Below are 144,179 nucleotides of genomic sequence, written 5' to 3' on the forward strand. Positions count from 1 at the left end.
CTTATTTACAATCAGGGCTTTTGCATCTGTTTTGTTATTCAGCCTGAAATGTGTCCCAATGTTTGCAATTGCTTAGAATAAGCAGAAAAACAGATGAAAGCTATTTGCCTTCTGAGTGTTCACAAACGACCCATAGGCCTATCATTTATGAGAGGGAGCGAAATTGAGATGACGTAGGTTTACAATGCCATCTTGTGGATAAAACATGGCTTGGTGTAAATGCCAAAGTCAATGGATGGATGTAAAGCTAAATCCACTAAATCCAATACTTGCGAATCTGTAATACATATTCTAATCAGTTAACCCCTTCATTGATATCATCTTCTGAAAATGGAAGCCCTGTGACAACTGGAAGATTGGTGGTGAAGGTAAGAAAGTCATCTGTGTGATATGATTGACTGGTTATGTCCACTGTCCACTGTCCATTTGGAGTGTTTGCAAATGTCACTTCAAACTTTTGTGTCAGAAAGATTGAGATAATTTCTTTTTCACTCTCTTTTTTTATGTGGTGGTGGTGTTGCAACATTATACAACATATATACCAGAACCAAATATGTGGTCAAGGACATAAAACGTTTACCAAAATGTATTGTCTAGTCATTAGATAATGCCACTTCAGCCTGGGTTGAACATGTCAGCACATGTTATTACATAACAGGAAATATTTTTTGACCTGCCAAGGGTGTAGTAACCACTTTCGGCCAGCAGAGGACAACAGTTCCATGCATGAAAAATGTCAATGGGTATAGCAAAAATCTCCTCAGTTGTATCAGGTGTCCCATAACAGAAAACAATTCTATTGATCAGCAATTTGATTGTCAAATGAATTTTGGTGTAATAGAATTGTATTAAAATAATCTAGATATATAACGAAGGAGAGCATATAACCTAAAGATAAAACTGTTCCAAAGCACACTGCTCTGGTGAAGGCTATGTTCCATACACTTTCCTATGCTTTATGGTGTTAATAAAGACTTCCATCGTTTTTATCGCTTATCTCAGATGAGTCATTTCCTTGTTTTTGTTCTACAGTCAGAGGCGTTGTGACACAGCCAGCAGTCAGGTATGCAAACAGCCAGGTGCTTATGAGTCCTCCGCTCTCCTCTGGGTTTTTTACTGCAGGGTTCTGTGTTGTCATGCATGGTGGTCATCACACTTCCTTGTCTTCTTTTCAGAGAGCAGAAAGTTCATGATTCAAGGGGAAGAGAGAGAGAGAGAGAGAGAGAGAGAGAGAGAGAGAGAGAGAAAGGGAGGGGGAGATATGCTACGGGAAAAAAAACAACTGTGAATCTATTCATTAAAAAAATCCCAGTTTATCGACCATGGTCTAACCAACTTATCTGGTCTCTGAAACAAAGGTGAACTTCAACTTACTTCCTTATCGAAACACTGGGGTATTCATGTAAGCTAACACCATGGCACTTTGTAAATAGAACCAGGAAATCCCCATTAAAATTTCCCTTTATCATTAACTAAAGCAATGTTGTTTTCACTGCAAATGAGACATGACCCCACAATGAATCTTTCTAATCCTTTGAAAAGGAGATAAACCAGGCAAGATGATATTTTTTATACATTCAGTGGAAATGAATGAACATCTGAAGAATATGAGCCTTGGAGTTATAACCATAATGATGATCACCGCAATGATTTTTCATTTACGTAGCACCTTTAAATTTTTCAACTTCTGTAAGTCATTTAATCCCTGCCTAATGGTCTGTATTGTCTGAGATAAGACAGAAAATCACCTTGTGGGACAATGGACTGAATTGAGAGTGCATTTGCTGGTGTATTTTTTAGCCATAAACCGTGTTATACTGCATCATTCAGTGTTTGAGTCGGTGCATCTACTGCATTAACCTCCTTGGTTGCTTTAATAACAACAATAATAATATGTTTTATTTATATAGCGCCTTTCTCAAACTCAAGGTCACTTCACAAAGTCAACACAAGCAGAGCACACACAGGGCAAGACAACACAACACCAAAAAGAAAAACTATGCGATGAGTCTACAGTATGCAGTGGCGGAAGACAATGGTCACATAAGTGAAGGCAAATCTTCACAGTGTTTCCAGTGCGGTCTCCTGGTGGCTATGCATACAAAGTGAATAATGTGATGGGAATTTGATGTGGTCCACCAAGAGACTATTCTTCACATCTAAAGGACCAGTCAGCAGGGGGCCTTGACTTTTGGTTTATACAGTATGAGATATCCCCTTGGGGATCAATAAAGTATCTATCTATCTATCTAGATATTGAACCATATGCATATATACACATAGGACAGAATGGCTGGTGTGAGGAGAAGCTGGACTATTCTCAAGTGGCGGCTCTAAAACCAGCAGTGAATTAAATGCACAGTGGAAAACCATCTAAGATCACTCAGACAGCTCAATCCAGTCTGGTCCTGATGCATGGTTCCCCTCCCCAGTTCAGGTGAGGGGAGAGCTAATGACTCGGTGTCCTAGTCCCATTTCCAGCCACAGCCTCCAGCCATATGTTTCTGGAACTCCAAGTGTTGTGAGTGATGCGTCATAGGCTCGGTGTGCTGAAGCACTACAGTGCTACCGGGAGCTGTGTGTCAGAGGAGCCTGCAGGTGACAAGGCATGGCCATTATCCAGAAACATGCTGCTGACAGAAAAACTGTATGACGCTTGTTGCTGAAGGGGGCATGGCAGACTCTTAAATAGTTGGGGATGTGAAAATAATTTTTACTCCTTCTCCGGGGTAACTGAACACACAGCATTTAAATGACCATTGTAAATTCTATGTCATTCAATCGTTTTTTTTTTTTTAAAAATGTATTTATAGTTATCCTCCTTATGTTGCCCACACGGACCTGCTGATCAGGTTCTCTATATCGAGGTTGAAGTTTGAATGTGTACATTAGTGGAGGAGTCTGAAGGTGGGGCAGGGCTGAACCGGACACTCCTACAGAGTCACACTTGCCACCTGTCTCACTAATATGTGAGGATTCCATAGTGACACACACACACACATGCACACACACAACCTCAGGAACCAACACATCAGGGATATGACTAGCCTGGCGCAGGTCTTGGCACAAGTGAATATCTGGAGATGGGTGACGGTGTGGATGGGTCCTGTGAGGTATTTTGGGTCTGAGTGGTACCTGACTACAAAGTCATCATGTTAACCATGAAACCAACTGACCTGACAACCACCATATGCGGGACACAAATACACGGCCTGTTCCTCACCCCATAGTGAGATATAATGTAAACCCTCTACTCATAGCACGCCATTATGTAACCTGAGCGTTTGTCCTTGTTTCAGACACCTGTGGCTTTGACATATGACAAGTGAGGAGGCTTAAATTACTGCATAGCAATATTGATATTGTCTAGAGTTATTGTGAACGTGGACCGCTCCTCAGCATTACAGTGTCAAAGGTAACAGGTAGCAGACAGGGGAGAAGTCTGACTACTGTATGAGTGGGGTGAAGACGTAGCTGTTTAGCGTGGCTACTGCTGGTTAAGACACAGCTCAGGTGCAGAGACAGGCCATGGCACGCTGGCTTTTTGGTCCTTTGTGGATCTTTGCGCACACGTCTCAATACAGGGTGGGGTTATTCCCAAGTTACAGCTAACGCTGATGACTACTTTCATCCATTATTCAGAGTAAAACTAGCTTCCAGAAAACAGGACAAGGTGATATGTTTCTGCAGAAATGTATAATTCATTTAGAAATATTTCAGTAAATCTCCACCATTCAACTTTTACCTGACAGTTTTGTGTATGGTGGCCTACATAAAGTATAGCTGACATTTATAAAATACACAAAATTCAAGTCCAGACATTTTACAGGAGATAGATAGCAACAAGAAAACCAGGATCTGTTCTTTAGAGAGAATGAATAACTGCCATATTGAACAGTTTTGTTTTAAATGCTCTTAGCATAAGCAACACCTCTGTTTTATCCAGATACAAATTCAACATGTTATGCCTTGCATGCCATCAAAATAAATTTTGCTATTCAATTTATTTCGGCAGTGTTTATTTATTTGCATGTTCAAGTTACTTTCAGCAGCAGTAGGCCTAGTAAGGAGTTGTGGTCTAAAACTAGCAAGCCAACTACCTAAAAAGCATGGAAAAATGGAATCTTAACAGCCACACAAGCGCTGGAAAAGTAGGCTACCACTTCCATGCTAACTGGTGTCTTTAGACCAGGGGATCTTTAACTTTCTGGTGGCAAGGACCACTGTGGGGAAGGATATTTCTGAGGATCCCCCTCATAATCATAACAATTATAAGCATGCTTACTTGCATTGGTATACTTAGATGTCATTTGTATACTGTGAAGTTGTGGCCAGGTTCACTTTTGGATGTTTTCTGGCAGGTATATTGTTTTCTTTTTTTTTTGTCAACTCTGGATTTTGCATCACTTGCCAATGTGGACTGACTAATTTTTAAACATTTCTGCATTTCTTAGGGACAGTTCATCATGACCTGAGTGAAGTGATTCACATCAGAGTTAAATGTCGGTGTAGGTGGGCAACAGACTCAATTTTGTTGTTTTATTGGTGTAAAATGTCAAGTAGAGATTTGTGTTTTAAAAACAATAAAGCACGACTAAAGCAAATGGTTTTGCAGAAGCTTTGGGTTTGGCGTCACGGACTCCACTTTGAGAACAGAACCACTGCTTTATAAGATAGCTGCATTGTCTGGCTGTGAAAGCATTCCATCCTCTTACACTACAATCTTACATTTTAGGAGGACGTGCTGTCCTAGAGCTACGTAGTGCATAGCTTAGGTGGCTGGTGGCAAAGATGTGCCTTTATCTAGCTTTCACATACCCATATACCATAAAAATAAATTTGAAAATGATACCAACTAGTTGCCCATTAAAAACTTACATCAAAAGTGTTAGAAATTGTTAAAAAAAGAGAGACACTTAAGAGGTTCAACTTGTGTGCATAAAAATAGCTTTATTTCCAAACAGATCAGAATCTGCATGCAGAAATCAATGATTCATTGACTCCTCCACTCGATTGGTGATTCACATCTCTTGTTATGACGAAAAGCAGCAGATTTATTTTTCCCATGCTAATGACACATGGCTCAATCCTCTTCCCCTGAACAATTACATAGCAATCCTTCTACAAAACATAAATATATATACCGCTCAAAAATATCTAAAAGGAATAGAAACTCTTACAAAATAAAAAACTGCTTCAAAACTATTTGCTTCAGAAATCTTAAAACTAGTGTAATTATATATATATATATAAAAAAAAAAACCAAAACAAAAAAACACATACAACAGCTTAGAGGGGAAAAGCCCCAACCTGAAAGAAGGCAATAAAATATGACAGTTAAATTAATACATAAAAAACCTGAAACATGTTATCTACCAGAACACTGAACGCAGACAAAGAAACGTTAGTACTAGAATTGGTCATTCATTTTGAAAATGTGTCCCACTGAGTTTCGGAAGAAACTAAACATTGTGCAGTTTATTTCTTTATTGTGTCTATATAAGCAGTATTGTTGTGAAACTGGGGAGGGAGGAGGGTCATGGGAGGGAAAAAAAAAAAAAAAAAAAAAAAAAAAAAAAAAAAATCATAAAACATTTGGCATTTAAATATTTGGTTACTAACAGTCTGCCACAAAATGGCCAAGTACCCATTTTTTTTTTCTTTCTGACTTTATTTTGATGGCTATTTACAAATCCCTGGAAGTTCAAAGTTCATGTGCAGAGAATGTGAGTCATCAACAGCAAACATGTACCTGTTTAAAATGGCTTTGCTGACAAAGACAGCTGCATCCAGAGAGCCTATGCGATTGGGCATGGCAATCAGCAGATAGAACACCGCTTTAGAGTATATGTGATGTCTTTTTCATGTCACACACACACACACACACACACACACACACACACACAAACTCCCTTGTACCGAGACTGATGCAGAGCTCCTCCCCCTTAGACCTAAAGCAGCTTTTTCCTTTGAGTCCCTCTGCTACATGATAGCCAGAGCACATAGTACCAATGGATTTTTTCCTATTAACGCACTGCATTTTCTTTTTCGAACCACTGATTTTTAACCTTAGCTTAAAAAAGATAAAATTGAGATAATCACATCAGTCATCGTACACCGGGATTCATCCAAAATAAGAAACTTAACAAAAAAAAAAAAGAAAGAAAACACATAAATGCCACAGTAACATCAACTCCTGTAGCACCATGACGGATATGAGGACAGGGGTGGATGATTGGAGGGGAGAAAATAAATAACTTTACCGATGATCTCTGTACCGCATCACAGACCGAGCACCGCATTACTTTAGTGTTATAGCTTAAAAACGAACGAAACAAAAAACACCTCCAGAGGCCAGAGGGGCATGCACACTGATAGACGTATCGTATTGAATTCCAGTGCAGGTAAGGACATTAAGCATTTCACTTTGGGTGGAGATATTACATATTTAAATTAATTAAAAGGAAACAAAGAAACATATTTGATGTTTGGCAACACCTCTCCTAATTGCCTTCTCATGATGTTAATTAAAAAAAAAAAAAAAATGGAACATGGCTCCCTAGTTGCAAGACCCACTGATTGGGGCACATCTCATCACATTCCAATGGCATGACCGAGGAGAGAGTATTTTTTTTTATAGTCCATCTTTCTTTCAATTTTCAGAGTTTTACCTCTCCTTCTCTCTCTCTGGCTTTTGTGGTAGTATGGAGGATCAGGTGTGAGGCAGTCCAGGAATAGAGAGAGAGAAATACAAAGAGAGAGAGAGAGCTTAGCGGCTGAGTTTCAGAGGCACTGTGAGGAAAGGGGGGGCTGCAGAGGCACTCCACTCCCCGACCTTTAGGCGTAGATCTCCATGGTGGCGGCTTTCGTGTAGATGGGCTTCTTGCCCAGGTCGTAGCTGCCCTCATCTTTCTTCTTCATGCGATAGACGAGCAGGAGAATGAGGAGCACAGAGAAGAGCAGACCCACTGCACCGCCAGCAATCAGGGCTGGAACAGAAAGACATCAACATCCATTCAGGCGAGCCAACAGGGAAGTTGTAAACAGTGCACAGGCACGGCATGCATTTACAATTATGAAAGACATTGGCTAGTGCTAGCACAGCATTCTTACATGGCATGCTTGAGGGATTTACGTAATGGCGCATCGAGTTGTGGTGTTGTTTGTGTGGGGAAGGAGTCTTACCTGCAATCACTTCAATCCTGTGAAAGAATTTATCGTCTTCCGACTGGGACATTAGCACGTTGGGGGGGTGCTCGTCGAACCCTGATGAGCGCACGCCGACTTCGTTCTCGGCGACAATGTCGTTCTCGTTCACGGTGGGCCATGGCTTCTCTGAGTCTCCCTGCTCTGGGATCCTGTTGTCGATGAGGTTTGGCTAGTGGGGAGAAATTAACACGTGTTACACGTGGCTCCAGACACAAGCAGTTCTAATAGTTCATTAAATGAGTGATGGTAAGCAAACGGAATTAGTAATACCTTAGGTGTTGGCACAGTCTCTTTGAAGGACTCTGTAGAAGTCAGGGAGAAAACAACAGTATTAGACACAATGAAAGGTAAACAGTCACATGAGGTATATCCTATTGCAAAAACTTTAGAAGTATAACATACCTATATAATGCATTTTAAATTAAATGAAATTAAATAAAATTAAATAAAATGTATTACCATCATCATTCATAAACTGACCTTCATCGCCAGAGCCTGAAAAGTCGTCATCGTCGAAGTATGAATCTTCATCATCCTCATCATCACTGGTGATCTCGAAGTCGGAACCATTCTGGGAGTCACCCGATGACACCAGGTCCTCATGAGACTGCTTAGCCTTCATGGGCATCCACGTCTCAGTCTCCCTCACCTGCTGAGCGGAAACAAACAGACAAGTGAGAAAAACAACACTTTTAGGGCTGGCACGCTAACAAAGCAAGACAATGAGTTCAGGGCAGACATTTCACAATAGCAAGGTTGCTACATAATAGGGAAACTATTTCCCATGTATTTGGTTTCACATAGGTCTTTTTTAATGAAGCGAGAGCAAAGAGGACAACTGATCCAGCACGCCTACTTTACAAGCATCCTGGCTTTAAAAGTCAGTGGTGGCGAGAGACTCAACTCCAGACCAAAAAAAAAAAAAATCCCAAGAGGGAAGTGTCTTCAAAAGGTCAAACCAGACGAGGAAGCTAGTAACCTTTGGGCTATCTTATCGGACGGGAAAGCAAGACAGGAAGTGGCTGATAGCACAGCCACATGAACAAAGACACACGGCAGTCGCAGCTAATTTCAGAGTAATAGACACATTACACCTCCACTGATCTGGTTTTGTTGACCTTTTGTATTGACCTTTTACCCTTTACATACCCCTGAAAACAAACATGGAGGAGGTGGTGGAGGGGCATTTAAGTAATGGTTCTCTCCCCATATCCACAGTCATCACAAGGCAGAGCTTAATGTAATCGAAAGACATTACCCTTGCTAATCATATTATCACCATTTAACTTTATTGCCCTTTGCCAAGTAGGCACAGTCAATGAGATTAAACAAAGACAATTTGATGGCCTGATCCAATTATCAACCATCCATTGGCCTGAGGAGGCTGAAACATGCACTCGTATGGACACAGAGTGAGGCCACTAGCCCTGAGGTGTAAAAAGGTAACATTCTCGCAGCAAAGTCGGAGCCAGGCATGTTTGGGTTAAAAGTCTCTGTCAGACAAAGCCGCGCCCTGGTCAGATATCATCGTTATGCTGGGTTTTTACTGATTGCAGAGCCGACACCAGACGTAGGCATGTGCTTAGGTAACACCTGGCTTGGCTGTGGCCTCGTCTACGGTTAAAGAAACAGTCATGCATTATTCATTGTTGAGCTTTGGCTGGACTGCCAAGGGAGTGTGAAGGGGAGAGTTTTTTTTTTTTTTTTTTTTTTTTAAATCAGTTCTGGATGGTTGCTCAAGGCTGGTTCAGGAGAAATGCAACTCAATGCCTTCAAATACCCTCAGCCAGGTGGTCTGCTCCTTACATAAAAAGCCCAATCCTTTTCTTACCAAGTTAAAGAGAAGATTAGACAGGGGAACCATTTAAAAAGAAAAAAAAAAAAGTCTGTTAATTGTGGTGAACCACGTCCCTATCAAATCTAGTATAAAATTCTATCGTCGGTGTGACCTTTAGAGTAGGCCTACCACATTACTCAAGATCTCATTGTAGTGATTATGCGTAGGCTTCCTTTATCAGGAGCTGGCAACAAAATTCCATGCTGGAGGCAAAGACTTCCACTGATTTAATTGGGCCAAAACGCTTTGTTTCAAATTGGCTAGATGGAAGTTAATCCTCTCTCGCTCTCTCTCCCCCTCTCTCCGTCTCTTTAGGTTGCATTCGACTTAAGGGAGTGCTCAGAGAATGCCATTGTTCCAGACCAGGAGCTGGAACAGAACAGAACGGAACAGGAGGCCATTTTATTTGCCCTGTTGCCACAGCAGCGAGCTTCCACATACTTTGAACCAAGTGGTGAAAAAAACTGCTCCAGAATCAAAACTGCAACCACTCTAGCACAATCAAAAAATAAAATAAAAAACACTACAGTTCTGTGGTGCTGTGCTGAAAAATGACTAGGCTATATATCAACATATACAATGCAACATATCAGACACATTTGATGGAGCTCAAGGCTGGGGACTTTCCAAAACTTAACTCAGTACTCCATCTTGCTCCAACAAGTCAAAGCCAGCAGCCATCTCTTTCTCAATGCACACACACCTGGCAATCCCTCCATTTTATTGTGAGCCACTCACTCCTCCATATAGTGGCTGTGCAGGGGAGAGAGCCTGTCGTGACAGGTTTGCTGGCAGCCAGCTGAATGATGAAAGCCCAGGGCTGGGGGAATGATCTTGACATGTACACAGCGGGAGCTCTGAGGTCCACTCTCATGCCAATTGTTAAACACAAGACCGATCAAATTTTACATCAAAGTCAAACATGAACTTACAAGAAGAAGAAAAGGGTAAAAAAAAAAATCTTTACTCAATTTGCTGGCTTCAACACCTTAAGCTCACATAGTTAAACTTCTGTGATTTTCCATATTGTTTTGTGATTTAGTATGGGGAAGCTAAACGCTTCAGAGCTATGAGACAACAGCTAAAAGAAACAAGAATGGTTTGAAACCTTTTTCCACACTGCACACAGAAATTTGTGAAGGCAGATGACCGTCATTACAAGAAAACAGCCCACATTCTTAGGCATTTTTCACAACAATATAAACCAAACTCATGCTTGAGCTGATTGAAAAGACACAGGCACACATCTTCACAATGAAAATTGGGTTAAGAGTGGAATGGTCTCCATCTTGGGTAAGACTGTGATTTAAGTTGTTTTTCATTTTTCCTGTGTTCAAACACCCCCTGCACAAAAAGTCCCTTCTGTGGTCAGTTAAACGCTTTCAATTTCAAAATCTTTTTTTTTTCATTTCATGTAAAAGAACAGGCCTTCTCTCTAAGCCATGTTAGTTAGTAAAACCCTTTGAGGACAGTTCCAGTGTAACAACACTGTGACACTGCCAGCAAAAATAAAACAAGTTACAACCCTAACTATGGGCATCCCTCCCCCAGCTCATTAAATTGAAGTGAGTAGTGGCACTGGCTGCCTGGAGTCCATGCAAATTAAGAGGCTGGCTAAACCCCGGCCATACCCAGGGCTGGCAGACTAGAAGAGCTAAATCCCCCCCATCTGCTTGCAAATGGCCGAGCATCTGTTCCATTGACTCAATCAGTCCATGCATGAGGGTCTGCCTCGTGCAATGTTTTAATCATGTGAGGGTCCATCAACCCTACTGTTTCTAAGAATGCTGAGAATTGAAGAACTGTTCAAGTAATTGATGAACACAAAATTATGGCCATGAAATTATAGCGCAACTTGTGATTGATTTTTAACCACTGTTGGGTCCCCTACAGCCTAAAAAAAAAATATCACATTCCTGATCATAACCCCATGGCAACGGGTAGAAAGTCCTTGCGGTGTGTCGTCCTCTGGCTCAATGAGATTGACCACGTCCTTTCTGATCACATGTAATTAATGCCCTGGCTCTTGTTCCGTGTCACTTGAACCAATCGGATTTGCGATGCACAGTCCTGCTTCAGTGTAGGATGCATGTCCTCCTGAGATGCATACAGGCTGGCTGACTGGCTGGAGTGAGGCAGCCACACCACACACACACACACGGTTGAAACCGCTCCAGATTCCATCCACCTTCACCGGGACTTTAAATAGCCAAGGGTTTTCATCTGGCCTTGCCTGAGCGACTCTCACCACCACAGGCCTCCCAATGGCACGGCATGGTAGTTTGGACTCTCCAGACACAAAAGACTGACGTTTGAAAACAACAATGTCATACGGTTGTTTCAGCCTAGCTGACGTGGATATGTTGAAATATGAAAGAGTGGGAGAACTCCTCGAAGGAATGTGTATCAAACCAATGATATGGTAACCAATCCCCCCTTGACCCAGACATACACGTACGCAAGCACACAAATGAGTCATCCAAATGAGACTTCGGACGTCTGTGTGCACAGCCATGCTGTCCCAGAGTACTTCTACATCAGCCATTCCCACTATAGATGACTCAGAGGACTGTGATTTCCCGACGGAAAGATCAGCAACAGAAGACCAACCCCTGCCCACTTCATGGGAAGTTCTTTCATGTCTTTGAGTATGTCACAGGCTTTCATTAATTAAGCTCCTCACTTCTAAGTGAGGGTATTTCAATACTCAATGGCTCTGATCAACCTGAATGGCCAAGTCATTGTCCCACCATGCCAAACAATTGGTATTGTATAGTACAACTTTGTCACAGAGGTCTCCAACAAAAACAATAATACTGGTTTGAGTATCACATCAGAATGTAGTCTCTATCACCAAAGGCCTTTTTAAAAGTCTTTACACTGCTTTTGTTACCTTAATGACTTAGTGAGAGATGAATTTAAGTAAGAAAATCTTAGGGGAAATTTCTGGGGCATGTTTCTTGCAGGAAGCAATGTCGAGCAATAGCACTGGGGAAACCCACCAAGGAAAAAAAAGTCCTTGCTCAGCCATCTTGATTCCTTTCACAAACCACCTCATAATTCACATATGGACTTCACAAAGGGGTTTGAGAGCTCTACATTAAGCTTTAAGTGTGTGCGGCATCAGACCTCACACATCAAAAGCCCGTGGTTAACACATATGCAGTTGTTCAAGGCAGTGACAAGTCATTTCTCTACAAGCATGGGGGACGTGGGATTCCCCAACACAAATGTCATTGTATTTCAATGGCAAACATCAACTATGGCCTTCTTGTCTGTAAAGAAGGTTACATGTATTGGAAACTGGTAACAAAAACACAAAACAAGTTTGCAAAGCCCACTTAGGTACCATCTAATAACTTCAGTAGAACAGCTGAAAACTCCAGTTAAGGTAGAGGCATGTCTTCATTATAAAGAGCACAGAAAATAGAACCATAACCTACACAAAGCACATTCTTAACGGAAATACATATAAATATATATTATCATATAATACACTGTCAAAAACACCTCATCTTGAAAACCATGTTTGGATTTCATCTCAGAAGTAGTATTCCTAGGCTGATCAAATTGTGTTTTGTAGGATGGAAGATGTTCTCAGAATTAAAGTTTGTACTGTATGCCCACTGATTTTACATAAAGTTCTAGATTCAGAACAAAGTGCAAAAAACAGTGACATTGAGGGGGGTATTACAAAAGTCGTTTTTTGTACACATGGTGTCAATACGTATAGCGCAAATATGCCAATATTTTAGGTTGAGAAAGCTTTAGTATGGCATCAGACCACACACATCAAAAGCTTTTGTTTAACACATGTACAGTTGTTCAAGGAAGTGACTTTCATTTCTCTACATGCATTGGGGGCATGGGTTTGCCCCTCCCAAATCACAAAAGTCAAGTTAGCCTACATCTATTGGGAACTAGAAATACAAACTCAAAATAAGTTGGCAATGTACAATGCCTACTTAGACTTTTACCAAAGATCTAACAGCTTCAGCAGAGCAACTGAAAACTAAGTTAAAGCAGGGGCATGTTCACCATGTAATTAAGAGGACCGGAAACTGGGTTGTCATTCCTTGACAATGAACAAAACATTGTCTACAAAAAGCTAATTTTTATTGAAACGTGTGCCATTTCCCTAAAGCTCATCTCTGGGAACTTAAAAAAAGTCTTCTGGAAATCTAAGAAACATTATACTAATCACAAAACAAAACAGCCCATTCAGAAAAAGCTCAAAAAGGTAGACTAACATGCCGCTAATGAGCTTGAGGACAATTCAGAGGAAGACACAGTAAATGCATTAAATTCTTAACATCTTTTTACCAAAAGCAGATCAAAACCCTCCCTCACACTGCCAACATTCCATCCTCAAAAAGGGATTTTATAGCCCAGTGGACAGCAATGCAGAAACCATTATTACATCCTGGTGAAAGTATTTATCATGTTCTCCCTGTGGCCCTTTCACTGGGCATTCAATTCAGCTCATCAAGAAACAGCAGAAGAAAAAACAGACACAGGCTCATTCTCGTGCAAATGATCTCAAGCCTAATTCAGAAAAAACACATTCCCACAACACATAGAGAGACAAGAATTACAAGATTTTTCAGAAGGGGACAAATATTTTCATATGTGGTCGGTTGGGCGGCTGAAAGTCTCTTCTGGAAACTGTTCCGGCCAAATGACAAGCCCATTTGGTAGATACGCATTGCTTTAGGCCTACGTGTTAAAGTAGTTAGCTCCACTGAACTAAACTATTCCATGTAATATAACGATCCATGTCAGTCAAATAAGGAAGTCTTATCTTTACCATTCCACAAACGTACCTAAAACATTATGGAGTACAACAACACTAAGTCACTTTAACAACATGTAGAAAGCGTGAATGCATCCTTAATTTGAAAGAGGGTGGCTAAACATTCTGTTCAAAGAGACAAACGAGAGTGTGGGTCATGGTGAATGAATGCAATTCTTCTGTCCAGTGGCCTGGGAGGAGGCTAACGAAAGAACCCTGACCATTTAAATCCGCCCATGTGTGCAAAATCCCAATGAGGGCCGGTCAAGGTCAGCAGGGGTCAAATTCCACAGGAAAACGCAAAAGGAGTAAGGGTGGGGGGCGCGCAGAGAAAAGGAGTTGTTTTTTTAAATGAAAGAACGAGCAGCAGCTTCTGCATGATTTTGAGGAATGTAGCAGTCTCTCTTGCTCTTGGCACGGGATGTGCTTCAGAGTTCAGCGAGCTGTGTGCAGCTTTTGATGTACGCTGGTCAGCCACTGCCACTGGCCCTTCCAAGTTGCTGGGAAAACAGTCGCGCTACCATCTACAAAACTGGCAGATGAATAGAAACACACACAGACAGACAGGCCGACGGACCGAAACGCGGGCACAGCTCGCAGCCAGTGGAGAAGCCGCTCATGTTTTGGCCATCGAATCACGTTGACACACCATTAACCATCCAACAGGTTGCATCTCAATCCATTTGCTCTTGAGTGTTGAGTACTGTGAAAAACGACACAGGGGATTTGACCTGTATGAAGGCCTGTAATAAGATCTGCTGCTTGTGTTGAGCAAAAGATTAGGATCTGAGGGCCACTACAGTGAGGTGGAGTGAGAGGTAGGCCTAACCTACACCTTTTTCCAAGGCCAGGGAGTGGAGTGCTGTAAACTCTCCATGACGTTCATTTGCATTCTGCTCCTGAGTTTGGCTGCTCGACCACCACTCACACTGGGCGGCTGGCATCTGTCTATTACCATTCCATTCTATTTTGACCCACCCCCATATTCAAAGCAGCGCTGACATCTGCACATGTTGATTCTTTCCCATTAGGAAAACAATGCATCAGCAGTGACGGGACATGCCACTCTCAGGTGCTTCTAAGTGAGCACACAGGCCTACTAAACTCTAGATGTACAGCCATGTAGGGCTAAAAAAAAAAAAAAAGTGGTAAACCTCAGTAGTATCACAAATTATTTACTGATAAACAAGTAGCATTTGTGCTAAAATAACAACAATAATAATAATAATAATAATAATAATAATAATAATAATAATAATAATAAAAAATGTATATAGTAAGAATGTATGGAGATTCTGCAATCTGCAGAGAAACGGATCTTAAAATCATGTTCTCACATTTTGTTTACATAATGACGACAGTGTTGGCTGTACAAATCCTTTACAAGAACGTAATGTGTACTTTCCTCAAAACAAGAGGGGCAGGGCAAAAAAAAATTCCCTGAGATTGCAACTTACACAGGCCTCCATTTCAAACGTAAATGTCGACAACCCTGTACACTACATCATAGCCTATAGCTTAAAATGATAAGCCCAAAATACCCAATTCAATATAAAAAGAAAACATATTTGGCTTGAATTGCTAATCATTTGCAGAGGCCGCGAATACAAGCCATTAAATTAAAATAAAAACAGGTAAACAAATATTTAACAGACACTTTAACATACACTTGAACTAGACTAAACGTGATGCAGTGCCACCATGGTTAAGACTGGAGTGACTACTCAATGGTATTACAAGTCCATCTGTCTGAATTGGATTAACCTTTGCAATAGCTATCTGGCTAGTTACAATGGGTAGTATTAATATCCCAATACACAGGACAGTAAACGTAAGCCCTGGATAAAGACAAGTACTTCTACGTTGAGTGAGCAAACGAGTGAAACATATAAAAGGATACAATCTATCAAGTGTCAAAGACATTCGGCGTGAAAGGACATTCTCGACAATATACCAATTTGTTAGTTTACCTTAAGTTAGCTAATTTAACTTAGCGCAGCAGTAGCTAATGTTAACGTTATCTAACTTTCATCGCATCCTTCAACACATCATATTGTGCTCAGAAGAGTTACTAACTAGAGGCGAAGAAATCACGTCAAACTCGCTTGCATGAACCCACATAGGAATTCCGTCAGTAACAGAACACCAACTTCAACATAGACAACAAGAGGAGAATTACTGGTTAAACCAACCTTGTGTAACACACAATACTTTAGTTTTTCAGCTATCGACAGTTAGCCAGAAGCTAACGACTGACTGTTGAATATTAACTTACTCACCGATTCAGAGCAGACTGAAGCGACTAAAACCAACACAAGGAACAGCTTTTGCATCTTTCTTCTCTTAACAACGTCGAAGGCAACTAGTATTGTTCTTGTAATGATATGATGAAGTTTTACAACAATTTCAATAACGTTACTATCCTCTACAGAAATTCGCTGACAACTTCACAGGTCCTCTTGTCGTCCCCGAATCCACGTACAGAGTCACTGACCAGTCAAGTCGAAGTACGCATTGATTTCTAGGACTTTGCACCTCAGACTCCGCCTCCAAATGTGACGTTAGACCAATGACAGTAATTTTCGAATCGTCATATTCCGGGAAATTCACCAACAGCAACAGGTTGATCCCGAATGGAACTTATAGTATTCAGACCATCGATTTACTAACTTTTACTAACTACACTTTATCTGAAAGTGGAATTAGGTATAGTGTTGACAACAGTTTAAGTGGTCGAGTTATTACAAATGGTAGGCCTAACTCTAAATAAAATGTGTCTAACGAAAGCAGCTAAATTGTGGACCATTGGCTACAATGTGACATGAAATAGGCCTAATACGATATCAATATGTAGGCTACTAGCGAGTAGCTACGTAGGCTAGCTCTTTCTAGACTTCTTTTCATGTTTCCAGGGAATTGTTGTCGCAACCTAAAACATGGATTTTTCCGTTGTCGTAATCTTCCGGGAAATGTTAGGATTCCCCGCCTCCAAAAAAGGGAACAAGGGAATCTGCCATGTCTCTGACGTTTGCATGTAATTTCCCCTTTCCTTTACCACTTTCCACTCTCGATTTCTACTGTAGCTTTCTACCCTATTCTTCTTATCAGTGCTAGACTCACTACTACCAGAGAGGGTTAAAGCGGAGTAATCAAGGATCTTTGCTACTACCCTTTTTCTACTTCCTTAAAAGTTTCGAACGCTGTCTTTGACGTCTCTTGATGTGCTCAGCGTCTGGTGAAATTGCTTTGATCAGCAACGTCTAGCTACCGCTTTCTCTTATAATAAGGACTGTCACATAGCCTAATTCATATCCGGCCACAGACAATAAAAAATCGCACTCTGAAACGCAGGTTAAAGCAAGACTTTGTTTTGATGTTATTTCTTAACGTTGACAATAGGCCTAGGCCTGCAAAGCATTGCACGTTCATCCTTGAATTAGCAGAGCAGTTTGTATTGCAATGTTATTGATTAATTACTAATGCTTCAACACATATTTTAAATTAAACTAAATGCAGTCATCAATCATCTTGAATGGAGTTTGATTTATAATCTATTGTGAATCAATTCAAATCGCAATATGAGAATTCACAAAGATATTTCTCCCAAGCCCTAAAGAAGCCTAGACTATTTAAGTGGTTGGTTCAACCTAGCCATACTTTTCTAGAAACTGGGATACAACAGGCTAGCCAATGATGTAGGCCTTCATGTCTGTCTGCATTTTACAGTAAATGGCATGATAGTTACTTTTGACACAAGATAAGATTGACCAACAAATAGGCTTATTTAATCTTTTTTTTTTTTTTTAAAGGTTGTCTAAATTAGCCTACACAGAAGGCAGTGACCTACTGGTGGTGGGCTACTGTATTAGATCAAGTGAGAAGTAAATAAGAGATAAAGTTATCTGGAATAATGTGTCTAGCTTGCGTTTTGTTTGGAAGATGCCAGTATAATGGATTGCTGCAGCCTGTGAGTGAACTTAGACCTTCAGAAATGTCATGGACTTATTATCAAAAGGCTATCAGAAGAGACGCCAAGCTCCTTACATTTAGTGCATGATCAGTCTACCCCTGCTATTTACAGATAAGAAAACGCTTTAAAAGAATAACAGCAAATTGTTTTTATAGTGGCCGGTATTGTGACTATAACTGACATAGTGGGAATAATAGTGTAGGCCCTACATGTGATATAGCAAAGGTCGTACACTATTGTTATCAGGGTCACCAGTGTGTCAAGTCTAGACATCAATCTAAGTGAGATCCACATGTATGAAATTAGAAAATAGGCTCACTTGTTGTAAACAAGGTGCAACATTGCGTGTTTGGTTTAACAGCAGTCATAGTTGGGCTTTTCACTGAATGCAAATACTAAATTCCACACAACCTCTGACACACATTCAGATACACATTCCTTTGTAGCATACAAAGAAAGTCTTTGTGTGCATAATGCTCTGTGTTTTTTATTTTTTAATTCTTCACATTTCACATGAAATTTTAGAACAACTATGGACGCTCTCTGGATGGGTTGACTGGCATGTCTAAGCATGAGGCATGTGCTCGTTCTTTACAAATATCCAATGGATAATGGATAACAACAACATACTTGTGTCTCTGTCTGCACTGAATTCAAGCCACCCACCTAAGTGACTGAAACTCTTCAGTTTGGCCATTCCCAGTTTGACCCTGTTTTGGTAAAAATAACTCAGAAGGTGTTGATCAAACAGTCACTAGGCCTATTCGCACAGCTACTATCAACAGCAATTGATTGATGTTTACATCTTTAAGTAGCCTTTATGTAAAGGCCAGGTCGGAGTTGTCTGGTAGGTAGTCTTGTTAAAGTCACTAACTTTTAAATTCTAAGTTGGTCTCTTTTTTTTATAACTAAAGTTGTTATACCTCACTGCTCAACTCCCCTCCCGCCCACACACACATCTTCACTGTCATCACTCGCATACATCATACATACAGTACTCTGCTTGCAATTGTAAGTCCCTTCACCATACTTGCAGTACACTGCCCCCAATACACAGCACATTGTCTCATGAGGAAGCTTCTCCAACACACATATTGCACACTGCCCTCTCCCCACATACACAGCACACTATCCCATCTCCCTTGTCATCCCCCCAACACACACACCAAGACCCCTGGCAGTTGGGTTAGCCCCTTGAACCGTGGATCTGCCCAAGGTTTCTTCCTTGGTAAGGGAGTATTTCCTTGCCCTTGTTGCTCTTGGGTGCTCCTTGTTGGTGCCCCGCCAATCCCAATCCTCCCCAACCTTTCTTATGCAGCCCTTGCCACTTAATCTACTAAACCCCTATTCTACTGCACTTTTTACCCCCCATAAATGCACAAATAGGCTGACACCAGACATAATTTCACTGCATTTCTTACTTCCAGTAACTATATGCATGTGACAATAAACTTCCTTGTATCCTTGTATCAGGCAACTTGATCAAGAAACGTTGATCAAGACATTATCTCTGAGAAAGAAGTAATTGTCTCTAATATCGACTTTAAGCTCCTGAAATATGCTTTTATCCTGGCTTAAGCTGTTTCTGTTTTATGAGATCAGACCCTGAGATTGTTCCATCTAACTCAGCACTAAGTTCATACCACTTGGAATTTTCCTGCTATGATCATATCTGTGATACATTGTTTTACTTGTTGTTCAATGGCAGCCTGATTAAAGGAACACAATCCAACTAACTTCTATATTATCTGTACTTATATAGATACTTCTATATTATCTGACTTTTTCATCATGTTGTGGCTGCGCTTGAGGTGATTGTATTTAGCTACTGATAGTGTATTGCCATAATTAGAGTAATTTGGTTCCACCATGAAACTGCCAACCAGGTTGGTCATTATGTGTGTGTTACCAACAGGTATTATGCATTGTCATAGTAATCTTCCATATTCCTTTTTTTTTCCGCAAATAAAGAATCAACTTTGGCTTTAAATAGCAGTTGTATGCCTGGAAATTATGGAATATATTCCCATGTGGAGGTGGAGTTTTCATTTTCCAATTGGTAGTTCTCTCTCCCCCTCAGTTTCTCTCCTTCATTCCTAGTGGTTTCCTCTCCCCTACTCTCACCCATGACTCGATTTTATTATACATTTCATCTGAATAAGTTCCACCCTCTTAAGGTTGGTCTACTGGACTTTGTACCTGTTAATACATTCAGAGCATCTACTGTACCTCCCTATGTGCCTGCATTGTTTTAAAGAAGGCAAGGCTTCATTTAGAAATATGTTATCGTCTCTCTGTCCAGGCGAAAACATATTGCTCATCGTATAACTTCAGCACTCACAGGGCTTTGGCTAACTGCCAGATACAGTGTTTATACAAAACATTAACAAACTTAACAATAAAAAACAAAAATTTTGAGACTGATAATTATGTGTGTGTATGCATGTGTGTGTGTGTCTAATTGGAGAGGGGTGATTTCAGCTTAAGAGCTTGTAGGGAAGGAGACAGGAAACAACAAGTGGCGACTGCAAAAAACAAAACAAAACAAAAACCGTTGAATGATGATGGGAATTACCCTGGAATTGGTGGAACTTCTGAAACATGAAACCACACTTTGTAATTAGTATGGGAATTCTTTTGATAAGTAAGAAATATGTGCATTGTACCCATAAATTGTAACCAGTGTATTATTTGTTAGCCAGAAAAGCAATGTGGCATGGTTCATATATGAAATATTGTGACATTGAAATGATGTCAAAAGGCCTTTCACACCATGGTGTTGTCATGTCAGTTCAATGGATGTGCTTGAACTTCCTCTATTGACGTCATTTTCTTTTCATTACACTGTAAAAAATAACACTACATCTTACTGCAGTAACACAAGTATACTTTACTTACTATAGGCTGACCTAGTGTTCTTACTAGAGTAACATTAGTAATGTGCCGAACTTGCAACAATGGGGTCTAAAACTTGAGATACACGAGTAAGCTTCACAACTCAGACCTGAGTAAATTGGACTCACGCAGTGCACACGCGCACAGTTAGCAGAGGGAGCATTCTGGATTCCACAGCCAACGGTCGGCATTGTTATGGTGTGGCTGACTTTTGGGATGGGAGTGTAACGCAGCTTCACCAGTGACTTGCTCTGTCCGGTAAGTTTACAGTATGTATTAATGTGTCAAATGTTTACAGTATAGGTTGAACTAACAGCATTTTGTGCAAAACTGTACATTCTGGGGGTTTCATTAACAACTGGGGTAATGTTAAGTTCAACTTGCTAAGTGGTCATGGTGATATCGAATGAAACTCCCCCAACGTCGTTCTATTAAGTTTCGTTAAATAAATAAATAGCCTTCCAACAGGTTGAAGCGGAGCTTTGATACCAACGTTATCGATTAGTTTCAGTTTCTCTCGCGCAGACGCGCATTGAATGAATGCTCATACCACCACTTAATTGTAGGGCTCCATGTTTAATGACATCGATAGCAGAAACGTTTGTTTTCTTTTTTCGTCGATCCGCGGTTTCTTGATCAACTGCGCAGCAAATTATCAGATGAAGCACCGGGCCTATTTTCACTCCACGACTCCGCGGACCAGCAGTCTCCATGTTGCGGACCCATATTTTGAGAAATGCTGAATAGACCACAGCCAATTTCAATACTCCGACACGGTCACCGTTAGACTAAGGGGAGAAGGGATGAGAAAAGATCTGGCCACAGTTCTTCCAGAACTTCGTGCCAAGTAAAAGCGTTATCAGTTTGTGTGAATGAAACGAAGCGTAGGCCATAGTGTGGCATGCGTAAAACCAATGGTGTAGAGATGACGCCACAGGTTTTTTTTTTTTAAGTGAGCCACGTTTGCATGTAGGCAATTTGTATTCACAATACTTGGGCCTACTAAAAGAAATATTATTTTATTGCATTTGTATTGGTTGTTTAGAGTAAAAAAAACAAATCGGTCGGTATTAACGCAAGTTTACAACCGGCAAGTCGGTCGGACTAAAAGGGGGAAAAAAAAAATAAATATTTGGGTCGGTTCTAAATTGACAGGGTCGGTCGGGTTACGGCAAACGAAAATATTTTTAAGGATGGCCTTATTTCCACCGGTCCCGTATTTCCACCGTCTTGCGTGTATGTGTCACTTAATATCCATTTCTATACAAACCAAGACAGCGGACTCCTATAGAAACGCAACCACGCACAACATAGGTGTATCTAAATTAGCTATGTACCAAAAATGACATTTTACCGTGACTCGAGGAGCTGTAAACAGTGTTGTAAGGCTGCGTGTGTCACAACCGCTTGGATCTCCAGTGGAATTTTAATTTCACGACGAGAATTCTCGGTCTAACCGTTAATGTGCCGTTGAAACGGTGTAAATAGGCGACCCATCAGGCCAGCACTATAACTCCGAGCGTGGTAAACAAAATCGGATATTTCAGGCAGTAAATGCTCCCGTTAGATATATGCGCTAGCTGCTAACAGTTTGCAGCTAACTGATAGCAGCTATGCGAGTTAACACCAAAGATCTTTGTTAACACTGCCTCAGACCATGCAGAGCAGAAGACAAATATTCTAGGTATTCAAGCCCTTTGATATTTTTTGTTATCGAAGTTATGAGGAAGTGGGTGGCCTGGGGTCTAGAACTAGGCTGTATAAATTTGCCAATAGCAGTTGTCTTCATGAGCTCTCTTAATGAAGTTTAGTTCTAACGTTAGCCATTTCTCATGAGAAACGCTTGCTAGCATGCTAAGTTGATTCAAAACGTGTAAAGATTAAACTGTATGGTTTACGTCGATATTCCTACTGTATTGATAAAACAATTAGGATAATTGGACTCAACCTTACTGACTGAGAAAGCCATGGTCTTTTATCTAAAATCTTTCGTTGTGATTTAGCAAGAGGACTTAGGTTGCAGTGTGTGGAATTTGAACGAATGTGCCGTTATTGAGGTGCAAAATGGCGTCATATAATTCCAACGTATGATTGACATTTTAAATTCTATTGTGATAAATGTACTAGGCCTGAAGCAATAGAGAAAATTAAGTTGCCAAATCATAATATTTTTAGCTTAACAGTATTAATTAGGTCTCTGGAGAAATAATTTAAATTAACATTTAATGTGATAAACTTAATCAGCTGTTTTAGTTAAACATGGCCAATAGATGCATATTGATAATAATTTTGCCCTCTTTTTCTTTTTGCAGTTGGAAAACTGAAAATGCAGAGCAATGAACTGGACATGTAAGTTGTGCTTGTTTGGATGTGAAGTCAGAGGTCAGTTGCTCAAACACTACTGATTGAAACATGGAGGTTACACAAGAATACGACCGAAAAAAAAACTGCAGAGAGTGGTGAAAACTGGCCAACGCATCACCGGTTCCTCATTCCCCTTCATCAAGGCCATCCAGGGCAAGTGATGCTTGCGTAAGGCGCGCAGCAGCATCAAAGACTGTTCTCACCTCAACCACAGACTGTTCACCCCACTCCCCTCTGGGAGGCGTTACAGGTCTCTCTGCACCCAAACCAGCAGGTTCAGAGGAAGCTTCTTCCCTGCGGCTGTCACCCTACTGAACTCTAGCTGTGCATCCCGGTGACAACCAACCAACTAAGCCCCCGCCCGATGCCTCCTTGCCTGTGCCTGTTGAGGTGTCCACCATGACCATGGAAACCTTGACGGGGGACACCCACCCCCCGCGGACAATTGCACTACCCTATCCCACCCATAGTGTTCTATTTATTTACAAATGTACATACTGTAATTACCCTTTTACATGGCATTTTCTACTGCTCTTCATACTATTCATCCTGCACATACACGTATTCTTACTACTGTTATGTTACTGTTTCTGCACTACAGTACTGTTACCACACTGCACATAGCTGTATACTGTACATATATGTCTATATGGTTCATACCGAATATCCATATTTATTCTGCTAATACACTGCACATATTTATACCTAATTTATATTACTCTAAACCACCTTCTGTAAACCAACTGTATACTACTGTTTACACCGCATATTTCTTATCCTGTCTATGCACCACCTGTCTTTGTGTATCACATTGCATTTTTCTGCTTTTTTTGCACTTCTAGTTAGATGCAAACTGCATTTTGTTGTCTTTGTACTTGTACTCTGCAAAATGACAATAAAGTTATCTAATCTAATAGTGCCAACTATTTGTGTATATTCTGCAAGTAAACTTTACTATCCAACATAAAGTACCCTTTACAACTCAAAGTAACGGTAACTCATTTAACAGTAGTAAATACAACTTTGTTTCAAGTAAGCTTTACTTGAGGGCATGAAGTAAACTTTACTAGTTGGAAGTAAGTAACCAGAACTTTAAAGTCTTAAGTAAGGATAACTTCTTCTAAGTAAGCATTACTTGTAGACATCAAGTAAACATAACTTGGAAGAGAAAAGTTTTGTTTACTTAACTTATTTAAGGCAACGAGTTTCCACCCTTTTTTCAAGTAACCATTACTTATTATTTTTTACAGTGTAGTCTCATTTTAGTCTCTCCTTTTCTCGTCTGGTTTCAGTCATGTCTTATTCTGTTGCAAATGAGGTCTGCACTTGTGCAGTGTTTTGACACTTTTGGGTGGGGAAAATCAATGGACTTACCTGGCTTTATGGCACCTTATCTGGCTTTATGGATGTTTTAAAGATTATAATAGTGGCAGATCATTTGACCACTTCTTAAAGGAATTATCCAGAGTAAAATGCACTTTAGATCAATGTACGGATGATTGGGAGTACATACGTTGAGTTGACATCAAAATCATGTCATTCGGATGTGTTTTGAGAAAGTTCGTTTTTACGTGAGTAGAGGGTCCCTAAAGCCAAACCGGAGTCGATTGCCGAGTGTGGAGTAACACGCTCTGGAAATTCACAATTTCGTTGCCATTTAAAAAAAAAAAAAAAAAAACATAGTCCAGTATTTCTTTCGAAATTGAAATGAAGTTGTATGGACTGGACTATGTTTAAAAAAAAAAAAAAAAACGGCAACGAAATTGTGAATTTCCAGAGCATGTTACTCCACACTCGGCAATCGACTCCTACGGACTTTTCCCTAAAGACGCCAGCTGCAGCAGCAACATTTCCGGAAAGGTACTGGCTTGATGAAATTCATTCTGGACTCTCTATCCGACCACATAAAGACCTCGGGATACTTCGGTTTGGCTTTAGGGACCCTCTACTCACTACCACGTAAGTGTAATGTTGTTTGGAACTGTAGAAGAGGTATAAAAATAGCATTTTGTAGCGGCGAAATGACTTGCCCTGGTCACTTCCAGGCTAACGAGTTTTGACTAAAAACGGTAAAATCGAACTTTCTCAAACACATCCGAATGACATCATTTTGATGTCAACTCAACGTATGTACTCCCAATCATCCGTAAATTGATCTAAAGTGCATTTTACTCCGGATAATTCCTTTAAGTCTCATTTATCTAGAAACAATATAGACACACCTCTCTCAGATGACTTAATGGACCATTGTATGGTGCTCCTTTTCTATACTCTTTTTCATAGGAATATATAGTCAAATAGTACAGTGGTATCTGCGTGGTGCACTTGGATATTTCTGTATATGTTTGGACATTTTAAACTTAAACATTTTTTCAGGATTAACTGGCCTTAAGGTGTTTGAATTGAGTTGGAGAGAGAGGGTATAAGTAGGGATCAAGAGAGATGAATTGTAATACCGAAGTCTTTGTAGTGGCACGCACTTGGTTGGTTCTTCAAAGAGCCACTGAAAGGGTCTGAAAATATTTTCCCCTCTGGAGAAAATCTCCTAAAGCAAAGGTTTGAGAGGGTTTTTTGTATAAAGGGTACTATTATGGTTTGATTTCAGGAATGTGTCCCCTTCAACAGCTGTTAGCATTTTCCACTTTGATACCCAGAGTGATGTGGTGTTGTAGTCCCCACTTGTAATCTAGTTTCAAGCAGGGTCCTCAACAAGCACACTTATCAAGTGCAGGGAGAACGTCGGTCACTACAAGTTCAAACAATATTTCCCCCCTAGTAAAGTAGTGTGAGACATAACAATTTACAGTGACCATGTTCAATGATTTCTTGAAACTTGTTTTGTTTAAATAGCTCATTGTTGTTTTAAAACCGAAAGTCCTAGGTCACTTAAACCTGGTAGCTATCTTTTTGCTCAGAGGAGAGCATAACAGTGTATGCAGTTTAAACTCAACTTTACTTATTGCATCTGACATTAAAATCTATTGAATAAAGGGCTCAGCTTTGTGTAATTGTTTTAAACTTATAAACTTTTTAAAATTATATTAGAAATTATTATTTCCTTAGAAACACTGACAATATTTCATGTTCATGCTGACAAACATGGTCAGCCCCTTTGGCCTGCTTTTGTCCCTGTGGAGTTTATTAAAAAAGAGCCCCACATGTGCAACTATTTATTGTTGGGAAAGTGCATTTTGAACAAGAAGATAAAACACTGTGTTCCACAAAATATATTGATAAACAAAAATCAAATTTTATGCTTGCAACGCATGATTGACCCACGTCTGTTGTCAGTGTCTGCATCTCTTTCCCAGAGCAGTTAGGGAGTGTCATATGGAAGTATTTAAGTTGTGTGGCTCTGAGTAGCCCTGTCGCCAGTCAGCCAAGAACCACCCTCAATGGGGCATGATCCTAGCAACAAAAGGTCAGAGGTCACCGAGCCAGAGTGAGCCCAGATAGACCCCAGACCCTTAGAACAACACTAAGATCCGACCTAACGCAGATGGGCTTTGGGCATGGGGGAACCCAGAGGAAAGACTGAGTTTTTACATTCCCAACCACCATGTATGCAAACAGGTTAGACAGCTACTGCAATTCTATACTGGTTGCCCTCAGGGTGTCCGCCCACACTGCACATGGGACAATGTAATTCTAACATCTATATACATACATATACATATAGATATGTACATATACAGTGTATAACTAGGCCTACACTTTGCCGAGGTCTTAAGAAGACTACCACATTAATCATAAAAATGGCTACATACTGTGTCATCAACAGTGAACCACTCCTGTGACACATGTGCTATATGCAGTGTGGAGTCCCAAAGGAACACTGAAACACTCCCAGTGGGAGATGCATCCAATAGGTCAAGGACAATGGCGCTTCTATTCCAGAATCAGCCATTGAATTTACTGTGAATTCAATCTGCGAGCAAACATTCCATCTGACAAAAGGAGGGAGGGAATCAGTGCAGGTGAGAGAGCAAGTCAGAACATGGCTAACATGATCATATTACACAAACCAGTTTTGATGTTTTCATGACAAGCTTCACTGGCAATCTATAGGCTGCTTTTATTATCCTTAGCTTTATTGTACCTGGAGAAAAGTGCTTCATGTTGATATTATGTAGATTCAAATTAAATAAATCTCTTAAGTCTTAAAAAATGTTTTTTAATATAATAACTAGTTCACTAGTTTGATAGATAGATAGATAGATAGATACTTTATTGATCCCCAAGGGGAAATTCAAGGTCTTACTATAGCATACAAACATCACACACAACATTCACTAACAGCAGAACAAGTAAATAAAAGTATATAATATAAAAAACACAACAAGCAATAAGGACAGTAGAAGATAAAGAATATACTAAAATACAATTTATACTAAATAACACTTAAGTCTAAAACAGTAACCACATAGTGTGATTTAGCATGAGACGCTTGCAATGAGGCAGGGACTGAGCCTGTGATTCTCTGTGCATAGTAAGGTAAGGTGCTCTGTGAGAGTGAGTGTCATGGTGATGGTGCAAATGAGTAAGTCCAACAGTGCAACAGTGCAAGAATAAGTCTAGATACCAGCATAAAATAAATATGGACATATAAAGGTAATATAGAAAAGATGTACAGGATCAAATCTTTTTTTTATTCCCATACAGAAGGGAAATCTGTGGTTGAGAACATATAGAGTTTGATAATTAATCTTTCCGTGCTCACAAGTAGCTCCATTAGATTTCCTCCACCTCTTGGGCACAAAGATGTGATTATTAGGCAAATTGGTTAGCCAAGCAGTCCCTGTCAACTGGCGACATCTAACAGATCCCTTTGTCTGTTTCCATAGCTCTGAACGGTATGCTTTGATGCAGTTGCCCCTTTGTGTGCCCCATACATCTCGGAGAGAGGCAAAGTTGCCAGTGCACGAGCGGCGAAGCAGACAAAAACTTAAACATGGTCGTACAAATTAGAGGATTTCTGGAGAATGACAAAGCTGCCTGACCAGTTGGCACATTCTGTGAGAAAAGTCAGTGGTAGGGAACACTGCCCCTGTTTTGTTGGAGGACGTGGTTATTTTTGTTTCAGTATTCAATATGTCAAATGGGACACTGAATACAGGCAAGTTTATTTCACAGGATGGTTTGAGTGGGTGTGTGGCTATGCGTATGCATTTCTTGTGGGGTTGAATAGATGGTGATTCTGTTTTATGTTTATTCACTGGGGGTATGCAACCATCTTTTTGTAATCAGTGTTTTCAGTCATACTATACTTGACACACTGAAGTTTTCTTTAACATGCATGCTTGAAAACATGTCAGATGACCCTTATAACAAAGGGCCATTACAGCCTGTTTGTCTGCTAAGATCTGGTTCACAGCCCAAGGGCATAGAATGCAAAAAGTCAGCTGACAAGGAGGAGCTGCCTTTCTTCTGATGTAGAAACTTTACAAAGCAAACCAGATCTACTTCAGGAGCATACTCAATATGATTTCTCTTCAGGGTCCCTTCATTCAATAATATGTGGACCAAATATATAGCCTGGGAATATCCATACAACCTTTTTGCAAATTTGGGATTTGCTCTGCAGGTCAGTCTCGCCAAGAGACCATTAAAGCAACACCAAAGAACTTTCCCTCTGTCGCACGCACGCTATTTTATTATTTATTGGCTTTGCAAATAACAATGTCCACAGACAAGGTAGAATATGTTGCATGATTTATGAAAGTACGATGTATTGCGACATCAAACGCAAGTCAAATTTGTAGTTTCTTATGTCTCATTTCATCGAACTACAGATCCGCTACCCGATCTGGCAAACTTACATAGTGCGGTTATAGCCGATAGAGGGCTGCGAAGCGAATGCAGAAGTGCCGTTCACCCTGTTACAAGTTGATGAACCACTGAAACGATTTTGGAAACATTATTTTAAGGTACAAAAAACTCTTTGGTGTTGCTTTAAAGCCCATTTCCAATGTCCTTAACACACGGGCGGTCGTTTCATGTAAGTTTAATTCCACACCCCTGCTGGAAGTCGTAAGTCAATGAAACTTTTCCAGACCCAGGTCTGGGTGTTCCCAGGTTACCAATGTAATAATGAACAATTGGCATTGATAATATATGGCAGGACTGATAAAAAACAAGGTCAAAAGTGTCTATATGCGAACCCTCATCCTCACTGTAACCCCATGCAGTGGACTACAATGCATTATTACACATTTTTGGGTATATCACTGTAGCCTATGTGATAAACTGTGTGTCTGTGTGTACAGTATGTGTGAGAGAGAGAAAAAGAGAGAGAGAGTGAGAGAGACAGAGTGTGTGTGTGTGTCTGAGAGAGAGAGAGGGAGTTGCAGGAAAGTATAAGATGCAGACTTTGCTATTTTAATGAAAATGAAAAACAATGTTACACATTGTATGTTACATTTCACCCAGTTTCATTTAAATTACAGCTTTTATTTAGTGCTGACAAATTAACCAACTGAAACAATAGCACAACCTCCTTGGTATGCCTGATGATAAAAGAGGTATAGGGATAAATTATCTTTTGAGGGGTCATATGCAGGGCATTATCAGGACTTACTTTGGACGGTTCTTCCCCTCCTCAGTGACTCTCTTTTCAGGATAAACTGCCTGTTTCTCTTATCCTATTGCATTTGTTGATTTCTGATAACAAACGTCTAGATAATACAGACTATTGAGTTATGTTTATTATGAAAACTGTAATCTATCCGTGGTTGTATTTTTAACAGGAAAATGGTTGTTGTACTATCCCGTATTTTCCTGTTGGATGGTATCTCCTTTTGGCACCAACCCTACTGCAAGACCAAACCCTTTTTAAACTCAGTTAACCTTTCACTTGCCTGCGACTCGACTCGACTCGACTCCCTTTACAAAACATAGCAGTTGGGACCAAAAACGTCAGTTATACTGCAATTTTTACTTAAGCACAATGCAGTACCACGTGAAATAAAACGTGAATTCTTAGGTCTAGTTCTCCAATTTCAGGCCAAGCGTCATATGGACCCTTTCAACAGGGTAAACAAAAACAATGCTTGAACGTTCTATTTGGGCCCCAATCTACTTCCTCTGCATTAAGATAACATATGGAATGTTAAAAAGGAAGTCTTGTGGGGCCAACTATGATGCTGATAATGGAACTTTCTTGAAAGGGTCCATAGGAACGCATCCCATATTGTGTAACTATAGCTGCATGACTTCGGTATCCTCAAGGGACATACTGGCCTGTTGACGACATAAGTAAAGTTGCAGAGTAGACTGTTGTTGACTCACATTTTCCAAATACGGGTAGGCCTAACGGCTTTTCTCAAGAAACTGAACAGTTATTTGGCACGCGAGCAGTGAACCTGTCTCAATAGATTGCGCGAGAAACACCCTCTGCAAAAATTCAGCCTGGCTGCCAGTTTGAAAACCAAAAGATTTACAGTACTGATGCCGTGGAGTAGCCTAAACACATTAACCAACAGCTCTGCACTTGCGCTCTCTTGTGGTAGTCTAAGTGCATGTCACTCGGCAGCAGAATTACATAATAGTCTCATGCTGTTGCCAAGACAAAACGGAATCACATGTACAGCCCTATGCTACATAGATTGAGTTAAAGGGGGGGCATCACATCTCATTGCGAGCAAATAGGTTTACGTTTAAAAACACACACACAAAGAATGTATGCATATCCAAGACAAAATCTTAAAACACCTTTCAGAGGATTTCAGTGAATAAAATCCCTAGTCTTTCCATCATTTCTGGAATTATTTTGATGGAAACAGCATGCTAGTCTCAAGTCAACTGGTGCATAAAAAAGAACTGTTTGCTCATGTCATTGCCCTTTATCCTTTGGTTTTTCAGACTATAAGCTTCTTTTCATTTTACTTTGTCCAGGGAAAGAATATAAAAAAAAACCTGACTTTTATCAAGTGTAATTTTGCTCCTTGTGTTTAGTTGGTTGACCTACTCTTAATTGTTAAAGGGCTCATAGGATTCCATCAATAGTTGTCCGAGGGCTTGCTAAATTATGAGGTAAGCAAACAGAACACACATTTCTTAAACAAACTCTTTATTGAGACAAATGAAAACTCAAAAAAGCACAATGAACAGCTTTTTTTTTTCTCTGGAAAACATAATCATAGCTGGCATTACAAGTTTGCATATAGCAATAAGTCAAACTTGCAATATTAGCAATAGAGCTTTGGCAACGTGTGTACGTAAATATGAAATTGGAACAATCATAAAAATACCAAGACAAAACAAAAACAAATCTGATGGAAATATATTTGTTAGCTCTAATGCATTTAACTTAGGAGAGGTGGAGAAAACTCAAGTGAACAGTTAAGTTCTGACCAGATATAACCTAATCTATGTTATAACCGCTTAACCATTCAACATAGGCGGCAATCAAACCTATAATCTTAAGTGTACATCATTTCGGCCATGTGTGACATTTTCTTGGGGATGTAAAGGTAGTATTCCATATAGCCAGAGAGGTCTTCTATTGTGATGTCGTCAACGTATGCCCGGGCCTGTTCCGAGCAGGAGCGTGGGGAGCCAGAGGTTCCAGTGTTCTGAGTTCTGCGGTGGGCTGCGTTATGACCACTGGCTTCCTCCGGGTTCGGGAGGCCCCTCTCGCACTCGGAGATGACATTCCTTAGGCCGGTGAAGGAGTACACCTCCACACCCTGCCAGCTTGGACACTGGCAGTCACCTTGCCCACAGGGACATGCTCTGGTTTCGTTAAGCCGGGAGAGAGACTGAAAGTCTGAGGTGGACGAAGCAGCGGCAGCTCCAGCGGTGACTGACCCGGGCTCTGCTGCAGGGTCCACCTGCCGCTGTGCCTCTGGGGAACTTGGGCCCCCGGGCGGACAGACAACTGCCTCAGAGCCGCTGTCCTCGTCGGACTGGTTCCTGTGGCAGAGCTGCGGAGAGCCAAGGCTTTCTTGGGACAATGTGACACGGAGGTCGTAACCCGTGGCTCCAAACACAGGCGAGCCGTGGCTGGAGGACAGGAGCTCCTTCTTGGCGGGGATTCCAATGGAGGCACAGGTGTCTTCGGGCTCTGGGAGGGTTTTATGCTTTAAGTGGCCTGGAGGTGAGGACATTTTTGAGCTGCAATAGGTGAACTTAGGAGGGTGGAGGATGGGAGATTTGGAGCGTCGCCTTCTCTGGCTTCTTACCACTCCTCTTGTAGACTTCCGCATACACCTGGTGAAACAGAAGCATTGTAAGCTTGCATTGAAACTTCTATTCATAATTTACATAAGATATTGAGGCATTTATGAATTTACGAGGCATTTACACACCCATGCCAGTTCTCCTTCGGACAGGTTATTTTGGACTTTGCTCCCTCTGAGTTGGCACGAGGAGACATCCTTGTAGACACAGTCTCACTCACAGGAACTGCAGACGCACTGGAGAAACATACACACACCGCAACTACAACAGTCAGTCATTTGATATCGCCAAGCAAACTAAAACTGTAATTTCTAATCTTGTTCAGCTCTAATTCAATCTGCTGCAATGACAGTGTGTTGTTTGCAGTAGCCAACATGCACACAGGACAAAAAAATAATCACCTCTCAGCATCCACTCGCAGCTTCTTGAATGCCGTCTGCAATATCTCTTCTTCACATTCTTTGCCACCGGACTCCATCGTGGCTATAGAGGTGCCTCAAAAGCCTTTTGAGCTGTAAGGATAAACATTGTAGTTTAGACTTAGAGACTGAACTATGGCAATTCTCTGTTATTTCTAACATGATTCAAAGCAAATCACAATTTATCACAACACAATATAATAAAACCCTCCCTACCGATCTTAAAGACGGACTACATGGACAGAAGGTAGCCCATGTTATTCAAAGTGGCAGTTACTGAGAATAGGCCTACATTTGAGATTAAACTGTTGATATAGCGTACATAGCTTCTAGACTTTAACATCATCCAGACAACTACTAATTCTCATAACCGAGTTAGTCACCTAACACAAAGAAATATAAGGCATTCAGCCACTACAGTATGGTTACTTTAATATCAGGTAACTCTTCGTTATACGTTTAATGTTCTGGGTGCCTGGGATTACATTAGGAGCCATCATTACAAGAGTAGCACAACATGCTAACTAGCAGTCAACAGGCTAAAATGGTAAATAAGGCTTCACTGAAAGCTAATGTTAACATTATACAACCAATAATGACACCAATTCTGATTATCTAACATAGCGCAGGTAATTGATGCAATAATTAGTGACAAGAAACAATACAGATTTCATAATATTATCACAAATTCTTCTGCTAAATTTAGGCTAGCCAGCTAGTGATGACTAACGCTAACTCTGCTATTTCAGTAGACTTGTAGCATAACAGTCTAGCAAGCTATCTGGCCACAGAACAAACACCTATCGAACAATGCTATAGCTATCTAGCATTACTTGGAGCTATAAAGGACTCAGAACAAATTATTTTGTTGGTTTCATAATCAATTGCCGTACAATTGGAAAAAAAAACTTTAAACCTAGAAGCTAACCGTAATAACAGTGGTTAAAACAAAATAACAGAAGCAGAAAATACTCACGGCTCAGGGCTCTAGCCCGTCGTCCTGGCTAGACTGGGCCTAGGCATGCAGGGGCGTTTCAGCCTCTGCACAGCGCTAGCCGAGGCCTTGAATGCGGACAACAGCAGCAGTTAAGTTGGCTGCCTAGCTAGCTGGCAAACTAACTAGCATTAGCCAACTAGCTCAGCGCGTCGCCTCAACGATTATCTTAACATGAAACCCAGTTTAAAACATAATTTCTTGGCACATGGCTAGTTGCATAAACACACAATATATGTTCTTATATATAAAACAACAATCCTAGTTTAACTAATTAGATATAATGGATTATCCAGTTCCAGAGTTTTCCTTTGCCAGTCTCTTGTTTACACTCGAACCACACAGTGACTCTGCAACAACGCAATTTGTGCTGACGTTACACGCACGAAACGTAACGTACATAAAACGTAGGCGGTGGTTCTTGTGTAATCGAAAGTTCTCGACCACTCGCCATTAGGTCACTCGCCGCAGCCAATAAAAAAATCATATCATGTAAAGAAAAATTCAGCAACATAACTAGGTGCTTGGGAACAACCCAAGTTCATTAAACCTATCTTTGCTTGGCATTTTTGGTTAATAAGTTAGACAGCCACCAGCACGACGTGTAGTGGTGCAGAGCCTGTTGGTCTTTAGGTAGGCTAGTCTAACCGCAAGATTGAAAAAGGAAGAAAAATACATATTTTTGAGGGAAAAAAAGTCCAAGGAGAATACCTATACAATACACAAGCCATTATCAAATATGATAGGATAATGGAACAAAATGACCTATAAGCTGGCACTGGGAAAGTCACTGAATAAGGCCTACTAGGCCTTGTTCCTGTTGAAGAAACATAAAAAAAAAAAAATAATAGTTAGTATTGAAAGTATGGAAGTCTTTTCAATCTTGTTTGTAAAATACGAAAGGAGACATTTTACATTCCCTCATCGAAACCCCATCAGGCCTAACCCTTGGTTCTTAAATTCAGTGAAATGTGATGATAGATCTCGAAGTTCATCACAAACTGGTTTATAATTTCTTATCACAGTTCAGTAAATAGACAATCTGAAGGCACATACATAATATCTTAGTTTTGGTGACTATTATTTACATTTATATTATGATTAAATTGTAGCAAGATTTTGCATTCAAGATATGCCCAGTTCCCTGTAACCACATACAGTTGTTTTGACATGACTTGTTCCATCTGTCAGATAGTGATGGAACATTTGCTATTTCGAGAGTAGACAGAGAGACGTCTCTTGTAGACAGTCTGTGACCTATCAGGTTGTCTGCATTTACACCATTTAAAAGCAAATGTCACACTTATGTGAGAGATGGTGAGCTGACCGAACATTTCTGACTCTTAAGGGACCAAGACAAATTCTTTGGATAGTTGGAGAGAGGTGTTTAATCCATTTGTTCCGTATCACCATTGAAAACTGTTGGATGTTTTCATTAAGTATCTTTAAATCTAATTGCTAGACCATGTTCTTGGCCACTTTGTTTTCACCAGTCTCTTTCTCATGGGCTGCTCTAACCCAAGGACAAGGAGCCTTCCATAGTATTTTTGTCTTAGTTGTAATGTGTATAGGTGGTCAGCAGGTGGTGCTAAAGTGTTGACTATGGGTGTAATTCCAACACACAGCAAATTGTTTTTTGAACAGGTGAGCTGGGTAATGAGTGGGGCCATAAATGAATGTCACTTGGATGTTGAGGATAGATTTCTTTGCCTCAGCAGTAATGGTCCATGGTATTTAAGCCCATGTTTACATTCCTCCCTTCATGATATTCCTCTGTTGCATATCCTTATCATTATAGGGATCCAATGCATCTCAGTAGAGTAGGTGGCGTAATAGGCCTAATTTGTCAAATTTCAAATGATTATAAAATAAAACATCAATCACCTTGCTCTTAAAAAGTGTAAGTGAATAGTGAATGCCAAGCACAATACTCCCTGGTATCTTTATCTTGTGGTATGCTGGCAGGTTGTGTAACGTCCTCAATGCTAGCCAGAGACACTTGGTGCATTGTTGGCCCCCAGACTCTGCGGGCTACTGCGTATCTACAGAGTGGAAACTCTTGTGTAAATAAAGACCTGTGCCTCATAGTGAGCCATTACCCAATTTATGGAAACACTGCTGAACTATATACAGTTCTCCATTCATTAACACAATGCCAGCCTTTTCTTCCTATAGCACTCACCTTTTAATTCCTGAAGTAATAGATTGAGAATATACTCATGAATAGACTGGAGACTCTAAAGTAGAAAGGGCATAGTTGTGCTCATGGAAATTCCACAATTGCAGTACTTGAAGATAATTGTTTGAAGACAATTATCTATTAGTGATAGTTTCAGAATAATATTAGGCAGTTTTCCAGAAAATGCTTAATGATGTTTCATTTTTCCAGGCAGTTGTTTGAGGTTTACTCTTGCGCATGACTTCAATGTTGTCCTTTTGTGACGTGTGTTATATCCTCAGTCAGTTTCTTTTTTGCAATATTTCTTTTTCACACCTGGGGGTCATAATTCCAAAGAATACCGATTGTGAAAGGATACAATTTCTCTATACCGTTTAGCATGGACACTAGACAAAGAAGGTTCATTTAATACAATTTTCCTCTTGCTGTCTCCCATCATTATTCTTAAGGGTTGGGTCTTCATTTCCTCAACAGAAATGTGAGGTCCTTAATAAACAGAGGAAGCTGAAGCCATATCACTGCAAAAGATCGGGACATATACTATTTGCCCAAGTCAAAGTTCAACTGTTGGTATTTCTGCCATGTGTTTTCTATATGCACAGTTCAGTTGGGTTTCCGGTTGTATTTGTCATTAGAATCAATGTGATTTCTAGGTTTGGCAAGTAAAAAACCCTGCAATTTATATTACTTTGATTAATAGAACTCTTAGAATTTAAAGCTCTCTAAAAACCTTGCATAATCATGTGGTTTCCTTTAACTGACTCCATTTTCATTCAGTTCCAGTCCTTGGCACAGCACACCTTGCAGACATGCAATCCACTATATGCAGACGTCAGTCAGTTGAGGGACGGGCCTTACTCATGTCAAGACTTCATATTGGTTTTCTTTGGCAACATACTCTCACCTGGGAACTGGATTGAATGGTAAATGGACAGTAACCTAGGTTCTGCACGAGGCAAAGTTACATGCAAAGGGTATACTGGTTATATGGAATACGTAAAATGTAATACCAGAAAATATCTACTTGTGAATAGCTTGGAAGTGAGAGATGAATGCAGAGACAGAGAGTCCCTTTGCACCTCTACTTGTGTATAGATGAAGGGCAACCTTAAAATGTCAGATGATCATTTTGTCCTTTGGAAAAGACAGTTCCTCTGATATCAAAAGGCCAAATCTGTAACAGTATAAGGCCAAATACTCACATTAATAATGTTTGAAATTGTTAGTCTTTTTCTGTGTTAAAGGTAAACTATGCAGTATTGGCAATTTCCTTACTGTTTTTTTGGTTTTTGCTTCTTTTTCGCTGGCTCTGTCATGACGAATGTCTGAGAAACTCCATCGCTACCTTTTTCTAGCCGGTGCCTGGCATGTATATGTATTTGAATGCAATAAAGCAATTCGTTACACACGTTATACTTCCTGACACTGAGGCCGTCGGCCCGCCGGCCCACAGTTGCAAGGGTGGTTTTTCCGCTCACAGGCGCTAGGGGGAAGCGAGACGGCCACCATTCACCCAGAAAAAAGTCATATAACCATTCCAATGACTCTGAAGCTGTTAAATTAAGGTAAATTAAGCTAAAAAACTAGCATATTAAGCTAAAAAAAACCTGCATAAGAAACCTGCTTTAATAGAGAATTTGTATTATCACCTCATCAATCACCAAAGCGATCATGAGACTGATCTCAAAAACCTAAAATACACTTTCATCTGCTTCAGTTACTCCTGTGTTGGCCCTACCTGAGTGGAATGCTTTCACATTTCTTTGCCTTGATATCTGATTGAACTTAAAAGGTTAAAGGTGCCCTGCCACACAAAACTGTTTTTACTTTTTTTCTGGAAATTCACAATTTCGTCGCCGTTTTTAAAAAAAAAAAAAAAATAGTCCAGTATTTCTTTCCACAACCGGCAATCGACTCCTACGGACTTTCCCCTAAAGATGCCATTCTGGACTCTCTATCCAACCACATAAAGACCTCGGGATACTTCGGTTTGGCTTTAGGGACCCTCTACTCACTACCACGTAAGTGTAATGTTGTTTGGAACTGTAGAAGAGATATAAAAATAGCGTTTTGTAGCGGCGAAATGACATGCCCGGGTCACTTCCAGGCTAACGAAGTTTTGACTAAAACGGTAAAATCGAACTTTCTCAAAACACATCAGAATGACATGATTTTGATGTCAACTCAACGTATGTACTCCCAATCATCTGTAAATTGATCTAAAGTGCATTTTACTCCGGATAATTCCTTTAATCAGTCAAAAAAGTTAGCACAAGGCCAAAGTGATGGCAAATAATCGTTCCTGCCTCAAAACCCAGATTGCTGCTAAAAAGGTGAGGTCTAAAATCATTGTGCAGACATGGAGAGGCTTGGTAGGTATTATAAGAACCATTTCGAGAGCTTTGATGGTAAATAAAGATGTTTCCATTGATTATTTAAAAACGGTATGAATAATTTTGGACATGCCATTTTTCATAAAAATGTTAAAAAAATAAAAATTATTTTAAAATCAACATTAGAAAATCACAAGAGAAAATCAACATTACATCAATATTTGCAAGGGGTATGAATAATTTTGTTCTTAACTGTATATTTGTATATATATACCGTATATATCTTTTTTGAAATATGTTAGGTCCATATGTGTTTGTGTTATGTCTTGAATGTGAAAATGAACTGCTACCTCCTCTGTCAGTTCTAGCCACTGAAAAGAAATAAACGGAGAAATCAGGCCAATTACAAAAGCTGCTCAGTCTGACGTGGAATTGAATGAGCTCATTACTATTCATGAGCTCGCCCAGTTGAGACCGTGCCCACAGAATTCGTCTAGCTCAGTGACAGTTTTTGTATGCAAGGATGGCTTAAAGGTTGTATTAGCGATAGCGGGGATATGTCACTTCTGTTGATGTTTAAACAAAACAGAGAACTAGCTCGCTACTCCCTCCCGTACAATTAAAGCTCTCCTAAACGCGCATCTCATCGGTTATTTGAAACACTTTATTTTGCCTTTGATGGGTTGCCAACCCTTGTTGGTAGCAATTGTTTTTGTGTACAGATCTCGGAGCCTAGGCTACCTACAGAGATGCATTTTTTTGACAGCCTGCTTATGGGGCAGGCAGCTAGTGGATCGTTAGGAAAGATTAGATGAATGTGATCATTTATGTTTGGGCAAAAAATGTTACAGAGTCCATGGTAGAACTTCAGACATTACCACAAAGTAATGAAATAGGTATGGCAGGGCACCTTTAAAGGTTAAAGTGTGTATATCTTCTTCCCCTGCGTGGGCATGGTGCAGTAATCTGTATTTACTCATAAACACACGTTGATGTTTTCATGATGGTGAGATTAAGTTCTCCGTCCGTAATGTTGCAGACCCACAGTGCTGCAACGTGACAACCAGAGGAAACATCTGATTCTGTTTCTAATGAATTCTCAAGAGTGTTCAACCTCAAGGTGTGGCTGTTCTTCAGAAACCATTTGAAGCATCCAGACTGGTAGACTTCAAAGCAGTCTTGTGATTGGGCTCAATTCCAGTGGGAATCTTTTGCGATAACAAGAGACGTAGTGGTACCCGAGGGCCTTTTCACTTCAAGGGAGGGATGTATTCACCATACTGCGCTGCACGTCAGGAATAATGAAACACAAATGCTCCTGGGGTGCAGTATAAAGTGACTGCATGGTGTGCTTGACTGTTGGCATTTCTATTAAGCACTGTCTCGTGAGGCAGAAGTAAATTTCCATGCAAAATTTGATTAAGACTGAGCATCACACCTGAGAGTTAGCCATTATAATGGACCAGATCCTAACTCTATTTTCCACTAGGGCAAAACACAACCGTGAGACATGCACTCAGAGTCCAGAACACGATTAAATGAGGTCAAGCGTGGTCACAGTGGTTTGCACGAGAATCATATCAACACCTCCAACTTTCTTCAAAGCTTTAATTTATCACAGGGAAATAAATTGACCTTGACTTGAACTTTTTTGGCTACTTAAAGGATTATCATAAGAGGTGGTCTGATTTTTCAGGAATAGGATAAATATGCCTCAGTGAGTTTGGGATGTCTTAGAGTGTTTTAAAATCTTTATGGGCAATTATGAATACTTTTGAAATAGCTGTATTTCATTTTGCCTGTAAAAATGACTGTAGGTCCTGCTTCAATGCTTAATGTCTGGCACTGCTGTCTGTGATTTCTCTTCTTTGTGTACAGGGCATCTATTTGCTTCTCCTCCTCATATTGCCAGATTTGTTCTCAATGCAATCAAGAGCAGGTTGAGTAATAAAACTGCTTTATTTAACAAATACTCTGTGGCCATTTTCACCTGGAAAGCACTTTTTGGAGGCCAACATTCTGCAGTGCCAGCCAGAGAGGGCCTAAAGACAGATGGAGGACAAGAGTGTCGGCTGGAGTCAGAGAGGGAGTGAGGGAGTGAGAGGAAGGCACACAATAAGCTACACACAGCCCGCCGTGTTATTTTTGGCTTCTGCAGGGGACGGAGGCTGAAGCAGGGATTATTTTTCACTAAAATTTCCTGGGCATAAACCTCACTTTTATCACCGTCTCCCTCCTCCCCTCAATGAAAACACAGTCATTGTGCTAACTTTGCAGGAGGGGTAGCATTGCTAGCACATACCGAGACCTCGCTCACACCCCCTGGCTCCGCAGTCCGCACTCTTTACCTGATGGCGTTTTCTAACAAGCACGTTCTATTTTTTCCTTCTTATTTTCTTATTTTTCTTATTTTTTTCCTCGGCAAATAAACAGAAAAAGGATAACAACATGACAACATAACAACAACGCTGACTCTTTGCTGCTCATCCATGTGCTCTCTACGTTCCCCGAATATTGCAACGTGATGATGATGCTGAGTTATGTAATTTTGACTGGTCTGGACTTTTGGCCCTCTTGGACTCACAGTCGATAGATCAAAGATGCCTTAAATAATTAATTCAAGATAACTTGAAGATCATCACTGAAAGAGTGCATTGTCTGACCTTTCGAGTAGTTTTGCAGCAAATCAGATGAAACTGAGAAGGATGTCCCTGTGAAACAACTTTGTCCTGAAGAGCAATATCAGATGCTCTGCCCATTTTTCCAGTAAAAGTATCATCTCAATTCTCTTCCTTCCCGACATCACACCATGTGGCCACCCACATCTGAAATAAAAAACACAAAGACACCCTTCAATTCTACAGATCAAAGGCATTGGGGAAAGCAGCTTCCATTATTGTTGACGCAGCTCTGTCAAACAAAATCATTTCATGTAGAAACAGATTACCTGATGATTATTTATAGAACCTTTCAGCTAGAAAAACAAAAACAATGCTTGAACATTATTTTGTTCCCAATCTATCATTAAGATAACATATTGAATGTTAAAACGGAAGCCTTGTGGAAACAACTATGATGCTGATAATGGTACTCTTTTGAAACGGTCAATATTATGTTGTTATTGAGCCTATCTATTCGTTGTTCTGTTAGTGGCTCCCTTGAGCCAGATTCCATCCTGTGGCTGCCAGGTTGCTGTCTCAATCACTGGCTATTTTGCATACCAGGCTTGCTAGCGTATTAGATAGTCTGAGAACAAACCAGGTCTGTGATATCGTAAAATCTTTCTCCTTTGGTCTCAAGCACAGCAGTTACATTACAGTACACAGTGGACTGTTATAGTCTCTGCCAAAGATCCTTGTCCAACTATGTGTCAGTGGGGATAGATCAAAAAGGCTTCTTTTACACTGTTAGACTTGGCCAAACATATTTTTTTAGCATGGCTCACATATTGTCATATCACAACCACAACAGAGGATTCTCAGAGAGGCTGGCTGCTAGAGACATTTTCAACCCAGAGACTTCACTGGAACTCTGTCACAGCGTGGACGACTTAAGATGAAGAAGATAAAGTAAAAACTACTTTGTCACCATCGAAACCATATCATCAAAATCTGTCTGTCTCACTGATGACACATGACAGGAAGTATTGAACGTTTGGCTTTTCAATTAAATCAGAGGGCACATATCACGACCTGTTCTGCAACCTAGGAGAGCCCCTTAAGCAGAGAATAATGGAGTACGGTACGGAGTATGTCACCAAAATGGTCAACAATGAATGATGTAATTGTACAACACTTGTTTTGTGTGCATGCCAATGAAACCGAATGCGTGATTTATCAACTCAAATGATTGATATGAGGTACCAGTAAGCTCAGATAATAGCCAATTTCAGTGTCCAGGTCTGTATTTGAATTACAATATTACTGTTATTTGAATCTACAAAAACAATCTCTCTCATTGTATATGTGCATTTTTTTCCAATATGGAGTGCCTTAATTGTAAACATGAGGACCACAGCATTAGGAGTTTGCAAGGCTGGCAACACAACAAAACCACAAAACAAACAAATTAAACACTGACTCTTTTGTAATGGACTGGAAAACGACCCCCACCATTCTAAATGAGACAAAGTGATGATCTGTTATGACTATCCACAATGCTGATGTATATAGGCTAATCTTGTGGGTCTGGGTAAAGGCTCCTTTACCCTTCACACAAGTACCTCCTAACAGACCTTTCATTCATGGGCTCAGATCAGGCTAACGTGTGTGTGTGTGTGTTAGCATGTGTGTGGGTGACTGTAAACGTATGCAAGTGTGTCTGGGTGTGTGTCTCTGTGTGTTTGTACATGTGACTTGGCGTAAAGGGAAGGGTTAGAGAGTGGAGAGGCTTATTGACACTGAAAGGGGACCTACTTCCTGTAAGGAAAGAGAATCCCAGCGGACCACTGCCCTGGTGAGGTGAGCTGGGCTGAAAAAGGAGGGGTACGCCAGCAACGATAACCCCCTCTCTCCCTCTCTCTCCCCATAAACCACATAATTAATAGACCTGAATCACAGGCTCCCCTACCCACAGCTCTGCCTTTATTTTCTGTTTTAATGAGGCCCTCTAATAATACCCCAAATGCCAGGAATACTCACATGCTGCCATTTTCCCAACTAGAACCATGACTGTTGCAGACGGCACGGCTCGGCCTCCTATCCCATCTTCTCTGCTCTATAGCCGCCCAGAGCTGAGGAGGAGGACGTGAGGGATTCTCCACAGGCTGGCGGAAGGATGTGAAGGTCAGTGCGTCCATAACAGGTCAGGAATCATTATGGGTACCCTGCAGAGACGAGAGGCTTTTTCACAGGGAAAAAGGTCCTTGTACTCACAAGCTCTGCTAACAAAGAGAAAAGCTGACTGTCTGTGATATATGATATTGCAGATCATGGCATGGAGTTCCAGGAAACGAGAGTAAAATACTGTTTGTCTGTGTCTATTTCCGATATCATTCATACAGACACACATTTTGACACATTTGACAGTGTTTTTGTTCATCACAGGAAGAAGATTAATGTGTGTCTTGCAAGCTGTCTGGTCTACAGCTTTTTGCCCGGCATTTGACAGAGACGTTCTGTGCTCGCTATCCGTCTTGTCTAAAATTTGTTAAATTCTTCAAGTACAAGTGAACAACTGGATTCAGTGGCTGTATTTACACATGTTGAGTGTTTCAAGTGTCCTGTAATGATGGGGTTCTTGTAAAAAACACAGATCTGAGATGTCGGCTGAGTGATATATGAACATAATACAGGCTTTACGTTAAGAAGAGTGCCACTTACATATATGCATGCATTCTGTTTAACATCTGACCTGGGTCACAAATGTAAGACATTCTGTAAATTTGTTGGAGAAGGAAAATTGGCTTGAAGAGTGCATTAACAAAAGTGAATGTTATTTAACTAAGCAACAGCAGTCTCATAATAGGTTTAGAGTTTGGATAAATGAGAATAATTGTTAGGCTACACCATTGGGCTATGATACTCTCACAGCTTGAGTATTTTTGATTAGCTTTGGCCAAGAGTGACACAGAATCACAAGAGCACTCAGTGCAGACATTTTTCTCTACTCCCAGCTTCCTGTGCGTGTCTGAGCCCAAGCAACCTACGCCGGGGCGGGTGGCGGACCACGTCTGCAGCCAGACCCTCAGGCCAGTGGCATCCAGTTTGATATGATGGCACTGATGTATTGGAGAAAGGCCACAGTGATCGGGAGGTGCAGGCTGACAGAGCGCTCTTTATGCTTGGGGTGGAGTGGAGCTCTGGGCTCCAGGCTCTCTCCGCTCTGCATAGGGACGTGACTGTTGACACTGCCAGGAGAGGGCATTCTGTTCCCCTACCCCGCTGACCAGCCGGCCTCTTCCTTCCCTCAGTCCTTCAGCACCAAAGGTAGTCGCATAACTACTTGATATCTGCCATGTGAGGGGACCGGGAAATACAGCTGGCTTCCCTTTGAACGTTTCGTGACCATAACATAAAAGACGGAGTGAACTGGAGGTAGAAGAATGGGCTCTTTCATGTCCCCTCATTCCAAAGCAGCTTCCTCTGTGTTCCGGAGTGTAAATTTTGAGGGCCTGTAACTCCCCGACACGTGACAGAGATTAGTATGGGTACAGAGGTGTTGTCCTATCTTGCCAGTGTCACGCGAGCCGGTAAAAAGTGAGAACCTAGGAGGAAGCTGAGCGCCCCACCACACTATTCCCAACAGACAATCCAAATTTCACTCACCAACCCTCCCGGTTATGTAATGAGCACTTTCCTGAATGTGGTGTTTATGTTTGAATTTGAGAAAATGACAAGGTAAGCATTTCAACATTTGGACTAACTTATGTAATAATCACTGGCCACAGTGCTTTGTTTTAAATACCTTGAAATTTTCTTGCACATCTTTCACTAAAAGTAATATATTCTCATTATATTAGTTTGGTTAGTTTTTTGGATCTCCCTTGTATTCATGGTTAGCATTTCATCAACTGATCATTAACAAGGTCACCGTCCAAGAGCACTTGGAATGCAGTGAACAATCCAGAATAAAACAACCACCATTCTATGGAATTTATTTCCACATTTTATTTAAAATTATTTTTTACATAATCATATTATTTTTTTTATTATTTGGCGCATACAACTCAAATGTCTGGACACGCAAGATAGATAGACCTTTTTTACTCTCAGATGATTTATTGATGGCAGCAGTGATACTGTAAGTTGTGCTCGTATCCTATCCTATGATGTCCTATCCAATTATATCCATTTGTTCAGGAATTCAGCTAACTGGTATGTGTATTTGAAGTGCAGAAGATATTGCTTTGGGGACATGCCAGGCAGCCTCAGCCAGGGTGATCTGCACTACAAGGCTGCATTGTTCTGGGGTACTGGCCTGCTGGTCTTCCCAGGTCAAGCGATAGCTATCAGAGGCAGCTGGAAGCCAAGAGCAAAACAGCACAGCAGCCCCCTTGGCTGAGGCTCTCTGAGTGTAATTGCCCCTGCCATCCAATACTTTCAATAGGCACACAGATAACAAGGGCAGGTGAAGAATGCCAAACATGCCAAACATTTGGATTGTACGGAATACACAAAAAATGCAGAATGTGATGGAATGATTTGGTTATTACTCTTTTATGTAATTTTTATCCATACTGATGCCATGATGATGATAAGAATGCATAATCCTTAACTGACAGATTAATGTGTATATGACCATCAATCACATGCAAAGACTTCAAACACATAATAGACACATGGATCCACATAATTTAGGCACCCGTGGTTGTCTTTAAGATTATACAAATCACTGTGTCTAGATGTATGGCTACTGAATAATTATTACATTCATACAACTTACGGTGGAAACTGTTACTCACCCCTGGCATGTAAGTGTCTCACACACTCAAAGGGTCTCACACACTCAAAGCATCACACACACTCAAAGCATCACACACACTCAAAGCGTCACAGACACACTCATAGCCAGATGTCTCTGCATGGCGCTATATTAGCTCTGCATGAACAGGTGGAAGTTGGTGCGGGTGAACTCCTGGTGGATGGTGTCGATGAGCGTGTCGGAGTCGGCGGTGTGCTCGGCGCTGGGCCGGCGCAGCTGTGCCGGGGCGCCATGCTCGGGGGTGTAGGTGAAGGAGAAGGGGCTACGGTAGATGAGACCGTCCAGTCGCAGCAGGGACAGCGGCACGGTGATGGGGCACCGGAGCCACCGCCACTCCCCGCTGAACACGGACACGTCGGGCACCACGCACAACATGGATTTAGGGCTTCTGGTTGGACAGGAGAGGAAGCAGTAAACAGGGAGGGATTAAAACGTGACATATGTTAATCAACCAGGTTCACCCACACCAATTCCACCTATACAGTACGGTGACATACTGTATGAGATAATAAAATGTAGTAGTATTGGGAAAGAGAAGTAGCCTGGCGGGCCATCCTATATCATTGAAATGTAGAGTCTGGAATCGACCCATTCACCTCGCTTAATCCAAGGGGCGGGCAGAGAATTGTCTTTCAAACTGCCTAGGCATGCTATAGGCCAGCGCTACGACCATATCCATATCCGGTCGGCAAAACGGCAAATACATCCTTCTTCGAAAGGAATGACTTAAGTGCATTGTGTTGCTCAACTTTCAAAGAAAAGCACAAGTCCAACTCCTCCAAAGTTGACGCCAACGCCGATTCAAACAACCGCTCTTCGTTTGCCATAGCCACCTTCCTTGTTGTTCTCCGTCGCAGGACTGTCGTTATCCTGTTAAGCCCGCCTTAAGACTCTCTAACAAAATAGAGCGCTGTGATTGGATGATGTCCACGGCGTCAGCCAATAGAAATCCCTATGGTTTGATAATAGACGTACAGGCTGAACAAATTAATTTGCCGCCGCTAGGGTGCGTCTAGATTTCTAGGCTAAAAGAGAAGAGCAATGGTCAAAATTGAGACTTTTTTATTTTTACATGGTCACATCAAATGATCCACTGGCCATAGCTATCAACCATTCAACAGCAGAGTTCCATTTTTATTCTATTCAGACAACTCTGAATGGTTCTAAATGGGTGGCCAAATAGGTCAACCCCTCTCAGAGGTGTCATGAAAGTGTCATGTCCACATCCTTTACAGTCACTCTCAGTGTAAAACAGATACATTTGAATTTAGGGGCCGTTTATACGAGAACGATTGCGAAGGAAGATGACAAAATATTTTATCATAAGTGCCTTTTGTTTACACGCCGACCCCGCCATCAGGGCTTGAAGACGCAAAAATCTGAAGACTCCTTCCAGAGTGTAGAGTTTTGAAGACGACCCGGGTTGCGTCTCCGTCTAAACGGCTAAACCAAAGATCCTTGATTACCTCTCTGGCTAAACTGTCAAATTAGAATGTCTGCGTGTGACGTACCGGGTTTCTTTCACACCACCACCCAGCGGTCTGGAATGCATATCCAATCGAATATCACATACTCTTGCGTAGAGATTTCCCCCTGAGAATGCTCGTCTAAACGCGAATAAAAAAATGAAGACGAGACGCCACTTCTGCGTCTTCTCTTTTCATCGTCACCGTATAAACGTAGCCTTAGTAATTCAACTGACTCTTTTATCCAAAGCGACTTAACAACAATCAAGATACAATAAAGGTACAATAAATGTACAGTGCCACTAGGATATTGTTAATGCAGCATTTAGTACTACTCACATAGAATAGAATACACCAATAGGTGTCAGTCAACAGATTTATTGTCAGCCTGTTGTGAGCCCTTAAGCACTTGCCTCCCTTGCTTAAGTAATTTTCAACCAGCAAACTTAGGCTAAATCTAGCTAGCTTTTCTACCAAAGTGGTTCTGGCTGTGTTTACGAGCAATCTGGCTGGCAAATACCCTCCTGCCTCTGCACCTGATTGCTTCCATGGTGTAGATGCATAGCCCATTTTCCCTGTTAAAGATCTAAACCACAGCAGCCCTGTTAGAATTGCTGTTAGGTTCGCTATCAGGATGGCGCCCTGAGGCTGTAAACTCCCACCCTGCTTACTCGTTGACACTTTGACTCTCCCGTGCGGCTGGCAAAGGTTAAATGACCTGTGAAAAGATTTAAAGAGCTCCCTCCAGACTACTATTCGTCTGGTATTTTTTTTCCCTTTCTTCACCAAAGATGGCTAGTCTTTGTTCTGCTTCAACTGCATGGCCAAGGGTTTGTGAGTGTGGCCAAAACAGAGTACTGCCATCTTTCTCGCGTTTCATTCTGATATATTTGAAAAGATTTTGCCTGTAATTCCTGGTATGTGGGCCAACTTTTGAAAGAGAAGCACTCATATCCCACACAGTAATTTCTCAAGGGTTCCTGCAGTTTACAAGGAGAAGGGGCGGAAGTGATAAAAATGTGCAACAGACCTCTTTAAGTGCACACGACAAGACTCAAAGTCAGACACCAGAAAAATTCACCTGGGCTGAGTGATAAAAATGTGTTCACTCTGTTCGTTTAACACAATAACTATGCTTATGAGAGTCACAGCAACTTGTTGCAACAAGTTTGCTGTTACTTGTAAATGCATGTAATGTTCTCTGTCTGACTTGAGAGAAATATGCACTTCAGAGAAAATAACCAGCTATTTAACAACAAATGTCTGTAGCCATATTTTGTACCAAACCCAAACTTGTACCAAGTTTTCTCATGACATGAGTTCTCATATTGTTATCTATGGCGATTTCTAACTGTACGTACAGTTATAATACATATCTAATCATATTCCAGTTGTAAATGATAATGTATTGTCCATGAATCAGAAGCACAAAACCCATTGCCATTGACAGCGGTCATTATTTTTGCAATGGTCATTATAGAGATTTATCGGACCTCAGAGCATTGGAAAGGACCATTCAGAGCCGTAAAGTACTAAATAATTAATGATGAAGTATAAAGTTTCAAAGGAAATATATAAAGGACACATAAAATGTGTATGGATGTCTAACCGAGATCTTACCTGAACATTGTCTCTGCCTCCACATCTCCAAACCAAACCTTTAGGTGAGGGCCAAAATTTTCACCATTCAACTCCAGCATGGCTACATGGCCTCCCCCATTCAACTAGATTAAAACAGATGGACAACAAAAAATAAACAATAGAGAAAGGTATTTTCCATCTCATACCAAATGACTAAGCACGTTCTGTGATTGTATGGAGGATTGAATTGGAAACAAAACAAAAAATGTCCTGGCGAACATCCATCAGTCATCGCCCTCTGTAATACAGTTTTTTCTCAATTGCTTTGACCTGCTTAAAGAAACTGGGATCCACTTGGTCTTCATTAACACAATGAAGACCAAGTGGATCTAGAAAAACTGTAACACAATTGAGAGAAACTGTAACATTTGCAGTATAGTACATGAACACGGGCAGCCGTGGCCTACTGGTTAGCGCTTCAGACTTGTAACCAGAGGGTTGCCGGTTCGAACCCCGACTGGTAGGCCACGGCTGAAGTGCCCTTGAGCAAGGCACCTAACCCCTCACTGCTCCCCGAGCGCCGCTGTTGTTGCAGGCAGCTCACTGCGCCGGGATTAGTGTGTGCTTTACCTGTGTGCAGTATTTCACTAATTCACGGATTGGGATAAATGCAGAGACCAAATTTCCCTCACGGGATCAAAAGAGTATATATACTTATACTTATACATTCCTTCATGTCTCCACTGTATTTGGATCATGGACTTTGAAGTGTTGTGGTCCGCTCCTAATTTACACATAACGTCCACAATAATATGGTCACAGCCATGACATTTCACAAAATGTGTTAAATTGCATGTTTTTGAGAAAATGGTGAAAATGACAGAGCAGAGTTTGACAAGGCGGCGGTTTTTTTTTTGTGGTATGGAAGAGCACATCACAATGGTGACTGTACATGCTTCAAGTACAGCACATCTACCACCAAAAAAGCTTATAATTAAATGGTGGACAGGTGGCATCTAGTTAGAAAATAGTATTTTCTATCTCATGTAGATTTTAGTTTAACATTTTCAACAAAGATATTTCATACAACGCCATGTAGCATGATGAGAATTCTCCTAGTTAAGGGGCCTTCAAGTGGCCTTGTCATGCTCCATACTAGGCCTTGTCATTACAGGAGCATGCTTTTTGTGTCCCTATAGGCCCCTAATCTCCTCCTCTGTCCTCACCTCCAGCGCCGTGATGACAGGTACAGGGCTGATGGAGCCCTGGCTACAGGTGAGACTCTCACTGAAGGTGTACTCCACCGTCTCCGTCCCGATGATCGTCCAGCAGGAGCCGTCGTTTAATAACTCTCTACTCCGCTCTTTCGGACATGGAGAAGCCTGTGCAAGAGACAGCGAAGAGAAGTAGACATGGATGGATTGATAGATAGATACATAGATAGACAGATAGATAGATAGATTGATAGATAGATTGCACTCGCACAAAAGAGAGGGATATGGTGGAAGACAAAGCCATCACTCCAAAAGAAACTGCAAGTGAAGCATTTCGTTGTCTTCAGACAGTCTGTGATATTCACCATATTTGTCCCATTGCTCACTCCAAATTGATATTTTGACACTAGGGGTGTAACGATTACCGGTATAATGGTAAACCGCGATAAAAATGTTGACGATAATAATTACCGTTTTCATTTCAAATATCATAATTATCACTGTTGATTACCACGGTGTGGAAACCGTGTTTTTAATCCTTCCCAGCTTCATCCGAGCCTGCTTTTGACATACAGTAGGCCTGGTACAATGGAACAAAACTGGTACCCTACTGATTCTGTTGTCTAATTGATGGTTTTAACTACGATTCGGATTAGGCTACACCTGAGGCGGAACTTTTTCACCGCAAAATGTGCACTGTATCATGTACTGTAGCCACTCTGCGTCTTTTTATGTTCGCGTCCACATTAAATCCATTCCACGTCCGCTTACTTTGGTCTCACTCATTGCATCCAAATAACAGAAATAGCAAACTCCCAAGTTATGGTAGGGTAAGTTAAGCTATAAGCACATAGCCAATTAAACATGAAGAAAAAAGTGGGACACTTTTTCAAACTATTTCAGCTTGTGTAGGCCTACAGTATCAGTGCTTTCTGAACATATTGAACACACTTTTAGAAATACCGTGATAATACCGAAAACCGTGATAATTTTGGTCACTATAACCGTGAGGTTAAATTTTCATACCGTTACATCCCTATTTGACACAGGTCCATAAATTCCATGAATGTTTCACTGACACACGTCTCACTATGCCTAATAATGGGTTTCTCTTCTGACCCTTTTCTGTAGCCAGTAATTTCCGCAGTTTATGGAAGACTATGCTTTTAGCTGAAGTTTATACCACCCTAACAAAAGGGACTCAACATGAAATAGGTCCTGTAGAACATGCTAGAATGGTTTACAAAGCCACATAATATTTTAACTAGTTTAGAAAGAACTCTTCTACTCACTAAAAGCATGACTGTGGAGGTAAATGCTGCATCTGTCTTTTTCTTGAGGAACACTGAATCATGGATGGCTTGTAATATTTACCTGGAACTGGATGATTTTCTCGTTGGAGAGACACAAGTACATCTGGTTGTTGTCCTTGAACTGGAACGCACACTTGTGCAGCTGAGAGACTGGCTCATCCACGTCCAGAATGGCATGCTGCTTATTGACCTTCCGAATGACCTTCATAAAACACAAAAGGGTTATGGGAAACCTCACTTTACGGTTCTTTAGAGATGGGCCATTAAAGGAAATAGAAAAATAGCACATTCTTTACGGGTCATACTTAAAACTTTATTCATATAAATTCAAATGATATGAGAGAAGTTTGTCCAAGATACACTGATGACTTCATAGACAGAGCTATTTTATCACATACGTCATATTGCCTTTGTTCATGCCAAGAAAATGAAAGATTGTTCGTGTTGTGCACAGACTGATCTTGAAAGCTCTTTTCACAAGGACAACATTTCTACTTTTGTGACACTACAAACTGTTGGAATAAAATTATGCATTACATAGCACAAAATGTGTTCTGTCTATGCAAAAAGGTCTGTTACACTTGGCACCTCATATGGAACATCTGCATGTGTATATACAGGCATACCACTTGCAAGACTTGAAGCAGTCTATTACATGTTAGATGGCCCTGAGACCACACTAACTTGCTATTTCCACAGTTTTCTCAGTGTACACTGTCTAATTAAGAATGGTTGTGCGTAGACCACCAGACACAAGATTGGCCTTGAGGGGTACCTGACTCACAGATGCATGAACTCACTCACATACACCACAGCCTGGCGGGCCTTCTGCTTCTCTGGTTCACTTCTCATGACTTTCAATTGTAATGCAAATACTGTCCACCTGGCCAAGACCATGGTGAACTTTACATACGAAAATACTCTTCTGCTCTGGAAACCGACCCATCAGCAATTTGCTTCACCCAACAAAAAAAAACACACTGAAGGTGCACATTACCTAAATCATCCTGTGTTTTATTAGAACACCACTGTGGGATAGATTAAGTGTTATATCAGCAAATATCCAGGTGGGAGAAGGCAAAGGGACCTCCCTAAGAGGTTCCAGCAGGGCAGACGTCTACATAGCTGCAAGCCTTAAGACATCTGTGATACAGGCCAAAATGAACACTAAAAAATACTAAAATCCTTATTTTTATAATAAAGCTTGAAATATTGTACAGTTGAGTCAATATTAAGCTAAGAAGCAATTCAATCTGTGTGTATTGAACAAAATCTGTACAGAATATTTGCAAAAGCTTGGCTGGGTGTTATGCAATATTTCAGACATTGGAAACCTTAACTTCAACAACAACCCTGGCACTGTGAGAAGGCAAATAGGAAGAGAAGAGAAGAGGAGAGAAGAGAAGAGAAGAGAGAGAAGAGGAGAGGAGAGGGAGAGGAGGAGAGGAGAGGAGAGGAGAGGAGAGGAGAGAGAGGAGAGGAGAGGAGAGGAGAGGAGAGAAGAGAAGAGAAGAGAGGAGAAGAGAAGAGAAGAGAAGAGGAGAGGAGAGGAGAGGAGAGGAGAGCAGAGGAGAGAAGAGAAGAGGAGAGGAGAGGAGAGGAGAGAAGAGCAAAGAGAGGAAAAGAGAAGAGGAGAGAAAAAAAGAAGAGAAGAGAGGAAAAGAGAAAAGTACAGACAGGGCACTACAGTTTTTGTTCACTCAGGGAATGAGAAGGTGGCTGCTGTTGTGTGATGTGTAGCCGAACACTACCATCGGAGGCAGAGACACTCCAGAGTCCGTGCAGACTAGCTGTACCACACAGCCATAGCAGATGTAGCCCTCACACACCGAATACTCCCCATGCTCTGACGACTCGTCTCCCACTGCAAATACAGACAGACAATGTTACTGGCATCATGAAAGAGTTGTAGTGTCTTTGGCTATTAATTCAATTTGCAGCCATGCATGGGAGATAACTTGTCACTTGAGTTACTTGACTGTTCCCACCTAAAGTGATGGTGAAGGCAGTCCACTGTCTGGCACTGGCCACAAACGCGCCGTCCTCCACAGCCAGGTACCGTGTGCTAACTGTCTGAGAGCGCAGCCGGTTGAACAGGGAAACACGAGATCCTGAGGAAATGCACACTAAAACAGACAGAGGAGGAATGGCATTGGAATGGAATGGCATTTAAATGTGCTGTATGACATATAAAGTTATTCACTCACACTCTCACACACACACACACACACACACACACACACACACACACACACACACACACAGACTCAAGTGGAAGGCGTAGCATGACAAATACATATGTGCTTCCTGTCCTGTTCCTGAAACTGCACAATGTCCGATCTTCAGCAGTGCTGTGTGAAATTCGACGTCACCTCACTTGTGATCGCAGCTGTCAAACACTTATGGCACCTCTCTCTTTTACCTCTGCACTGCCGAAGTCAACAGAAAGTATGCCTCTCGACTGTGTTCCGGAGTCAGGAGGTCAAATGACTGGACTTGTTGACAGTGGCAAGCTTGACCTCTGGCTGTGATCCCTTTCCTATCCCCGCCATACAAACAGGCTCTCACACAGACACACACACACACACACACACAAACACACACACACACACACACACACACATACAGAGAGAGAGAGAGACAGACATGGCTCATTTCTCACAGTCAGCATTCTTCATGGACTGTCTCTTCTGCGACGGCTTGGAGATGACTTTGATCAGCCTGCTGTAGAAAGAGCCCACCTCTAGCCCGTTGCTGAAGAAGAGCTTCAGGACCAGGCGGAAGTGTTTCCGCTTGTCCGTGTCCGATATGTACAGGGTCTTAGCACAGGCAAACATCTAGAGGAAGTAGAAAGAGAGAGAGTGTGTGTGTGCTTGTGTCTGTACAGTATGTGTGTGTACGTGTGACTAAAACCACGTCTCCCTAGGGTCTGTTGACTCTGTCAATACTGCCCTCAAATAAAAATGCAATTTAATCTAGACTGGGTAAATATATCGCCCCGTCTTGACATTTACTTTCAAACGACGTCGATGTGCTTTTGCCTATAAAAGAGCGTCCTCTTTAACCTTGATCTAGTGCCGTGTCATGTCTCTCACCCTGTTATCAGACTGCTCCTCAAAGTTTAGCTTGATGGTGTCCGCCTGGTTGCCCTCCGTGCTGTCCAGGCTCATATATCCACAGAGTCGACAACTGGCCTCCCCGAGTCCGGTAGCTGAGGGGGACACGAGCAGAGCAACCCTGAATGATGTCCGTTCAGTCATTGGTAAGGGAGAGGTGAGAAATGCACTGACTGCAAAAGACTGATGACTTGTCTACTTTTTCCGCCTTTGAGTGGCAGAGGTGCTGACCTTTCAGATGCTCCTGTTTGAGTTTCCAGCCTGATCCGCTGAGGTAAACACATGGCGGGGGGCAGAAGAATCTATGGGACAGACGCAGAGTTTATTTACCACCTTGTTTTGCTGTCTCTCTCTCTCTCTCTCTCTCTCTCTCTCTCTCTCTCGCTCCATGACCATCGTAGGAGGCCTTGAGGCATGTGGGTGGACAGTGGTGATGTGTCAGTCCTCATCTCACCTCACCAAATTGTTGGCCTGATGGTATGGGCCTATAGCGAGATGAGGTGGGCCATGTTTATACAGTGGGGCTTTACCGCCATGGTTTCGGAGTGTGACTAAGGCAAGGTTCACACATTTCTCAAAAAGGATTCCACTGCAGTATTCCCACTTGACTCAGCAACCCAAGGATTATTGACTGGTGTATAGAGTGGTGTAAAAATATATAGCCATGGGAAGACCACACACTCACAGGGGAAGAGAGAGAGCGAGAGAGAGTGAGAGACAGGTAAAGAGACAGGCAGAGAGAGAGAGAGTACCGTTTCTCATTGCCATATGACTTCTGTGCCACCCGGGCATGGAGTATGCGCACGGTCTGGTCTGGGTGAAACTGCAGGTACTGTCTCACAGAGTCGCGGGTGATCCTGGGCACTGAGGAGAAACTCTGGTCCACCCTGAAAGGAACACTGCATCATTAAACCACCACAACACAGGACATTTGAACTAATATACAATCATAAACTACTGGATGCCTATAATTCCATCGGGATCACAAAACATGTTTCTATCTATCTATCTATCTATCTATCTATCTATCTATCTATCTATCTATCTATCTATCTGTCGATCTATCTATTTATTTATCTATCTAATGAGAGTTATGAATTTGATTATATCTGAAACTTGCTTATATCTGAAACTCCCCTTCAGTACACATCACAGGTGATGAATACTGAGAACAGCAGTAGAATATTAATTCACTGATTCTGTGCCTCAGGCTGATGAAAATAAATGTAGTAGCTCGGATTTTCATTTCAGGTCTTTGCAATATTCATATAGATATTCTTTTAAAGTAATACATCTGTAAATGCTTTCTGTCTGCCTTTCAGGCACAGAGAGGGGTTTCAATTCACTGGATACCTTCCTTTGAGCCACAGGCACTCTGGGACTCAGGTTGCTATGATGACATTAAACACTCCGCATGGGGTTAGTCATATACAATCAGACGCCTGAAATGGTTTTCCGTGGTTATGCGATGGGCTCAGCTTCTGAGGGGTAAGTAGCACAGCACACGCACCCGATACCATGTCTGTCTGGCCTAGCCTGGCCATCTAGGCTGGCTGAGTGAAATAACACCGTCCCGACCAGACGGTGACAGAGAAGCTACCAGGAAGCCTGGCAGCCTCACATGGCTTACATTTGGCTCTGGCCCTTGCAAACACATTCCATAACGCCAAGCGCAGCTCTCTGTAATGATGCAGCATTGTAAACACACACATCATTTCTTCCTCTTCTCTGCCGTTCTGAGCTTTTTTTTAAACGTTGCAAAATGAAAAACAGAGACCAGATAACACCACCGTGCCTGTCTTTTTATGAAATTATGATCAAATCTGTTCTTCAGATCAATAATGTGATCAATAATGTGAAGTTCAGGTGTCACAATATCATGCAAAATGCATATTACTCATTTAAGGGTCTTGTAAATAAACACTGGTAACAAAGACAGTAACTAAGGATCAGAAGACCCACTTCCAAAAGTCACCATATGGTGAACATTACAAGATGAGTCCTACTGTGATCAGAAAAACAGCACTCTCTGAAGCTGAAACCACTGAGTGTGGAGCCCCCACCCCACCAGAGAATGCAAAAGATTGTGTGAAGACAAACCTCCCCCCGCCCCAGAGAAAGCAGAAGATCGTGTGAGGACACACACACACAACCTTTGCCCATCAGACAATGCTGCAGGATGAAAGAGCAGTGGTTGAAGGGTCACTTCAGTTGCTTGACCCTCCAGCTGGCGCAAAACGTGTCAGGCAGCAATTCAGTTTTACAGCAGCCTCTACAGTAATGTAGGCCTATCAACATTATGGTGATGCATGCATGCCACTTAATCCTTTTCATTGCTCCTTCATTACAACTGTGCATGATAAAAAAAAAAAAGTCAAGTGTATTAAAGTACTGGCTCTGTCCTTGACCAGAAAAAAATGGAACATTTCCTGCCAATGTAAATTTCATAACAAACAGTGACATTTCTAGAAGCAGTTATGGACACCCATGGCAGATGGGGATAGCAGTGAAATTAATTTGTAGAGAGGTTTTCGGAAAAAAAGTAATTACGCAACAAGAATTAATTGAGATATCTGGGAAAACAAATTGTTATCGAAGATCGCACACCCCCTCCTGCTCCCACCCCCGCCCCCCTTGGGAATGACAATGGCTTATTGGAGAGTTCCTTTATTCTTTTGTCTCCGCAAAATCCCTTAGTTTCCTAAGAAATGGGCTTCAAACTGAGTTAATCTGTTTCTATTTATCGCTAGCATTTTTAGGCTTGGAATATGGTCCGTAATGTTCTACATGTCAAAAAATGGGAAAAAGACAAGCAATCACGAACAAAGAGTGGTTAGTGGAAAATGCACTAGTCTGCAGGGTGCCATTTTGCGCATGGAGCAGTCTTAATTGTCTTTGGCACCGCAGTGCTGTGTGTTTCTCTAAGGGCCTGTTGGACGGTGGAGGACTGGTCAATGAAAGGCTGCACCATGCTGCTGCCCAGCTACAGACGATTCCTTCACAATAGAGGTGAACTAAGGTCTTAGATTTGGGAGAGGATGAACAAGCACTGACGATTCATGATTAACTGAGACTGCGAAATTTGGGTTGTATAACCTTCCCCTTCCCACTGTCACGACATACAGATGCCATGTGCATGCCATTTGGAGAGACTAGAAAGACCATAAAACATCCGTTTAAAAGCATTTCCATACTTCCTTCCTAACCATGGTATTCTCGATGATGTGAAAATGGTTGGCTTATGTGTGGAGTGAGGGCTCAGCCAAAGCACTATGCTTGAGCTGTCTGTCCAAACACAGCTAAGCAAGAGGTTTCATTAGGGATTTCCCTCCAGGGGTCAGAGGGTCAAGAGAGCAGACCTGATGGCATTTCACACTGGGAGCACGTCAGGGCAAAGACGCTGAACCACTATGGTATGTTGGGGGTCTAAAACAAGAACTTGTTCTGAAAGAAAGACAGCATCTTAAATATATGTTCCTCCGTTCTTGTTGATGTTTATGGTGTGCCAGTTGTAGTTGTGGATCAGGTATTAGGCTATATGTAGGACTATAAATGTCTTATGTTGAAATATTTACATATGGTATTTATATTTATTCTCAACATAACATGTATATTATAATAATAATATAGCCTAATATTATAGGAGCAAAAGCCTGTGCTCTCTGAGACTGCATCTTGTTGGATCTCTGTACTGTCCCCCAAAAAAGTCAAAGTCGTCCTGCGCTCACGTTTCACTGGGGGTGGGGTCTAGATTTTTAAACATGGTCCTAGGATTAAATACCTGTCCAAACTCTTTGCCGTTCACTCCACATCTGAGCAGCAACTAAGTTAAAACCGCTCTCTGAGGAGCAACTTTCCAAGTAGGTTATTCACACAGAGAACCACTGAAGATTTGAGTGTGAGCATCAGCATTCACTTGATACATTTGGAGGAGCTGGATACCACCTCTGACTCTCACTGGACTCGTTCTAACGGAGTTTTGCGCGTGGACGACGTCTTGTTACCTGTCCCATTCATCAGAGCGCAGTTCTGTTCTCTGCAGCGTGCCCAGGTGAGTTAGTGAACTCCCAGGTGTATACAGGTGCGGGACATCAATTGTTTCCAAATGCTGAAGTTCTGCGAAAGTGTCACAAGAAAGTTATGTTAAGCTTTGTTTTTTTGTTTGTTTTATAGCCCTATTATTATGTATAAGGAAATGTTTTTCTTGTTGTCAATGTAAATTACATTTTTATCGCACACTAGCCGATTGTTATACCTTAGCCAGAGAAGAGTTTTTGAAGCCTTTGATGATACAGTCTCAGTTTAATAAGTTGGTCTGAAAAAAAAATGTTATTAAGCGCACTAAGCTAATGTTATCCTTGTCTATCCTGCTACCAATATTTCAAAAGCTTATTTTACTGCTTTCACAACATATTTATTGTGCTAATTGGGGGCATAAAACAATAGGTCAGCTATTCTAGTTATGGGTGTTTGTTCAACTCCGGGCCTGCGAACTTTTAGAAAATGAATTCTGTCTAAATTCTGTCTCATTGAACATTATTGATTGACGCATTAATTTGTCTCATAACAAAGTATGAGAGTAGCCACACTGGCATCACTTGGGAATATTGTTAGGCAGTCAGTTTACGTCCATTTACGTGAAGATGACTCTAGGTTGAGATATAGCCATGGATATAGCCCAATAATGCTTTTCAAAGCATTGTGTGAAAACGAGAGTGGCATTTCCCCAGTTGTATATACAGTGACATGGGCCTATTTTGGTTTTGCAATTAACTACTACTTGTAGTACAAATGTGTAATTGTAGAAAAAACGTTACACAAACGTTGCAGTATGAAGCGGCTACAATGCAGGGCCATATGGGCTTGATTCAGCCTATAATTTAACTCATCAGCAAACATTAATCTCTCCAACATTTAGCGCATGGCGTGAAAACAACGGTTCATTGTGTATTCCACGTTTTCTTCCCGTTCTTGATTCCGTTTCTGTGTTATTGTTTGTTGTTTCTAAGAGAACTCCGTGCTGCTGAGAAGCATTTTTGGGGGGGACATGTGCGGGTGCACAGTGGCAGCCTGGAGTTGTGTGTGTGTGTGTGTGTGGGGGGGGGTAGCAAAGCCCACATCTGCTTTCAATCCATCAGTAAAAAGAAGCATGTTTCCTCATGTCAGAGTGGGAAAGCTGTCATTCACATTTTAACCAGAGACATCTCTATCTCTCTTCCTCCTATCTCTTATTTTCTCTCTATTCATGTCATCACTCACATTTTTAATCAATGCTCCATGTCAAACTGTTTAAATGTTTACACTATGATTCTCCCCATGGAGATGATTGGGGTTGAGCTTATTTGAAAATGTTTAAACAGCTTACCACAGGGATACTGTATGGTGTAAGAGTGCTCTCTATACCTCTTCTAGCGTCTTGCCACAAGCCAGTGCTGTTCATGGTCCCCCCTGGTATTCACAGGTGCTGTCATTCACTGACCCAATGTACAGACTCTCTTCTCACTCTCAGTGTCCCTCTGTTCAGCCAGTAGTGTATATGCAGAGCCACTCACCCCTTCTACTGTCCTTGGTAGAATCTGGAACCCTGTGATCCTGCATCACACTGGCAGGAAAATCCACCTCAAAACGTGTTTTTTTTTTTTTTTTTTTGACGTGTCAGAAGAGCACAAGTTAGAAAATCACCAAATGTCTCTCTCATCTGTCTGCAGTTGAACCTATTCCTGACACAGAGTTTGTGGAGAATAAAGTAAGGGGGGAAAAGGCAAACATCCACCACTTCTCTGAACCAAAAATCTCTTTTACGGCTTCTGTGGTGTGTCTGTGTTCTGGTGTCTCTTGCCATGTGACTACGTCGCACCCTCCAACCCCCCACCTCCTGTGTTTGTTTTCAGAGATTGTCACCTGTTGAGTTCTCACCTATCCACACTCTCTGCAAACACTCTGAAAGATATGACGCAACTAACCACTACTGGCCACACAGGTCGAGAGCGAAGACAGTCGTTGCCTGGCTGGGAGAGTAATTGTGATGGGGCACGTGTTTAAGTGCCTCTTAAGAAGCAAACAAGACCAACACCTGTATTATGTATTAAGTTACCAGCAACAAACTCAGCAAGCTGCACTTCCTGAAAAGTCCCCTTGGCCAGGAATGATAACTGACGGTTTACTGCCTTCTCCCGGCCTCCAGCTTGATGGAGGCATGGAAGTTGCATTACCGTCTATATTCCCAAAGGGGGAGCTCTGCCATTTGGGGCCATCAATTTTAACTTGTCAGCAACATGTGCTCTTTAGTTTCTTAAGGTCTGCAATGGATGAATACAGAAAACATGCTGGTCATGACATACCAGCCACAGGCAAACAATTATTGTCCCACCCACCCACGTACACTGACTATAAATGTGAGCTTTGGTACAAATTATAGGGGCTAGTTACTGGGATGAAATAACAGTGAACTATTCAGAGGAAACCCTTGGTGGTTTTGCCTAGTCTTGCTGACTATGTTCACATATTCCTGAGTTATATTGCAGTTTCTCCCTTACCTTCACCAACTCACCTTCGCCAAACACACAGTTCCTTTGGCTAGCCGTCGAGCTAAGCAGTAGGCCTTTCACTAAAATTGAAACATTAAGTAAACATAGTAAATGGCGCTGCATGGGTTCTTCTCAGTGTTTAATTCTAGAGTGTATATATTGTGGTGACCCGTGGTGAAGGAACCTGGGAGCTGAACTGGTGTGTAGGGGCTGGAGCACACTGGGCTTCTTTGTGGTGGAGGGACACATACGGGCATCGAGCCAGGCTCTGGTTACAGGCTGCTTCAGTTGCTTCCTGAGACAGGCCCCCGAGTTATGTGCCGGGGTCTCCACAGAAGGTTGTAGGGGCCACGGCATCAAGGGGGCCACTGCTTTGAGAGAGAGAGAGAGGCCGATCTGTGCATCTATTTCACCCTGCTGGCTACCGTACTTTCCTTTTTTTCACTCACACATATTCGCTTTTTTAACATGTCAGTGTGGACTGGGCATACTCAGTTCACTGTCATTCTAGCATGTTGTCAGGTTAAAACAAATGTGCTCTGTAAAGTGACACGTATGGGGTTGTATATGCAATACATTACATGTATACATTAAATGAATTTATTGTTATTAAAACCAATACATGGTTTAATTATACTGGGAATTTCACCCCAAGTTCTATAAATTATTGAGTTGAGATCAGAATGGAAAGCCTGAGAGCCTACAGTGCTGTCCAGCTTGGACAGAGCCAGTGACAACATCTTTGGGAGTTTTTCAACTCTTACTCACTGAGAGAGAGAGAGAGAGAGAGAGAGAGAGAGAGAGAGAGAGAGAGAGAGAGAGAGAGAGAGAGAGAGAGAGAGAGAGAGAGAGAGAGAGAGAGAGAGAGAGAGAGAGAGAGAGGGAGATAAACTGTCGCAGTCTGACCAAAAGGAGAGAACAGCCTTTTGTTATGGCTGTTAGATCTGACAAGAGGTCTTTATGGAAACACTTCCCAGACATTGTTATTTTCCAGCAATTACCTCACGTAGTGTTTGAACTCTTTTGCCTGCGGTCATATGAGGGCTTCAGGAGCAGTTTATTCCCGCTCCGTGGGCGTCTGACAGGAATGGCTTCTGTGCAGCCTAAGCCATCTGTTTGGCGTCGGACGTTTTTTTTATGGAAGGGCTGGCTAAGGAATGTGCCGGTGCTTTAAGTGCACATTGTGACCTGGAGCTCTTTTTTCCCCCGCGTAGGGCGGTTTGAATCCAGCACAAGACTTCAGCATCCGAACCCAGAGGTCTGAACATGAGAGCCCCGTTGATCTTGGCGACTGTGCTCTTCACCCTGGCAGTGGTGTCAGAGGCCAGACCAAAAAAAGCAGGTCAGCCAGACACAACCACACCACACCACACCACACCACACACTAATGCTTCCACCAGGAGCCATAAACAGATTAACGCTATTGGATATCATTAGATCATATGAAAATAATCCAATATCAATGAAACTGTAGTGTACTATGAAACACACATGATACAATGACAACTGCTCTCAGTATTTTAGCATCTTAAAATACCTTATTGTGACTAATACATTTTATTTGTCTGGGATCCAAGCCACAAATTGTCATCTTATCCTTCTGAGCTTATTCATTCCCCCATTGAGTAATGTCTCATGCATAAACCCTCTCACATCTACAGCCGCTAAGGAGAAGTGCAAGTCTGGGCCAGTGGATCTCGTCTTCATCATTGATAGCTCGCGCAGTGTGCGCCCCCACGAGTTCGAGACCATGCGCAAGTTCATGATCGACATCATCCACGAGATGGACATCGGGGCGGCCGCCACACGCGTGGGAGTGGTGCAGTACTCCAGCCAGGTTCAGAACGTCTTCTCGCTGAAGACACACACCCGCCTCCCGGGCATGGTGAAGGCCATCAACGAGATCATCCCGCTGGCGCAGGGCACCATGACTGGCCTGGCCATCCGCTACGCCATGAACGTGGCCTTCTCCGCTGAGGAGGGCGCCCGGCCCGATGTTCCCCACGTGGCCGTCATCGTGACCGACGGGCGTCCTCAGGACCGCGTGGCGGAGGTGGCCGCAGCCGCCCGAGAGTCGGGTATTGAGATTTATGCCGTGGGCGTGGCAAGGGCTGACATGACCTCCCTGCGAGCTATGGCTTCTCCTCCATTTGAGGACCACGTCTTCCTGGTTGAGAGCTTCGACCTCATCCATCAGTTTGGCCTGCAGTTCCAAGACAAACTTTGTGGTAAGAGTGCATTTTCATCCCCTTCCAGTGTCCAGAGATGAACTGACATTGTCCTGTACTATTAGCAGTTTGTGTTGCATGTGACTGCAATATGACTGTAGATGCAAAACAACTCGACATTGTTCAACCTTCATTGTCACAGAAACACTGTTCACAGAAAAGCATTTCAAATGGGATATAAAATGTGTTTATATATGTCAAGGAATGGATCTGTGCTTGGACTCTGACCGTGGCTGTGAGCAGATCTGTGAGAGTTCACCAGGCTCCTACCATTGTCTGTGCATGCCAGGCTACACACTGAATGAGGATGGCAAGACCTGTACACGTAAGTCACCTTGCATTATGGGAAATCCATGACAGTCAAATAGGACTTAGCGGTCTATGTCACATGATTGTCAAAAATATTTAAAAAATGGTCAGAACTTTCACCCACCCACAAGTGATATTGTGTCCAATGAACTGCAACTCAAAACACATCTGCATTGTGTTTCAGCAATTGACCTTTGTGCTGAGGGGAAACACGACTGTGAGCAGATCTGCAACCCCACGACTGGTGAATTCACATGCTCCTGCAACCCTGGATACACTCTGAACAAGGACGAGAAGACGTGCACAAGTTAGTGATGGCAACTAAAGGGAACGACTCATCTTAATATCACCAATTCTACCTAGAAGACACACACACACACACATACACACTGTACACCAGTGTACACATGGGTACCTTAAACCCATGGTCAGGCTTTTAGCTTGCTAACTAGCTAACATAATGGCAATAACAGTAATGGCTGCATTAATGGCATCAGGCATGCCAGATGTCTCATATTATTTTGTTATAAATATGTGCATGTTTGCTCAATAATATTGAAACTTGTCCACAGGCTCCACTGTGCCAGTTTGGTAGGGTCAGTTATATAAAACAACAAGGGCTCTAGCTCTATTAGAAATTCACATATCCGTGTAAAAAAGTTAACAGCCCCCCCACCCCCACAATTTCACTTTGTTTTGACCTGAAACTGCTTTATTCTTGGACATCACTGGTCTGTAGAAGTTATAAATCTGCAGACACCTTGCTGGACACCTGTTTTGGCACCTGAAATATACCAGTTATCTATACATTTCATTCACTAAACCCTCCAGACATTTGCATTGTGTTCCAGTGATTGACCTTTGTGCTGAGGGCAAACATGATTGTGAGCAGATCTGCAACCCCACGCCTGGTGAATTCACATGTGCCTGCGACAAAGGGTTCACCCTGAATGAGGATGACAAGACTTGCACAAGTTAGTGATGATGTGGCCAAAAAAAAGTGAATTTCCCACTGACTGAACTAGAGGTGGCACAGGATTAGTTTTTTGGGGTTGGCTCTGGGCTGGTGGTGGTTCTTGGTAGATCTGAGGGGTATAGCTGAAGGAGAAAGGGTTTAGGTTGCATCTGAGTTCAAGGCCAACTTCCCAATACTGTTTCAGGTATTTTAGATCTTTCTAAGAATAATTTATATCTATAACTGGATGTGTTTAATGCAAAGAGAATAGTCCAAATTGATAGAGAACCACTCGCACGATAGTGACATATACAAGGGAACCTAATTGCATGACATTTAACAATATTTTCACAATAAACATACATGATCTATATTATTTTATCTGCCCTGGGAACATATTGACCTCTATTGGCATTTTAAATACAAACTCATTTCTACATTTCACTCACTATACACTTGAGACATTTGCATTATGTTCCAGTGATTGACCTTTGTGCTGAGGGCAAACATGATTGTGAGCAGATCTGCAACCCCACGCCTGGTGAATTCACATGTGCCTGCAACAAAGGGTTCACCCTAAATGAGGACGACAAGACTTGCACAAGTTAGTGATGGATGGGCACTAGGGAATTAGTGATTTTGTTTGATGACTTGTCCTCCAATGAAGCCATTGCTACCTTGGACAAATGTACAGGCTTTTAGCTTGCTAGTTGACTAACTAGCTAAGAAACTAGATGCAACAACTGTAATGGCTGCATAATTGGCAGACAGCTTGCCAGAAATCTAATATTTCATTTGATAGAATGCATGTTTTGCTAATGTTTTTTACATGTCCAAAAAGTTTGTAGGTTCAATCAATTGGGCAACTCAAAATTGGCTAATCAGTCCAAAGACTAGTTTCTGAGCGTGAACACAGACTTAAGTAGGTTGTCACACTTCAAATACATAAATTCCCCAACAAATTCATGCACCTCACACTTTTAGACATTTGCATTGTGTTCCAGTGATTGACCTTTGTGCTGAGGGCAAACATGATTGTGAGCAGATCTGCAACCCCACGCCTGGTGAATTCACATGTGCCTGCAACAAAGGGTTCACCCTGAATGAGGACGACAAGACTTGTACAAGTTAGTGATGATAGGGCCTAAAAGAGTTTTCTGATGTTTATCACTAGTAACTCATTCTTTAAACACACACACTGTCCACAAAATGGGAAATGGCTACTTTCAACACAAATCTGGGCATTTAGCTTGCTAATTAGCTAACAAGTGGCATGCAATAACTAATGACTGCATTATTGGCCTTAGACATATCTCAATTTGTTATTTCTGTGGAAAACAATTGTATGTTTTACCAAAATATTTTGAACACAGGTTTGAACAACAGTTGCTCAGGTTCTGTTTAGTAATGTCAACAAAGAATATGGACACCTCTTTTGACCGGCAAAACAATCTGTAATATATTTTTCCAGTGTAAGAACCAGATTGATATGCCTAGCCACTTTGAATCTAAAATATATCCAGACATTTCATTCACTATACACGTCAGACATTTGCATTATGTTCCAGTGATTGACCTTTGTGCTGAGGGCAAACATGATTGTGAGCAGATCTGCAACCCCACGCCTGGTGAATTCACATGTGCCTGCAACAAAGGGTTCACCCTGAATGAGGACGACAAGACTTGCACAAGTTAGTGATGGCAGGGCACTATAGAATAACTGATGTTTTTCACCAGCCATTACCCCTTGCCACACTCAAAACACACACACACACACACACACACACATCACCTTTCATTGAGGACATAGATGCATTGGAAACATGTTTGGCCTTTTAGCTTGCTAAATAGATCACAACTAATAAGTGTAGTGGCTTCATTAATGACATTAAGCATGCTAGAAATTGCAAATTCAGTTCACTTGAAAAATATGCAAGTTTTATGTTTATTTTAAGCTTTTCTCGCAGCTGCAAACCTTCAGTCAGGCAATGTCATATCACCAAAGAATAGGACTTACTCAATCAGGCTAAAACCTATTGACTGGGTGGAGAGACCCTAAAAGCATACAGGCTGCTAAACCCCCCTAATTTCATTCACTATACACGTCAGACATTTGCATTGTGTTCCAGTGATTGACCTTTGTGCTGAGGGCAAACATGATTGTGAGCAGATCTGCTACCCCACGCCTGGTGAATTCACATGTGCCTGCAACTTTGGATTCACCCTAAATGAGGACGACAAGACTTGCACAAGTTAGTGGTGATGAGGCAAAAGAAAACAATTCATGTTATTCATCAACTATACCTCAGAACACTCCAGGAACATACCAGTAGTCTAGTGCACTGTCGACACATAGTCTCAACCAGTAAAAACAATGACTACCCAAAACACATAGGCTTTTGGCTTGCTAGCTAACTAGATAATGCATCAAATGGCTGTGCAACTGACATAAATTAATCTTTGTTCCCTTGTTGACATACATATCAATGATCTACTGATACTTTTTAAATATTTCAAATGGTGCAGACTAATACAGTCTCCACCAAAATTGGCATGTTAATTTAAACCTAGCTGTAGTTGGTGTTCATCAATTATTTTGGATTTAATCATAATTCTCACTTTCAGACACAGATTTATTCTGAATTTACTGATGAGTGCTGGCCGTTCAGATCTGTGATACATCCAGGCATTTAATTCATTTTACACTTCAGACATTTGCATTGTGTTCCAGTGATTGACCTTTGTGCTGAGGGCAAACATGATTGTGAGCAGATCTGCAACCCCACGCCTGGTGAATTCACATGTGCCTGCGACAAAGGGTTCACCCTGAATGAGGACGACAAGACTTGCACAAGTTAGTGATGCCAGGGCAAGAGAATAACTGATGTTTTTCACCAACAACTCTATGTTATCTTAACCATTGTCTCTGGGGGGAATTCTCCCATTCGCGTGTAAATCGCACATAAGCCTTTTTTTAAGCACTTCAGTTACGCACCTCTGTGTTACGGGTATTCTCCAATTCCCGCTTCTGTCACGCCCACAGCGCGCAAACTCAAAATCAAGGCGGCCTTATGAAAGAGGCGTGATTTATTTAAAATAGAACCAGACTGATCCACTACCTCGTTAATTTAGGTTGATTTGAAAACGTGGAACGTGGACTTTCTCATTGACCTTTGGAATGCCATTTAAATCCAGAAAGAACACAAACCTGTCTTTGATTTTGAAAACGTAAGCACGGTGAACTGAATAGCGAAGGCCTACAGTAAAATGGTGTCATCACATAGCCTAACAAAAAATTGACTTCACGAAATTTCACTTTTGCTTTCAGGTTTGTTTATAAAGAGTCAAGACGTGCTTGAGGTGTGTAGATCCATAATTTAAAAACTCACTGTTGAGAAAGAAAGTTTCAATGGCAGCTGCTTCTCATAATATCAATTAATATATACTAACCAAGCTGTAGACTGACACCTGCAGTTTTGAATACAGTAGAGAGACTGGCATAACAATACCAACCTACAAACGAATCAAGAGACAGGCGAATATAAACGCTGCTCGACAATAGTGCAGACGTCTGTAGCCTACTGTATCGGTCAAATTGGAAAGAAATGGACAGATTCGAACAAAGCAGGCTCTGGGATTATGACTTCACGTCAAGTTAAAACTGACTGAAGATGCACAGTCGGTAAGCTCCAATATCCAAAGTGGATGATTATAACAGGGTTTTCACTATTTAACAATGTAGCATCATGGAGAAGGTAATGTCGGGAAATATGCCACCGTGTGACACTATAATGGGGGAAAACATGAAGCTGTATGTATCAGCATATTAAGCACCAAATTTGATACTGTAATGTTAATTTGTAACCTTCTGTGTAACCTACATGTATTTAGAACTAGGCCTACTGCCGACATCGAGCAATATGCTGTTTCACCTTGTAGTGGCGCTCAACCTTAACACAGCCCTCCGGAGTGCGTAGCTGGAAAGGTGCTTAAGCCATGGCAGAATGCGCGCAAGAGTTATATAGCCTACATAAGAAACGCTCAAATTTTGGGGTTGCTCCTCTCAAAACGCGTAACTCCCTTTATTGCACGTAAATGACAGATTTAAGCGAAGGGCAGAATTTGCGCAGAGTGAAATGCACGTACGTAGTTACGAGCTTTTTTTTTACTTACGCACCCTTACACACATAGGAGAATTCCCCCCTCTGTGCATAGCTAGAAACAAATACACACACTGACATTGTCCATCAATGAAGGCATTGCAACCTTGGAACAAATGATCAGGCTTTTAGCTTGCTAGCTGACTAACTAGCTAAGATAGTACATACAATAACTGTAATGGCTGCATAACTGGTATCTAGCATGTCAGAAATCTATTATTTAATTTAATAAAATGCATGTTTTGCCAATGTTTCTAACATGTCCACAAGTTAGTAGGTTCATCCAGTTGGACAACTCAAAATTGGCTAATCAGTCTGAAGTAGATGGTCACACTTCAAAATTCATGCAGTGCACACTTTAGACATTTGCATTATGTTTCAGTGATTGACCTTTGTGCTGAGGGCAAACATGATTGTGAGCAGATCTGCAACCCCACGCCTGGTGAATTCACATGTGCCTGCAACAAAGGGTTTACCCTGAACGAGGACGACAAGACATGCACAAGTTAGTGATGTCAGGGGACTAGAGAATTATTGATGTTGTTTGATGACTTGTTAGTGGCAAGTTTAGCATTTAGCATGCCCCCCACACCCACACACTATCCATCAATGAAGACATAGCTATCTTAGAAAAAATGTTAAGGCTTCTAGCTTGCTAGCTTTCTAACTAGCTGCTACGAAATCATTGCAATAACTGTATAATATAGTTGCATATTTAGCAACAGGCATGGCAGACATTTGACTTTCTTGATAAACATGCATGTTTTGCCTGTATACTGTATACCATCATTTCCCAAATCTTCTAAGGTCCAGCAGGTATTATCTAGCCTGATTTCAGTTGGGTCTGGTAACGCTCCATTGGGGAATGTTTCCAATCATAGCATCCTAACTTTGAAATCATTGGTCCAGCCTAACCAATTGCATTGATCAGGGATTCTTAATGTTACCTCCTACTTCGTCACTAACCTTTGCAAACTGATAGTGCCTAATAAACACCATCGGCAACAAGGAAACAATGTACAGTATTTACTTTTGCTGTATAAATGTACACATTCGTTCAGCTCCAATTCTTTGAAGTTTGCTGGCGTTGCTACGCTACTACAGTTGCTTTGCTTCATATAGCTCTACTGCTGCAACTTTCCATTTCTAAATTTGTGATGTCATCCCCTCTGGCAAACTGATTGGTTCCCCATCCTGGTGGCTGACGGAAACGTTGATAAGATAAGCGTTTCCAGACTGATATCTCAGTGAGAAAATGAGCTGAGATACCAACAAGCGAAGCCAGGCTAGGCAATATCACCAATGAATAGCAACTTGTCTTTGCAAAAAAGTCTATCATTCCTGGGTGTACAGGTGTATTGGCACTTCAAACACAAAAATGACCCCAAACAATCCATGCACCTCACACTTGAGACATCTGCATTATGTTCCAGTGATTGACCTTTGTGCTGAGGGCAAACATGATTGTGAGCAGATCTGCTACCCCACGCCTGGTGAATTCACATGTGCCTGCGACTTTGGATTCACCCTAAATGAGGACGAAAAGACTTGCACAAGTTAGTGGTGATGAGGCAAAAGAAAACAATTCATGTTATTCATCAACTATACCTCAGAACACTCCAGGAACATACCAGTAGTCTAGTGCACTGTAGACACATAGTCTCAACCAGTAAAAACAATGGCCACCCAAGACACATGTTTAGGTTTTTCGCTTGCTAACTAACTAGATAATGCATAAAGTAATCTTTGTGTTCCCTTGACAAACATATCATTGATCTACTGATACCTTTTAAATATTCCTCAATGTGTCAAATGGTGGGGATAAATATGGCTAATACAGTCACCACAAAAATTAGCATATCAATTTAAAAACTAACTGTAGTTGGTGTTCACCAATTATTGTGGATTTAATCCTAATTCTCACTTTCAGACACAGACTTAATCTGACTTTACTGATAAGTGCTGGCCCTTCAGATCTGTGATACATCCAGGCATTTCATTCACTATACACGTCAGATATTTGCAATATGTTCCAGTGATTGACCTTTGTGCTGAGGGCAAACATGATTGTGAGCAGATCTGCAACCCCACGCCTGGTGAATTCACATGTGCCTGCAACAAAGGGTTCACCCTGAATGAGGACGACAAGACTTGCACAAGTTAGTGATGAAAGGGCTCTAAAGAATACATTATGCAACTTACTCATACACACACAAAGTCCACCAGCAAAGACATTGGTACCTTTGAAGATATGATCGACATTTAGCTTGCTAACTAGCTATGCCGCATGGCATGCAAAAATAGTCACGACATGCAAAACAGTGATGGCTGTGTAAGTAACTCTAGGCATGGCCGAAGTCTTACAGTTTAATTACTTCACAAACATGTGCATGTTTTATTGATATTTTTTAACTTGTCCTACAGCTTCACTAATTCAGTCTAGTAATTTCAGTAGCAACAAAGAACACAGGCTGTCTTTCTATTAGGAGCGGTCACATTGGTCTGATAGTTGCATTGCATTATAATTCAGTTCCACAACAACTTGACAAGACTGGTCTTTCATTGTTTGTTTTTATCCACAACACTGTTGACAATGCACTGCACACTTTTAGACATCTACATTATGTTCCAGTGATTGACCTTTGTGCTGAGGGCAAACATGATTGTGAGCAGATCTGCAACCCCACGCCTGGTGAATTCACATGTGCCTGCAACAAAGGGTTCACCCTAAATGAGGACGAGAAGACTTGCACAAGTTAGTGATGTCAGGGCTCTAGAGAATAAATTATACAACTCACTCTTACAAAACACCAAGTCCACCAGCAAAGACATAGCTACCTTTAGAGACATGATCAACGTTTAGCTTGCTAACTAGCTATGCAGCATGACATGCAAAAACAGTCACAGGAGATGCCAAATCAGTGATGGCTGTGTAAATAGCACTAGGCATGGCAGAAGTCTTACAGTCTAATTACCTGACAAATATGTGCATGTTTTATTGATATTTGTTTAACTTGTCCTACAGCTTCACTAATTCAGTCTAGTAATTTTGTTAGCACCAAAGAACACAGGCTGTATTTCGATGTGGAGTTGCCACATTGGTCTGATAGATGCCTTGGATTATAATTTGATTCCACGATAGCTTCACAGGACTGGTCTTTTATTGTTTGTTTTTATCCACAACACTGCACACTTTAGACATTTGCATTGTGTTCCAGTGATTGACCTTTGTGCTGAGGGCAAACATGATTGTGAGCAGATCTGCAACCCCACGCCTGGTGAATTCACATGTGCCTGCAACAAAGGGTACAACCTGAATAAGGACGAGAAGACCTGCACAAGTTAGTGACAATCACAAGAAACAAGTTCCTGCTTTTACAGTTTTTCTCAGTCACTTTGGTGCTTTTCTCACATCACTATTAACAGTTGCCCAGCATTTCTCAAAACAAGCACAGTGCATTTCTCAAAACAATTAGTGCCAACTGCAAAACCTAACCTGCAAAAGCATGTTACTTTCTCAAAATGGAGAGTCCATTCCCCAAAAGCAAGTATTCATGTCAATGAAACTGCCAGTCTCATCAAAATGAGAAGTCTTGACACCATCGTTTATGAACAAGATAGTCAAATGGCTTTGTCATGTTTTTCATAGTTTTCCAATGCAAAAAAAGGTCTGAACATGCTCAAGACAGCACTATACAGTACTTGTACAGCCATAAAGTTACACATTGCTGTAGGTAGAGGAGTAAGTGAGTACAAGACACTGAATATGTACGTTTCACATTTTTACTGTATATGCTCTTTGCAATTCTACAACATTGTAACAGAATTTGATAACTAGTTCAACAATTTTGTATGTAATGACTCAAGCAATGAAATGAAGACTATTAGTTTGATTCGGAACAACTATTCAGCATCCATAAGTATAGTTAATTTTGACTGACAAGACATAAGCAAATGATAATGTTATAAAACAGCAGAAAATTGTATGAAAGCAACTGATACATGTCCAAAAGCATTTGCAATTTGTTCATAGGAAGGAGAAATTGCTACTTTGATGTGCACAAATGACTAAATGTTGTGGAGGTTGAACTAATAGTAATGAGAATTTTCATTCTGATCTGAGAAAAGCACCAAATCGACTGAGAAAAACTAACTTCAGAAGCTAAAACATTCCATGTGTCCATTACATATCTAGAACACATGCTTAGCCTCATTAGCATGCTAACTCTCCTAACAGATAATGTACAATAACAGAGCACTGGCTGGCTAATTTGACATATTCAAAGCCACCTGACAAGGTTATGTTAAAAAAAGAACACACAGCGTACACGTATCAGACCTTGGTGACCTTGATGTGTACTCCAGATCGAAGGCTATGTTTCCGGTTATGCTGTGTCACTGATCAGTAACTTCTCAGCTGTGTTTCTCTCCCCAGTGATCAACTACTGCTCATTTGGAAATCACAGTTGTCAACATGAGTGTGTCAGTGTGCTCAACGGTTATTTCTGCCGCTGCAATGAAGGATACACTCTGCAGGAGGATGGCAAGACCTGCATCCGTAAGTATAAGCTTCTGGTTAAAACCCAGACAAAGGCTGACAGGCCGAAATGTTGGGATAAAAATAAAAGGAAAAAGAGATGGAGTGTGCGGTGACCAAGTTGTTCTTAGAACCCAGGTATCTACATATTTGTCATTGGTGTATCATTTGTCATTGGCTTGCAAAAAGTCTATTGTTACTAGCCAGCCAGTTTTTTGTCTTATTTTTGGCTGTTGTAATATGTAATTATTATTTTATGAGAACATAACAGCAGACACAAACAAACACTTACTGTGTAAACAAATGAGTCTCAAACAGCTGCAACTAGCAAAGATAAATAAGATAATTGTGTATGGAGGTCAATTTTGCTGTGAGACAAGTATCACATATTGTAGAGACCTAATGGACCATTTTTTACTGTAGGTGTGTTTCAAGTAGAGGAGGAAAAAAAGCAGACAATGGAAGTGTTTTGTTTTAAAGCCTATTCTGTGTGTTCCAAACCAGAAGTGTTTCCAAAAAAAAAATCTTGCTCAGCCCAGAATAACAGTCAACACCGCCCTTGGTGATTGAATATGCTGGGAATGTTAAAAATCAACAAAACTTTGGTGGACTCATCTGAGGTGTTCTGGTGTGATGGTCTTTCCAGACCATCTCACTGGACAACTTTGCTGCCAAGAATAACAAGTGAAGCGTTGTTCATTTATCACTACATCAATGGAGAATTTCTGGTTGCTTTTAAGAACCTGGTGACATTCTGTTCCAACTAGAGTTAGAGTTACACTTTTTTTCTACATGTTTAGGCATTTGCTATGCAACAATCTCTTAACACTTGTCTTAAGAATGGTTTAATTGAGAGGTGTATGGCCACGTTGCTCTATGACATTTTGCTCCTTAGGCAACACAGGTGTAAGTGTAAAGCATTAATTAGATTTAACTGTTCTTCTCTGGTATGTATCCTGATATGTATCCTGATTTTACAGTGGACTGAGTAGGCTGTTATACAGTATAACCATCTACACCTCTCTCAACATGTGCACCGTCTGTTTTGTCCATCAGCTGATAACCTGTGTAACACAGTGGAGCATGGCTGTGAGTTCCAGTGCGTCAGCACACCAGGGTCCTACTTCTGCATCTGCCCTGAGGGCCAGCTTCTGCAAGACGATGGCAAGACCTGTGGAAGTATGCCTCCTTATACCATACTGTACACCTACAGAAGTCTGTAGGAAACACTTGTAATCAGTGAAATATTTGCAGTGCAATTAGTCCTATTTACGAATAGTCAGAATATGCAGTTTCCTTATAATGTGAGTTTAGATACAGTGAGGAATGTACAGGCATAATGTACATAACACTGGGCTGCAGGAAGTGATGGCAAACATATCGAAAAATTCCAGCTACAAGAAAATATACTGCTCAAAAAAATTAAGGGAATACTTCAATCATACACTGGATCAGTACTCTGACACTGTTTGGTTCTGAGCACAAATAAAACTTTTGAGGCGAGTGTTTTATTTAGCAAGAACTGTCAGACATTCTGTGAATGTAGTTTGAGAATGGAGATAAGGGTGGAAGGTTTAAAAAATGTGTTTTAACAATTGTGGAAAACTGTAAGTGTTCCCTTAATTATTTGAGCAGTTTAGATTAATATACAAACATGAACCATTAGCAATCCAGGAAGACTTGCAGATATTATGTTCTTATATTGATAAATGTTATTGTAGGTTTTGAAATCAATCCTTGTAGGATCATGAACACCATTTTTTGTGTGATAATTTGGTGAAAAACAGGCCCACAAACATTGTGTCAGATTAACCGAGTTCAGTATGATGTTGCATTCAGCCTGCAGGTCGGCCATCATTGACTTGGTGCTCCTGATCGATGGGTCTAAGAGCGTACGGCCGCAGAACTTCGAACTGGTGAAGAAGTTTGTCAACCAGGTGGTGGACTCTCTGGATGTGTCGGTGCGTGGCACACGGATCGGCCTGGTGCAGTATTCCAGCCGCGTGCGCACAGAGTTCCCCCTCAACATGTACCAGACGGCTGACGAGATCAAGACTGCAGTCATGAATGTCCAGTACATGGAGAAGGGCACCATGACGGGCCTGGCTCTCAAGCACATGGTGGAGAACAGCTTCTCGGAGGCAGAGGGAGCTCGTGATGCCAGCAGGATCCCTCGCGTCGGACTGGTCTTCACTGACGGACGCTCTCAGGATGACATCACAGAGTGGGCTAAGAAAGCCAAGGACGCAGGTAGGCAGTCAGTAAAGGCCCATCTGTGATTATTTCACTGTCTTTTGTAATTCAATGTATTTAATAAAAGCTGTTAAGACTACAGTTTGGAAAGGGTTTTTTTTCATAGTCTTGTTGTGTATTTCATTAAATCACATTCAGTATTTTATTTCTAACATACATATGTATATGCTTGTTGTTCCTTAGGTATTACCATGTATGCTGTGGGTGTTGGGAAAGCTGTGGAGGATGAGCTCCGTGAGATCGCCTCAGACCCAGTAGACAAGCACTTCTTCTACAGTGCTGACTTCACTGCCATCAATCAGATCGCAGAGAATCTTAAACTCAATGTCTGTGCAGGTAAAGCAATCAATTTCTAATCCAAATTTTACTACAGGGTATACAGAAGTACAATATTTACTTAAATACCTAATTATGTTTAAGTAATTCAAGAAAAACATTCAAGCAAGAGTTAGCTCCATATATATATATATATAGGTTAGCTCTCATGTAGTTTGTGTAGCACACATTTATTGCCCTTTAGCACCACCTAGTGTAGGCGTTATCAAGGTAGAGAAAATGCATAGACATAATAGAGAAAATGTACAAGGAGGAAAACAGAAAGTAAATGTAAAAAAGAGTGTAATTTTTGGCATTTATTTGTAATGATTGAAAAAAATGTATTGAAAGAAACACATATGACACTTATACAATAGATAAACACTATTTGCTACTGAAACAATGCATACACGGTAAACCACTATCACAAATTAATTTGTGTGAGGCAAAATATCAACCTGTTTATATAATTATGTCTGACCTTACCGGCCTTTTGCAGAGGAGAGCCAAGGAGAGATTGAAGTGAAGGACCCATGTGCTTGTGAAAGCCTTGTTGAGTTCCAGCAGGCCACCATGGCAGCCCTGGACCAGCTGAACCAGAAACATATCCTTTACCAAATCCATGAGTTCACAAACGTATTACACATTCGTATCCCACTGCCAGTCACGTACATCCACAGCACTGTCATCTCTCCACCACACATACAGAAACAACTAATTTACTTGCTTGTGTTCAAAGGACTCATGGAACTACACATAACTTTGAACTGACTTATACTGACAAAGAGGGACATTAATTTCATTTTGGAAAGTGTTTTGGCAGAATGCTCTGTCTAGACGATTATTTTTTGAGGGGAGCTCTTTGGAGCCGACTTCTGTCGAGCTCTCGTGTCTACTAGTCCACTCTGGGGAAATAGGGTGGTTGTGTTGCTCAGTCTCTTCACAGGAAGCCTGAACGAGAGGCTCAATGAGTCTTTGTGAAGTCACGCGTGACACACCTAATCTTTCAGTGCCCTTCATTCATCAAAGCGGAGAAGGCCTCCTTGTCCAAGTATCTAGAGTCCAGAAACAGATGTGTGCGAGGAGGGTCTCTGGGAGGACAATTTTGCACTGTTTGGCTCTGCCCTGACTGGGTCTGGCTTTGTTTGTTTTTCCTGTAATTGACAGCGTGAGTGAGCACAATGCCAGCCTTGTCTCAGAAGCTACTTCTCTCTGTCCTAACGGAGTTCTTCTGGGGCAAATAAGTTTTGATGCTTAACAGATCCTGAATTGGCTTTCACAATATACACAATGTATCCTTGAGTGGCATACTTCCTTAACCAGACCGCACTTTCTACGATGACTGCCCGATTGGAAGACCTGGAGAACCAGCTTCTGACCAGGAAATAAGAAGGCCTTGTCCACCCCCAGACAATCAGGAAAATAGAAAGAAGGAGCTGGAGTTCCGTCATAGTCACAGACATACCCACTGCACTAAGGAGTCAAACTGTATGACAGACGAAATCAGGTTGATCCCAACGTTAGTTCTGACTCCTGTGTTTAGCAGCAAGCTTTTTTGTTTTTCTGTGATATCACTGTCGCTTTCTTCTTTGTATGTTCCTTGCAGACGTTCAGGAAGTGGGGTTGGGAGTGATTGCCTATGAAGGGCACTTCACAGCGAGGAGTGAAAAAGGTTGTTATGGAGTAGTCTCCCTCAACCATATCCTAAGTACCAGTGCATGTTCCCATGCAGACTTACTAAAACAAAAAGACTGGAAGCTCATTTAAAGCAACAGTATCCATGACCTTTGAACATTATTATTTTTTTTAATCCCCCAGAACATTTACACCCATATTTCATGGCACCCTATTTATACTTGATCAAAGTTACAGTTTATAGTTTTAAAAAGGTTTATTATGTGAAATTGTTCATCGGTGTGAGTCATTTTGTGTGGAGACTAAGACGAGTTTGCATTGTACCGCTCCATGATGTTTCCTCAGCCATTCAAATATGCTGGAGAACATTCCATAGCTTGATCATCACAACAGTACTGTATCAATCTGTATACCAATATTTTTATTGTTTCTTCAAAAAAAACAATCAATTTAGGGCCTTAAAGAAATTAGAACACTAATGCTTCCAGGGACCAACAGAAGTACACACATACACATACAAAACCTAAAGCGTGTGATGTAAAATCAGACAGAATAATATAGAGTATAGGAAATATATGCAGTTGTTCCCTGTATAGACATAAAAATGTATAAGTCATTTTACTCACATGAGCTCTTGGAAATGGAGGCATTACTAAAGAGAGAGAGAGAGAGAGAGAGAGAGAGATAGAGAGAGAGAGAACTAAACCACCTAAATCATGAGGATTGCTAGAACAGAATGTGAAATAGTTTGTGAGTGAGTGTCGAAAATATTAGGAGAGGAAAATGAAGACCACCAGAATGAGCAGCATGCCCAGGTGTCCGTGCAGACCACTCTTTTTTATTAAATAAGGAACACTTTGCCAAAGGAGAAAACTGGCCTGCCTATATTTTTTGAGGCATTGCCATCGTTACGAAGAAGCATTATGTTCTTCTTCTTCTCCTTGTATGAAATGGTCACAGTGTAAAGCAAAAAAAATATCCCTGTTTTTGGTTAATTGTACTTTTGTATATTTTAATATCCATTTTTGTAAGTATGAGGATTCTCTATATTCTTACAACGGATGAAATAAAAATTAAACTTTTAATTATAAGGCCTATGTTGTTTTATTGTGCACAGTAAGCCTTCTTGAATTGTACATCACAGTCAGTTTGAAGTATACCTTACATTAATTTCATATTCAAAAACTGACATTGACATTTGCCAAATCAATGTCACAATATTTGCTTATTTTGCCAAATCAATGTCACAATATTTGCTTATTTCATCATCTAATGTATGTTTATTTTCCTACAAGTCACCTGTGGCTTACAAGAACGTTTGCCAATTTCATAACACTTGGATGTGTTTGTTCGGTTGTCTTGCCCTGGGGAGATCTCCAAAGAGACAGTGTTTGTGTAGCAACGGGTTCATTTTGGTGTTCCGCTTGTTTTCCACTTAATGAACTTCACTGTGTCTCTCCTCAGAGGTCTTAATAAATCCCTTAGATGCGGAATGCGCTTTTTAAAAAACAACAGTCCTGAGCTGACCTTTGCCAGGATCCCTTAATGAATGCTAAGAGGATGAATTTGCACTTTCCTTCAGTGTATTTGCACTCTCGCCTGGCAGGGCTCAGAGGAGACTAAAATGTCAACGAGTCCCCTTAGCCTGCTTATTGGCCCCACTAATGACCCCAGGTGCCATAATAGATTGCTCTAGTCTCAGATTAACCAGGAATGTTAAACCAAACTAGAAAATGTAATTTCGAGGAAATTACCAGTGCATGAAAATATAAACATACTGTATATTAACATAAAATGCCAAACAAACTTTTATTGGGAAACAGTTGGCAGGAGTCATAGTTGATAACAACTGACAGTTGAAATGGCTAAACAGTTAAATAGTTGAGTAGTTTAAATAGTTACATTATTTAATAGTGAATTATTGTAGTGAGGACATGTATTTTGAAACAGTTGTGGGCAGAGGAAATAGTGGTCTTAAGAGAGCCAGATTGTATGCTTAAAGTCTGAGACAGAGTATATAGTTTAAAAGTTGAATGTAGATAGTGTAATGGATAGACAGAAAGTTGAATGGATGTTGATAGGCAGATTGTTTAATGGATGTTGATGGGATAGTTTAATGGGTAGATGAGTGAATGGTTTGAAGAGGATGAATGGATAGAAAGTTGGATGGAATGTGCCTTATATCCTTGTAGAATGGAGATACACAGAGAGAGTTGGCCTAATTGAGCAGAAAGCAGTTGATACAGGTGCAATCAGTTTAACTAGCTTTTTGATGGGCAGCTGGAAGTTGATACAGGTGCAAATCAAGTTAATTAGCCCATTATGATGTCATAGTCCCCATACAAAGTCTATGGGGAAAAATAAGCTTGTTACAGTGCATGAAAATGCACTGTTCTGTTATCCGAAGTCTTCTTCTTGTTCTTCTTCTTCCCACCAAATTTCTGCGTCTAATTCAGCTTTAACCGTTTAACGTAGAAACTTCGTTCAAACTTTGTAACGTAGGTCTTGAAAAGGACACGTGGGGAATGTATTTTTCACTTTTGTAAACTTTATACTTTTTGAGATATTAATAAAAAACAAGCTTATTTTTCCCCATAGACTTTGCATTAGACTATGACATCACAATGGACTAATTAACTTGATTTGCACCTGTATCAACTTTCAGCTGCTCACTACTAGGACCCATCAAAGGGCTAGTTAAACTGATTGCACCTGTATCAACTGCTTTCTGCTTAACTAGGCCAACTCTCTCTGTGTCTCTCCATTCTACAAGGATATAAGGCACATTCCATCCAACTTTCTATCCATTCACCCTCTTCAAACCATTTATTAATATCTCAAAAAGTATTAAGTTCACAAAAGTGAAAAATACATTCCTCAAGTCTCCTTTTCAAGACCTACATCACAAAGTTTGAACGAAGTTTCTACGTTAAACGGTTGAAGCTGAATTAGACGCAGAAATTTGGTGGGAAGAAGAAGAAGAAGAAGAAGAAGAAGAAGAAGACTTCGGATAACAGAACAGTGCATTTTCATGCACTGTAATAATAATAAGAAGAAGAAGACTTTGGATAACAGAACAGTGCATTTTCATGAGCTGTAATAATAATAATAAGAAGAAGACTTTGGATAACAGAACAGTGCATTTTCATGAGCTGTAATAATAATAATAAGAAGAAGACTTTGGATAACAGAACAGTGCATTTTCATGCACTGTAATAATAATAATAATAAGAAGACTTTGGATAACAGAACAGTGCATTTTCATGCACTGTAATAATAATAATAATAAGAAGACTTTGGATAACAGAACAGTGCATTTTCATGCACTGTAATAATAATAATAAGAATACTTCGGATAACAGAACAGTGCATTTTAATGCACTGTAACAAGTACCTGGCCAACTGTGTACAAAGTTTTACAAACTATGCAGACAGTAGTCAAACTAGGAATGGCAACTATTGCCAGGCAGAAAAGACAGCATACAATATTTTTGCTTTATATAACTGTTTTATGGGCAGTTAAGACTGGTTTGTATAATCATGCGGTTCTCTTACCGATACCAGCTTCAATCTCATTGTGATGCTACACTGACTTATGTGAAGTCTCTGACATTGGAAATATGCACCCGTAATGCTATATTGCACTATGTAATGTTAATCAGTGGGATCAACTAACTGGGTACTGTCTTAACGCTAAACGGCGTTGAAAATCGCCACCTACAAGGGGCATAGATATCAAGTCTTCCACATCAAAATTTACAGTTAAAAGTAGCCATATATGGGGGATGCTGTGGCGCAACTGGCTACACACATACAGTACATAGATAGATAGATAGAGAGAGGGAGAGATAGAACTTTATTCATCCCAGGAGGGTATGCAACTGTCTAGTAGCTTAAAAACAACCACACTTCCACTTATCATCAGTCGCACAGGATATTAAAATAGACATACAGTAGAATAAATAGGTTAAGTGCCAATCCATTTCACAGCACAGTCAGTAAAGTTGTGGTTAAGTTGTGGCAGATGTGATGTGTACGTGGGTGTGTGTGTGTGACTGGACTTCAGGAGGTGTTGAACAGTCTTATTGCAGTGGAGACGAAGGATCTCCTAAAAACGCTTTGTTCTACAGTACAGTGAGCGGTGCCGACTGCTGCAGCTACACCTCTGTTGCTCCAGGAGGCTGTGGAGAAGGTGTCTAGAATTGTCCATTACAGCATTCAGTCTGCTCAATGTGTCCCTCTCCAACACAGCTCTTAGTGGTGACCGGAACACTCAGAGAACTTTTTTATTGTGGTACAATGTAATGTGTACATTACATTACATTACATTACATTTGGCTGACGCTTTTTAGCCAAAGCGACTAACAACATAGTAAACAGTTTAAGTTTTAGAGCAGTTCTCAACAATTTTAGGACAATTTAAACAGTTACTTGTTAGTTTGAGACGGCTGGTGAGTGCTAGGATCAGTAAGACTTGTTGTAAGTGTTGCTATGAGCGGAGATGTTCTCTAAAGAGCTGGGTCTTCAGGAGTTTTCTGAAAATGGAGAAGGATGTCTCTGCCCTTGTAGGAGCTGGCAGTGCGTTCCACCAACAAGGAACAACAGATGAGAAAAGTTTGGATTGGCTTGAGCGTAGCACCGGTGGTAGAGCTAGACGTCGTTCGTCTGAGGAGCGCAGCGGTCTGGAGGTAGCGTATGACTGTATGAGGGCATTCAAGTAGGTGGGAGCAGAACCGGAGACTACTTTGTAGGCAAGCGTTAGAGACAGACAGACGGATGTAAGACATGGGTTTCAGCTGTCTCATTCCTTGTGTCTTGAACAAGAGACAGTGTCAGAAGCGTCTCGTCTGGGCTAAAGACAAAATGGACTGGACTGCTGCTGAGTGGTCTCTGATGAAAGTTAATTTTGCATTTCCTTTTGGAAATCAAGGTCCCAGAGTCTGGAGGAAGAGAGGAGAGGCACAGAATCCATGTTGCTTGAAGTCCAGTGTAAAGTTTCCACAGTCAGTGATGGTTTGGGGTGCCATGTCATCTGCTGGTGTTGGTCCACTGTGTTTTCTTAGGTCCAGGGTCAACGCAGCCGTCTACCAGGAAGTTTTAGAGCACTTCATGCTTTCTGCTGCTGACTAACTTGATGGAGATGCAGATTTCATTTTCCAACAGGACTTGGCACCTGCACACAGTGCCAAAGCTACCAGTACCTGGTTTAAGGACCATGGTGTCTCTGTTCTTAATTGGCCAGCAAACTCGCCTGACCTTAACCCCAAAGAAAATCTATGGGGTATTGTGAAGAGGAAGATGCGATACGCCAGACCCAACAATGCAGAAGAGCTGAAGGCCACTATCAGAGCAACCTGGGCTCTCATAACACCTGGGAAGTGCCACAGACTGATCGACTCCATGCCACGCCGCATTGCAGTAATTGAGGCAAAAGGAGCCCCAACTAAGTATTGAGTGCTGCACATGCTCATACTTTTCATATTCATACTTTTCAGTTGACCAACATTTCTGTCACTCAGCAACTGTAGGATGACATCAGAAAAATGTGCACTGGTCTCTTATTTTTTTCCAGAGCTGGATGTTGTATGACAAATATATCCTTTCACATTGCTGTTACAATTCAGAGCATACAGACCGACACACACACACTCACACAGGCACACAAGTGTCACGTGAGTTTGTCTCTGTGTGTGATAGGCCTGTGTATGCATACGGGAATATCAAGTCCGCTCTTTGGATCAAATTGTATTATATAAGGTCCTGCAGTTATCCATATCTGACTAGAGAAGTTAGGAAATGATCTGATTTTGTACTTCATAGATTTTCACTTACACCATTTAACACCCTGACTGTATATGACTCGGAACACAATGGAGCAATAGTATAGCAATTTGAGAGTATTGTTTACATGCATAGTCACTGAATTATTTTTACATTCACTTGTGTTTATGTGATTATTATACATTTGATATTGATGTGTGCTGAACAGGGCCATATATGAAAGAAATGAACTTCTCAAGCAATGTAACCACCATCAGACTCAGGGACACTTTTGCAACAGCAGTGACCAAAAATGTGGTAGTGGTGGCACTGTGCATCACCATCAACTACATCAACGGGACGCTCGTCCACACCTTCCTCAAGAACCGGATTTTCACAGAGAACCCGCGCTACATCCTCTACATCCACATGGTGTTCAACGACATCATCCAGCTGACCATCGCCGTCCTCCTGCACGTCATAAGCTACATCCTTTTCACCATCAACGTCTCCTTCTGCTGCTTCCTGCTGATGATCGCCATCTTCACCACGCTCAACACGCCTCTGAACCTTGCCAGCATGGCCGTCGAGCGCTACATCGCCATCTGCAACCCGCTGCGCCACGCGCAGATCTGCACGACGCAGCGCACCTACGCCCTCATCGGCCTCATCTGGCTCATGGGCGCCATCCCCATCCTGCCGGACCTCTTCATCCTCCTGGCCACGGAACCTCTGGCCTTCTTCCACTCTAGAATCTTCTGCAGCCGGGACTCTGTGTTCCGCCACCCGTACCTGGTGGAGAAGAAGAACATCTCCCACATGGTGTACCTGTCGCTGGTCTGGCTCACGCTGGTCTTCACCTACTTCAAGATCATGTTTGCGGCGAAGTCGGCCAAATCTGACGCCAAAAAGGCTCGGAACACTATTCTCCTCCACGGTGCACAGCTCTTAATGTGCATGTTCACGTATATCGGTCCTCTGCTTGACAGCTTGCTTATGTATATTTTCCCCATGTTTTTGCTTGAGATGCGTTTCACAAGCTATGTCATTGTTCATATTTTACCAAGGTTATTGAGTCCAATAATCTATGGACTGAGAGATCAGGCATTTTGCATGTACTTAAAAAAATACTACCTGTGCTCTAAGTGTAATGTGGTACAACCCTCTGAAAATATGAGCTCTTTAAAGAAAATCTCCAAATAAGGCCCCTATTTTAGAAGTTTATGAGAAATGTGTGATAATTGTAAAGCAGTGTAAAACTGTAATTTTCAAATGTGTATTTGAATAGCCATTGTGAAAGTCAGTGCAAAGACATATGTGTGATATGAGACAATACAATCTTGAAAGAACAACTCTACATGATGCTGAAAGCGATAGATTCACTGAGTTAAATGATAAGTAAGTATATATATATATACTCTTTTGATCCCGTGAGGGAAATTTGGTCTCTGCATTTATCCCAATCCGTGAATTAGTGAAACACACTTAGCACACAGTGAGGTGAAGCACACGCTAATTCAACAACAGCGGTGCTCGGGGAGCAGGGAGGGGTTAGGTGCCTTGCTCAAGGGCACTTCAGCCGTGCCTACTGGTTGGGGTTCGAACCGGCAAACCTCCGGTTACAAGTCCGAAGCGCGAACCAGTAGGCCATGGCTGCCTTACATATACCTTGAAAAAGGATTATTATATACACACACATACATAGCTCTTTGAGAGGTATTAGCTGTGTATGTTTGCTATTGCATGGCCATAGTATGTAAAACTGTTTGCAGATCATATCTGTAATTATTTTCCTTTTTGTTTATGTAAAGTCTGTTTATCATTTACTGTACTTCAATGTTCTGTTATTCTGACTGTGTGTGCCTTATTGTGGTTGATTTATTTCCACTAAGCCCTATTTGTCTGTACTGCAACTGCACAATTATGCAGTTGATGTTATTCTGCTTGAGACTAGTTCATCAAATGTTAAGGTGATACACTTTGGAGTGAGGGATTTGGTCCATGATATACTCTACAATTCACAATTATTTAATTTGATGTATGGCAAAATCTATACAAAATGTCTCCACTTTTGCAAAACATTTTGCCAATCTTTCAATATTGTCATGTGGAGTTTTTAGTGTTATGCATCCTTCAAAATAATCGGCAACAATGCAAAGGACAGGAATATTTGGATCATTTACATAATAATAATAACAAAAATGAAGTTGAATTGTTGGGTGACTTTTCACTGACTGGGTCACTCATATGTACATTTCATTGCCCAAAATAGGCAAAATAAACATTACTTTACAAAAGGTTAGAGACACGGCCAGAGTCTTCATACAAGGCCATGTATTCAAAGCCATGGGTTACACGATAACACTGAGGTTATGCATGCAGCGGAGCTGACCTCTGGAGGTCCTTCAGAATCTTACGTCTTATGGAGAAATGTCAACATGGCACAAAATGAGTCTGTCAACACTAAGCATCTCTGCACTGCAGAAAAGGCAAACACTTGCAAATTATCTATGTGTGTAGAGATGACTGTGGAGTTTCTGCTGCCGTGGTCATAAGAACAGTGAACTAAATCCAAAAACTACTGGTATGCATAATAACTCATAAAACTGACAAATAAAACAAGAAAACATGAAATATTGGATAGAGCTATTAAGCAACAGTGTAGAGTTTTGGCCTGAAATAAATGTGTTAACAATGTAAAAGGCATGCATGCAAAAAAAACCTTACTGACACAAAAGCCAAGACTACCTAAAGCACATGAAACACTTTCACAAGCACCATAAAGAGTGCAGTGGAGCACTGTTAAGCTTGCTAACATGATAACTCTTGTCTCTTTGTATACAGTATGTTTTTGGCAATATCATGCAAAAGCTTTTCATCCCTGCTGAAAATTCAGCCTGACCAGCTTAAGGTGGTTTGCTGGTTGACCAGCATGTTAACCAGCTTGTTTCACCACTCTATGATGATTGACCAGCTAGACCAGCAAAAGTTGTGGAAACATACTTTCAGCTGGTTTACCCAGCTTGCGATGGCAATTCAGCTGGTTTTGCTTGTTGTACCACCTCAAGCTGGTCATTTTAGCTGGTGTTGCTGGTCTTACTTTGCTGGTTCAACTGGCCATGCCATCTTATGTTGGTCATTCTAGCAAACTAACATGACCATCTTACTACAACAATATCAAGCTTGGCAGACTGGTCACCAGCATGACCATCTTACACCAGCTGTATTCCACATGACAGACTGGTCACACCAGCATGACCAGCTTCCTCAAATGGTCACGCCAGCATGTCCACCTGGTGGCCCAACCAGCTAAACCCGCAAAGACCAGCAAGAGCTGAAAAAAAAACAGCAAAGACCAGCTAAAACCAGCTTAAACCAGCTACCAGTATAAACTGGTTTCTAGCTGTTTTCAGCAGGGGTATTTTCCTTGACTGTTCTGACCCAGCAGCACAGAACTAGAATCTATCTTGCATATCCTTGATGGCTAGTAGGAACAGCACATATTTATCTGGCCTTCATCAGCACACACCATCAAAATGATTTTGAAAATTTAACACAAGAATGCCTATAAAGACATACATTAGTGTTGCTTTAAGAGCACGACTCTGAGAGGCCCTAAGTAGCTAACCTGTGTAGATAGCCTCATATATGGTTCTCTTGATAGCCACTGACCTGTGCTCGGAATCTCTCCAACCCAGTGGATTATTATTATGATATTTAATAATATAAATTTAGGCTATAAATAATAAGTAATTGTATTGTGAAGAAGAGGCTGAAGACCTGTAATTCTCATGGACAGTAAAATATTTTTCTTCTTTGAATGAGTGCCTTGGTTTTATGTGCTGATAGGCCTTTTGGTATTATTCTTTTTGTGCAAGTCTGCTACTCTGGATCGATCCCAAGAGCCCCAGACCATCACACTTCCTCCCCTGTGTTTGACAGCTGGTGTCACACATAAAAGAACCATCCTTTCTCATCTCAAAGGCGCACAAAAAAAACGAGCATTTAAATTATTGATTCATTGGTGTAACACCTAATTCTAGTCATCCTTTCTCATTAAAAAAGGCGTTCTGAATCGAGCATTTCACATATTGATTGATTGGTGCATCACACCTTCTTCTAGTCTTCAGTAGTCCACTGTTTCTGCCTCAAGGCCAAGATTTGATCAACACATAACATTAACCTACTGTACTGTATATGGTTGAAGTGTTGGATGAAAACCCACCCATACAGTACACACACAGAGACAGACGTACACGCACACAGAGGACCAAATAGTATTTGGTGTATCAACTTCAGTACAACAGAATACGAACTTTGAAGCTGCCTTCCGTTTCACTCCAGATCACTCATTACATTATTTTACATTTGTAATGTTGTATAGACATACGGTTAAATGCAGTGATCATTGAGACCTGGATATTGGCTGAAGAACCAACGATAAAGCACCATAGTATGTCTCAAGATACTTTACAGAGCCCAGGTTGATTACGTGTGGATTTTTTTACTCTTGGGATACCATGTAATCTAATCCTGTGTAGCTGTTTGCTAACACAATTCAGCAGGTTGGCAAAATATTTATAAAGAGACACCAGCTTCTCCTTCACTCTGCTGTGGGCCGGCTGACCTGAGGTGAGTCTCTGCTGGGCTTGAATGTAATACAGTAATACACACATACAGTATACATTAAAATAAATACATATATGTATTTCAACCATACACACTGTATCACTGATGCTTTTTGTTATACATGTCAGTTAATGTTCTATCAGATGACCCCTACTTTTCATGTTGATATTATACTACAATTATTTTATACAGTTATTTTAAGACATACAATGCATGAATAAGCAGTGTTAGGGAGAAATGAAATTTAACCTTGTGCTTTTGCTTTGACACTTGTGTTTCTGTGAGATCTTAAACATTTTGAATTGATTCTTCTGTGAGAGCTTAACCTAGTTCATAATATTCTTATTTGATACTTCTGTTTCTGTAACTTGTGTGCCGATGACAAATCATGTGCTGTGTGACAATAGAAAAGTTATTAACCTAGTTAATAAATATCCTTAGTTCCTAAACCTAATGTTCCAACTTACTGGACTGAGTGTGTGTGTGTGTGTGTGTGCAAAGAGGTGTAATGATACAATGATACAATGTGTAGTATAAACGTCTGTGTGAGAAACAACTGCACAGCATGCTACTGTGGTTGTTTATCTTTTTTAATTCTGCTGTGGTCATTTATTCATTTTGAATATGCCAATGATGGGATAAAATACAGATTTAAAGTTCCATTTTGGATTGCTTAATAATGTAAAGTACGATACTAGACATTATTTGAAAACGTGGATATTTGATCAAAGTGTGTACAACCCTAATTCTAGAGTATGTGGCTTTTTGTACAATAAAATGTTTCCACTGGAACTGACAAACTAGGTCTAGTCTGGGACTTATCTAAGTGTTTCCTCTGTTTTCTCTGATAGTGATAATAATGAACTCCTCGATGCCACAGTTTCTTGTGAGAGATACCTTCACCACAGCCTTTGTGAAAAACTTAATTGTGGTGCTCCTGCTGGTCACCCTGAACTACGTCAATGGCTGCCTGGTGGCCACCTTCTTACGGAACCAGGTCTTCTACGAGGACCCTCGCTACATCCTGTTCATCCACATGGTCATCAACGACGGCGTGCAGCTCACGGTCACCATCACACTGTTCGTACTGAGTTACATCTTCTACACCATCAACGTCTCCTTCTGCTGCTTCTTCATCCTGGTGGCTGTCTTCACCACCCGCAACACGCCGGTCAACCTAGCCGGCATGGCCATCGAGCGCTACATCGCCATCTGCGACCCGCTGCGCCACGCGCAGATCTGCACCGCCCGCCGCACTTACGCCCTCATCGGCCTCATCTGGCTGGTGTCCGTGGTGCCGGACATCACGGACCTCTTCGTCACGCTGGCCATCGAGCCCATCAGCTTCTTCCACACGGCCGTCTTCTGCATCCGGCCCAACGTGTTCAAGGACCCCGTGCTGCTGTACAAGCGGCAGGCCTTCGACGCGCTCTACTTCTCCCTCGTCTTCTTCACACTCGTCTACACCTACCTGCGCATCCTGTTTGCGGCGCGGGCCATGTCCACAAACAGCCACTCGGCGCAGCGGGCGCGCAACACCATCCTCCTGCACGGCGCCCAGCTGTTGATGTGCATGCTCTCCTACATCTCGCCCAGCGTGGACGTGCTCATGACCCGGGTGTTCCCCACCAGGATCCTGGAGATCCGCTACGCCAACTACCTGATCGTCTACTTCTTCCCACGCTTCCTGAGCCCCATCATATACGGGGTCAGAGACAAGAAGTTCCGGAAGTATCTGAAAAGGTACTTTTTGTGCAAGCAGTGCAGCGCGGAAGTCCATCATGAGGGAGAAGAAGACAAAGTGGCTTAGAAGTTTTTCTCATCTTTTTATATTTTTTTGAGGTTGAGGTTGTAAAGTCATACATTTGATGTTGGTGTGTATCTGTGTCTGTGCCATCATCAAAAGATCCTGTTATGTGCTTTGTACATGAAACCCATACTTAATACATGATCAGAAGACATATTTTTGACAAATGTTCAATGTTACGAGAAATGTAAATAAAGTTATAGATGTACTTACGATCTAAAACTTTGTATTCCTACAACACTGTAATATATTAGAAATGTCATCATTCTATTGTCATCATATTGTATAGCTAGATTTTTTTATTATCTAAATATATGCACTTTTTGTAGATGTAATATATAGAAAGATGTCACATTTAATAATGCGTATGTATAAACAATTGGACATACAGTACAGGTGCTGCAGCTAGTGTCCATTTGAAATGACTTTACCATTACTTGTATATTCTGTATTACAAGATCTTTGTATATTCTGTATTACAAGATCTTTGTACTGAACATGAACTCAACATGTTAGTTTTCGCTCCCATTTCCCAGAGTTGAAGTAAAATACTTGTTCTATGCCCATAAAAGGTTTATTGATTTACAAACTGTATTACTGAAAACACCATGCATTCAGTTCATGGGCAACAGTTCTAGTGGATATACCTGCAGTCAACATGCCATTTGCATGCTTCCTCAAGACATTGTGGCATTGTGTACAACTGCACATATTAAAATGTCCTTTTACTGTGACTAGTCCAACAGACATCTGTGCAATAATCATGCTCTTTCATCAGCATCTTTTCATATGTCATATGTCGGGTAATGAACAACCTTCAAATTCCTTCCTAAAGGTAACACAAAAAACGCTTTTGCTCAGTAGCATGCCACACTGTAAGTCATAATATGCACAAGGCAATGAGCAGGTATTGTGTTGGACATATTGACCAGCTGAAGCCTATTATGCTCACGTCATGCAACAAGCAGATATGAATATGGTGTAATAATACAACTTTTAATCATTAGCATTATTTGTGTCTATGTGTGACATCAACACTACTTGGGGATGGTTTATTCTGAACTAAGATAATGCAGATGTTAATGTTTTTTTTTATGTTTCAGTCATGTAGATCCTATAAAGTTCAAAGGTCACCATAATATTTCCAAAGTAGGGAATACTTCAATGTTTATGTGGACAGTGTCCCTTTAGCAAAACTTGAGCAAACTCAAAAGTATTGTATTGATCTAAAATATATGTTAAAAAATGCTGCTCTTAAAAAAAAAAAAGAAAACTACCTGTTTTTGGATGATGAGGGTATGAGTGTAAACCATCGTTGGGGACCAAAATTATGTTAATTGGAGTAGTTCTGAGTAAGATCTGATTATGCATTTGCAAGGAAATAGCATAATATGCTCGAGGCAAGCTATCCTCCACCATCTTGCTAGGACTCCACACAAGATGACGGTGACTGGAGGAATGATAAGGCAATACTCTGAAGGCATTTTTCCACTGACAGCGAACCCATTCTTGAACCGGTTCCATTCAGAATTCTTTGTACCCTGGTGCTATCTAGTGAACCAGCCCACATTTCCACCAGTTTTGAATCAAGAGAACCAAGGGTGCGACATCTACAATGGGTGTTGCATTGTGGTGTCAAAATCGAAATTAAATAAGACAAACTCAAACTCAAAAAGAAGTCCGCACACCGTGGATGTATACTGCAGATGATGGCTTTAATGCACTCCAGAGCATTGGTTCGTGAAGCAATCTACAAGCATCCTGTCTTTGCACAGCTTATATACCCCTTTTTCAGTAACATCATTTGTTTCTGTTAACTCAGAATAGAACCGCTCCTAAGTCCTTCTTACCATTCTAGGTAATGCATATGGGCCCTGATCTAGGTCCGGCCCGCGACGTTTGTCAAAATAATAATGTAATCCGGCCCTTGAGGGTATTTTTAATAGCGACAAACAACGACACTGATTAAAACAGACAATAGATCCAAGTGCGGTGACAAATCTCATTTGTAGGCTACTCTCCTCCACTATTTGCTAGACATCCAGAGCTTGATTCAAACCCAAAATCGCTGCACAAAGTTTTCAGGAAATACTTACACGCGAGAAACACGAAGACGTGCATTTGTAATGACGCGATGCAGGCCATAGTTTTGCACAAATTGAAGCAGAAATAGGCCTACACCAAATGTTGAAAAACGTTCACGTGTGATGAAGTCTTAGGTAGGCTATGTTATTCACCTGTTCTGATTCTGAAGGAGAATATCCTTTTGGAGATTATGATCGATCGTCTATTGACAGTGATAGTCACGGTGCGACTATGAATGGAGGTGTGTCTTTGCATGTAACTTATACGACGGTGTCCACTAAGCATACTATGCTTATTTCGACCCTCTGCCCAACATAGCTTGGAGGTTGCAGTGCTAATCGTGATGATAGTGTCCGTAATGGACATGGTACAGACAGCAGGGCTAGTAGAAATAGGGCTCTGAAGAACTACAAAGTCACCCTCGATAGGAACTGATTTGACCAGGTTTATTGTAGGCCTTGTGGTTATAGGCCAGTAATAGTTTACTATTGTTGGTATAGGCCTATAGGCCAAACCTAGGTGTTTTCCTGTTAATTTGTTATGTGGGTAATATGACAAAAAAGAAAGTAAACCTGCTCAAATATGTTCATCCAGTATTTACTGAAAGGTGCATAATTTGAGGTGCTTGCCATCCAGTGGCAAATTAGATGGGTAAATGTACCCCCTTCATAAACTTGTGTTTATACTCAAAGATTTTTACATTTACAGTAGGACTTTATCTCTGACCACTTTCAAGCCATGGCCTTTTGAAATTTTGATTCTGAATTTTGAAAGGTAAAGTGACACGCCCACTCTGGTTTGCAGGCTCCGAACCGAAGCTCCGAACCAAAGTGCCACGTTCTGAACCATGTTTTGTTTGGTGGAAATGCTCCGACCGGTTCAAATGTTGGTTCACGAGCGGGAACGGAGCCGGTTTTCTGTCTGTGGAAAAGGCCTATGACTATTCTTCCGGGCACCACCATCTTGAGATTCCTATAGCAATATGGTGGTGAATAGGAAACGTACTGACCACACAAACAGTCCTTTATAAACCTTATTTACACACTTTACGTAAGGGATAATGTATAGAACGCCAGTCATTATGGGGAAAATAAGTCCCGACAGGGCGAACCGGACCCCAACGCGCCAGCGGAGGGGTCTTGTTTCGCCCTGAAGGGACTTATTTTCCCATGATGACCGGCGTTCTATACATTATCCCGCTTATTATACGGCTACTTGCCAAAACGAAAAAATAAACATTTCCAAGCACAAACTCCGTTGCCATTGACAGCGGTCATTCTTGTTTTCAGAGGTCCTTTCCCAAGAAATAATGACCGCTAGAACTTTCGGAAATCCCATTCAAGTCAATGGAGCATTCTACTTGCATTGTGAAGAGCCGTATAATAAACAAAGGTAAAAATACTTCATTCTGTGCTCAGGGATCCTCCCCACAATAGCATAGAAGTATAATGATATATTGAGCCTACAGTAGTCAAAGACTTAACACAACAATTCACTTTGACATAGGGAGCTTACCCTCAAGACTACGCTATATGCTATTTCCTTGCAAATGCAATTTTCCAATCTTACTCAAAACTACTCTGATTAACATCATTTTTGTCCCCAAGGAAAGTTTACACTTGGTACATTTACATTTAGTCCATGGGTTGTTTTTAGACCGGAGTCTTACTTTAACATTTTTTTTTTAAAGTTGACATATACACCTTCACTGACGCATGCTTCAGTTTGATAAAAAACAAAATTGGTATCCATTCACACAATTCCAAACACACTATAATTAAAAATATTTTAATTGAAATTATATTTTAATAGACTATTGTATATAGAAACCTATTACATACATATGCAAAAAGAGAAAACATACATGTTCATTTTGAATATAGAGCACATAGATATCACAGTTAAGTATTCTTATTTTTCATCACTCCAAATATTCTTGCAATCTCTGTAAAGGAGTACATAAATAAAGAAGCGTTCAAAAAGAGTATGATCAATTCAACTGAGACCTAACTGTTTTGATTTTAGTCTTCAGGTCTCATGACACCTGGTTAATCCCACTCACCTAACTGGTGAAACACAGCCTATAAAAGAGCAGGTAACAACTTCTGAAGCTCAGTCAGGTAACTCTGACTGAGGTAAGCTGTGTTATGTCAGCCATGTGGTGTGTTCACCATGCTATCCATATATACTGCTTTGGTGTGAACTCTGAATGCAAAAAAGTAATACTAGTTGAGCAAAATCATCTAACATGTTGTTATAATTGATGTATTTACAATACATTCCCCCAAGTAAAAGTTGTTGTGAAATAGCAAAAATATGTGACTTCATAGATATAAAATAGACTGCACAATCCTAAACTGACTGCTAAATATGACTTTATTTATTTATGTATTTGTATTTGTACATGTCCATCAAGGTTCTTCTTCCACAAATATATTGTTTAATGTGTATATTTCCACTGCATTTCAGGAAGCTAAACTGGGAGGCTTGTTGTGCAAACATGAATTCCACCTTGGTCTCCCTGTCAGGTAACTTCACTGTTCCAAACAAGTCTTTCCCAAAAGACAGCTTCAGTGCGGCACTGACCAAAAACATTGTGTCCATGTTGGTGTGGCTGGCCCTTAGCGTAATCAATGGCAGCATGGTCACGACCTTCCTGCGCCACAACTTCTTCTACGAGGACCCACGCTACATCATGTTTATCTTCATGGTGCTGAACGACGCGGTGCAGCTGAGCCTGGTGACGGCGCTTTACGTGGTGAGCTACGCCTTCTCGCGCATCCACGCCTCCGTGTGCAGCGTGCTCATCATCGCCGCCACCACCACCACCCGCGCCACGCCTCTCATCCTGGCCGGCATGGCCATCGAGCGCTACATATCCATTTGCTTCCCGTTGCACTATGGCCACATTTGCACGCTCAGCCGCACGCTGCGGCTCATCCTGGCCATTTTGGCGCTGACCACCACGGTGCCCTTTACCGACCTCTTCATCACACTGGCCAACAAGCCGCTGGCCCATTTCTACGCCTACATCTTCTGTGACCATGCCATACTGTTTGGGGACTACTCCATCTATGTAAAAAACTGCATAGTGGACACTGTCTATTTCTCGTTTGTCTTCCTCACGCTGTTTTATACCTACTGCAAGATCATGCTGACCGCCAGGGCTGCCTCCACTGACTACATCTCGGTGAAGAGGGCCCGTAACACTGTACTGCTGCACGGCGTTCAGCTGCTGCTGTGCATGCTGGCCTTTGTAGTTCCCTCCATGCAGACCCCTCTCATCCGCCTCTTCCCCATGCACCACCTGGAGATCCGCTACGTCAACTATCTGCTGGTCTACATTATCCCACGCTTCCTCAGTCCCATGATCTACGGCTTCAGGGATGAGAAGTTCCGCAAGTACTGGCTGCGCTACCTGACATGCAGGACGAAAAAAGTCAGGCCCTCTATTAAAGTCAATGTAAAAGTGGGGTGAACATGTCAGGGGTCAAAACGCAACAGCACAGGTATTACTTTACAGTGTTATACACTAATGAACAGGCCCTGAGAGAGTATGGAAGTGATTTCATAAAGCAAGTCATCACATCATGAGAAGAGGGGTGAAAGGGCAAAGCATCCAGCTGTTTATATGAATCTACTGTGTAGCAGCCTTTTAACTGTAATGTATGTAAAACTATTTTTTGACAACTGAGCTTATGATTTATTTGAGGTACATGAAACTCTCTGTCTACTGTCTTCATTTGACATTAATATAGCTTTTGTAATATAACTATTGCCATAGAAACTGTCTTGTCAATTGTGCTTGCATTAGAAGTGTATTCTGACATGAAAATACACATGGTTTTAATGACTATCATTTCATTATGATTTTGAAACTAAATTCGACAATGACAATATTGCAACAGTTTTAAGAGATGTATTTCCTCTTTTTAGCCCATAAACCCCAGACTGTTGATCTACAAAATGGATTGATAATTGTTAAATTGACTATAAAAAATGTATCATATTTGAAATGTACATTCCTGAATCCTACTAACAGCAAATTCTGCCAATAGTCTTATGTTCCATTCATCTGAGTGCAATGTGTCTTGTAAGCACACATCACATTATGCCAATGTATCAAGAGCATCCTATGCTGTTTTTAAGCTATCACTGTGGTACATTTATCACAGTGGTAAACAGACTAAGACAATTGAGACAATATTTGTTAGTTTATAGGTAGAGAACAGAACACTTACTTACTGCTTTATATCATTTGATATTGTGATAGGTCACTGTTAACTGCACCACACCAAACAGCTTTGATATTGCCTAAATATGATGTGCATCTTGTTTTTCTCAGAGCATTTTTATGCTATCAATATATTTCACTTTTCAGCAGACAAGGCCCTATCCTCTAGACTGCCACAAATGAAAAGACATGTATAGCTGTAACAAGAGTAGATGTCAAGCTGATACACTAGGTAAGAGTTTGCCAACATAAAATTGACAAACTATTGTATAATTCAGTAATCACAAACTTAATCCCTGTGATTGTATTGGAACATATTGAAAACCAAGCCCCTAGTCTTAAATATTGTACAAAACTGTTCCTGGAGTGTGAATTAGATACTTTTGTTGACTGGGATCAAAATAACATGTAAAGACAGGATTCCACCCAATGTTTGATAATATGTAGAAGCAAAATATGTAAATGGAAAATAGCCTATGCGTAAAAACTTGATAAATAGCCCAGTCTTTTATTTGCTTCATTCGTTGAACTCAAGCTGCTTATATTTGGGTCAGGCATCTATAACGGCCAGGCTTTACTTCTTTTCAAATAAAACTTTTGCTTAGCAAAGATGAGATACTATTTATACTACATATTGATTATGGTATAAGTATGGAGCTGTTACGGCCAGTAGGCCAGAGGTACTGGTTGGACCCCGAAGTAGGACACAAGCAAAAATGGTAACGGGTTAAACTGTGATTTAATGTTCAGTGGAAAACAAAAAACGCTTCAAGCAAACAGCAGGCAATGGCAGAGCACAATTGAAAGTCAAAGAGTGAGCACAACACACAAGGTCCAGGGCAAACAATCCAAAAACAGTAATCCAAAATCGTGGTCAGAGATCAGTCCAAAGTTCAGTAACAAAGTTCAGTCCAAAAAGGTCAAAACGTAATTCCGGCGGGAGAGGCGCCGTTACATCCAGATGACATAGCACGATAACTCCGCACTGAAGGATTCCAAGAGCCCAGCCTAAATACTGTGCCTGATTAAGTAATCAGACACAGGTGTGCTGAGCAGCAGAGCAGGGAGACAGGAGATGCAGTAGGTCAGCAGCAAAAGGTGACCACCTGGGAATGGAGCACCTAAAAGTGCCGCCAGCCAGGTAGGTACAGGAAAACCCGGCTCAGGATCTGGAAGGTCCTGGATGATTCATGACAGGAGACCTATTTGAGTTTTATGGCCACCAAAGGTAGGGAGTCACCTCTTTCACCTTTCTTTATCATGCTGGTAAATTTTTGGCTCAAGGGCCACATTGGGTTAATAAAGAAATTAGAAACTGTCACTTGTCAACAATGTCAAGCCAACTGGAACCTGCCGCTCGCTCTCTCTCTCGTGCGCGCTCAGAGCGTTCCCAATTAAATGGAGTAGCATAACGTTCAAGTTAGATCTGCTGCAATTGAGATTACAAAGAGTGTCATCTCTATAACATGATGTTTTGATATTGACATTGTAAATGTTCTCTAAGAGTGAAAAGCAGTTTGCAGTAGGCTAAAGCTACTTCTTTTCTTATTCAACATCTTTCACGTAAGGGATAATGTATAGAACGCCGGTCATTATTGGGAAAATAAGTCCCGACAGAGCGAACCAGACTGTTTTTCCGCCCTGAAGTGACTTAATTTTCCCAATAATGACCGCGTTCTATACATTATCCAGCTTATTACACGGCTACTTGCCAAAACAAAATAATAACCTCCCCACGATATGACTTTAGCCTACATAGCCTAGCCTATTTGTTACCGTTCATCATGGCATTTGCTGAGAAACAAATACTGTTGTTCGCAACAACACACTCTGAAATTGAATCAAACATTCTTAAGAACACAGCTGATCAACCGTCTGCTTTCACTTTTGAATGAAGTTCCAGTCCTTGCGTAGTGATATGAAAGACCTGAATTAGAAGCACAAACTCCGTTGCCATAATTTTTTTCAGAGGTCCTTTCCTTGAAAATAATGACCGCTAGAACTTTGGGAAATCCCATTCAAGTCAATGGACCGTTCTACTTGCATTGTGAAGAGCCGTGTAATGATATAAAATATAAACCTTTAACTGCCTGATATTTTTCTGGCGTTAGAGGAGGTTTGGCCACAGCTCCTTGTGATTTCATCCTGTTGCAGATCTTCCCCTCAGTGGACCGTAGTCTAAGAACCATGGACACCCCCAGACTGCAACACACAGGTTCTTGCAGAATCTGGAGTCGTTTTTGGACCCCTGAATCCATGCCCATGACCCAGAGGACACATATGCTCCACCACCAAGATGTATCTAAGAGGGAAAAAAAAAGAGTAAAGATCCAATTCCAACTAATTAAGTTCCAAACATTTAATTGTGTTTTTTACTCCTCTTAATTAGTCATGGGTATGTTTTGGGCTTGACACCCATTATTATACTGCTCTTCACAATGCTAGTAGAATGTTCCATTGACTTGAATGGGATTTCCTGATGTTCTGCAGGAAAAATAAATTCAAGTAATTACCGCTGAAACACATAATTTCCACTGTCAATGGTGTGATATCTGCTAGTTATTTTTTTTACCCTATTCACCTGTAGTGTCTCGTCTTATATTCACCACATTGGACAAGAAAGTTTTAATATCGAAAATTGCCCAAGGGATATGAAAAACGGTTCACCTAGGCTATATTATGGCATTTGGCTGCCGGACTATCAGCTGTGTTCTAAAGAATGTTTGATTCAGTTTCAGCTAGGGGTGCACCGATCCAATATCGGCCCCGATATTGACAAAATTGCTGGATCGGGGATCCGAAAAATTAGGAGATCCATGGGCCGATCTGAATTTACTTCAACTTCAAAGACTGAGCCTTGACACGCAACCAGCCTGCCACTAAATAGTCAAGATTTCTTCTGGTGTTTGTCATTAGGCTACATCATTGTCTTTACAGTCTGCCCGTCATTATATGTCTGATTTACTATTCATTATTTTATTAACCCTTTAGGCGCCAGAGGTTTTTTTTCCGAAACGTTCGATTTTGACATCTTCATTTCAAAAGGCTATATCTTTCTGTAAATTAGAGAAATATTAAGGATGACCCAAAGTTTATGTAGGGATTAAATGTTTATATCTAATTTGCATATTATGACGTCATATGGTGGCGGCCATCTTGGATTATAGATTTTTTATGAAAAGTTGCATGTTTGAATGATAAAATGCACCACTTCTTTCCCCCCAAAATGTCCCTCACCTTCTGTATGCTATATTGCACAATACTGAATGCTCAGGTAAATACTAAGTAGTAAACAAACTGTGTAAATCATTACTAATAAATGGCAGAAACAAACCAACTGCATGTAGCGGTAGGCTGGCCTTTTGCTGTAGAGATTTTCCATTTACTACATACAGTAGGCACTCTGATTCCATGTATGGGGCACATATATATTTTTCAGATGACACACAAACACAAGTAGACAAGACCTGTTTAGTTCAAAAGCTCACTTGCCACGGCAAGGCACAGATCAGGAGTGAGATGATGACAAGACAAGAGACAATGTTAGTATTTGTTTTCTTTTTGTTGTTTTTTTCTTAGCTGACAAAGACACACACATCACAAGGACATGAACACACAAAAAAGAACACATATATGTCCTAAATGGTCAGGGAAATAGATAATCAACAGTGTAAATCATTACTAATAAATGGCAGACAATTTTTTTTTTTTTATGTAGCAGGCCTTTTGCTGTAGAGATGATGACTATCCATATCCTATCCATACAGGGCCGGCATTCCCATCATCTTGTGAAAGACTATGCATGGCCCATGTCACCACCTCTGCTCCTGCTGCGAGCAGCCTATGCGAGCAGCATGGCCAGATCTGCCTCGCGCTCGCGTCGAGAATTTGCGCAGCTCGGACTAGGCCTACTGTCATTCTCATTGTGACTCCCCACACTGCCTCTACGTTCCCCCCTAACTGTCCTATAAGCATTTCGACCTCGTCTAACATACCCAGTGGCATTAGACAAAGGCTCCACCACGTTACTGTCGCCGCGATTGCGAAGAGGCACACGTTCAGAAGACAGAAGCTAGCGCTACATGGACATTAGGCTACCTCAGCCTCGTTTGCCACACCACTAACACCCTGCTAATTTCCCGATGAACACTCCGAACCCGTGAAACATTATTCCCACCAGTGACATTGGGCAAACGATTCAACTTTTGTGCTTGGTGTAAGCTAAACTATGGAGTAAACTCTCACTTTGTCCAGCTGCACAATTGCAAGGCACGGACGCATCTGAAGCCTCACTAAACGAATCACCGTCATTTTCTGAAGGCAGATATTCCCCTTCAGAATCAGGGTCCGCAAATAGAAGACCCAACACTTCATTTCGGGTAAAGTTTTTTGATGCCATTAGACGATAATCTAATGCAAATACTCGCTGACGTTGACAATATCGCTCTGATAAAGTGGCTCACACGCACACTAGCTCCGGTATTGCACGCACTGATTCAATGCGCTGTAGCGCGAAGGTTTTGTTTAAACCATGCCCTTTTTTGGACTCGGGGATGACGTATGACATGTCTGCCATCTAGTGGAGTGGAGGTCGAACGAAATATGACACCCTATTTGACTAAATCGGCCGTTTTATTCAGTACCGCATCTTGTCGACAAAAGTCGACCGTGGCGCATAGAGGGTTAACCATTTGTCATTGATTAATGACGTTTGATTGATTCATGCATTTTTGTTGCATTTTTAAGCAAAACACATTCAATGCGTGACGGTCAACAAATACTCAAACCAAACACATTATCATTTTCATCTCTTATCTGTATAGATGGATTTCTATGCAACGTCACAAAAACATGCGTGCGCAACCAAGAGGCAGAAAGCACCATAGAACAGCATAGAGCAATGCAAAAGTAGCCTAGAAATCTAGACGCACCCTAGCGGCAGCAAATTACATTTGCTTCCAGGGCTAGTCTAGCAACTCTCCGTTGACTTAATTGTGAGCTCGAAAAAATAAACTTCTATCAGGCCAATCAAATCGTGTATAGAGTCGTTAGGCGGGCTTAACATAATGATTGATGGCAGAGTTGCAACGGTTTGGCTTGAATTCCCTGCTACTTCAAAACAAAGAAGATGGATGTTGCTGTTGGCCAACAGTGTGACACGAGTTAAGCTTGTTTTAAGATGGCAAAAGATTGAACTAGCCAACTAGCTCCGCTGGTGGGAAACGCATGGGACTCAGCGCTGTCCTATTGCGTGCAGAGGGAATTTGAAAGACAACCAATTATCCCGCCCCTTGGACTGAGCACTTCGAACGGTGAGTGCCCAGACCCTACATTTTAATGTGGGTCTGGCTCGTCAGGCTAATGCAAAAGAGCAAAAGTTTTTGTACTGAAAACTGCACCAATTCGAAATCACGATGGTTAGAGAATGTTAAATATGTTCAATATCCCTAACGGAATGCATGTCTTCGCCAAAAATGACAAAATACGATGTTATATTAATAATGCACATAAACAGCAAACTTTGAAATATAGTCTGAAATGAGATGTTATTATCATTGAGACAACAGGGGTATACAAAAAAAATCCGATTGTAGCTTACAGCAGCCGACTATTTAGGTTAAGTTTATAACGTTGTGGACGGCCACCAAGCGTCTTCTGCCCCACGGCTGCGCGCGCATCTAGTTTTGTTGGTAAACGGGAAACCCGTGTATAAACTGTTCCGGGGGCCTATTGCCCACTGCCCATACACATTGTTATCACATATAACTAGACCCACTGTCATTATTTAAACGTATGTGATCATTAATTAACTTTTACATAATGCCATTCCCGACCTGTCATGCGACAATGTGACGTCACGGGAGTGCCTAACCATGGACCTCTCCAGAATAAGTCCCACCTCCGTAACTTCCGTATCCATCCAACTTCCGGTCGTCAAATGTCTATGGGAAATAACATGGCGTTTCGAAAAACATCTGTAGGTGGCGAAGTAGAAAAAAATGGTGGGCCGATTGGCCTACACACTTCTGCCATCTAGTTTCCACTGGATTTTTTGATTTGAAAGAGACATATCATTACCATATTGGTAAAATAAGGCCTTTCAGGGCGAAGCAAGAACCCTCCGCTGGTACGTTGGGGTCCGGTACGCCTGTTGGGACTTATTTTCCCAATAATGACCACCATTCCATACATTATCCCTTACAAAAACATCTGTTATTGTTATCTGTATTGTTATCTGTGACATCTGTTATTCTCTTTAAAAGCAAGGAGCCCAACATCAAACAAGGTGTTGGTATTTTGTCGACAAGTGAGCGCTTCTTTGCAGAAGGAATCTGCTGCACACAAAACTGTATATGCAAACCCAGGATTCCACTAAACCTTGTGCTGGGTATAAGATAGGGCCCTATATGTGCACAATAACTGTTGTATAATGTAATTTAACAAACAACTTCATACTCAACACTTCCTGCAGCCAATGGCACCGAGGGAAAAGAACGGAATAGTCTAGAATTATGAAATGTACCTTTCCGTCTGGGCAGGGAGGTCTTGGCTCCTCTGCAGTGCTTGTTGCCCCTGTGTCCGGTCCCTGACGAGGTGTGCAGGATACTGCAAAAAGAAACAGGTTCATTATACTATCTTGTAATTGTCAAATCTCTATTATTGTCAGAAGTGTCTTTTTAGGTAGCAGCAGCTTCAAAATTTACCCTTAAAGGGAACTTGGCAGGATTATCTATATTTCCCGCCTCTGCTGGAGAAATTGTGCATTATGCTATTTCAAACTGTGGAAAAAGGTAACGATAAAGCACATGGATTTGTTTAGAAGCTAGCGAAACGGTTAGCATAAGTTCGGAAGAACAATGTGGATGTTACAAGGTAAGAAACACGATTTAAAACGAGTTTCTTGTTTCTCACTTCCCTTTCCGGGACGGTAGTCTCAATGTTGCAAGTAACATTAACTTATAAATGCTAATGGCAACTAACGTTAACGCTAGCTAGCTAGCTGGCATTTATCTTTTAAGTTTTTAGCCCACAAACTGATTTTTTTGTTGTAATATCTTAAGACTCTATTGGGGTTAAGGTAAGCAGTTAATGACAGCTTTAGAGTAATTTACTTACCAGAAATGAGCAATACTTGGCCTTGGTAGTAGGCACCGTCGCCCGCCCATAAAATCCAGTATATATATATATTTTTTAAGTCTGTATCTTCAGATGGTTTAAAGTTTTTCACTTGTGAAGTGGGCACAATAGCCCTATGATTGTCGACCAAATATCTCACTAATGCAAACATTGTCGACAATTTAAAGGGAAACTTGGCAGGATTTCCCCCTCTGCTGGAGAAATTGCACATTATGCTATTTCAAACTGTGTGAAAAGGTAATGATAAAGCACATGGATTTGTTTACAAGCTAGCTTAACTGTTAGCATAAGTTTGGCAGAACTATGTGGATGTTACAAGGTAAGAAACACGATTTAAAACGAAGTTTCTTGTTTCTCACTTCTCTTTCGGGACGGTAGTCTCAATGTTGCAAAGGTTGGTTTTCCGCCTGGAGACGCTTAGGGAGCGGGGAAAGTCACCATTTTCACCGGAACAGGTCATTTAACCATCCAAATGATTTCTAAACGGGTTTATTAAGTTGAAATAGTTGCCAAGTTCCCCTTTAACTTAACTTTCAGCAATAAACTCTCGCATTCAACTGACAACTAGCTTCTAGCCTGACTGTCTGAAAAGACGTTAGAGGCTACCTCATAAACGGAACGCTGGCACATGCGCAGTTGGTACCAATAAAGGTTCCAGAGCGCTACGCTCCGCTCTAGAATCTTTGGTCTCTATGGTGCAAACATGCAACGCAGACCAGCAGCTGGTGGCAGAAACCTTGTCTTCTGGCCGTAGACAAATGGTTCTGGCCTATTAATATCCGGGTGTGGTCCATACAATGATCACTGTAGAGATTATGATTATTGTTTGGTTACTTATGTTACGGCCCAGGCCGCTGTGTCCTAACTCCGCCCATTGGCACTGACGTGCCTGGGTGCTTGTTTCCCCTGTGTGCCCAGGTGTGCCTGATTGGGAGTGATATTTAAGATCGGCTCAGTCTGCACTCCAGGCGGTTCTCCTCCTCCCGCTTGGCATTCATTTTGTTCGTGCTACCTTCGTCTCTGTACTGACTTACACTTCACTTTTTAACTAACTAACACTACACTGATTTGCACCTCATCCTTATTCCGAAATATTAGTTTATGTTTAACTTTCTTTAATAAATTAATTTATTATTATTTCAACACTGCGTTGGTCTCCCCTGAATGTACATACTCCGAGCCAGTGTGTTACACTTATCAGATGCTTTTATTCCAATCCACTAGGGCCTATTATAATAACATAAGGATTTATGTGTCACATGTATTAGATACTTTATAAAACATAGTGAATTGGCATATACTATACCACAATAACAATAATAAGTAGGCTAAGTGAAATAGACTATAGGCCCTACCCTACAGGACTTTTGATGTGAACGTGTTTCATTCTGTGACTTCTCAATGGACATTTGTGTCATTAGTCCACATTCATTCATTTTATAATGTATTTATTATTACAGTTTAGCTATGGCAACAAGGAGAAGACAGCTAATTAATGTTTTGTTTGGTATGGATGTCCGGGGGAGTTCCAAACATTTATTCCAAAAGGTGTTTGGTAAAACTTCAGAGACACTTAAATTCCATTTCTATTGTAGTTTTTGAGAGTCATACATAGTATGCAAAGCTCTAGTGATGTGATGGAGAAGGAATGCCCTCAGTGCCACGGTACATGTAAGACACAAGAGCTTAAACAAAACAATTTCTTTATTGCAATTCCCCTTGCTCCGCAAATCCAGTTGTCATGACTCAACACACTCAGCGTGCCCTCCAGAACAGCAGAGGGCACTAAGAAGTCGGCGCAAGGCCGGCTCAGCCAAGCCAGGAAGGAAGTGAGCAGCCATGCTTAAAAGGAACCCTGAATTGTTTGTCGATGCTAATTCATGTTCGCATGCAACAGAAGCTACTCTTTAGGAACCTTATTCGAGACAAAAACTATTTGCGCTTGATCCTGTTTGCCTTTGGACTTGTCTCCCCACTTGTCTCTGAACTTTCCTATTGTCTTGCCCTATCTGGAAACCTTTGCCTTGCTGACTGCTTTCTGTGCTTTGACCATGGACTGTGAATTGGATTACCCTGTAAAAACCGTTGTTTGATTAACTTTGAGTTTGCCTTTTGTTCTCTGTTGAAATTGATCCAGTGTTTGTGGTCCTACTTGATAACTGCTGAGTTTACTTTGTCTATTGACCACTTTCTAATTTATTGAAATTATTAAGAACTATTAAAAACCTGAACTGCATCTGCGTCTGTGCTCTTCACTCCAACCTGACACCAGTGCATCCTTTAGAAATTAGATGATACATATATTTTCAACTACAGAAAAAACAAAAACGCCAATGATTCTATTTCAGACATTTTAGATGGTGACCTATACCAAAAATTAGTGATTATCATAACCCAGTTTTCAAGTCCTCCCCCTTTTCAATTTGGCCAATCCACTGTATGTTAAATGAGCTGCCCCTAAAGTGAGAGGAAAACGTTTGGCGCTAGCTGGTCTGTGGTTTGGGAAGGGACACCCAGAAATCAACAAAAATTTCCTCCACCATTTTGCTGAGGATGCAAAAACGCTAGCTGAAAGAGGGGTTAGGTGGATGACCAAATCTCACAATTGGGTTGTTTCTAAATTAATAGGTTTATGCTGTGTTGTTGACTCTGTGGCAAGACCCACAATGCAAAATACAACGCAGTTCAATGGGTATTTTGGCTGCAGTTGGTGCTACCATCTAGGCCAGTTGGTGTCAGGCCAAGTAAAATACCCTGTGACACAATTTGACATACCCTGACAGAAGTAGCAGAGATATGGTGAGGCATATGGAAAAAGCCCTTAAAGATGGGGTCACCTATAAAGTCAAAGTCTGCTTTATTGTCAATTTCTTCACATGCCAAGACATACAAAGAGATCGAAATTACGTTTCTCACTATCCCACCGTGGAAGTCCACAGACAAACATAACATTCAAGTAAACAATAAAAAGTAAATTAGATGTACCGCATAGCGGTACAAAATATGACCGCCGCTCAGTCCTGTACATCCGTTCCGCGAAAATAAATCACACTTCAATTTGTCTCCATATTTTACTCCATCCCCACTCTTGAAACTTTTGTGTATGCTTGTTTGGCATGCCTGAGTGTGTGTGTGCGGCTGCACAGAAAGTACCCCTACTGGTGCTGAAAAGGTGAATAGATTGTAGAATAGCCAAAGAAGATGTAGAATTGTTATAAAACCTTTAAAATCTCTAAACAATCACAAGTAGGGCAGTTCATCACAGTTCATCCATTGCAACTGGATTGATGAAAGGTCACTTACACCTGTAGGCTACATTGTATTTGGGAAAAGCAAAAGGTTTCAGCATAATGTTATTTATTTATTTATTTTTATGTATTTATAAACAAAAACATCTCTGTCAGTTCCATGCCGTTTTTCAACAGCTATCAAAAACAAAGGTCATTTTGGATGGATGGATTTTTTTTGTGAATGTTTCTTCTTCTACATAAGATTTTAGTCATCTTTAGTTCATGTAATACTTTATTGTCAATGCACAAATTAAGTAACAGTAGTCTGAAACGTTATTGTTAATGCACAAATTAAGTAACAGTAGCCTAGTCTGAAACGAAATGCTGTTTTACATCTAACCAGTGGTGCAAATAACTGACATGTCCAAATGGGCCTTGATGAAATGCGCCGCTAGACTGTTCATACACATTTTAACGGGCCAAAGTTGAAGAGCTTTTGTCCGTTATTGTTAGTGCAAATATAGGCTGATTCATGTTCCCTTGCATTGTTTAACTGAGGTCCATGGCTAGTCTGGCTTTCATCAGACCAAGCTCAATCTTTTAAGAAATCAAAAATAAATATGGGGCAGATCAGGCTGGGTTCACCCAGCCTAGTCCATAGGCACCGATATTGTTTAATTTTTCGATTGAGATATACACGCTCTGGCTATTCTAAATGCAAAAATGCATCAGGGAGTTATGACAAAACGGTAACTAACAAACTAGATCCTAATAGAAAGTTGTTAGCTTCCCTAAGCTACAGGTAGGATTATAAGGTAGGCCTATTGACAACATAAATGGTCAATAGGCTATGCTGGCTTACACAAATAAAATCTCCTTTGGAAACCAATGGCTTCGCCTTACAGTATCAAGCGGACTTAAACTGTCATATCATTGGGCGAAAAGTTGTAATAACATTCACGCGAGCTCCATGAGTCAAGGAAAGCGCTTGAATGAAGTAGCCACTTCTAAATGGGACCCACTACACAGTAGCTTAAGGTGTTTTGCTAAAGCAGCCATAATGAAATGAAGGTGTCATTGTTTGGATACTTCACACACACGCGCTTTTTTTAATTTCACAGACTACAACTACCAAGCTGTAATCAAAGCACATCGATTCCCCTCTCACACCCTGCACGCACTTAAAACAAAATAAACAGGCTGCCTCAGTCTCACGCATGTATAGGCAAAACTGTATCAGACCCGTGTAACGTTGGTAAATCTTCCATTGCACAGAATGATTTTGTAGCACGCGTGCAATAAATGACAGTCGAAGATACAAACAGTGCTGCTATACATTTGCTTGGTATAACCGCATTTATAGTTTTCTACAAATGCAATAAATCAAATGCCTCCATCACTCAACCAACGCTTAACGGTAACATTACCTAGGTCCTTATTGATATTACAAGATTAACGCATTCCTGCAGTAAAACCAAGCATGTCCGATAAACATCCTCAGATTTATTTCGGCTTCAAGAAGAAATGGGTATTACACTTCATGTGAACATCGCCCTATCCTTATTAGATGTTCGCTGCGGTAAATTACAGTCCTTGTATGAAGCGCCCATTGTTTTTCCAACCCACTTTTAATTTCCAACAAAATTACGCTCTCACTGCAACGATGCGCCATCTAGTGGACAAACGACTACTTTTCGCCAATACTGAAAATGCAGCCATGATGATGATGATGAATATTTATTTTGGCTTTCTTTTTATTTTCATTTTTTTACCGGGGGCAAATCACAAATGAGTGATTATGAGCCAGGTTGATGTGGCCCTTGAGACCAACATACCATAAAAGATTCACAGAGAACTGTGTCGCCCTACCCTCCTTTCGGGGTCCAGTCCAGCGGGGGCTGCAGATGAAAAAAAAAAAATGACGGTTCCATGCTATCCATGTGGGGGTACATGCTCACCAAGTTTTGTGTACCCGGTCTTTCAGTGTCGGGAATCCTTGTTGGTGTATGCGTCACTAAATGTACACATAAATTATTTTATTGTAAGGCCCCCATGAACGAAAGTACACAAAACTTGGCATGCATTCAGAGGGTGTCATAATGATCCTACACTTTTAATTTCGTGCAGTTTTGACCTTGTCAGTCAGAGATATTGAGATGAAAACACCTAATTTTTTTGCTTTTTAATTTTTTAACTAGGTGGCGCTATACATGAAATAAGTGTTAATGGGATGGGTTGACATGCCCCCTTAAGACCAACATACAAAAAAAAAAGGTGGACCTCCTAGGCCCTACGGTTCTCGAGATATTCACAGAAAACTGTCTCCGGCCACCTACAGGCCAGTTGGTGTATAGTAACATAAATTAATTTATTGTGTGGCCCCCCATGAACGGAATTCCACAAAACTTGGCGTGCATACAGAGGGTGTCATAATGATCCTACACTTCCAATTTCGTGCAGTTTTGACTATGTTAGGTCACAGATACCTTCAATTACACCACCTCATTTTTACTTTTTTTGTGTTTAACTAGGTGGCTATACATGAAATGAGTGGTTATGGAATGGGTTGACATGGCCCCTTGAGATCAACATACAAAAAAAAAATGGTCCTCCTAAACCCTACGGTTTTCGAGATATTCACAGAAAACTGTGTCTGCCCTACCCTCCTTTCGGGGCGTCCAATTCAGCGGGACCGCTTCGCTGCGCGGCGGTCATAATAAGAAGGCACATACAATGAAGAAATAAGAGCAGCAAAATTGGGTTGAAATTGTGCAATTGTGCATAGACAGTCAATATAATACTGGGTGATTCTCACGAAATCCAGATTTAGAAGGTGTCCAGCATCAGAATTTTTAAAATGCCCTTGAAGCCAATTTTCTTTTTGCACATATAAGATTAAGGTATGAACTTACTATAACCATTATTTTCAGATTTAAAAAAATATTTCCTATATATTTATTTACATTTTTAGATGAAGTCCATAAAAAATATTACCGCAACATGACATTACATTAATTATATGGTTAAAAATGTATATTTTTGGCTAATATTAAAATAGACTCTTATTACTAATGCTCAAAGCTATGTAAAACTCTGAAGAGATTACTTTTTCATAATTATTATTTTTTGTAATTTCCTTATTTTCTTTCATTACCGAAACATACATGATGATTTACAACTTATTTTATTTAATTGTTTTACTAAAAGATAACATACACATTTTTTATGTAGCACACCTTAAGTAAGTAGTGTTGTATAATATGTATATACATTTTAAAACAAAATATGATCATCTAATTATTACTAAATTTGTAAAGAAGATAGATGTTTCGGTAATGAGAGAGCCATTTCGGGAATGAGGATCAATGTTTCGGAAATGAGATTTAGTTTAATACATTCACTGTTGACAAAGTGGTTTGATGCCTAACCCTATTTTATATATTTAAAACACAGATTTTTTTAAAAAAAGAATATTTATTTCATAAACAGTGTTTCATTTTCTCATTTATCTTAATCATCACAGTGCCATGCCTTGTGTTAACAAGTGTTGTGTATACAAGTTACAATCTTGCTCATACAAAATGTCATGTAGCCTGCCCTATGCTGTAGCACTAACAAATATACAACCATTAGTCTGAATATTATTATTATAGTATAACATACAATCATGTGTTCCTGAGAAAAACATTTAAATGTAACAGCATCATGTGCTCTTGTAAAATTATTTTATTTTAGCTATAAAATATTGTACCTGACATTCTATCAACCACACAACCTTTTTTCTGAGAATAATTTCATGTAAAAACTTGAACAGCTGCAACTAAAACAAACAACTGGAACCACTGCTTTGTACCAATTATGTTTTCCCTCAACTGTAACTCATGAGCGTTTTTTGTGTTTTGCCCATATGTCAGGTAAAATGCAGAAATGTCTAGCAGAGGAGGTGACAGGCAGTGGTTCTGGGATTATGTCCCGTATGTCCTGACGATAGACCCTTTCTCCTGGAAATCTGATACTTGGCACATAAAAGCGGTTTCCCCCTGCACAAGTCATGGTGTCGACTTCATACTGCCCTTCAGCAATCTGTGTTACAGTGCCGGGGAACAAGTCACCATCGTACTCTACCAAGACCCACTGTCCAACCTCTATGGTCTCGGTTCTGTCAGGGTCCTCTTCACCTTCCTCGGAGAGCACATGGCTATGGGCAGAAAAACACTCGCAATTTCTTCCACAAAAGCAGGACACCTCCCGTGTGTTGATGACTCCTGCTTTTGTGGAAGTTATTTGATGTATTTTCATGGTTCTAGGAACAGTTTTCGGGTTGGGGGGAACTAATTCACAGCTGGCCTTTATTTTCTCCTCTGACACTTGGTACAGAGTCACTGATGAGTTATTCTTCAGCTGCTCATACAGAGACTCTGCATCAGGAATACTGGTCCCATACGAAACGATTCTGTCCGCAACATTCTTCAAGGCCCCACCTACTCCATCTGGTGCACCTTTGCCATGTGATGCCTCAATAAAGTTCCAGGTCACCCATTGAAATCCATGCATAAAGGGCACAGTGGAGGCTAGATAGAAAGATGTTTTGTTTCTATACTGGGAAGTTGGGCCATCTGAAATGAAATGTAGGTTGTGGACTTCAGGATATGTACGTATACGTATAAAGATACGTATGTATCTTAGCACTGGGTCAAGATGAGCCCAGGTTGCCACTGCATCGTGCTGTAAGCAGTCTGAGAGGGATGCAAAGGCTTCCACTCTGCCCCTACTGAGATAGTGTGGAGGGTTACCTGATCATTCCCAGTTCCAAAATGGGTGTCTTTGATTTCTTTGGCATATTTGCAGCTGTAATTTTCGCTGTAATCCACATGCACAGCAACAGCATCATCTGTCAGGGTATTTTTCATTGCTTTCAATGTCAAATATTGGTGCTTGACATTAAACATGTGAATGGCAAAACCTGGAAGGTGTTCTCTTGTTAGGGCCAGCAACCGCTCAATGGATGAGGTACGCTTTTCAAGGAAGGTTTTCTTTGTTTGCCTTTCCTCTGTAGATCCATCCTTGAGGGTCTTTGTTACAGTGAAAGCAGGGGCGGATTATGAACTTCCGGGCCCCTGGGCCCAGATGTATTAAGGGCCCCCCACTTATTGTCATATATGTGGGAGGAGGGGTTGGGGGTCCTCCCCCAGAAAGATTTTAATTTGTTTGATGTGATTTCCTGTATTCTGGTGCATTTTGGGGATGACCAATACTAAATTCAATCAGATTCATGGCCTACATCCTGATTTGTTGATATTGAGGCAATGATTCCATCCAAAGGCTTGGGCTTCAGGGCCCCCTGACCCCTTGGGCCCGGTAGGCCTGTGCAGTAATCCATCCCCTGAGTGAGAGGATCTAAGAATGTAGGAAAGGTCTTTTCGATGCATTTTTGACATCTGCCATACATGCAGGACATGTTGCCAGTGTCACACACACTGGACTGCACAAGATCCTCTGGGCTTGATGTTTCAATGATTCCCAGTTGTTCCATTCTTTTTATTTTAAAGGCAATGTTCTCGTGCATTTTACATGCACACGTCTCTCTGTCTTTAACTTTCGGCCTAATAATCCAAAATGGCCTCAATCTAAAGAACTGAGCTTTGGACACTGTTTGGTCAGGATGTTCAGTAAGGAATCGTCGATGGAGTTTTGCCAAGGTGTCTGTGAGTGCTCTTTTTCTATAAATGTGTCCCTTGCGACGAATCTCTCCAGCCTTGCCATTTATGACAGTCAAGACATCATCCCGATGTAGGAACATGCTCACAACCTTGCCAAGTTGTTTTGCTTGCTATTGATGGGCAGTCTCTTTTTAGCCTCTCTGATCCTGGCCCTTTGTGAAATCTTTGCTGGTAGAATTGCACTTTTTGGTCTAGCCTCCAGCCTTCTAATTTTTCTGTTTAGTGACAGCAGTTGTGTTGTCTTTGCCCCAAGTTTCTCCTCAACATACCTTAACTTTGCTCTTAATTTGGCCATAATCTTTGATGCCCACTCTCTTTTTTTAATGACTGGCCGTATTCTCTGGGGGGTGGATGCCTCCATAGGCCCTGTCAGGTCTAAACTTTCTTCTGCTGGTGTTCTGTTCAGATTTTAATGATTTGTTTCCAGTTCCTGTCTGTTGGTTTCTTCATTTGCAAAGGAATTTTCTGCCTCACTTAATGAAGATGCTGGGGTGAGATCAAGAAGTGCTTGCTCTTGTTTTTTTTTTCTGTAATATTTTGTTGAATTTTTCCTCCATTGTATTTTTTTTCTCTCATGCTGTCTCCTAGTGAGGTCCTGAGTCAAAAACATGGTCAATTTACGCTTCCGATACCTGGAAAAGGAAAAATTAATGAAAGGTGAAATGCCCTAACAGTAAGCCCTGACATAAATACAATAGTGTGTGATTGTAAACATGCGCAATGCGCATACACATGTCTGTGTGTGAAAGAGAGTGAGAGAGTATTTGACTGTGTGAAAGAGAGTGTATATACAATATATAATAATTATGTCAGCCTTTTTGTGTGTGTGTGTGTGTGTGTGGCCTACTGGTTAGCACTTCGGACCTGTAACCGGAGGGTTGCCGGTTCGAACCACGACCAGTAGGCACGGCTGAAGTGCCCTTGAGCAAGGCACCTAACCCCTCACTGCTCCCCGAGCGCCGCTGTTGATGAAGGCAGCTCACTGCGCCGGGATTAGTGTGTGCGCTTCACCTCACTGTGTGTACACTGTGTGCTGAGTGTGTTTCACTAATTCCCGGATTGGGATAAATGCAGAGACCAAATTTCCCTCACGGGTAATCCAATGTTTCCCTATTATCACCCTGTCCCCTAACCTCTCTCTCTCCTTTCTTCTGTACTCCTCAAGTAACACTGGATTGCTGTATATCTTTTCCCTATGCTTTGCCACCCTGTCTTTCGCTGATGCCTTTTTCTTTTCAACTGATGCTTGCCTATAACAAAATACACAATAGCCATCTTGAATGTAACATTTCGTAAAAAGACATAGAAACACGTTGTTTCACACAGTGTTTCCCACAGAATTGAATTCTATTTGCTGTGGTAGGTTTGCAGAATTAACTCGAATGCAATAGTTTTTAGCAAATAAGTGCAGCGCGGTTATGATTTTAACCAGATTTAAGCACAATTTAGTAGAACCCGGAAATTCATTGTGTGGTCAATGTATGGGAAACACTGTCACAGTAAAATGATTTAATATTAAATTATATTACATTTATAGTAGGTGGCCTGTACTGCATTCACACAGTTTTTTGTGGAATCACTACATGAAAATGAAAAATTAGTGACCCCTGCCGGGGGGGTTGTAATAGCTATTTCGTTTAGACAATCTGTTCAAGAAGTGTTTAAGGCAAGTATCAAGTTATATTGAAATGAGTAAGAGTTTCATGAGTCTTCATAAGTCTCATTACCATTAGTCTCATTCTCATTACCGAAACATTGAGTCTTTTCACCGCAACAGGCCCTCAATTGTTGCGGTGGATGATAATGGTGTTGCGGAGGATGAGTGACCTTAAACATTCTTGCTAACTGTGGAAGCACTATGAGGGTTAGCTAAACTTTCCCGCACTTTTTACATTTAGACCATAATCGGGTATATAATATTACAAAATTAAAACGGCAACATTTTTTAAAACTTCACAAACTCATGTTTCGGTAATGAGAACAAAAAAGTCGTGTAGGTACTATGACAAACAACATTTTAACTTTTACCTGGAGAGAAAAAATAAGAACTGCTTACCTGGTAGCCATCTTGAGTGTCACAGTCAATTATGTCCCTTCCAACAAAATTCCTTGAAAATGCAAGTTCCTTGAGGACTTAAATAATGATTGAAAATGAGAAGGATGAGAAAATTGGTCTTGGACACATTTATATTCATTATTATTATCACAACATTTACCAATGATCACCAAATACCACGTTTCTTTACTGTAAATATTTATAGAATAACATGCACTAAAGCTTTTTCTTTTTTTATATTTTTTAATTATTAATATTTCCATCTCAAAGACCCCAAATCCAGTCATGGACATGTTGCAGTAATGAGAAATGTCCCCTTAAATGTGGAAAAAACAACAAAATTGGTATTTATGATGATATTTGAAATTATGTGCAAAATAGTACATGGAGAGATGTTTATAACCATATCCTTCTTATTTTGATAGCATTTACTTTTATCGTCAAAATGCTTCATGACACCTTATGAGTCTAATTTCGCGAGAATGACCCTAGTGCAAAGTCAGGCCAATAAATGGCTGAGGTAGTTCTGTTTGACCTAAGTAAGCAAGAGGCATAGTGGTGCAAGTTATGTAAGAGCAGCAGAAGTGTGTTGTGTTTTCAGGACAACAGCAACAAGTTGCAAAGTGTGCAAGTGTTCAAGTGGAGTAGTGCAAGTAGAGTAGTGCAAGGCAGCCATTGTGGGTCCAGGATGTTATGTAGCTGAGGGGGGAGAGAGTTCAGCATCCTAACAGCCTGGTGTATGAAGCTGTTGGTGAGTCTGGTGGTGCGGGAGCGCAAGCTTCTGTTGTATTCAGTGCAGCTTCCGCCCCACACAGTGATACAGCTGGAGAGGATGCTCTCAAGATGCTATAGATGCTCTATAAGGGTATAAAAGGGCCATCTCCTCTTATAAACCTGCCTTATTTTGATATTGTCTGGGGATTCATACCAGATTATATGCACTCTGTACTTCTTGGTGTGACAAGACAGCTGACAGAACTCTGGCTTTCCTCTTCTGGGAGAGCATTTTACATTGGTGCTCCAAGTGCATTGCAAGCAATTGATTCAACACTGCAAACGAAGCACTGCCCCATACGAAATATTGCACAATACCCAGGTTGAATACGTATTATAATGACTGCCAGACAAACAGACAAAGAAGCAAACAGAACATGCTAACAGGCTACCACCAGCAGGCCTCCCCCTAGGCCCACCTAAGTTCCCAGTAAACACTCAGGCGTGGTAGATTTCCGAGGCACATACATACATACATCAAGTGGAATAAAATGAAATAGTTAAACCCAGGAAAAACAGTGGCTTGTTGGACAGGCGAAGGCAATCCTGTAATAAAAAGCATAAATGGTTTGTAATGCTACGTTTGGTAGCATCGTAGCATAAACTCCAAAGTGTATGAAGGCCAGCTTATTCAAATGGCTGCAGTCAGCTGGTTACGCTTTTTAAACTGCGGCACTACTTCCTTTTACTAAATGTAGTGGCAATTAAGACAAGACTAGATCTCTTCAAGACTAGCTACATAAAGGGAGTTGAATGAACTTATGTTTTTAAGACCAGTCAAGATGAATTAGAAGAGCCAATGAAGTTTTACCGGTGTGGATGACTAATAGCTGTGCACACTCTCGCCAGCATCAGCGTTGCTTCTGCCCATAGACAATATCAGACAGGAAACGGTCAGAGCTATAAACACTACATGTTACGTCTGAAGGAAAAAGGGAGCAAGTAAACTTACGTTGCTGCAAACCAGTGTAGATTTACTACTCGCTATTGTGCGAGCAAAGTAGACTTGTAACTGCGTGTACCATTTACTGGTCACTATACACAGACACTAGGCCGAGCTACAAACAAACAATGAACTGTGTTAGGTTCTACTCGATGGGAACGAGTTTAGGGTTAAAGACCAATAGACCAGAGTTTCCGCTATTTTGATGATATGCCGGTCAAATATCCTATTATCCCTTCTTAATTAGTCAAATTGAAGAAAACTGGAGAAAGGCTATGTAGCTTAAAGAATAACATAATCAGGCTGAATAGAATGCAACATGTTCATTAGCCTAACTTAAACATGCCTAACAAGATCTAGCCAGTATCTTTTCATGGACAGCAAGAGTCCGCTTCGTTCGTTGTTTGTTGCTGCTACCCATGTTATCTCCAGTGGTGACTGTTTAACTTACACAGATGCGCACATACAAGAATGAGCGCTCACACCACTACCCCCTAATGCTATGCCTCTTTATTTGATAACAATAAATTAAGAAATGTTTCATATTCTGGGAAATGTTTAGTTTCTTTTTCTTTCGGCCGTTTCTTTCAATGATACCGTTTAATTGTGCCAGAAATTATCCGCGGACCAGCAATCTCCTCGTCGAGTATGCCTCGTCTGTATGCTTTGGGTAAAGAACACTTTGCATGTCCAGTGTACACGGAGAATGACAGTGTCTTGGAACGGCCGCACCCCCCGCAACTCCACTTCCAATGTCACTGATTCCGACGGATACGCCCGACACTTCTGCTTTTTATCTGGTGGTGGTGGAGTTGACCGGACATCTGAGGCTTCAGACGTTACCAATTTATCATCATCCATCGCGTCTGGCCTCTGAAAAAGCTTTTAAGGCTAGTCTGCCTGGGCCTGGCCATGTTTGAACCGCCTCACTCATTTGTTCGTTGTTTAACATGGACGTTTTAAGCCGCGTGCGCTTACTATTTGAAATGCAGCATAGACTATGCGTGTTGTTTAATAGCTTACTTTTCAAACGGTAGAGCCTGTTCATTTAAAAACATAGCTAGAGGACGTATAATATAGGCTTACATATTAAGGCTTATTCTCAAATTCAGATTGCGTTTGGGGACGGGATTATTAGCCAATTTCAATTTCGGACAATTTGACCGGAGAGATTTAATTTTGTCCGACATTTCATTTTTTTCCCGGCCATTGTCCGGTAATTACCGGACAACGGAAACCCTGCAATAGATGTAACCTTCCAAAAAGACTCACGTTCTCCTGTTTGCACAGCTTATTCCACAAGGCTCACTCTTCAACGCACTATTGTTCTCCTGTCCGCATCTCGCTACATATTTAAAAGGAAGCGCTACTTGTGCCACCTGATCTAAATAATCAGTGTCATTGGGCCGGCCTTCAAGCTGCGCTTCCTGTCTCAACCACCCTACCCACTACATGAACATCTGACTCCCATTTGTCGGCCAGCTTGTGCTTTCCTCGGAGCCGAACATTCCTTACAAGGACGCGATCACCCGTCTCAAGAGTGGACTCAACAAATCCGGTAGCTCTCCTCTAGGCAGCCTTTCAAGTCATGCACATATTTGGAATGTCAAGTCAAGTCAGTTTTATTTTTAAAGCGCATTTAACATGCACAGAGTGCAACCCAAAGCGCTCCACGAACAAGACACAACAAAAAGACAATGGAGCGGATGGAGTGGCGTAGTCGCCAGCATACCCGTGACACCAAGACATACAACAAAACAAATAAAAAGTAAAAAAAAAGAAAGAAAATACATTTAACTTTTTCCTTCCCATGCGTTGAGTGCCAAAACGTAATATTAATTTTACGTTTTTTTTTTTTTTTAATTACGAAACTAGACACTCTAACACACCTTATATGTGATTTTGGGAACTCTGTGATGAATGGAAATGAAATATATGACGATCGAAAACTCATGAAAACGCACAATCTGGACATTTTATCATAACTCAGTTGCCGCTTTGGGTCGAATCAGTGACGCATGCACGTCAGGTCAAAACCAGGCCATTTTCGTGGGTCTATCACTAGGTGGCAGTCTCGCCAGGTCTCGCTGATCACTTCCCGGAAAGTTTACACAGTAAACTTAGTAACAGGTAACACCTCATATTTCATGAAAGACGTTATATATCCATTTCTAGAAAAAAAACAGCGATTTTGATGAAAACTAGCCACTGTTTAGCTTGGGATTTCTAAGGAACAGAGGCGTGTAGAAATACACGGTTTGCACTCACTGAGAGCTTAAAGTCTCACCTTTTAATCGAGCCATTGTATGTGTTCATAGCTATAACACAGAATATGCTGTGGCTGTACAAAAATCATCAACAATGGTCTAGATTGCTGGCACTCTAGGACAAAGCTCCCGAAAACAGCTTGGGCATTCAATGAGTTAAAAAGGGGGAAAAAGTGATGATAAAATTAGTCCAATTTCCAAACCAGCTGAAAATGTCCAAGGGCAGTGATGACCCGTATAAATGGCGCACTGTGTCTTCACAACCGATGCAACGCCAACAAAGTTCTTTACAACTGACCAACCCGGTGAATTCACTGGCAGTCTGGAGATAACGTTAACGTTAGGCCTTGTAGACTGCAGTCTGGAGATCACTGGGAGCACAGTCTGAAGTCGTGGGCGATCTTGTAGATCCGCAACTCGGTGGACTTTTAACAGCGACCGTTTGTTGCTCCTTGAGATTGCAGCTCTTCAACGTTAACGTTAGTCTGCAGTTGGCATGGCAGCTCGCAGGTCATCAACAGCTCGGCGGCCACGGCAGATCTTTCGCAGAGTAGCCTAGGTCCAGCTGTCCCGAGAGATCCCCTCGACCAGACAGTGAAGTGCAGCACCGCTCACGGATGGATGGAAGGATGTCAGAGGCCCAGCTAGGGCAAAAGCTAGCCATAGCAAGCTCCCAATGGACAAACGTCAACGACATCACCTGACTTAGAAGCAGTAAAAAGGACTAAGAATAACACGAAAACTATCTATAATAACGTAGACAAACCAATACAAAAAATAAACATGACATTACATAAAATTATGAACATTACATAAAAACAAACAAAAACATGATGCCAGACAGAGCAGCATGTCTCGCCAGCGTCCCCGTAACCTAGCAACCTGTCTGCTTGCAGACAGACCAAATGCCAAATCAACTGGTAAACAAGGTTGTCTACCGAACATTAATTCATAGGGACTGAACCCAGTCACATCACTCCGAGTACAATTATAGGCATGCACCAGAGGCTTAACAAACTCTTTCCAATTACATTTATCCTTATTTTCCAAAGTACCCAACATCTGGAGGAGGGTCCGATAGAATTGTTCCACTGGATTCCCTCTGGGATGATATGGGGTGGTCCTGATCTTTTTAATACCAGCAATGGAACAGAGCTCTTTTATAGTGCGAGATTCAAAATCGGGGGCCCTGGTCGCTCAGAAGTTTTTCTGGAAAGCCATAGTGCACCAGAAAGTTCTCCCATAAACACTTGGCCACAGTCTGCACTTTCTTTTCGAGTAAGCACAGCAACTGCGTACTTCGTGAAATGTTTGGTCAGGACTAATATATTTTATGTTGCTCCGGTCAGGCTCCAACGATAGAAAGTCCATGCAGACCAACTCCAATGGTCTGCTGGTCTTGATATTTAACAAGGGAGCTGCTCTCTCATTTGCGGCCTTCCGTGACACACACAATTTGATCTTCTGCTCTACACATGCGGACATTCTAGGCCAAAAAAAATCTTGCTCTCACTAGGTCAAGAGTCCGCTCTTTGCCCAGGTGACCCAAATCGTCATGTAGGCTTCTCAATGCTGTGGCTCTGAGTTCACTGTGCAGCACTAGCTGATGTGTGACTTGCCCACGTTCTTGTCGTGTTCTGTATAACACACCATTCCTCAACTCTAACCTCTTCCATTCTCGGAGCCACAAAGCAAGATTTGGGAGGTCTTGTCTCAAGGAGGAAAAGAACGCTTCTTAAGAATGTTGATGAACAGCTGGTGGAGTCATAGCCTAAACAAGGTGAAAAAGAACGCTTCTTAAGAACGCTTTCTGATTGGTAAATACGCAGCCGCGTGCCGCACTCTAGGGCCTCGGCAAGTTGATAACGGTTTAACACCAAGTCAGAATACAGCTTCAACAGCAGCAATAGATAGATCTATTTCTGAGCTTCTACGACACCTCGCCAGCGAGATGGAGCGCCGGTGTGAACGCGGTGTGTCCAATGTTGGTAGTGGTGGTAGCACTATTAATGTGCCTGTGGACTCAACTGCTCCCGCCCCAGTCCAGGGAAGACACCCTGTCGACAGTAAGTTATTAAGCTGTTATTGTATGTTATTATGTCGACTAAAGTTAATGTTAGCATCACTCGATGTAATGTTAGCCTAAAGTTAAAGTTAAAGTCTCAGGGGTCTTCAACGATTAACGTTAGCTCGCGAGCTAACTGACTTTAATGGTATTCTAGCTTAGCACCTTTTTCTGAGTAACGTTAGCACCAGAGCCATATATCGGAATGTCACATATTACCAACCGTCCCGTATGTCCAACCTCTTAGGTGTATATCCACAAGTTTCCTGGGGTGGTTGCTGGGGAAACGTTTGTGAAACTTTTGTGGGCAACACTTCCGGTGGAATTGTGTGGCCGTCCACTGCACCCGATGCCTCAGCTGTGTATTTTGCTGATCAGTTGTCAGGCTAATCGCATCGCTGTATTGTCACGTTGTTGCTGAATAATATTATGCCTTTAAAAAGCTCGGGAACAACGTGTGCCGTTTGAGGATGTACTTACAACCGCACAAAATTAAATAATTGGGTGAAGAAAGCATGGTTCGTGCCAGAGATGTAGCTACAGCTGCCATCCACTAAATGACGACACGAGGCTAAAAGAAATTGGCTGAAAACCTGAACTTAAAACATCCCCCGAAATGTTGTTATGTAGTATATGTTATGTATGTTCATTATCACTGTGCTAACTGAAGAAAACCTTTACCCAACGCTTTATTTGGGTTATGAGAAGCCACCTGAGAGGAAGCAACTAAGAGTCGTCAGGATGAGTGTCGACCGTCAAGTCTCAGCAACAGGTAAACTAAGCTAGCCTAGTAGGTGGCTAAATGTGGTATTGACACATTTTTTTTAATGCAACAGTACGGTAGCATAGAGTATACACACGGTGTTAAAGGCATCCTTGATTTTCTGCGCTTAAAGATGTCTTACGTTATACTTAAATGGTCATAGATAGTTATCTTGAAAATGCTAAACGACATGGGCTACGAAGTAATGATTTACGACGTTGCTATTTACGAAAGTCAACATCCAAACTTTCATCCTTAATTTAGAAATCATCAAATCATAGGTCAGTGTCCCAATTAGAATAACCTGGGAACCTATAACCTATAGGGAACACAGAGATTAAAAACCTTAACTAGATCTATTCTGTACACGAATGCATAGGCCACATCCAATTCTCTCCATCTTTAATATGACTCCATCTTATTATTACCTGCAGACCAAGCTGTGTTGGTGTTTCAGCAGCCTCAGGCCTTCAAGGATGCCCAACCACAGTGGATGGATACAGCTGTGGAGGAACATACCTACTCTAAAAGATCCATCATGTATGTGACATGACCATCACACCTGCCCCTGAGATATCACTAGATTCATCTAATCAAGTTGTCTCCGGCTCTGCTCCCACCTACTTGGATGGACCTCATACAGGCATAATGCTATCTCCCGACCGTTGCACTCCTCAAACAAATGACGCTCTGCCACCGGTACGTTCAGGCCAATCCAAACTTTTTTCATCTGTTGTTCCTTGTTGGTGGAATGCACAGTTCCTATTAGAGCAGGGACATCCCTCTTCATCTTCAAAAAACTCCTGAATACCCAGCTCTTCAGAGAACATCTCCTTTCTTACAGCTAGTCTTGCTGATCCTAACACCTACCACCTCACTAGAACTGACACTTGACTGTTTAAAAACAGCACTCACTGATGCACTTATTCCTATTGTACTCTCTGATGCACGTATTCCTATTGTAGGCCTACTCTACCTTGTTAAAAATTGTCTTAGAATTGTTGAGAGAATTGCTTTAAAAAGCTTAAACTGTTTACCATGTTAATCGCTTTTGGCTAAAAATATGTCAGCCAAATGTAATGTAATGTAATGTAATGACCAGTGTTCAACACTCTTGTCTCCTGTCTACAAGGTTTTGCACCAGTCAGGTCAGTAACACACTAAAAGCATTGGATAGAGGTCCATGCTGAGCATAACAAAGACCTCATTCCATGGCTGCCCCGTGACACAAAAAAAAAACTATACCAGTTTTTTCTGCAACATTTCCTTGATGTAGATGTGTATTTTTGTATATTATGTTGATATGTGCCTATATTACTATTTGTCTACTGAATGTAAAAGTTACTATTACATGTCTATTTGTTCCTTCTACTGTACATGTATATTTGTTGAATGTAGAGAGAGCTAACCTACCAAAGTCAAATTCCTTGTGTACCGTAAGTATACTTGGCCAATAAAACTGATTCTGCTTGCAAAAGACTGTAACACATTTAAAACATTCAAACAACACAACATGTAGTCAAATCACTGTTTGACCGTTCGAACTAAGTTTATGCAAAACAGGACACCACCCATCTAGCTGAACATAGCGAGAGATCCAACTGGGCGGCGTAGCACTATCCATATTGGAACGTTTGACCATAGCGAGAGATCCAACTGGGTGGCGCGGCGCTATCCACATTGGAACGTTTGGGCGGCGCGGCGCTATCCACATTGGAATGTTTGAACATAGCGAGAGATCCAACTGGGCTGCGCGGCGCTATCCATATTGGAACGTTTTAAAAGAATTAATAAAAAAAGATTACAAAATCTTTTCTAAAACGGTTACTATACACATATAGTAAAATGTCATAAGAAATAAAGTTACAATAACGACAAATTGAATGGTTTATTCATAGATAATCATTCATTGTTTCACCAAGAAATATTTCCTCTATCAGAGTGGTTGCCAAGCAATGCCTAGACGCTCATTCATAACTTCAAAGACTGGAACTAATCAGTTTTAGGCTAAATTAATTTGGTAAACAGGACTGAGAAGTGGAAGGGTAATATGAAATTCATATGTATGTTATTACTGCTGTCATGGTGTACCGCAAACGACATCACCCGTTATTTGGCAGAACTGGATGTCTGTTTAGTTAATACAGAAGCCGCTCTGCAAAGTAATGACATAAATGCATTAGAGCATAATCATCGCCTCCTTGAGGAACATTTACGTCTACTAATGACTATGGCTGACATTTTGAGTCAGGTAAGTTAACACTGTAGCTAATAGGATAATTACATTAGCTACACCCAAACATTGTGTTGATAAACGTTTGTGTACAGGACAACAACCTCCTACATGAAATAACCGAAATGATGAATGGAGTGAAGGAAATGTTTACTCAGGCAGATGTCATTCTCCACCCCCAAACAACTTCTTCCAATGTAGGCCTACTATTACAACAAACGGGTGGACGTCCAAGGTATGGTGCCTTGCAGTTTGTTCGGTGTACTATAATGATAACGTCGTTAGCGTTATAATCTACACAGATATCAAACATTCTGGTCTGGCATATATGTGACATTGCTGGCATAATTTAGAGGTAACGTTAGCCTAGCAATGTAGCCTAAACTTTGGCATTAGCATAATAGATACAAAAATAAAACACCCGCAGGTAGATGTGAGCCCAGGTCAACCATTTAAAGAAGCATTTTGCAACATTTTGGTTAAATTCCAGGTATCGACTTTCTAGTGACCAGATATCCCAGTTCAGAGAGAGTGGCATGTCATGGGCCTCAATTGCTGACTGCTTGGGCATCAGCGTTGCAACCCTTTTCCGAAGAAGACGTGAATTGGGCCTACAGAGCTTTCACTCCATTTCCAATAGCGACCTTGACACCATGATCCGGGAAATTATCGCTTCCACTGCAAATGCTGGGGCTAGACTTGTGCAAGGTAAATCTGACAATGTTTAACACTGTTCTCAAAAAGAGGAGATTCAGCCTTAATTTTTGCTATGTCTGTGCCATTTACTTTTCATTTTTAACTGCATTCATTCTTTCCAAGATGTAACTGCCATTGACATGTAAGACCTACAGACAAGACAAATTTCATTGCACTACAATATCTCATTTATTTATTGAAATAGATCTACAGTTGTTGTACTGTTTTCATCACCAAATACGCAATATAGTACTTTCTCTAAATCTGCCTTATTAGATCCATACCTCCAAATAGCAACACAGAACAGACATGGTATCTCTTATGGATAATGAATGATTGCTCATTGAAGAATTTTGCAAAGGAGTTTCACATATAACAGGTGTATCAGAGATTCAGACTTATTCACAGGTGGTAGAGATTTCTTGCATAGTTTCCTTTTGTTTAGCACAGGGAAACTAATATTGTTTGGGGTCTTTGAATGACAGCTGTGTTAACTGTTTTGTGAAAGGGTGTGATAAATGTATGAACCCAATAAAAACGTGTGACACACTTGCAAGAGATGACTTCTGCTGTTCAAAGGTGTTAATGAAGGCCAAGTGGATCCCAATTTCTTTAAGCAGGTCAAATCATATGAGGAAAAATTGTAATTTGTAATGCTGAATAGGTCAAAGTTCAAGTTAATGTAAGTGCAGAAACCGTAAACTCTCTTCTAAAACACGTTCTTGTTCAAGGCTTGCTTGTAAGTACTGAAAAACTGTGAGCTATGTAGCATATTCTGTGCAATTGTTGCTTATCTAAATAGTGTGAAGGGAAGCATCTCCTAAATAGATGCTGCAGAACAGATAACTATAATCTCTTCTAGCACAATGCTAATCGTTGCATCCTGTTTGTGTACAGTTTCATTAAGTGAAGGCATGGTAAGAAAACGGGAAGACATGGGCATATTTTGATTTTCTGTTTATTTCCCGTCTTACAAAAATGGAATTGAATTGAAGTAAAAGTTAAAATACAGTCTTAGCTTCCTTTCTAGAGCTAGTTGGGTAGGAAGGCAGAGCTTGAGACATTAGCTTAAAGCTAGCAAGAGACTGTCACCTCATCATCTGAGAAATGAAAACGAACGTCTCCTTGTTACAGTAGACTTTTCAGCGTTTATAAACCTGACACTTTTATACATTTTTATTATGTTACTCTCGTTAGTAGGCCTATTATCACTACTGACACTGACCTTCCACAGTATTGCTGCTGCATGACTAAACAGGAGCTTTTTAGGTTCTTCATTACCATCATAAGACACGGAGTCAACAATGTACGCAAAAATGCTGTCATACGTTATCCTAGGCAATTTTTTTTAACTTAGTCGTCCCATCCAGTAACTGTGGAGGGCGACAGTATATTTATCTTGCCGTTTTTTTTTTTTTACTCGGCGAGGTTGTGTTCCTACAGTGCAGTGAATGACAGACGGCGATTTTTTACATCGATCTTGTATTAACCGGAAACGATGCCCACAATCGCGCAAAGCATCATGGGGCGGTGGAAACTTGTGGATAGCGTGTGGATATTTCAGGCTGTAAAAGCCCCGGTAAGAACCAAACTAGATTTTGCTCAAATCTACACACTTATGGCTACTAAAATAAAAAATAAGGTTCATTTATCAAATATTATTTTGAAGTATTAAAAAACATTGTTGTTTTAGAATTTTCGAACGAAATGGTTGGTAATTAGTACATTTACGATAAAGTTATACCATTGCTCTGAGTAGCACTAGAAGCTAGCTGTCCGACTGGCTCAAGGAAAATGTTCACAAATCTGATATCAAATTATGTTGATTGTAAGTTATTAAGTCATTATTATACTGCGTATTATGTCGACTAAAGTGAACGTTAGCGTCACTTGATGTAATGTTAGCCGTTATCTCAGTGGTCTTCAACGGTTAACATTAGCTCGCGAGCTAGAACCGACTTTAATGGTATTCTAGTTCAGCACCTTTTTGTGAGTAGCACTAGCTAGCTGTCCTGGCTCAAGGAAAATGTTCACAAATCTGATATCACAGTCAATTGGTAAACATGTTAAAAATTATGTCGATTGTTATTAAGTCATTATTATGTCGACTAAAGCAGCGGTCCCCAACCACCGGGCCGTAGCCGTACGACATGAGTTAAAAAAAAAATGCATGCAAACTAACCTAAATTTAATTCGCAATAATGTCACGTTTTTACATGGCATAGGCCTATATGCAGTTGTTTGATTGCACGCATGTTTGTGTCACAGTCAGGAGGGGTTTATTATTATTATTATTATTATTATTATTATTATGTATAAATGTCTGATGCTGGGGGAAAATGCTTATTTGTGCACAATGAACAATTCCCTGTGATGGACGTTTTCCTGCTTTCTCATGTGGAACACTGTGATTGGTGGATGGACTAATTGGACTGGGGTGTGAGTGTTTGCGATTGGGAGAATGGGGAGGTAAATCCTTTTTATAGGGAAAGGGGAGGTTGTAGTGACTACGGGGGGAACCCAGGGCTGGCCTGATGACGCGACCCTGAAGCAACAGCTGATGCGAGGTGGACTGCTGGATGACTGACCGCTGACGGGTTGATTAAGAGGACGCAAACTAGCGATCCATGAAGGAAAGTAACTTTTGCTTATCTGCTGTCTTGCTGTGTGAGTGGGCCATCGGTCATCTGTCTAAGTTTTAAGAACTGTCCTTTTCCCGAGGGGTGCCGACTTCCTGGAGCTGTGCAGCCTGACTGAAGAGAGGAGACAGCTGATATGCGCGATCGTACGCCTGCTAAAGGAAAGTAAAACAATCATTCTGTCTTAGTGTGGATGGGCCAGCTCAAGGTTTACGAAGTATTAAAACATTGTTCTCCCCCGAGGGCGATTGCTTGCGGGAAGAGCGCGCCTGCCGACAAGGAAGTCTTCTGCGATTTTGGACAGCAGTCTGAGCATGCCCTAACGTCACTGGCTGCAGGGAGGCGGACTCAAGGAGACAGCGCTGCTACACCACCCAGTGCATTGTGGGATTAATTGTTTTTCTTGGTCGGCGCAGGAGGGTGCCGCCGACCAATGTTATTTCTCTGATTGGGGCCAGCAATGCGCGACAGCGGAGGGGGGCGGACTGTGTCATGGTGAGCCCTCCCTCCTTATAACTGCTTGGGCCTATTGCACAATTGTCTACCTGTGTGGCAATTAAGAACAAACTGGACTGAAGTGATTTATTGTGTGCTTATTCCTATGTGGCTTTATTGGTGTTAAACGTATTGCTATGCAATTATGAATGGTACATTCTGGAGTGCTGTGAATAATATTGTTTCTACTAGTGCTAGCCTGTGTGTTGGTAATGCTATTCCCTTTGCTGTGATTGTGTGTGTGTGTGTGTGTGTGTGGGCTATTTTATCTTAAGAGAGTCCTGTGATGTTCTTCTTGTTGCTCAGAGTTAGGCTTCTAGTGGCTTAACTGGTATTGCGGGCACTGTGTGGGTGATATCCTGGACTTTAACAGAGGGTGGGCTCGGGCCTGACACTGTGTACACTTAACATCTTCTGCCGGCTCTGCATGTATGCTTGCTGCTGCTCCCTTGTAATAAATAACTAAATTTATTCAGTGTGGTGGTTGTGTCTCAGAGAGGTTCGAATCTGCATTGTCAAGAGTGGCACGACATTTGCATTTTGCAAGGTCTATTTTCTTACGTCTGTCTGTCCCGCCTTCAACACTTTACATATTGCCTTCAGCGCTGTGCAGCCTCAGGTCAGCTCACTTCACTTGATCAGTTCTTGGCGAACGGTAGTGTCACACGAAGTTAGCTAAACTGCTATAATGAGCAACAAAAAACAAGCAACTGGCCAGAGTGTTTGAGTTGCGAGAGCCGCTGCAGAGATTTCTTACAGAAAAAAAGTCACCGTTAGCTGCACATTTTAGTGATGAGGACTGGGTGTCAAAACTCGCTTACTTGTGTGGCATATTCGGGTTGCTTAATGACCTCAGCCTGTCACTCCAGGGGAGAATGACGACTGTCTTTAAACTGGCAGAGAAAGTCACTGTATTTAAAGCAGTGTGGGGACGAATGGGAACGGGGTGTATTTGATATGTTCCAAACAGTAGTGGGGGTTTTGGGAGAGACTGAGGCAGGGCCCTTTCTCTCGCAGCTGGTGCGCGATCACCTTGAGCGGCTACTTTCCATCCTCCAAAGATCCACGGCAAACCAATGAGTGGGTCCGCAACCCATTTGTCAATATCCAGAATAGTCCTAACTTGTCAGCGCAGGAGGAAGAGCAGTTGATTTTTTTTTTGGATCAAAACCAAAGCAGAACATCCCGAGAGCCGTAAAAGCACTGAAAACGTTGCTACCATTTTCCACCACGTATCTATGCGAGACCGGGTTTTCTGCAATGACTGCAACTAAAACCAAATTGCGCAATCGACTGGACATTTCAAACACACTGAGGGTGTCACTGTCTTCCATCACCCCCAGATGGAACCTCCTTGTTGCAGCGAAACAAGCACAGGGCTCCCACTGATTATATTCGTAATGCACGTTCCCATTAGTTCCCATGTTTTGTTAAGCATGTTCACACTTGATAGATTTAGCTTCAAGTTGTTCAATTTTCATAGTTCATAGGCCTATTGTTACATTTTTACTTCTTCAAGTTCACGTTTTTCACATTTTTAAGAGTTCGTTACCTTCACTGTTCATACATAACTGGAGCTAGTTCTTTTCAAGTAATGCATGCACAACACATATGGAACATCGAACCCCCAACCCACTACCTCCCCACCGGTCCGTAAAAAAAGGGAATAGAACCGGTCCATGGCACATAAAAGATTGGGGACCCCTGGACTAAAGTGAACGTTAGTGTCACTCGATGTAATGTCAACGTAGCCCCTTTGCTTAATGTTACCTCAGGGGTCTTCTTCGGCTAACGTTAGCTCACGAGCTGCCAGTAAGTTAAGGGTAACGTTAGCTCCCCACTAGTTTCTGAATAACGCTGGCTCTAAAAGAAGTTCAAGGAAAATGTTAATACATATGATAAGTCACTTGGTAAATCTGTTAAAATTTCTAATCAGCTATGTAAATATATAACACATTGGTAATATTGGCCTATAACACATTGGTACGTTAACGTTAGCTCTTGGCATTTTCATTTTGTCAAGGTAACGTTAAAGGGACACTAGGCAACGTTTTCGTGTTAATTACTCATCTTCGTAAGTCGGTATATGGTTAAATGACCCGCCGACCGAAGCAGGCAGGCTAAAGAAACGCTAGAGATTGTTGCAAACGTGTGTGTATAATGGCAGAGCCAGCGAAGAAGCAACGAAAACCCTTGACAGAAGATGCAAAGAAAAGGAAAAAAGCTTCAGACCAAGCGAGGGGGAGTTTCGTAGAGAAAAAGCATCAGGCTTGCCTGGTGTCCCTTTAAGAGGGAAAATGGTTGGAGACGACCTGGTTATAGGATGTTAACGTTACATGATAACGGTTAAGTTACCGTCGACTGCTGGTCAATTTCACTGTCATTTGTTGTAACTGTTAAGTGGGCACATTAATGCAAATACAAATACAAACTTTTCAATGCCTCGTTTTATGAGTAAAGAACATGGTTGTACTACTGTAGAAGTTTTGTACCATTCAGGGCATTAGCGGGGTAATTTACAAGATAAAAGTTGGTACCATTACGACTTCAGAAACTCATTAGTTTCTGACGGCGCTACTCGACCAGGGTTCGACCAAGAGAAAACAGGTTGTGGGAGGGTGTTTGGCTCGGGGTCATGGTGCAAAGGACCCTAGGGTGAAATTACTCCGAACCATCGCTTTAACGTTACAGTGCATTTGTTTTAGGTTGCGCTGCTGCTCTGATTACTCAAAAGCTAATGTGGAACTACAGTAGGCTATTCTACAGTGTTTGCCAAACGTATTTATGAGAAAGTGTCTCAACAGAAAATGATAAGAAAATTTCTCAGCACACCACCATGATATTAAACATAAAAGTCAGAAAATGTATTGCCCTATGCTGCTACTACTGCTTGTTGCCTGTTTCATAATGTCTGATGGCCACGCTATTGATTTCACCAATAATGTCCGCAAAACACAGATATATAAATAGTCAGACTAATTAGCAGGGCAGGAAACCAAGGCAAATGACAATTTTCACAAAAGCCACATCAACTCAGTCACTTCAAGCTAGCATACAATCTAGTAGTAACCAAGCACTGCGGTTTACAAGCAGCACAAAAAAACCTTTTGTATAGAAAAGGGCCAGATTACAAGCATGTATTACAAGTCTATGTTATCAAATAAACATGAAACAAAACTTACCAATTCCTGCATAGGCTACTGACCAGCTACGTGCAGAGCTAGCTGACATTATGTGCATTGCTAACATGTAGTCCAGTTGACACTAACTTTACATGATATAATTTTGCTTTTAAACAAAAACGGTCAATATACTGTCCATAGCTATAACCAAAGCCATGTCAGTGTGACATGTACTTTTCCAGTGAATGTCAGTCTGACTGACAGAAGATGCTCATGAAGTTCCTCAAGTCAAATAGATAGTGTCAAAATTGGTGATGAAAGGTTCCGGGTACATAGAGTGGTGAAGTCCCGCCCCTTCTACTTCCGGTCCATGGGACCTATCTTTCAAAAAATTATGAACGGGAGTTAATGGAGAGATAACAATTATTTTTTGGTCCAGTTTGAATTGTGCCACAAATTTCACATATGATGTGTGTGAATTTAAAAGATAATTTTTCACGTCAAGAAAGTACTGTTGTTCGATAGACTTCAAAAGTTATGTTGGTTTTGTGCGAATCCACTCAGTGGACTACATCTCTCGCCTCGAACGATGTAACGCCACCAACGTGAATGAAACGATAAGAGCTGTTATGCTAGTTAACGGTTGCATCTTGCTGCCTGCTATGTCACTTAACAGTATGTAATGTACAGTCTATGGACGAATACAACTTACCTGATGTGTTTAATCCTCTGACTCATGGTATTTTCTTCGGCAAGGAAAGCCCAATTAAGACCTGTTGCTGATATGCTTGTACAATCTAGTGTGGCTGTGAATGAGCAACGTCACTAGCGCGACTGATGGGTTTGTAGTCGTTGGAATTACGATCTTTCATAATGTTGTAATTCAATAGTTACGAAACAAACTGCAAATGTCTTTACATGAAAAATGGTCTTTAAAATTGACAAACATCATATGGGTAATTCAAGGCACAAGTCAACCGGGACCAGAAAATAATTTATTTTTCGCCATAGACTGCCGTTCAAATTTTTTTGAAAGATAGGTCCCGGCAAACGGAAGGAGCGGGACTTCACCACTCTATTGTAGGCCCAACTGCAGTCAGACCTGCCTTCCTCGCCATAATAGATCTTTTCGATTGGCTAATCAGTCAGATGTAGCCATCAATCAACCCGAATCCAAACATATGATTTCTAATGGTTGCTTAGGTACCGAAAACGCAGTGATTCTTTGTGAAGGCCTGATGCGGGCCTTAACAAGGGAAGGCATGCGATTGGATAAAAATGTTTTGCACGCCCTCACTTTGTTCACACAATCTGTCAATCAAATATAGCGGACAGTGGTAGGATATGGTAGTAGCCTAGTTAAGAACGATCGGGAAGGAGAAGAAGAAGTGAATAATAAATGGTAAAGTGAAATGTTATTATAGACACTATTATTTTTTATTCGTTTGAAAATAGTTAGGCCTTCAGAAAAGGCATTGAAGGCCTGACGGTCCGCCACTGGAGTAAAGTCACTTAAAGTATCCAAAGTGCATAATACTCCATTGTACTTCATTCAGTTCTTTACGCCGACACGGCCATGCAGCTGGGTTACCGCCCAGAACTTGACGTCCGTGCAAACCCCTAATTTCTTCTTTACTTTGTGTAAAGTTCACATGCTCAAGCTGAGCCAATCAGAAGCCGCCAGTGACTGTTCGTGTAGTATATATATGCGTGTGTTTGACCTGCCTAGTGTGTGCTGTATTTGCTGTCTGTGTCCCTGCTCCAGTCCACCAATAAAGCTCAGTGACGACATCCTGTGACTGATTCTTCTAGAAACGTTACAGTATATTAGAGTAAACCTACAGCTTCTACATTGTTGGGGATAAATGATCAGCTTGGTGGGCACTGTGTGATGTCAGAGACTTTATAATGAGAAGACACAGCACTCAAATAATCCTCCATAGAAATGTAGTTAGTTTTCTATATAGGTTTGTAACGTCAATATGTCTACACATATTTTGGCCCTTCCTGTAATGTAAGTAACCAACCGCATTGTTGGAAATTGCATGACTGACATTTTGCCTTCTATTTACTTCCCCATCACTATTGTAATAGCCTTGTGCAGTGAGCAAGTTAAGAATAAAGAATAACGTCTTTTGTAGCCTTATTTTAGCGATTTGGGGGGAGATATTTATGCAGTCAGTTTTATTTGTATACAGAAGGAACTATGCAGTTTTTTTAGCTTAATTTACCTTAACTGAACAGCTTCGGAGTCATTGGAATGGGGTAAACGGTGGCCTTCTCGCTTCCCCCTAGCGTCTGTGAGCGGAAAAAACAGTCTTGCAACTCTGGGCCGGCGGATCGCCGGCCTCAGAGACAGAAAGTCTCACGGCCTCGCGATGTGACGAATTGCTTTACTGCACTATACACATACACAGCTGCAAAGTTTTGAGACTTGCTTATCCGGTTGTTAAAGGAACACGCAAACATTTTGGGAAATTAGCTTATTTACTATCTCCGCCAGAGTTAGATACATACCATTCTCATCTCTGTGCGTGCAGCAGACATGGGGGACTCGAGTCACATGACTTGACTCGAGTCAGACTCGAGTCACATTTTTAAGGACTTGAGACTTGCTTGATCAACATGTATAAAAGACTCGACTTGACTTTGACTTGCTATTCATGACTTGAGACTTGACTTAGACTTGAGACAAATGACTTGAAATTACTTGACTTTTTATTTTTTTCATAGATATTAAGAAGTGAACTTTACGTTTTTAAATCTGCTTAGGTTGCATGCGTCACGCAAGCAAACCTGTCATTGTTACCAAGTGACGCAACAGACCAGCAAGTGCCAGATCAAATGAGACAGACTGAGGTAGGCTAACTTGCAAATATGGAAGGCTTTACGTTTATAACCAAAACATAATAATGTTTGGCTTCACAGATGATGTATCTGACAACTCAAAGGAGAAATGAACAGCAGTCTGCAAGTGTGCAAAATAGCGACATAACCACCACACGTTGATTTTCATCCGTCAGAAGTTAGTCATGTTAGATACGTCAAATTTGAGGCATGTTAAGAGTTGGCTTTGAATCTATTATGCTTTTTAGTTAACGCCATATTAGGTTAAAATGTGTGAAATGGCAAAATAAAACATTTTCTTGTCTAAGTTTAATCTTGATATATAGTGAAAATGTTGCCAATGTAACCTAAAGTAAGCACCTCTCTTTCTCCCTCCCTCTTAAACACGTCCCTGTTCCATACGTTACAGCCTAGTAGTAGGCTAACAACAGTAAGTAGGCCTAACTAACTGCCAGCAATCAGCATAGAAAAGTAGCTTACTTCACACGTTAGGCTTATGTATAATATGATATAGCATTGACGGTCCTAAACCCTCCTAAAACCCATTGCGCTGTCGTGCTTGTCAAAGTTTGGCAGTGACTTCGGCGGCAGTGTTTGATTGATTTATTAGTTCACTTTTTCAACATTATTGGGTCCCTGGAGATGTGACAGGTCAGGACAGGTGTAACTTGAACTGTTTGAATATATTTTCATGATTTGATGTAGCTTAGGCCTACCTAATATAGGCATATTGAAACAATAATAGGATATTTTATAATAAGTCTCCTTGAAATACATTTATTTTCATTCGTATACTGTATTTTCCGGACTATAAGTCGCTCCAGAGTATAAGTCACATTAGTCAAAAAATGCCTCATGAACAGGAAAAAACCATATATAAGTCGCAGTTGGAAGTCGCATTTATTTAGAAATGTATTTCACAAAATCCAAAAACAGAGACTATGTAACTGGACTATTGAGGCCAAAAAGATTAATGTTAATGAAGATGAAGAAGGAGTGAAGGTAGCCAAGAAGAGGGCCGCATAGGCCTAATTGTAAAGCAAAAGATTCACTGAAAGAAAATGCCATGTGGTACACCAGAATTTAGCTAAAATGTGGAGAATACAATGCATTCAAGCATTTGGGGCAATGTGGAGTCACAAGCTGGCAGCAGATTAAAGCAACACCAAAGAACTTTTCCTCTGTCAAACGCACTATTTGTTTATCCAGCACCGGCTTTGCAAATAACAATGTCCACAGACAAGGTAGAATATGTTACATGATTTATGAAAGTACGATGTATTGCGACTTCAGATGCAAGTCAAATTTGTAGTTTCTTATGTCTCATTCCATCGAACTACAGATCCGCTACCCGATCTGGCAAACTTGCGCAAACTTACATAGTGCGGTTATAGCCGATAGAGGGCCGCAAAGCGAATGCAGAAGTGCCATTCACTCTGAAACGATTTTGGAAACATTATTTTAAGGTGCAAAAAACTCTTTGGTGTTGCTTTAAATGCTCACGAGACAGAAAAAGATGGTTTTAAAAAGACGTGACCGAAGCAAGCCAGGCATAGATCTATAGTCCCGAAGTTTATTGTAAAGCAATTTACAAAAGATTCACTGAAAGAAAATGCTGATATGGTACATGAAAATTTAGCTAAAAATGTGGAGAATGCAATGCAATTAAGCATTTTGGGCAATGTGGAGTCAATAGCTGGCAGCAGATTAATTGCTCAGGAGAGAAAAGAATACAGTTTTAAAAGGACGTGACCAAAGCGCAAGCCAGGCAATCGGCCTATAGGCCCGACAGTAATTGTAAAGCAATTTACAAAAGATTCACTGAACAAAAATGTTGACGTGGAACATGAAAAGAATGCAATGCAATCAAGCATTTTGGGCGATGAACAGACCAGCACAGACCAGTTTTAATAGGACGTGCAGACCAAAGCTGCAGCAAGCAGGTGATATTATTTCACAAAATCCAAGACCAAGAACAGACAGATGTAACTGGACACATAGAGGCCAAAAATATTGAGAATTCTACAGGGAATGTTAATGAAGACGAAGGAGTGAATAGTGCAAAAGGGCAAGCCGAAGGCTGCTGACGAGTGCCCGCGCTAATTGTGAAGCAATTTACAAAAGATTCACTGAACAAAAATGCTGATGTGATACATGAAAATTTAGCTAAAAATGTGGAGAATGCAATGCAATCAAGCATTTTGGACGATATACTGGCACAAGCTGGCAGCAGAACAATTGCTCGGCTGGCCACCTCCGAGAGAGCGCGAGAAAAAAATATGTGCATTTAAAAACAGGGCCTAAATTTCAGCGCAGTATTGCGGATATTGCGCATAAGTTATTAAGTATTGAGCATAATAATAAAAGTCCCACAACTCCATCATAATGAGAGAAATTCCCACACATGTTACAGTGCTGTCTGATAACATTAATCTAATAATGGAGCGGCCTGAATGCGGGACTATTGACTGGAATAGGACCAACTCTGACTTTAATTGAACCCGATGCAGAGACACACACACGCGCGCATGGACCACTTTGCGGGTGCCTCTCTCATTGCTGAAGTCAAATTATAGTGCTTCTACATCAACTGCAATCGACAGGAAAAGAAACCAAACGTTGAGCGATCAGGAACCGTCAGGAATTTTGTAAACACAGAAGCATGACAGCCCATAACGCGAGAGAACATGGATGTGTTCTCTATTTGAGGAACGTTATAATTGATTGCGGGCGTGAACAGACGGATACAGACACGAAGCGCATAGTAGGCCTACTTTCACTTTCTAGTGTGCGTATTCAGTACGTGAAAGATAATTAGTAGCAAAACAGCGATAAAAATATTAGCCTACATGGCAGTGAGTTTTGTTTTCAAATGTTTTCATGCATGTCTAGATAACGGGTGAGGAATGTTTAGGAGACAGACTATCGTAAATCTTCAAATTATCGCTGGGGTCTTTTTTATTTACGCTGCGCAAAGCACAGCACCTTTATTTGGGGCATAGCTTACTGTTTGATTATATTGCTAAATATCGGGACTGATGGCCACTGAAATCTGGGGGGTATTTGATGGTTCACTATTAAGTTTCATGTAAGGGTGTTGGGATTTCCATCTGCTTATTGCGAGATAAGGCATCCGCTTTCATTTATTCATGGAACGTGTGTTGTGCTGAAATGGAAACCTTATTCAGTCTAAATTTAGTTATTTTTTAATTATGCATGATTTACTTTTTTATAAAATTAGTAGGCTGATGCCTGGCAGCAACAATTGTGTTTAAATGTAGGTTACTGCTTCAGCCTCTGGCAAGCTCAGAAGGGGGCGGCATGCAACTTGTAGCTTGAGAGCAACGTGTTGGAGACTCATGGTGTAAGACAATGACTTTTCATTGGCAACAATATTAAACCAACCAACAATATAAAATATTAAGAAAAGCTCTTTTATGAGTTAAATTGAAACAAAATTATTACTGGCCTTTATTTGTCCGAATCTGAGGCCCAAACAGAATCCTGGCCATAATTTGAGGATTTAGGTATGCACGTGTGTTTCAGGCATAGCGCAACCACTAATCTCTGACGGAAAGTGCACAGAACTTGTGCATTTGAGAGTGCTCTCTCGCGGCTAGACAGTAATGTTTCATAGGGTTCATGTCAGTTAATATGAATTAACATTTAAAAACATGTTCAATTATATATTTTTTTCATATATAAGTCACACCTGACTATAAATCGCAGGGCCAGCCAAACTATGAAAAAAGTGCGACTTATAGTCCGGAAAATACTGTACATTTCATCTTATTCTATAAACCGTTCAGAGGCTATGTGGCTTGAATGAATACAATGTCTATTTGATTGTTACAAATAAAACTCCAGCAGTTCATAACTAGCCTATTGTAGCTTATTTTAAAATGAAAACATGGGTAAATCATCATGAATTTGTATGATTTGGCTATGACTTGACTTGCTTGACCCAAGCTATGACTTGACTTGCTTGACTGTCACAAAAAATGACTTGGACTTGCTTGAGACTTGAAGGTTAAGACTTGAGACTTGCTTGTGACTTGCACATGTGTGACTTACTCCCACCTCTGGCGTGCAGTAACTCAGTCTGAAGCACCCACCGTTAGTTCATTGAGGAGGCCAACTAGCCTATAGCACCCAAAAATGATAAAAGAACTCCAACATTTTTCCTGAATGTTCTCATTCAGGAAAAGCACTGCTACTTTGGCAGAGTGATTTTCACGCAGCACCTGAAAAGCTGCATTAGCAGTGCTTCGCCTGAATGAGAATGTAGTTCCAAGCTAATAATGTTTCTATTTTGTGCCTAGGTTGAAACATTATTGAGTGTGTGTGATGTGATTTGCCCTATACACTGTGCACATGTGTATACAATCGTCAATGTCTCATGTTCCATTTTAGTCCATGTGTTATGTGTAATTGGCTGTGTGTAGTATCCTGACTGTGTGTCCTAATCTCCTACTCAATATTTCAACCACACCCCTAAACATGACCCTCTCTCACATCTTATAAGTCCCACTGTCATCGAAGCTCCTCGCAATGTGTGTCAAGGTAGAGCTCCTTGTTATGTTGTGAGATGTTCTTAGCTAACACCACAAAATGTACTTGATATTGCCATGTAAACATGTATGGTATTATGGTATGCAGTATATCATGACAATCACATGTCATAGTCATCCTGTTTTCAGCATCATTATGACATTATGAACTGATGATCTTAATCTTAAAAAAATTCAGCATATTGATGCATACTGGCAGAGATGATGAATTACACTGTCAGAGATGACTTTCAGGAGGCTTTGGCGAAAAATCTTGTCATTGTTGTCCTGGGAGTTTTGATCAACAGCATCAATTGGATCATAGTTATGACTTACTTGAATAACTCTGTTTTTCACACTGACACAAGATATATCCTTTACATACATTTAGTGATAAATGATATGATCATGGTATCTATATCTGTAACACTGTATGTTTTGACTTATGCCTATCCAATTTTTAACATATCCATCTGTTGCACTTTGACTGTGATTGCTTCAACAACCCACAAGATTACACCGCTTAATCTGGCTGGAATGGCTATTGAGCGTTACATTGCCATATGCAAACCTCTTCATCATGGTCAGATCTGCACGGTGCACAGGACATATATTCTCATTGGCCTCATCTGGTGGGTCGGCTTCATACCTGGACTAACTGATATTGTCATTCTCCTCATAACCAAGCCTATGAGCTTTTTTTCCACTACAATCTTCTGTTATCCCCTAATTTTATACAAGTCAGAATATTACCAGGTTAAGACAAAGGTTCTCCAAGCTCTTTACTTGTCATTTGTGTGGTTGATACTGATCTGCACTTACTTTAGGATATTTGCTGTCGCAAAAAAAGCTAAAGGAGATTCTTCAGCCAAAAAAGCCCATAACACGATTATGTTGCACGGTGTACAGCTTTTTCTGTGTATGTTGTCCTATGTTAGTCCTGTTCTTGATATGATATTAGTTCCTTTTTTCCCCAACGATAGGTCAAAGATAACATTCTTTAGCTATTTGATTACGAGTATAGTCCCAAGACTGTTAAGCTCTCTGATATATGGAATTAGGGATCAAACATTTTCCAAGCGTATGTCAATTTACTGTTTTTGCAAGCTGAGCATTGTTAAAGTGAAGCCTCAGAGAAAACTGTATCCTGGATTATCTACTCAATAATAAAGAGCAAGAACAATATACTTTATCTGTCTGCAACTATTTTCTTTAAGTAACTGTTTGTTATTGTTATTGTCACCCAACTTTTTTTTGTCTAGGAGGGGGTCACCCAACTTTTGTATTCATGAAAACAGCAAAAAATCAAAGTGGCTTGTTTGACTGTTCTGTCGCCATATAACGTTCTCTTTCGTTCCATAGCTGTCAACATTGAACATTGAAAATAGCCTAAGGGAGATTTCCCGGGTTTCTCACCCAAAATACGGGAAAATGTCAACCGTTCGTCCCCGTTAACGTTGGAAGGGTTGGAGCAACAAAGTAGCCTACTTTATTCACGCCTATAGTCTATATTCATTTAGTCAACTTTATACAGCCCTAAAAAGGCTAAATTTACCTTTGGTTTACTTTTAGTTTACCGTGTAGCCTAACTTTTAACAGTATGCATGCTTAAAATAGTAAAATATACTTGTGCTTCAATCATCCACACATCCAGCTCCTAACGTTTTGACAAGCATTTCTACCAATTGACCTTGTTCCTGCCCATCTCTAGCTTTACTGTCTCCATCCTGTTTTTGTTGTTTGCAAAAAATATATAGTATTTATTGGTAACCAGCAACAAGTGCAATTTGTTAATCGCTGTCATTCTCTCTCCTGCGCAAACAAAAATGCGTTCCAAGTAGCAGTGTGTAATTCTGCTTCATAAAGTTGAACAAATACATTTGGTTATTTCACATAAATTGCCAGTTTATGGTCTACAGTGTAGAGTTGGTAAGTTATGGTAGGCCAACTTGGAATGAATATAAAACAGGGGAAATTCTTTGTCTACTCGTAGCTGAGTAGCCTGATGGTAGGCAGGTGCGCACGTAGACATACGGCTGAACACTGCAAGCGCCAATGAATCGTGCTCTCACGACAACCACGCCGTTAACTTAAATAGGTTAAAGCAACACCAAAGAAGTTTTTATGTTGCATGATTTTATGAAAGTACGATGTATTGCGACATCATGCAAGTCAAATTTGTAGTTTCTTATGTCTCATTCCATCGAGCTACAGATCCGCTACCCGATCTGGCAAACTTACATAGTGCGGTTATAGCCGATAGAGGGCCGCGAAGTGAATGCAGAAGTGCCGTTCACCCTGTTACGAGTTGATGAACCACTGAAACAATTTTGGAAACATTATTTTAAGGTACAAAAAACTCTTTGGTGTTGCTTTAACATCACTCTAAGTTCGCATTCAAGCAATTAAAACGATGATTTGAAGACTTCTGTTTCGCTGGAAGGGCAAGGGGGTAACAACAGGACAACACAGAGACAGCCTACATGGCAGGACTAATGTTATGAGAGTATTAATATGGGATATTCTACAGGAAAATATTAAAACGGCAAGACAGCGGGGAAAAGTTAAAATATGTGATAAACCCGGAAAAAGTTGGCATGTTAGGTATGTTTCGGTCCCTGTGATTATTTGTGAAATTGTGCAAACGGCCTTTTCAAGTCATTTGAGAAGGAAGGAGTGGCATGCACGCTCCCAAATTGATGCTCGTCTGAGAAATGGAGTTTTGGATAATGTTCAGCTTCGGCAGCTTTACAATGACTGAGGAAGCCTAGAGACAAGTCCATAGCAACCGGTTCATGTGTTGAATTTGTTATTACCCGGTGTGCTTTGTTGAATGGTCTCAATGTTTTATTGTTTTATTTCATGTGAATACTATTTACTAGAGGAGTAAAGTATTTCAAGTAGGCGAATGCAGATATGCAGGAAGTGTGCATTTAGTTTCCATGCGTATTGTGTTTCCACAACAATGTTAGTGAGTAAATCTACTGAAATGGCCACCATCTTGGTGGAGTGTGATATGTAAGACCAGAAAGCAGAGGTTGATTTAAGAACGTTAGCTCATGTCAATGGGTTTTCATAGCACAAAGGAGCGCCTGCGGAAGACATCGACAGTTGGCCGGGGAGGGTCATGTCTTTTTTGGAAATTCTGTTGGAGGGTCATTGAAAAATTTCTTGCAGGCAAGGAAGGGTCATGCAACTTTTGACTGAAGCACTCAAAATCCCTCCGGTGGCCCCTTTTATAAACTAGATGTACCGCAGAGCGGTACAAAATATGACCGCCGCCCAGTCCAGCACATTTTTTCCACAAAAAGAAATCACTCTGAAAGGCCTATATGATTCTGTCTCACTAAATTGCATTATCCACACTCAATTCTCACTGGTATCTGCTAGACAACAAGTACCAAAACATGATTAGTTCATAGATTTCACATGTAAAATTCATTTTATACAACCCCACCTCCATCTTGCCTGTTCATAATTCTGAGAAATTCTTGATTGTTTGTGTTATGTTTATGTTATGTGTGGGTGTGTGTGTGTGTGTGTGTGTGTGTGTGTGCGTGCTTGTGTGTGTGCCTGCGTATGTGCCTGTGCATGCAAGCGTACATATGTCTACTGTGTGAGTATGTGTCATACGTATGATTACTGTGAATGTATGTGTGTGTGTGTGTGTATCTGTTTGTGCACATGTGTGCACATGAAATGGGTTAACATGACCCCTGGAGGCAAACATACGGAAAAAAATGGTCATCCTAGGCCCTACAGTTCTCAACATATTCACAGAGAACTGTGTCTGCCCTACCCTCCTTTCGGGGGGTCCAGTCCAGCGGGGGGGCTACAGATCAAAACGAAAAATTACGGTTCCATGCTATCCATGTGGGGGTACATGCCCACCAAGTTTTGTGTTATTATGACCGCTTCGCTGCGCGGCGGTCATAATAACGAACAGTCCCTAAGTCTTAATGATGCTTTTTGAAAATTGTTGTTTAACAATGGCACTGTTGTTTACCACCAAAAAGAGGGAAATATAGGCTGACTCAGCACATTTCAATTGTACCAGGCTCTGAAACCAGAAAAACTTCAGAAAGTGTTCTTCAAATGATTCACTGTTTAAAGGCCGGCGATGCGACAGTCGAACGCGATGGTGTAATTCTGTTAATCACTTTATTATATGGCGACGTGATCACCCATCGATTCAGTGAGATACACTGAAGGTGTGAGGTGGGCGAAATATATCGTCTGCGATAATATCGTGATTGTTGTTTTAACGATGTGCAAATTGACATTATCGAGCATTTAAATTACTTAAAAACACTCAAAATCACGCATTGAAGACTCATACATTCCCAGGAGGTGTATGCGGGAGAAGCCCCTGGCTGCAGCAGAGCAAGTGTCACGTGATCACTAGTGGGTCACAACAACATTATCACATGCATGCCAAATGTTTATTTTGTGCAGCGAGAGTAGCCTACTTGGGATTTTATGTGGCTACTTTTGTTCAAGTAGCATTGATGAGACAGTCATGTTTTTTCCCACACGGTATTATATGGAGAGAAAACATTAGCCTTTGAGTATTTTAATAGTCAGTTGTAAACAAAGAACTATTCTCATGTAACTCTTTTGTAAATGGACTGAAGTTCGCTCTAAGTATCTACGTTTACCGATTATGCTAACCGTTAGCATCTCTATGGGATTTCTCATATACATTAGCCATAAGCTAACTGTAACTTGGAATGCTAGCCTACATGATTGCTCTTAAACTGCTCTTGAGCTTCAGCTTCAGACTTTTTCTTGGGAAACTGTTAGCCCTATTCATCTTCTCTAATGTAACTGGCTAGACCATGTCATTGCCACACACACAAGTGGGGGCAGAATTGGAAATGTGTCATAGAGTGACAAGCATTGGTTGATTTGGTTAAAAAGTCACAGGTTAGGATATTGGTTATTATTGTAATGATGCTATTCATAAATAATGAACTATAAAGTAACTCAGATTTGAACAAAAACAATGTTTTAAAGGATATCGACTAATTATCGTTATCGTCAAAATCACAAAAAATATCGAGATATTATTTTTTGTCCATATCGCCACCCCTACTGCAGACAGCTGTTTTCTATTATGACGTATCAAAATTGCCCTGAAAAATAGAAAGGGGACGATTAGAGCGATGCGATGGCGATGGCCGCCCTGTCATCCACTTGACGTGTCACTTCAATAGATTCTATTTAATTTTACTGGTCGCCTGCCATAAACCGCCATCACGTTGCAGGCTGTGCGTGTAGGCCTCAATGCTTTGCTCTCAGTGAGTGAGTAGTAACAGGTTTATTCAGATATCTTAAATGATGATTGCTCCATCCGTTTTTTAATACTAGATAGTGCGGTAGGAATTCTCAGATAGTCTATAGCACAAGATTGAATTATCATGTGACATTTACAACTTGAGAAACACCCTCAAATATGTGAACAAATATAAAACTACTGGTTTTAAGACTAAGACTAAGCATCCACAATTTTTGTTGCTTTCTGTTTTTCAAGAGTGCTTGAGATTTTCTAAAGATTCAGCAGTTGTGTTTTGTGTAACAGTACTGATGAAGATTAGCCTGGCTAGCGCCACCACTTCTCAATGAGACGTGGTCTGGGAACCCAACGTTAATTTTCTCGTATTTGAAAAAAATGCCCAGATCCGTTTATTGGGTGCCACGGATGTCTATCAAATGCGTCTGTGCATAGCTCATCATCGTCTTGCTTTCCCCCTTGTTCTGTGATTGGTCCCCTATCTCAGGCGAAAATTTGCTCCATGGTCTCCAGGCTGCCTTAGCAGCGTGAATCAAATCGCGTGCAAGGCAGCATGGGAACACCCAGGCTAGATGAAGATTTTAAAGAAACCTTAGTGTTCTTTGGCCGTGACTACTTCTTAAAACCTCACACTGTTCCAGTGAGTGGAAAGGTATTATAATTCTGAGATCCAATGAATTAATACATTTCAAAATCGTATGCCTGTTGACCTGTCAAGGAACGTCCTGGTGTAACCTTGCAACCTAGAACACGTGATGTCAGTTGATATCACCATGTTTGTGCTTGTTGTTCTAAGGGACCGTATAAAACTAACCTTACTTAAGGCCCTGTGCATACCACTTAATAGCCTATCCCAGTACAGTCTACTTAGGCAACTGTAGGTGATGTCTAAACTCTAGAGTACTCTTTCAAATAACCAAGGTTACATTTGTAAATAGCATTCAGTCAAAGCACTTCCATGTCACCTAGTGGGATAATGTACTTCTTGGATGGTTTTCCGGTCACCACCATCTTTAAAAAAAAAAAAAATTAAACATGTTTCTATTCAGGAAAGAAAAGACAATTCAGACAAAGTGTTTTGTTTTCTAATTTGTGAACCAATCCAATCCCACCCGCACCACCCACATACTGCCATTAAAATCAAACACCAACAAAAAAGAGGATGAGGTTGGGGGGTGAGCAGTTCACACTGGGCGCCGCCATCTTGACTTGTTGCCCTTAAGGGGGTCATCCCTATGTTCCCGGGTCCTATGTTCCCCGCTCTGACCTTTTCAGAAAAAGGGCTATGATCCCCGTTTTTCCCCAAAAGGGTCCTATATTCCCCAGTCGCAATACATACCGGGGAACATGGGACCCTTTTTCAGAAAAAGGGTTCTATGTTCCACACTGTGAGAAACTGACCTGTACCATTCTCACTGTCTCATTCACGTTGAACTGCAAGCGCAGGCAAGAGAGAAAGAGACTCCTTCATTCGTACACGCGCACACATTCCCCCACTGCGTCCCTCTTTGATTGTAAAATGTTTTGTGCGTGCTAGACTCTCCTGTTGTAAGGCAGAGTAAGTGAGTATTTACTTTGACTGTGCATTGTTTGTGCTATTTTTGTTTGTTTTTGTTTATTTATTATTATTA

General features: G+C 41.1%; 8 protein-coding genes and 1 long non-coding RNA gene across 16 annotated transcripts; 6 read left to right on the forward strand and 3 right to left on the reverse strand.

The window, feature by feature from the left end:
- Positions 1–4,930: 4,930 nt before the first annotated feature.
- On the reverse strand, positions 4,931–16,321 carry sdc4 (syndecan 4). 2 transcript variants are annotated; one of them, XM_048255420.1, is made up of 5 exons: positions 16,118–16,321; positions 7,690–7,858; positions 7,480–7,511; positions 7,186–7,378; positions 4,931–6,989 (listed from the first exon to the last, which is right to left on the reverse strand). In XM_048255420.1, exons 1-5 carry the CDS (start codon positions 16,169–16,171, stop codon positions 6,838–6,840), a joined length of 600 nt encoding a protein of 199 aa, XP_048111377.1. In that variant the 5' UTR covers positions 16,172–16,321; the 3' UTR covers positions 4,931–6,837. The 2 variants fall into 2 exon arrangements, with proteins under 2 accessions (XP_048111377.1, XP_048111376.1); XM_048255419.1 differs by having other exon boundaries at positions 7,690–7,861.
- A 14,797-nt stretch (positions 16,322–31,118) lies between these two features.
- oser1 (oxidative stress responsive serine-rich 1) lies at positions 31,119–34,032 on the reverse strand. The gene is made up of 4 exons (XM_048254875.1): positions 33,643–34,032; positions 32,649–32,759; positions 32,376–32,483; positions 31,119–32,277 (listed from the first exon to the last, which is right to left on the reverse strand). Exons 2-4 carry the CDS (start codon positions 32,723–32,725, stop codon positions 31,488–31,490), a joined length of 975 nt encoding a protein of 324 aa, XP_048110832.1. The 5' UTR covers positions 32,726–32,759; positions 33,643–34,032; the 3' UTR covers positions 31,119–31,487.
- Positions 34,033–37,818: 3,786 nt separating this feature from the next.
- On the forward strand, positions 37,819–44,584 carry LOC125302551. The gene is made up of 3 exons (XR_007194923.1): positions 37,819–37,860; positions 42,835–42,956; positions 43,787–44,584. It is a non-coding gene; the product is annotated as an uncharacterized LOC125302551 (long non-coding RNA).
- A 249-nt stretch (positions 44,585–44,833) lies between these two features.
- rbpjl (recombination signal binding protein for immunoglobulin kappa J region-like) lies at positions 44,834–58,047 on the reverse strand. The gene is made up of 11 exons (XM_048254408.1): positions 58,013–58,047; positions 55,037–55,171; positions 54,516–54,586; positions 54,264–54,379; positions 53,831–54,005; positions 53,157–53,294; positions 52,920–53,032; positions 51,230–51,370; positions 49,868–50,023; positions 48,681–48,784; positions 44,834–45,982 (listed from the first exon to the last, which is right to left on the reverse strand). The coding sequence occupies exons 1-11, from the start codon at positions 58,045–58,047 to the stop codon at positions 45,706–45,708; spliced, it is 1,461 nt and encodes a 486-aa protein (XP_048110365.1). The 3' UTR covers positions 44,834–45,705.
- Positions 58,048–58,095: 48 nt separating this feature from the next.
- matn4 (matrilin 4) lies at positions 58,096–78,288 on the forward strand. 7 transcript variants are annotated; one of them, XM_048255027.1, is made up of 22 exons: positions 58,096–58,335; positions 62,026–62,153; positions 62,473–63,039; positions 63,242–63,364; positions 63,533–63,655; positions 64,200–64,322; positions 64,785–64,907; positions 65,308–65,430; positions 65,872–65,994; positions 66,433–66,555; positions 67,035–67,157; positions 68,846–68,968; positions 69,897–70,019; positions 70,500–70,622; positions 71,096–71,218; positions 71,682–71,804; positions 72,899–73,021; positions 74,057–74,179; positions 74,840–75,250; positions 75,437–75,589; positions 76,068–76,172; positions 76,899–78,288. In XM_048255027.1, exons 2-22 carry the CDS (start codon positions 62,078–62,080, stop codon positions 76,955–76,957), a joined length of 3,216 nt encoding a protein of 1,071 aa, XP_048110984.1. In that variant the 5' UTR covers positions 58,096–58,335; positions 62,026–62,077; the 3' UTR covers positions 76,958–78,288. The 7 variants fall into 7 exon arrangements, with proteins under 7 accessions (XP_048110984.1, XP_048110985.1, XP_048110986.1 ...); XM_048255028.1 differs by lacking the exon at positions 71,682–71,804; XM_048255029.1 differs by lacking the exon at positions 69,897–70,019.
- A 4,921-nt stretch (positions 78,289–83,209) lies between these two features.
- Positions 83,210–84,166, forward strand: LOC125301708 (odorant receptor 131-2-like). The gene has a single exon (XM_048254409.1). The coding sequence runs from the start codon at positions 83,210–83,212 to the stop codon at positions 84,164–84,166; it is 957 nt and encodes a 318-aa protein (XP_048110366.1).
- A 4,285-nt stretch (positions 84,167–88,451) lies between these two features.
- LOC125301709 (odorant receptor 131-2-like) lies at positions 88,452–89,402 on the forward strand. The gene has a single exon (XM_048254410.1). The coding sequence runs from the start codon at positions 88,452–88,454 to the stop codon at positions 89,400–89,402; it is 951 nt and encodes a 316-aa protein (XP_048110367.1).
- Positions 89,403–94,050: 4,648 nt separating this feature from the next.
- Positions 94,051–94,962, forward strand: LOC125301710 (odorant receptor 131-2-like). Its single transcript, XM_048254411.1, has one exon. The coding sequence runs from the start codon at positions 94,087–94,089 to the stop codon at positions 94,960–94,962; it is 876 nt and encodes a 291-aa protein (XP_048110368.1). The 5' UTR covers positions 94,051–94,086.
- A 42,509-nt stretch (positions 94,963–137,471) lies between these two features.
- Positions 137,472–138,422, forward strand: LOC125301714 (odorant receptor 131-2-like). Its single transcript, XM_048254418.1, has one exon. It carries the CDS (start codon positions 137,478–137,480, stop codon positions 138,420–138,422), a length of 945 nt encoding a protein of 314 aa, XP_048110375.1. The 5' UTR covers positions 137,472–137,477.
- The last annotated feature ends 5,757 nt before the right edge of the window (positions 138,423–144,179 follow it).

Source organism: Alosa alosa, chromosome 10 (assembly GCF_017589495.1).
Source record: "Alosa alosa isolate M-15738 ecotype Scorff River chromosome 10, AALO_Geno_1.1, whole genome shotgun sequence".
NCBI classification, from domain to species: domain Eukaryota; kingdom Metazoa; phylum Chordata; class Actinopteri; order Clupeiformes; family Clupeidae; genus Alosa; species Alosa alosa.

Bases quoted from the DNA above. Each gene is read 5' to 3' on its own strand.
- sdc4 (XM_048255419.1), bottom strand. From the start codon at position 16,171: ATGCAAAAGCTGTTCCTTGTGTTGGTTTTAGTCGCTTCAGTCTGCTCT. The intron at 7,512-7,689 runs GTCAGTTTATGA...TGACTTCTACAG, and splicing joins TTCAGGCTCTGGCGATGAAG to AGTCCTTCAAAGAGACTGTG. The intron at 7,379-7,479 runs GTATTACTAATT...TCTCCCCACTAG, and splicing joins AGACTGTGCCAACACCTAAG to CCAAACCTCATCGACAACAG.
- oser1 (XM_048254875.1), bottom strand. From the start codon at position 32,725: ATGGAGTCCGGTGGCAAAGAATGTGAAGAAGAGATATTGCAGACGGCA. The intron at 32,484-32,648 runs GTGATTATTTTT...ATGTTTCTCCAG, and splicing joins CTGCGAGTGGATGCTGAGAG to TGCGTCTGCAGTTCCTGTGA. The intron at 32,278-32,375 runs GTGTGTAAATGC...CTGTTTCACCAG, and splicing joins CCGAAGGAGAACTGGCATGG to GTGTATGCGGAAGTCTACAA.
- rbpjl (XM_048254408.1), bottom strand. From the start codon at position 58,047: ATGTTTAAAAATCTAGACCCCACCCCCAGTGAAAC. The intron at 53,295-53,830 runs GTGAGAAATGAG...TGTCTGTTTTAG, and splicing joins GTCCATGAAGAATGCTGACT to TGTGCATTTCCTCAGGATCT. The intron at 51,371-52,919 runs GTAGTGTTCGGC...TGTTTTATGAAG, and splicing joins GAGTGTCTCTGCCTCCGATG to GTCATTCGGAAGGTCAATAA.
- matn4 (XM_048255027.1), top strand. From the start codon at position 62,078: ATGAGAGCCCCGTTGATCTTGGCGACTGTGCTCTTCACCCTGGCAGTG. The intron at 64,323-64,784 runs GTTAGTGATGAT...ATTATGTTCCAG, and splicing joins GGATGACAAGACTTGCACAA to TGATTGACCTTTGTGCTGAG. The intron at 71,805-72,898 runs GTTAGTGACAAT...TTCTCTCCCCAG, and splicing joins GGACGAGAAGACCTGCACAA to TGATCAACTACTGCTCATTT.
- LOC125301708 (XM_048254409.1), top strand. From the start codon at position 83,210: ATGAACTTCTCAAGCAATGTAACCACCATCAGACTCAGGGACACTTTT.
- LOC125301709 (XM_048254410.1), top strand. From the start codon at position 88,452: ATGAACTCCTCGATGCCACAGTTTCTTGTGAGAGATACCTTCACCACA.
- LOC125301710 (XM_048254411.1), top strand. From the start codon at position 94,087: ATGTTGGTGTGGCTGGCCCTTAGCGTAATCAATGGCAGCATGGTCACG.
- LOC125301714 (XM_048254418.1), top strand. From the start codon at position 137,478: ATGATGAATTACACTGTCAGAGATGACTTTCAGGAGGCTTTGGCGAAA.